Raw genomic sequence first — 144,179 nt, 5'->3', positions numbered from 1 at the left:
AGAAAATACCAAAGAAAGGAAGGCCACTAGCAGTCTCTCTGACTCACTCTCTCTCCTCACTCTCCCTTTAGCCCATAAGCAGACCTAGCTCTCGCATCCCTCTCTCCATCATACTCCTTCCAGCACATACTGAATTTTCTAACCTTTTCTCTCGATTTCTCACCTCCTCAGCCGTGCCTACAACTACTTTAGCCTCTTTATTACAGTTTCTTTCTTCATCCTATGAACCGATCCCCGTCTTCGGTGTAATTAGACGGGAGGAATGTTAAAACAACGATGCATATAGAGAAACTCTGGAAAAAGACTATCTAAAGTATGTACCTAAAGTACACGTTAAACCCATTTGCTATTATACAACCGGTTATTGCTCTCTCCATCCTGCAGCTGGATGGAGGTCAGCCATCTTGAGCAAGTTGCGGTCTGCATTAGCAGATGAGAAGATAATGGAGATGGGGAAGGATGGCTAATGAGCACAAACCTCTCAGGAGTAGACTGTCATCCTTTCCTTTTTCATTGCAAAGTGATTGCTGAGAAAAGCAGCATCCTCGCTCCGTCTTCCTTTCACGCACCCGCCTGTTTCCTCCGATCGTTGCTAAGTATTATAAATGTTATCTTAAACCAGGCAATCATCGTTCCCCCATAATAATAAACTTTTATTGCCATGTTCCTATTAGCGAGTTAATGTTGTCTGCTGATGGCGTGTAATTGTGCTCCTTCTCGGCTTCGCGAGTCCCGCGTTCCCTCATGCCCAATCAGCTACGCACGGGGAGAGGAAATAAATAGCCTAATGCTGTTTTAATTACCGAAAACATAAAGCACCGGGCCCACGCCTTCTCTCTCGCTCTCTACCTGCCTGTAAATTCACTACAGCAACAACTCCCCCTCGTTCCCACTCCCTCCACTGACAGAACCAACACTGGCCAATCGAACACCAAAGCGGCGTTCTTGATAAGACGTATATACTGTATTCTTATATACAGGACAGGAAATGGTGTTCATAGGCTTTTAATGCTCTTACAGTTATTTCCTGAACCCATTTTTTTCCCCCCTAAAACTCTCAGAACTGTCAGGTTACCAAATCAGATTGGTTTGTTCATTCCAGTCACACTTCTCGCAAATCTACACTGGTTGCTATGGTAATCATGCATAATGGTGTGTATGCTAAGTAGTTCAATATGGGCTAAATTTAGCTAATTATCTAACTACCAACGTGAAGCTTTTCAGTCCAGTTGTATTTGTATAGTGTATAGTGATTTTAACACTAGACATTGTCCCGAAGCAGCGTTACAGCTTTACACATTTACACATCTTACATCCCTGATGACCAAATCAGAGGCGAAAACTCTCAGAGACGATATCAGGAAGAAACCCATAGAGGAACCGGACTCAAAAGGGAATCAGTCCTCTTCTGGATGACACCGGATAGCGGAATTGTAGATTTCTCTGTGGAGAACGTGCCGAACGTGTGAATGTCGAGTTACGGTGGCCAAGAAAATCTGATTTAAGCTTCCTGTGTGAACGGAACCATGTGCAATAGTCATATATTCTGAGAACTTGTAATCCTCTAAATGATGTACTTTCATTTCTAGATAATTGCAGAGAACACATTGTTCAGCATCTGGCATATGCCACAGACACACACACACACACACTCACACGCATGCACACTCAAACACACACAGTACCAATTGGCTCTCAGCTTGCAGCTCTTTCTGCTAGACAGTATTGAATAATAAAGACATACCACTACTTTCTCTATCTCTCGCCCTCTCTCGCTCTCTCACGCACACACACACACATACACACACCACTTACTCGTCCACCTACGGCGGGCAGCACATGCGACACACACTCAGGAACTATACTTCTGCTGCTTACTCTCTTAATCAGACACTCCATACACCCACAGAGCTGCAGTGTTAAGAGGGAACAGAGTGTATTTGTGGCTCCCTCTCAGCCGCTGGAACAGACGCCACTGTTCTTATTTTAACCCGCACCTTCACACCTCCGCTAGGGCCAACATGCTCCCTCGCTCCCTTAATCCCTCAGTCCCTTCTTCCCTCTTTTGCTCGCTCCCTCACTCCCCCCGCTAGACCTGACATTCCAGCAGATGTTACGAGAACTCCTGCAGTAATTAATCTGATAACTGGGCTGTTTTATGTATGTGTGTGTGTGTGTGTGTGTGTGTATACTGTGAAGAGGAGGTGGAGATTTTCTTTTCACCTCTAATTTTTCCATTTCTTCACTTTTAATTCCAGTGTCCTTCCCTGTAGTGATCACAGTCTGTTTATTTCTTGCGTCTACAGCGTATGAGTTGAGGTGGCGAGGACGAGAACGTGAACAGGAAAGTGGCAAAGGCATAAAGTCTTTTTTATTAACTGTCTTCGATTTTATTTTCACACGTAATCGACTTTTTCACCTGTCGGATTGCTGTAGGGGTGGATTGAAGATGTCGGGTTTGTGGCCTGGGGCGTTTGCTGTCTGATTACAGAGTCCGAGTTCCACTTCCTGTCTCAGGTCCGTCATCATCGATCCGCTCCGTGTGTATAAACACACGTTTTTACCATTTGTTTATTCTGATGAAGAAAGCACACATATAATGCAGATAAATACCAGCTGCATGTATAAACTCAAACACTGAATCTTTTTAACTAAAAGAGAGAAACTAGTCTTCTCTCTAGTCAAAACAGAGTATTTATCATCGTCTATTCGAATAGGTTAGCAGTTTATAGTCAGTGGCTATGGTTTGGAGCTGCAGATTCAGATCAATTCATCACCCGCTGTATGGTTGTGGACTGAGTTGTTATCAGTACACATGCCTTTAAATACAGATGCAATCAACATTATTCAACACCAAGTGAACAAATCAAACAAAAGCAATTGAAATAGTTCATCACTTCGAATGCTGAAAGTTGTGTTGAAGTATTTCAATTGCTTCTGTTCGATTTGGTCATTGCAAACAGTTACAAGTCTGTCAATTTTGACAATAAACCTGATTTGCGATGGGGGTTGCATAATTTTGAGTGCAACTGGAGATAAGGGTTGAAGTTAGAGTAGTTGTTGCTAGTGATCAGTCGTTCAGTTTGGCGATCGCGGAAATGAACACAAAATCAAGCAAACGCCACAATATTCTGAGGAGCTTGAAATTTTTCTAAATTACCGCAGATTCGCGTCACGTGACATCACCACAACACATGTTGTGTCATGAGGTGTCGAACATGAGTACAGCTAAAAGGTCTCATTTACCAACAATCATCACTGTGGAAGTCAGTGCAGTTTCACCAATTCAAGTAGAAAAAAAGTAGAGAAAGGAAAAAACTCCACAAGTTGCATTGTAAATTTCGGGGAAAAAAAAAATTATATATATATATATATATATATATATATATATATATATATATATATATATATATATATATAAATTATACAGCTAAATCAAGCATTCTGGGCCGCAATAATCACAAAAAAAAATTTGCGGAACTGTACGGACTGATCATTATGGAAATGGGAACCACATACTGTAAATTCAACATAATAATTATAATTAAGTCTTTCAGAGGAGAGCTAAAGTGGGGAAAAGGTCTGAATAGTTAGAAATGAAAGTGCACCTTTAATACCCCAAAACCTGGATCTCGTATAAAAGCCACACACCACACACAGAAGAACACTGAATTCACAGCATGTTGGGAGATTTGATTCTCTCGGTCTGTGCGAAACCCCAAAAGTCTCATCAAGACTTTAGCACCTTTCTGAAAGTAGAATTTCAGCGACTCCTCACGACACACAAACTGGGGTGTGTATGTGTGTCTGTATGTGTGTCTGTATGTGTGTGTGTGGTTCCCTATCTGGGCCGTTTAAGTGGATGGGTGTTGTGCTAAAAAAAATTTTTTTTAAAAGCCATGGGTGCAGGGGTGTGAAAATCGGTCCATCTCACTGTCAAGGACACCTTTAATTACAACAGCAGGGGGTTGTGTGTGTGTGTGTGTGTGTGTGTGTGTGTGTGTGTGTGTGTGTGTGTGCAGGGAGAGAAAAGACACTAAAGGTAGATTTTTGTTAGGACTCGTGTTGCCTACATTTGATGTTTTATGTAATTCAAATACTTTGGATTTTTTTTTTGTTATCAGTTATCCAGTGAAAAACAATGAAGTAAATAGTGAAAGAAATAAAGTATGTGAAGAGGATTAATGATTGAATGACCAGTTGTCTGTCCAATTACATACACACAGTAAGTCAACCGTGTCAGGATGTGAACTTATCAGCGCTCCTCGTTGCAGCTCTGACAAGGTGCTGACACAGTCTTGGCCTCCGCTCACGACTCTAATGCCAACATTAAGATACCTAACTGCTAATTAGCCGGATAAGTGTGTGTGTGTGGGGGGGGGTAATAGATAATGTCTCAAAAATCCCCCACCAAAAATGTATTAAAGTGAAAGTCAGAAAGTTCCTACATTTAAATGTACTCAGGTAAAACTTCTGTTTTCAACTGATTAAATTAAGTTAACTTAATTACTACTTCTCTAAAACTGTTACGCCATTATGCCTGAAAGTTCACTGCTGATATACATGACTAACTCTACATAGATTAATAATGAATTAAACAGAATGATGCTATCATGTAAATAACCAATATTTACCATTAGCTAGAATATGATTTTCTCCCTAGCGATGTGTGTTAACTGCTGGAATCGATGCTCCCTGCTGAACTCCTCATAGTATTTGTAATGGGAATTGTATTGGTTTTAATGGAAACTATAACGGTCCCTGTGGGTCTTTACTGGTCATTTGTTTCCTTCTATTGGTGGCATGGTATGTCTAGTGGATACCACTAAGAACCAGTAATGGTAATAATTTTAATGGTTAGCTGATGATTTGTAATGGTATTTGTAGTGGAAACCATTAGAAATTTTGTGATGGATTCTATTGTTTGTTTGGGGGATTTTTCCAGCAGGGCTTGCAAACAAAACAGGCTAACTTGGTTAAATATAGCCAGTTAATGTTGGCTTTTTCACGCCTGCTAGAGAGACAAAGGAGACACTTTTCTTCATTCAAGTCTTTGGAAACAGTTTACTAGGGGTTCTCATGCTCAAGTCTAATCCATATTCAGAACTATATTGTGTAGCATGAGAAAGTCATTGTAGATGAAGAATTGACACGATTGTCGAATTTTGACATGATTGGATGCTAAACTGAAATGATTGGATGTGAAACGCGGCCCGATCGACTGATTATTTAAAGTACAGTCGTTAACTGGACACGAGAAGTAGAAACCTGCGAGATCTAAATAAAAACATAAGGACTACAACGTACCTCTGACGTTAAGCTACTGCACGTGCATGTGTTTTGCTCTTAAGAAGATGGTTGGAATTAACTACCTCAAGAGACGTGCGTTTCTCCACTCTCATGTCTTGCCGCGTCGGTTCTTTAAAAATGTGCAAATGTATGCAAAGTATCCGGCTGAAAATCTGCTCTTTAGTTCGTCATTAGCGGAGGGTGACGGAACAAACAGCCTCAACAATACGGTGAAGCTGGAGCAAGTGAGAATCAAAGGCGCGCGCGGGCTGTTTGACAGAAATAAACAGATCCACTGCTTGCCTGCTGCCTCGTTTTCTCAGCAGAGCAGCCGAATTAGCATGATAATCATTCCCATCGTTTACAAGGGCGAAATGTTTCAATTTAATGCTTTGCTTATGTTACAAGCCATGCACTTAATTAGGCAGTAATGACTCCAGCGAGGCAAGAAAAGCGAAGGACAGAGGCAAGGAAGAGAGGAGAGAAGAGGAGAGAGATGAGAACTGAGGGCACTTCACTTTTAAAAGCCCATCCACACTTGTACACTTCACCTGCCACACACACACACACACACACACACTGCATCCTGTAGCCATGACGAATGTGCGACAAGAGTGTGATCCTGTAATTTTGTGACCTCAGGGCACAAATATGTCTCCCCTGTCTTTCTTTTTTCCCCCCATGTCATTCTCTCCCTCCATTCCTCAGCCATTCACACATAGTCAGATTGTAAGCTGTGAAGAGGGCATGTTAATCCAGCTCCTTTCTACACGTCCTTATATTCTCTCTCCCTCTGTATCTCGCTCTCTCTCTATTTCATAAGTGTGCATTACTGGTGAATTCCCAAAGTGGACTGGGGTGGATGTTGCCAGAGAAACTGTAGCTCTTTATCCCAGACACAGCCCCCCAACCCAAACTCTCCTCCCTGCTGTAGTCCCTGAGGAACGCAGAGCCAGTGTGGAGGAGGAGCGGCCCTACAACAGAACCCACCACTGTTACTGACTCCAGGGAACACAGGCCAGAGTTGGGCTTGTATACACACTTGTTTAAAGGAACACTCCAGCAATTTTCAACCTAACGCAATCAAATATGAGCGATTAACATACACAATAATTGAGACATGTTGCACTGTACTGAAAAAAAACGAAAATCTTATTGATGTGTATGTTATTCACTGGAAGCACGGTAGCTTAGAGGTTAGCACGTTTGGGGTTTGGGGTTCGAATCCCGCCTCCACACTGTGTGCATACAGTGTGCATGTTATCCCCGTGCTTCGGAGGTTTCCCCCGGGTACTCCGGTTTCCTCACCCAGTCCAAAGACATATTTTGACATGATTGGCATTTCCCAATTATTTGTAGTGTGTGTGTGATTGTGCCGTGCAATGGGTTGGCACCCCGTTCAGGGTGTCGTCTGTCTTGTTCCCCGAGTTCCCTGGGATAGGCTCCAGGCTCCCCGGTGCGACCCTGTGTGAGGGATAAGTGATATGGAAAATGGATGGATGGATGATATTCATAATGGAAATCTAAGGGCAGTTGTCTGATTGAAAACTGTCTATTAATGTGTAAAATATTATTAAGATTGAAAACTACACACTCTAACGATGAAGGATGATACAGGTCATAATACAGAATGTCTCTTAAAACTGTTCTTGTATAGTTTTATGTAACTTTCCAACACTGAATTAATACAGTTTAAAGTAATTTGGGTTATTGGGTCTCGAAAGTCTTGTCGTGTCTTAGTGTGATCCAACAACCTTTGCACATTTATATATATATATATATATATATATATATATATATATATATATATATATATATATATATATATATATATATATATATTATTTATTTATTTTTTAAATTCAAGTTTTTATTCTTTGCTCAGGAAAGAGAAATATGTCCAATATATATATATATATATATATATATATATATATATATATATATATATATATATTATTTATTTATTTATTTTTTCCTTGTGGTAATCCACATGTACTACAGTGCACAGATGTGGTAGATAAAGATTAATTTGATATGTGCTGGAGTATTCCTTTATGCTTGGAGGTAGTATATGAGTCTGAAAAGCTGAAATAATTCAATTGTTAATGTGTTATGATAGATATTGATGACACAAATAAATGCATATTAGTAGGTGAAGCTTCATTCATTCATTCATTCGTTCGTTTTCTGTATCAGCTTTATCCTGGTCTGGGTCACAATGTATCTATATCTCGAGAACACTATGTGTGAGATGGGAATACACCCTGAGAGTTCATCTCAGGGCACCATACACACACACACACACACACACACACACACACACATCCACCCCTAACATATTGATTCTAGCTACTGACATATTTTTGGGAGGTTACTCCACTCGGACAGTGACCCGAGCTCAGGATTGAACCCTGAAGCTGCCTGTTTAGGTGGAGCTTCAAACATACTACAAGACCTGTAAGACCTACTTTTTAAAAGAACAAGCCATTGGTGTTGCGTCACGTTTGTTACTCGGAGCTGTTCACTTTCATGCCATGTTTCATTTCCGATAAGACGTGGTAGTAGCCAAATTGCATACTTTCGAGACTAAATCAGAGGGACATTGGACAGCCCATGCCATCAGATTGGTCTGAGGAATTTCCTGAAGTCTTCTGGATTTGTCCATGCTTTGATCTGGTTAACATGCTGATGTCATGACTTCTGCTGTGGTGTCTGTGTATCATTGTAAGTCTCGATGAGAGGCTGAGTTGTAGTGTTAGGTTGTGTGTGTGTGTGTGTGTGTGTGTGTGTGTGTGTGTGTGTGTGTGCGTCCAAGATAGTTTAAAAGCCTAGTTGGGAGCAGTGCTGTTTGTCTCGGCTGTTGATCCCTCTCACGCTGCTTTGTGCAATGGCAGATAAATGCAGATCTTCTGTCACACACTAATTACAGCAGCTTAAGTGCTTTAACCACTGTTATCACAAACTGTTCCATTCTCTCAAAAACCCTCCCTCCCAACCTTCCTCCCAGTGTGTGTGTCTGCATTACTGTGTGTATGTGTTTGTGCATTTCTACAGGCCCACACTGCTACACCTTGTGTGTGAGTGTGTGTGTGTGTGTGTGTGTGTGCGCGCGTGTGCGTGTGCAGAGGACAGACTTGTCTCTCCATGTGTGAGAGGAGAAGTGGAATGTGATAGCACTTGATGTTCTGTCGAACACATTTCACGGCGCATAATTTAAAAGTTTCCTCCTGTTATTGTCTCCTACAGATTCTGTCATCTCCCCCCCTTCTCTCGCTCGCTCTCTCGTTCTCTCTGTGACAGCCCCCTGCTCCTTTAGACTTCCTGTGGTCTGCCTATTAGCGGCAGCCTCCGACTCGTCCATAATGCTTCATTTGCAATATGGATTTAATGTGTGATACAGAGGAGGTGTTGGTGGCCTGATGTCTCATTTCTCCATCTCATGTCTTGCACACACACATTTATTTTCCTCTCCCTGGAGTGTAATTGGTTTGAGACCAGGGCAGAGTCAGTAGCTTGGAGAGGAAAACAATGTGAAGCATTAGGCCACAGTTGGTAAGGAGTTGTGTGTGAATGTGGGGTTTTTGTTTTTGTCTTTTGTTTTGGGGGGGAGGGTGTGCTGTGTATCCTGAGTGGAGGTGATTCTTAATGGGGTGGGGTGGGGGGGGTCTTAGGGAGGATGGGGATGCTATGTATCCTGAGTGGATGTGATTCATAACAGTGGAGGGGGGGTTGTGTTTAGGATGGGGGTGCTATGTATCCTGAGTGGAGGTGATTCTTAATGGGGTGGGGAGCATGTGTTTATCAGCTCCCAGATCGCTGTTTATTGCCCAGTCGTGTGGAACTAATTTACTAATTGAGGCTGAAGCTGGGAGAGACGTAGCAGGAGATTTGGCCAGGGAAGACACAGAATCACCAACTCCCTTTGCAGCCAAGTGCAAGACAGAAAAGTAGGAACAGTTGTCCAGTCATGCGAAACTGAACTCTACCTCTCATGGAGCTCCAATAGGTGTCATTTTGAGAAACACAAACATGCTACAATGTTTTCAGATTTCACTTCATCTATGAATGATAGTAGATGGATGGATGAATGGATAGATAGATGGAACACAAGTCACTGTTTCTCAGTGCCTAAATCTCAAATGCTGTTCTGTTGTGCACATAATGCCCTATGTACAGTATAGTAGGTTCTACAACACTTTGCACACACTATGTATGGGATAATCCACGGTTAGGTCTGCAAGAGTTTAAAATTCTAGAATTCGGCTCGCTCTAAATCATACACAGAGATAAAGAAGTGTGATAAGATTACATTTATTTTAATGAATTATAATACAGTAAATTGTTATTAGAGAGAGAGAGAGAGAGAGAGAGAGAGAGATGTGCATGTGTGAATTACCTGCATCTGTGCCGCATCTCTACTAATAATGAAATGTAACTACTGTGTACAACTGTAACTGAATGTTACTATGGATACAATTGTTTATAGGCAGCCAATCAGAATTCAGACCGACCATGGTATAAATTGTGTTATACCCTATGAAGTGAGAACATGTACTGAAAAATAAGCTATTTGGGATTCTGCACATATATATATACTAATATGTGTATATATATATATATATATATATACACACACACACCATATTCTCCATATGGTGGATGTTATGTTGAACCCATAAACTGTAAATGTGAGGTACTTTGACAAGAACCATGACTGTGAGTAGATAATCAAAAACAACAAAGTTGTAATCAGTAACATAATAATGATTTTGCAATAGTGATATTTTCTTTATCTAAGAAAGCATTTTTTTTTATAAATAAAACAGTATAAAAATAGGCTCATTAATATGCAAATGCATTCAAAAACCTCATTTTAAAGTCATTATAATAGAGCCTTGAATAGAGCTTTTCGAGTAATTTGACAGGCATGACACAAATGGACCCGAGCAGCATTATGTACAGTATTTCTGATCTTAACCAGGCGTAGGAGGTCTGGCTCACCTTATGAAAGGGAAGTGAAAGACAGAGAGAGACTTGGAGAGAAATGAGGAAAGAGACATGGATACACTGAGCTGAAAAGGGTTAAAGCACATAAAGGCTGAGTGTGGCTTTGGACGATTCTGGGCGCGCTTACAGCAGCTGCGGAGCCCCGCTGGTAGATTAAAAGAGGCTGACGGCCGCGGCCTGAAGTACAGCCGAGCCCCCAGCGGGTGGAGACAGGGAGGGGCGCACGCAGCTGTCGCCCTCCACGTACATTCTCACCCTGCATTCACCCCACACGTACACTCTGAGGCAACGCAAGGCTCTGATGGTCGCCAATGTACTAAAGCAAGGGTGTGTGTCAGGTTAGGAGCTCCTGAGCACGATGGAACGGCGTTCTTCCAGAGATGAGCCGCTGTGGCAACTGTCGGAGCATCAGGAGCTCTTTTACAGGCTGCCAGGGTCGCAAACAGATGGAACTTATTTTTAATGCTGGAGTGTTAACATTAGCTGGCAGTGAGAGTACCAGTGGTGCGGGATACAGAGCTACTGTTAGTACAGTCAGAAGAACTTTTTTTTCTTTCTTTCTTTCTTTCTTCCTTCCTTCTACAGTTTCTTTAGCTTGCACACTCATACGAGCAATGGTAATGCCAAGTGGAAAATGACAGATGCTATACGCGGCGCATTCAGACGTGCTTAGTCATTTCACTTGCTTTTGTGAGTGAAGCGTACACATGCTCAGAAAACAGTTTCACTCTCTCTCATATATATACAGGCGGTCACTGGAGGACAGAGGCTTTCTGAAAAGGCTCAAGGCTCTGTGGTGAAGCTCTTAGGGAGTCTCTGTCACGCAGATGCCCCCACCCGTGAGCATGGAACGATGACAGTTTACCACGCACCCACAAACACACATCCACTTACAAACTAACCATACAGATACACACACACACACACACACACACACACACATACACACATTCCTATAGCCAAAAACCACAAATTGCAGTTCCATTTCAGCACAGTCATGTTAGTCATATTAGTCATTGCGTTATTGTTGTCTGGGAAATCAAAATTTGTGTGTGAATGTGGGTTCAAGCCAATGCAGGCATGCGGGTGTATATATTGCTGTCTCTTCTACACATATGAGCTCCACTCTTCCTGTATAAGACTTTTTTTTTTTCAATTGGTCCAGCTTTACATCTTAGAGAAATAAGGGAGGAGCTTCATTTAAACATGATCCTTTTGATTTGCTGAGGGAAGTTAACACTTAATAGGGAAGGGAATACTCTGATCGTAGGGAGAAGAGAGCACAAAATGGAGAGATGAGAGGAGTAGAAGCCGCACAGGTGTGGGATGGGAGACGGATTGGATCGATAGCACAGATTGCAGGTGTGTTGTACGCCTGTGCGTTGTCCCCTGTTAGTGAGACTCAGATATGCCTCTGAAAGTATCGTTAGGGTTGGATAATGGAGAGAAGGGCTCGGTTATTATTGTTTCTGGGCTAGTGTAAACTGAATTTGTGGGTTTAGATTTAAAAAAAAAAAAAAAAACCTAACCAGATGAATTTAACTGGATTTAACTAAACATTACATTGAATCAGGATGTTTGTAAGCCAGAATGTTCAATCCACCCTTGTACCTTCTGTATTTTCACTACTGCTGATTCATGGCTTGGTAGAAGAGCACTTTACATCACCTTGTCTGAGACAGATTAGCATCGAGCATTTTGTCTTTCACAATGATCAGTATTATATAAACATTCATTCCAGATGAGAAGCAGTAGATGTAAGGCAACGTGAGCCTGTGGCGTTTTGCTGATGTTTTCATTCAGCAGATAGAATCTGCAAATAAACAAAAAATTTTGTCAAAGATTGCCAGTGTTCATTTATAAATTCCTAAAATACCTGCAGAGAGAAACTGCAGTTTCTCTAGTTTGATAAAGTAGTACTAGATGCAAGAAGATCGAGTTTTAGAGTACTACTGATTTACCTGATGCTTGATTGGTCGTTCTCTGTCTGTCTGTCTGTCTGTCTGTCTGTCTTTCCTGTGTGCTGTTCTCCCTGCTCATTCCATGCTCCCTCCTTACCTCAGTGGGAGTGCAAATCCTTCTCTTTGGAGCAGCATGTAGAAGAGTATGGGGGCTTAGATCTGACATCCCGCTTAGATTCCCTGGCTCTCTTTGTCTTTCGTTTCTAATCCATGCAGTAGGGTCTTTTCCCTTGTTCCGTATCTTTCAGTGGGAAATGAAGTGAAGGCAGAGCTGGTTATTAGGACTTAGTCCTTTTTTTTCTTTTTCTCCATCCCTCTGTTAATATGGGTTCTGCCTCTTTATCAGTTCCCAGGCTTATCTATGGCAAGAGAGAGTGAGATGGACAGTCTTTTGCTGAGAGTGTCTTTGACATACTTTTCTTTTGCAATGTTGAAGAAATTTCCTGTGAAAGTAGGCACAGAAATGATCAGACTCTCTGGAGAAAGCTAGAGGTCTGGTTTGGAAGACTAGGTGTAATATGGCCCAGCATCTCAAAAATGTGATTATGCTATGCTAATTTACTGCTATAACACACCAAACTGATAAGAACTAGCACTAACCAAGGGTGTGTCTCAATCAGCTTCCTAGCGCCCTAGGTCGTGAATCAGTATATCAGTGTATAACGAGTTTGGGCACTGATAAGGACCCTGGCTCACTACACATTAGGACACTGATGACTCAATTTCCATCGTTGTAAAATGTCATCACATCTGGCATTTTTCATTAACAGGGAAGACCGATATCTTTCTGATATTATATGTCATAAATTTATTAGCTCAATCGCTCATGGTACTTCAAGCAGGATCATAAGCTAGTTAGTGGATTTTTTTTTAATCATTAAACACTTAAAAGCCGTTAGACTCGAACAAACCATATATAGAACGTCAAATAATGTAAAAAAATCACTAACGTGAGTAATCATTAGAAAGCTCCAACAACGATAACAAGCTACTTACATTTGTAAACAAAGTTAGCTGAGAGTTCGTCCTGCATTTGTTTGAGCTGAGAGGCTTCAGAAAACATGACGTCATTTCCAGTAAGGGAACATAGTGAGCATGGATGCGCACTGGTTTTTGCAATGCATTGTTGGATTTTTTTTGTATGGAGCGAACATTCCAGTGCACTGGAAGTATTCTGCAATCGAGACAGCCCTTAAACTGGCCGACTCCCTGATCTGATCAGTGCCCTGACTACTGAACTGGGGTGCTGATTGAGACACACCCTGAGACTTGCTTTGCATGTTGGTTCAGATCTTGTGTGAAAACTTGCACTTAAAATTTAGCAGCTGGTATGGATGAACGTTCTAGGCGTGCATGACATAATAATTCTACTCTGTATTAGTAAGTCTATATTATTATACAATTCACTGTCCTGAATTACTATAGTCATTTGTTTATTAAAACAGAACAGCACCTATCAATATTATTACAATGGTGTGCTATTAAATAATCCAGTCCTGCTACTATTTCCACACCACTCTGAATCTGTTTATCTCTGAATCAGCCATTTTCTTTGCTAAAATACAGCTAACTACAGAGAGCCAGAAGGTGAGAAGTAATGAGTGTTGTTTGCTTGTTTTCCTCACTTCCGTTTCTATTTCTATGGTGGCCTGTGATGCAAAACACATTAACAAACCAAAAACACCACAACAGATATTTAAAATTACTGAAAAATTCACATCAATATTAATAATTGTAAATGAAAAGGGAAGCTCCGGATATACGGGATTTTGAACGAATACAGATATGTTTCTGAATTGGTTTATTGGTGCGGTTTTTTTTTTTCTTTCCCTGATTCATTCAGCTGAATATCCAATCAGAGAACCTTTTCTCCTGCCTGCGTCCAATATCAATTCAACAAGTCCAGTTGGTTTGCGCCAGTGGTGCAGGGCATACCTCAAAATGGTGGTCGGCCACACACGCTTTACAGCGTCCAATGGCCTACAGTCAGGTTGGTGTGTCAAGCCATTAATATAAAAGGAATAATATATTGCACCTGTTTTTCTGCTCACGGCTTCTACTATGAGAGTGTATTGTATGTTTGTGTATGGGTTATATGTGTGCCTGTGTTTATACATTTTCCTATTGTGTATGCGTGTGTCTGTGTGCTGTAGGCCTCATCAGCATGCAATAGGAGGTGTGTTGTTTGTGAAGGGCTGGAGGGATTAGAGAGACTTTACTGTCACTGTCCCCAGGAGAGCCAGCTGAGAGCACACTCTGACATGAGCATACAGGAGCCAGATTAGAGCCTAAACACACACACACACACACACACACACACATGCACAAACATACAAATTCTAGAAGTATGCCATGCACACGCCAGTGCATAACTAACCCACTCACACCTTCCACCTCACTCTTGGATGCTGTAGTTCCTGTTTCTTATCAGTGCAGGACTTTTATATTGACCTGTCTGCATACTTTTACGCAATATTACACTAACAACAATAACGCTCGTTGGATCAACGTATTCTCTACACGTATGCACACATACTAAACATGCTTCTCACACAAAACGACGCACACGGCGCCAGATTGGTTCCCAGATTGGTTCACCGTTCCCAAACACAAAAGGATAAACAAAAAAAAAAATCCAAAATCCCGCTCGCGTACATTAACACTCCCTCGTTCACACACCCAGTCCTGCGCTTCTGAGACGCACAGATTCCGTGCTGCTGCATTCCCCCACCCTGAGTGCAGTCCCAGATGCCCTAGCGATTGGCCCAGCATTGCACAGCAGACTGTGGTATTAGGAAGGAGGGGAGCGTGCCAGGGGAGTGAGAAAGAGAGAGACTAGGAAAGACAAAAAAGAAAGACAGTGAATGGAGGAGCATAAAGATGACCATAAAATATCCTTCACTTACTGTGTGGAGCTCTGTCTAGCCCCAGACCCTAACCCTCTCACATTACTGCTATCTCTTTCCTTCTCTTCTCTTCTTTTCACTCTCTCAATCTTTAATTTTTTTCTTCTTTCTCCATCTCTCTCCCTGGTATTTGTACAGCTGGGGTGGCAGAACGGTGTGTGTGTGTGGGTTTACGTGTAAGTGTGTGTTTGGATGCCATTACCATCCAAATAATTATATCAGCTACCATATTTACTGATATATACAGCCATAGATCAGTTGCTAATAGAGTAAACTCACGGAGGAAGATTCGAAATTGAAATTTCTATCCAGTCGACCGAGGTGGATGATCCCGTCGACCATGTAAACCTTTGAATTAGATCATTTGTAGCCGTTCCTGTGAGGTAACGTTAGAGATGTTTACAAAAGAAAAAAATTGCGAATGGACATGTCTGATTCAGAGTAGACTGAATCGCAAAAATAAATGCTTCATCTTGTCTGCTGTTAGGTAAGTAAGGAATAACACACAATGGCCCGTGCTTTTATTTGAATAGAACCCAGTGGAGTTACCACCCTGAGGTGGCTTATTTCAATATAACAGCATGGCCTCATTTGAAAATGAGAACGATTTTTCATTTATTAATGAATAACACATCATGTGTTTTAATTGTTTATAGCTCCATTTGATGTTCACGAGACACTTTGCATAAGATACAGTATAAACAGTTGTTCCCATCACCAGCCTCTCTTTTTTTTTTTTCCACTCCACTGAAATTAATAAGGAAACTGACTGTTACAAAGCACTGACACACAAGACTCCTTCTATAAACGTTCAATAAACGTCTCTGTATCAAGGATTACACATTTTTCTTTGTGGATCATCCTCCGTACAAGTCTGTGAGAATGAGTTGCGACTATAGAAACGATAACTTATCAGAACTAGCACATTCATGTTAAACCGCCATTACGTTACAGTCGACACTACTGTCTGAGCCGCGCCCTTAGATAATTAATCAACACTCTCTTGTGATTCGAGAATTCAACCATACTGTGATATAATAACATTAAAAACAGGTTTATCTCAGAATAACACAATTTAGTGCAGAGATCCAGGCTTCAGATCCACCGTGACCTTGAAGCAATAAGCTACCTGTTACACTCTGACAAGACTTCCAAGCATCTTGTCGCTATGGTAACAATGTGACTAATATGCCACTTTTCACATGCACCTTTAGTATACGTGTATATACAAAGTGCTGAGTTTAGTGCACATATACAGTTCATTCAGGCTCTGTGCTCAGGAGGAAAAGATGAAGCTCCTCCAAGTAAATATAGCTAGTGTATCTAAAACACACTCGTGTTGGGTAATGCTCAATTTGACCTTGCTCTGCCACACTGGACGTATACCAAAGAACAAAACGGTTCTTTAGGCGCTAGTAAAGTATGGCAGTAAAACTCGCACACTCCAAAGTAACACACACACACACACACTTTGTTTCTGTCATTCTTTCTTTCACTATTGCGTGTGTTCATTTTGTGTTTCCACTTTTTTCTTCTCGTTTTTGGATTTAGACAGTATTCAGTATGTTATGTTGCAGTTGTTGATGAGGAAACAAATGTGTACAGTATGTTGGAGTTTGTGGTCTGGCGGTTGCCACAGGGTGCTTGGGGGATATTTGGGGAATTCAAGGCAGGAAGTTCAAGGGAGATGCATTAAAGGCATCTTAAAAGTCAAAGTCTCCAAGTCTCTCTCTATCTCTCTCTCTCTCTCTCTCTCTCAATCTCTCTCTCACTCTCTCTGGTTTATTAAATCATTCCCTGCTGTAATGGGTTGCAGCTGGGGAGAGAGCGTGCATTGCTCTAACACACATGGAACATACTCCCACCATCTAATCACCCTGTTTGTACTCAACACTTCTAAAAGGAGGAAGAGAATGTGGGGAGGGGGGGGAGTGTTTTACCGTCATTAAGAGGTGAACTGGTTAGAATTTATCTCATTAAGGTGTGTGTGTGTGTGCACGCATAATATTGTATCCTCCATTTGCTAGATTACACTGGGTGCAGATGGAAAGCCGTTCCTCAGACAGAGGACTCTGTTGAGAGACTTTGTTTACTAAGTAGCACACAATGTTCATACACACACACACACACACACAGAAAACAGGCAGCAGCGGGCACACAAAAGTTTCAAGTTTGCACAAACCACTAATGCATTACAACTCGAAACATTTGCAGCATACTCAGTATGCATCTCACACATACACAGACTCACACACTCTCTCACAATGGGACTACGAATGCCTTTGCCACCACAGACACATCAGTGTGAGGCAGGCGGGTCGGCAGGCCCCCGGGAAGCCGCAGTGTTGCTGTTTGATGTTGGCAGCTGATTAATGAGATGTGAGGAGTGAGCATTTGACGGGTGCTCTCTGGGCGCCTGTTTGAGGACCCCTCCATGTTATGTGTGTGTATGTGTGTGTGTGTATGTGTGTATGTGAGTGAGTGCATGATGTGGGTGGGTGTGTGGTGAGGATGGAGTTAGCCCCCACTGGTTACCCTTGAACACTCTGTGGAGGCAGCCCAAGCTCCAGCAGCTCATCAGGGTGCTGTCACAATTAAAGCAGCGCAGCAGAGCTACTGCAGGAGAGAGAGCCTCCTCACCACACGCTAGCTCCCTCCAGAGACAGAAAGAGAGAGAGAGATGGGCAGGATAAGAAGAGATTAAGGTGGGATGGCAGAGCAATGACAGAGAGACGTCGATGGATGGTGGACCAAGAAGGAATAAGAAACAAGTGAAAGGGCCACAGAGAGGAAATGATAAAGGAAGAGCCCTGACACCTCAAACTAAGTGTTGACCATCAGACACCATCACGTGGCAGACCACTGAGCATTCTTATGGTTAATGTAGTCGTCACTTTTCAATTCGAGTCAATTCCATTCTATTTGTGTGGTTGACTCCAGAATTGGCTTTTCAAAGCACTGATTATTGTCTCTGATCAGTGCAGGAAAAGAGAAACAGATGAGAGCAAAGCAAGCAAACAACACAGAACAACAAAGTACGTATTTTTCAACTTTTGTTGCGTACCTGCTCACTATTTCTCGGTTTCTTGAAGGTAATCTCAGTTTCTGCATAGATACCACAAGATACCTTTGGGCAGCTGTGGCTCAGGTGGTAGAGCGGGTTGGTTCGATTCCCGGCCCACATGACTCCAAGTGTCCTTGGGCAAGACACTGAACCCCAAGTTGCTCCCGATGGCAAGCTAGCGCTTTGCATGGCAGCTCTGCTACCACTGGTGTGTGTGTGAATGGGTGAACGAGAAACAGTGTAAAGCGCTTTGTAGAACTGCTAAGGTTAAAAAAAGTGCTATATAAGTGCAGACCATTTCCCATGACCTTGGCATAGATACTACAAGTCACTGGATCTGTACTGGAGATAAGAACGGCCTTCTTTTAAAACGATGTTTCCTCAATCAGTCCCTCAGGATTTTGCGATCGTGGAAATGGACACGAAATCGATATTCAGAGGAGCTTGCAATTTTTCAAAATGACTGCAGATTTTCCACCGATTTTGGCCGAGACGTGTCATGCGATGACATCACATCACAACAGACATTCAGCCAAAGCCCTCTTCAATTCACTTGTGTTGAACATGAGTGCAGCTAAAAGGTCTCATTTACCAACAAACATCACTGCGAAAGACAATTTCGTGCAATTGCAATTTTGTAGTTTTCTGCAAAAAAAACACAAAAAAACTCAAGCTAAATTAAGCATTTTTGGCCACAGCAATCTAAAAAAAACCTCCTGTGAAATCCTGCACGCTCAATTGGTGCTTGGATGATGGTGCTGGAGAGCAGTGTCTACCATATTGCTCCAAAATCGCCAAAAGCTGTTCAACTGGGTTGAGATACGGTGATTGCAAACATCATAGGATATGATTTACATTATTTCATCAAACTTCATCAAAGTGTTCAGTGAGCTCTCATGCCCGGTGGATGGGGGCGGAGTTTCAGAATGTTTCATCACAAGATGAAGACGATCAGTCAGGATAACTCTGTATTGATTTCTCCTTAAGAAGACAAGTGGACATAAAGCATGGCAGCAAAACCCACTTCACAGCGTAACAGATCCACCATGTTTGGATCTGTTATAGCAAATTGTCCAGACGGAACGTTACATTTCCGAGCACACACTTTAAACAGATCAGCAGCGTGCTGAAAAAGCATGCGCCCTGGTCACAAATTCGCATGCTACTGTTCTAAGTAGTATGTAAGTATGTAGAACATGACTATAGGTACTGATCCAGTTAAGTGGCACACTATATTTTTCCCCACACACTCTTCAGTGTAGTAGTGTGTGCTTTGGAACACATCCTTTTCTCCATGATACTAGTCTCCTTGTCTCCATGATACTTTCCTTTTTGATTATTATAAATACAGACTACTGCCACCTCCTGATATGATGAGTAGCTGGTGTGTCAGGGCCCTTAGAGGAGAAGAGTGAAGGAGACGAGACAGCCAGAGATTAAAGCTGTGAGCTGAGAAGCGAGACGAAAGTGGGAAAGGCAGAACGGTAGAGAAGGAGATGGAAAAGATAGAGGGAGGAGTGAAAGACTGAGTCTGAGGTCAGGAGCAGGTGAGAAGGATGAGAGAAAGGCTTCCTGTGTGTGTGTGTGTGTGTGCGTGTGTTTATATATTGGTGGTTAAGATTAGGATTAGGCATAACATTAATTAGCTGCATTAATAATCATGTCAATGGAAGGTCCTCACATGATAGTAAGACAAGCGTGTGTGTGTGTGTGTGTGTGTGAGAGAGAGAGAGAGAGAGAGAGAGAGAGAGAGAGCATGGAGTATACTGTGCCTTTACTGCAGTTGTTAGCTGTCTGATGTAGCAGTGGCAGGTCTCTCACTGGGAGCAGCTCTTTAATTAGCTCCTGATGAGGACCTTCAGGAAAAAGAAGCAGGTGATTGGACTTCTTATCCAAATAATTACCCCAATTAAGTCATTAAGACCTTGGGCATAGCCGAGCTCGGCACTGGCTCCCCTGTGCCACAGCATCCCTGATCTGCGTTGCCCTGTGTGCATGAGTGCGTGTAAGTCTAGGCTTTTTGTCGTTCTGTATGGAGACATGTGTGTTTATGCCTGCAGTCTTTGTATTTCATCATATTGCATATATCGTATGATGATATATGATGAAGCAAAGCATTTAACTCTGTATTCTTACTCTTTGCACACACATTCTCTCAAACACAAACAACAAAGAGGCAGTGTTCATTTCCCTTAGCGTCTGGATGGCCGCGTGTGTTTGTGTGTGTGTGTGTGTGTGTATGCATCATGGGGGATTAAGTATGGGCAGCTATTGGGGTTTGATAGAGGCAGCTTCTCGCAGTCACAACCTCTCTGCTCCTCATACACTATATCATTGTAGTCCACAGTGTGTGTGTGTGTTTGAGTGTGTGTGTGTGTGTGTGTGTGTGTGTGCATACTCGCATACGCATGCTACCAAAAGCTGCACTACTACAATTCTATTGCCAGGTTTGTTTGTTTTTTTTTGTAACACTGTTTTGCAATGATGTGTACATGTACTGTATGAGAACGGGACTGAAAAAGAGTGAGAGAATAGAGAAGGATCTTTGTTGTGTGTGTGTGTTTTTTTATTCTTTGTCTGACTGCTGAGGGTGTCCAGGTGTGTTTTAGCTTGCTGAGCATGGAAGCCCACATCTGGATCAGGCCAACGGCTCTCCATCCAGATGTGCTCTCACTCTAAAGAAGACCTTTTTTTTTCTTTGTACAATGGCGCGAAGGGGTGCATCAGCTGCCTGTCAGGTGTTTGCATAGACACAAACAGATGTTATTTTGATGTGTGTGTGTGTGTGAGAGAGAGAGAGAGAGAAGACAAAAGGGGAAAAACAATAATAGCGTTAGATGAGTTGAGAACTCAGACGTGACGATCGGAGAGGAAACGAGGCATACGGACAAAGTGCACACGCGCTTGGCCCTGAATTGGCTCCTCCATCTGGCCTGTGTGTATGCGAGCATCTGGGCATGTGTGTGTTGGCATGTGTGCGTGTGTGTGTATCGTACGTGCTTTAGGCCGATTTATCGCACGGATCAAATTGTAAAATTAGGCACACCACTGATCCTCACAGATCCATCAGTCAAAAGAATCTCAGTCCGTATTCAGATACAGTGTGAAGGAGAAATAAGAATAAAGTGAGTGGTCATTTTATTAAAGTATTGGCACCTTGCCGCGTCGTTATCTGAGACCGAAAGAGGTAAAGCCCTGATCGTGCTTTTGTATCTTCGGCTCAGCTCTTTCTTTACTCCATGTTATAATGCATCTTGTATCTGGATTACATCCCTTTAAGGTTTTGATGACGTGTGTTTGTACCTACAGTAAAATGTGTCTCCAGTTAGCCAGATTGAAACCCGATTGCTGTATTGTACATAATATGCAAATCAGCACATAACACTTGACCGCCAGCTGTTTCCAGATGTTTTATGCACAAGATGTGTGCTGCATCGTGATTTTGCCTGGTGTTCAAGAAATTAATTCGTAATTTATGATGTAATGTTTTGTAGGGGGTTTTGCTTGCCATGTATGGTTAATTGAGACAGCTGCACTTCACAGACCCTGTGAAGAAATTCGAACAATGAGATTTCTATTTATGTTTACCTCATTTAGCCTTTATCCACATGTGGAGGTGCTCTGTAGTCTCCAAAACATGTATATCTTTATGCAAATACAGATTCGCATAAACATAGGACAGCTACTGTCTAATGCAGATCTAGTTCTCATTTCAGTGCCTAGTAAAGAGGTGAGTCATAGCCAGTGACTCAGACGTTTGGACAGCTTGGGGATGTTCATTCCAGCACCTTGTGTTTTGAGAGATGGTTTAAGAGCTGCTTTAACGTGCACCTGATATCAAAATGAGTGTTTCAGAGGTTTTTGTTGTACCTGTCCTTTTGTGTTATGGAAATCAATACAATACAAAATCTGAAATCTGGGAAATATTCTCATTGTAATTTTACAGTTCAACACTTCTGGGAAATCGAGCAAAAAACGTTTGATGGTTCATCTATCCATCCATCCATTTTCTGTAGCACCTATCCTACACAAGGTTGCGGGGAAGCCTGGAGCCTATCCTAGAAGACTCGGGGCACAAGGCAGGGGACACCCTGGATGGGGTACCAACCTATCGTAGGGCACAATCACACACACTCACACACTACGGACAATTTATAGATGCCATCCCTATCAGCCTACAATCCAGTCTTTGGACTGGGGGAGGAAACCCCTGAAGCATGGGGAGAACATGCAAACTCTGCGCACACAGGGTCGGAGGCAGGATTATAACCCCGGAGGTGCGAGGCAAACGTGCTAACCATATACTGTATATGTCTTGCTCTCAGGACTGTCTTGCTCTACAGCAGTAGCTTGTTAGCAGCAAACACAGTTCTTCAGTGTGTTTTGGCTATGCGTCTTCCTGCTCACTATTCACTTTTCCCTTTATTCCCTTTTGGGTTTATTCATTTTGAAGAGGGAGGGAAACATATGAGGTTGCAGTTATGTGACAGACACTTTTCGGAGGTGTTTTACAAACTTGGGGCTCTTCAGTGCTCGTCTGAATATATCATATAAGTGGAATATAAATAAGTGGAATATATCACTTGCGCAGACTGAGTGAAAATACAATTTTGTCTTTATACACCGTCAGGGCTTCTCCATCAGTAAAAACACATAAAACACTCTTGTCACTGTATTCGCTTTTCTGCATATTTAGCTAAATAGCAAGCTACTGTCAGGCTTGTTTAGATTTGGCGGGGGGTATGTCAGTCAAATACTTCAAGATGACGTCGCACATACGGAATCGAATCGCAGCTAAAAAGCCATTTCATGTGGACTTTAAATCTGTTTTAAATGCTTCTTAACATCTAATGTATAATCCTTATCCTGATATAATGCTAATTCTCAAGACACAATGACAGAGTGATGTAAACAGGAACAGGCTAATTCTTCTCCTGAGTAACTAGCAAGGAGGGATAGATGAATTAACACACACGCACACACACACACACACACATATACATATATATATATATATATATATATATATATATATATATATATATATATATATAGATAGATATATATATATATATAGATATGGATTATGTGCAAACAGGTGACATTAGGGTCTTCAGACTGCAGTAGGGCTTTTTTTTTTTTACTCTGGAGGCTATATATACCCCTACACCCCTGTCCTCATGGAGAGGGGACAAGCAATGATGTCAAGAGAAAAAAAGCCTGCAACAAAGTTAAAATGAAAAGCGTCCTCTAAACACGACCGCTGACACGCTTCCTTTGTTGTGAATGCATGCGCATTAATATTGATTTTTGCAACTCGGGTATGGCTCCCTCAGGGGGAGGTTTGGTGTCGCTCCCTCAGGGGGAAGCTTCTCTGAACATGCCAACTTTGTCATCTTTAATAATCCCAGCATCTCACACAATGATGTTAATATTAGTATGGAATTTATTTTTTTATTTTTTTCCTAACCTTCAATTAGCCCAGAGTAGGTGCATCAGAGAGAGAAGAGTGAGGTACATAGGAGGAGCTAAAGAGAGATGGAAATTGTCAGAATGAGAGGAATGGGTCACCTGTGTCTTCACTTCATCATTTCCTTATATTAAGAGTCCTTATAGGAGATCTGGCTGACAGACTCGAGTAGTGCTCGAGTGCTTTTACTGCTCTCTGCTTCTCTTAGGCATGAGAAAAGCATTCGAGATCTGTTTCAATTTCAGATCTGTCCACATTAGCAGCCAGTCTCAGCCCATATATGGTACTTAAATATACTGTATTGGTGTGTTTGTGTTTGAGCATGGTGTAAAGCTTGTAAGGCCTTTGGGATGGGCTTTAAATAACTACTGAAACGAACGTTGAAAAGACCTGGGCAGGGTGAGAAGCTGAAGTATGTTGGGTGATACTGGCTCAGAAACCCCAGACATCATACATGGATCAAGGAATGATGAGAGATTTGTGTTCAGAGGAAAGTGGATTTCAGGCAGACTTCTCCATCATCCTACAGGAAGATGAGGTCTCTTCTCTTTCTCTCATTCCCTATTCCCTAATCTGCAGAAAGAAACCCGTTCCATTAAGTGACATCAAAGGCAGCGCCCCACACAGGGAATAACAGAGACATCAGAGACAGAGGCCCAGCTCACTTTGTAAAGAGGCTTAGCAAATGACAGTTGTCTCCACAATGCCGAATGAGCCGTAGTACTTATCAGAAGATTTGGCCTTTTTTTTTGGTCCTTGTATGAATATTGCATAATTATGTTTCGGAAATCTTCTTAAAGTTCCAGAATGCACAAATTTTGTAGGCCTTTTTTAAAAGAAATAAATACTAGTGATGTAACCAAATACAGATATATTATTGAGATTGAACAGATAATGTGTTCTAAACGGATATAAATACAGATATTGAGGGGTTTTTTTAATTTTGTGGGAAAGGTTCCGAGGGTATCTGGTTGAGACTAGAGGGGTGCATCAGGACTGGGATCCCACAGGGCACAACAAAAATTTTGTACTAGCTGGAGGCTTTTACATTCATGCGAAATGTCACATACAGTATGAGACAAACGAGACCGACGTGCAGTGATCTGTAGTAACTGCCTGGGCCGGGTCTCAGGGGTTGAAATTAGGCTAATCGGGAAATTGAACCAACTAAATATGTTAGAAAATATCACGGGCAGGTACAACCAAAAACAAAAAACCCAGCAAGCAGGGTTAGAGTGCACCTATTATGGGTTTTTTTTAAATATTACTTTTCACGTAGTGTGTTATTGAGCTGTTTGTGAGTGTAAAAACTGTAAAGTTTCAAGAATCAACGCGCATGACAAACGGGGTTAATGACTCCCAAAAGAAGGAACTGGTTTTGAACAGCTGAAACGAGTCGTTAGTAATTCCAGACTTACTTCCTGTACAAACCTACATAGGTTAGTAACAAAAAGCCCCGCCTCTGGTCTTCATCGGCTGCTCGATGACAGACGGAGCTGAAACACTTATGATAGTGGGCGTTTCCTTTTTGAAACACGGTGACAGCGGTAGACCAATCACAACAAACTGGGACATCTGACCAATCAGAGCAGAGTATGCTGTCTGAAAGGAGGAGTTTAGAACAAATCCTTTAGAACGGATCATTTAACAAGTCGTTTTTAAACACATTAAAGTGTTTTTTGAACTTGGATGCATGTAAATCTATTGTAAGAGACCTCTAAAACAAAATTAGAAATTAGTTTCAAAACCATAATACAGTGAGGGAAAAAAGTATTTGATCCCCTGCTGATTTTGTACGTTTGCCCACTGACAAAGAAATGATCAGTCTATAATTTTAATGGTAGATTTATTTGAACAGTGAGAGACAGAATAACAACAAAAAAATCCAGAAAAACGCATGTCAAAAATGTTATAAATTGATTTGCATTTGAATGAGGGAAATAAGTATTTGACCCCCTCTCAATCAGAAAGATTTCTGGCTCCCAGGTGTCTTTTATACAGGCAACGAGCTGAGATTAGGAGCACACTCTTAAAGGGAGTGCTCCTAATCTCAGCTTGTTACCTGTATAAAAGACACCTGTCCACAGAAGCAATCAATCAATCAGATTCCAAACTCTCCACCATGGCCAAGACCAAAGAGCTCTCCAAGGATGTCAGGGACAAGACTGTAGACCTACACAAGTCTGGAATGGACTACAAGACCATTGCCAAGCAGCTTGGTGAGAAGGTGACAACAGTTGGTGCGATTATTCGCAAATGGAAGAAACACAAAAGAACTGTCAATCTCCCTCGGCCTGGGGCTCCATGCAAGATCTCACCTCGTGGAGTTGCAATGATCATGACAACAGTGAGGAATCAGCCCAGAACTACACGGGAGGATCTTGTCAATGATCTCAAGGCAGCTGGGACCATAGTCACCAAGAAAACAATTGGTAACACACTACGCCGTGAAGGACTGAAATCCTGCAGCGCCCGCAAGGTCCACCTGCTCAAGAAAGCACATATACATGCCCGTCTGAAGTTTGCCAATGAACATCTGAATGATTCAGAGGACAACTGGGTGAAAGTGTTGTGGTCAGATGAGACCAAAATGGAGCTCTTTGCCATCAACTCAACTCGCCGTGTTTGGAGGAGGAGGAGGAATGCTGCCTATGACCCCAAGAACACCATCCCCACCGTCAAACATGGAGGTGGAAACATTATGCTTTGGGGGTGTTTTTCTGCTAAGGGGACAGGACAACTTCACCGCATCAAAGGGACGATGGACGGGGCCATGTACCGTCAAATCTTGGGTGAGAACCTCCTTCCCTCAGCCAGGGCATTGAAAATGGGTCGTGGATGGGTATTCCAGCATGACAATGACTCAAAACACACGGCCAAGGCAACAAAGGAGTGGCTCAAGAAGAAGCACATTAAGGTCGTGGAGTGGCCTAGCCAGTCTCCAGACCTTAATCCCATAGAAAATCTGTGGAGGGAGCTGAAGGTTTGAGTTGCGAAACGTCAGCCTCGAAACCTTAATGACTTGGAGAAGATCTGCAAAGAGGAGTGGGACAAAATCCCTCCTGAGATGTGTGCAAACCTGGTGGCCAACTACAAGAAACGTCTGACCTCTGTGATTGCCAACAAGGGTTTTGCCACCAAGTACTAAGTCATGTTTTGCAGAGGGGTCAAATACTTATTTCCCTCATTAAAATGCAAATCAATTTATAACATTTTTGACATGCGTTTTTCTGGATTTTTTTTGTTGTAATTCTGTCTCTCACTGTTCAAATAAATCTACCATTAAAATTATAGACTGATCATTTCTTTGTCAGTGGGCAAACGTACAAAATCAGCAGGGGATCAAATACTTTTTTCCCTCACTGTAGGTGCGCTTTAAAAGCAGTCCTGTGCACTAAACATTCACTAGTTGTGTCCAGTTTGCGTACTCGAGTAATGAGGAATTGTTTTCACAGTCCAGTGCTGACAGTGCTGGCATGTCTACCTCTGTTTATTTTATTGTTTTTATATTCTCCAATGTTTCTATATTTAACTCCAAAAAAAAAAAAACCCACGAAGAACAAAAAAAATCCTCTTTGGGTTTAAATCTGAATATTTGGAGCACAGGATTTGGAGAACAGATACAGATACATATGACATTGCAATACACACCTAATACCTACCATATGGGTCATTAAGTGACTGTGTTTTATTGGTTGCTACTGTACCAGCCAGCCTTCCTCTACTCAATCAATGGACCTTAGGATAACTGCTGTGCAGATATTATTTGGGTGGTGGTTCATTCAGTGTGTGTGACCCGGGTACGAGTCTAACAGATGTGGCCGTGTTGTTGTGTTTTTGTGTCAGTGCTGTGGTGAGAGTGGTCTAGCCTTGTGGTTAGAATTTGCCACTGATGAAAGCTAGAAGACGAGCAATACGGATTGTTCATGGAAAGACGTGCTATGGTGTTCAACTGTATATTTACAAGGTTGACCATAAAGTGCAGGATTAGGGTTAGGTACAGTATAATGTTCTTTCTGATATATATTTGTGTGTGTGTGTGTGTGTAATGGTGTCCAGCATGGAGGTCCAGAGGCAGGGCACAGCTGCATGCAGGGCAGGGGAAGGGACGGTCTAAACCCAGCAAGGTCACTCCTACTGTTACACAGAGCTGCTTTCCTGCCAGAACAACCTCAGCACACACAACCTAATCACCCTCTCACTCTTTCTCTCTCCTTCTTGTTTTCTTTCTTCCTTTTTCATTCTCTATTAAATCTGCAACATTTTTGTGCTCCTCCACTGTTTACCTCCCATCTCTATCACTCTCTCTCTCTTTCCCTCTCTCTCTCTCTTTCCCTCTCTTTCCCTCTCTCTCTCTTTCCCTCTCTTTCCCTCTCTCTCTCTCTGGAGGTACAGATGGACACATTTGCAGGTTAACTTGAACAGCTGGAGGTGCATTATTAGCATCCTGCTGCTTCCTCATATTTCCTTGTTTTTTTTGTTTTTTTTTTCCAGGCTTCTTTCGCAGGCAGATAATTCACAACCATGACCAAAGACATAGTTGGTGTCCTGATAGAAAAGGAGACGCAGGGGTGTAAAGGAAAAATCAGGCAGCAGGCAGGCACAGTCGATCATACAGAACAAAGTGGAACCGAGCTGCAGTTTGCATTTCTGTGCAAACACACGAAATATACAACAGATGTAATTATGTGGATTTGTGCATTGCATATGTGTTCGCATCAAGGGGGAGGAGAGAAATAAAGTCCCAGGAGTGTGGTGTGTCCTCATGGGCCGAGGCAACAATGAACTATTGTTGTGGAATTGCTTTCGAGATGCATTTGTGCATTTAAAAAAAAAACAAAAGCCCCACAATGCACCCAGGGGCATAGGATTAGGCACATATGTGTGTACACATACTTATACAGTACAAATGATCTCACACACACGTACAGCACATACTGTTAATATTTGTCAGTTTTTAGGACTACGCTGTCTCTTTCAGAGTGCTTTTGAACATACTTGCGTGTTTTTGTCAGTTGTCGTTTTTCTGATGTTTAACACATCTGTGTCCTCTGGCAGCCATTGCATTTAAAAGCAGCCTATCACATTCTCTAAAGGTTGTGCATCAGATAGTAGTGTGTTCCGATAATTTTGTGTCTTTGTGTGTGTGTGTGTGTGTGTGTGGGTGAGAGCCAGTCCAGAAGACATGCTGCTCAGGCCACACTGAGCACCAGTCCTCAAATTCGATAAGACTCCGTACAGACCAGGCCTGGCCAGCAACACTGGCCCGAACACAACTGACTGCTGACTAGAGCCGTAATTACCCTCTCTCCTGCAATTAACAATCTGGGGATGTGTGTGTGCGAGAGAGACAGACAGATTGCCAGCATTCAAATTTTGCGGTTGGCAACGGAGTATCATGATGATGGCGGAAAGTTTTAGAAGGAAACTAGCAGAGCTCGTCCGTGTGCTTAACATCATCGTGCTGCTGTACAGTGGTAAATATGTGCTCCGGAATGTTTAATTGTTAAAAGCTTGACATGAGAACTGATACGGATGTGCCATCTAGCGGCTAGAACTGTTATTTCAGATGTAGAAAAGGTACGCAGGACAGTATACAAACAATGCCACCCATGCCGGTGCTCTTGGGGGCATTTCCGCAAAAGTCATACTCCAGAATAGAGATCAACAGTATTTTTCCCGATATTTAAGCATTTTTCCATAATCGGTTATCGTTTTTTAATATCGGATCCACCAATGAATGGCGCCATCTTGTGGGCGTTTTGAGAATTTAAGCAGCTTGGTGCTAAGAAATGGAGACAAACTTTAGTAACAGTGCCCTTAATTTATTTTTTGCACTCTTTCAGCTCTCTCTATTTATCGTTGTATAAATAAGAGTATTGTTTTATTTTGTATGCAAGGAGGACGCGGAATTTACAAAATTGTTATAAGTAAAACGGTTTGTTCAGTTCAGTGGTGGTGTTATCATTGTGTCAAAAACACAAGTAAAACAATAAATAAATATCAGTTCTCGGGGACATAAACATGCAAAATATCGGTATCGGGTATAAAAAATCAATATCGGTTGATCTCTACTCCAGAATTCGATTCATCCACCCATTTTCCATACCACTTATCCTACATGATATCATGATGGAGTGTATCCCAGGGAACTCGGGAGACTTGCCAATCCATCTCAGGGCACAGTTGCACACAGAGGAAACCGGAGTACCCGAAGGGAAGAACATGCAAGCCCCTCGCACTCAAGGTGGAGGCAGGATTCAAACCCCCAACCCCAGAGGTGCGAGGCAAAGGTGCTATCCTTTAAGCCACCCCCTCAAAACTGAGAAACCCAAGAAAACTAAGGAACACTTGAGAAGCCAGGACACAACAGTACTTCACAAATATGACGTGAAAAACAGAAGGTTTAAATACACATGCTGTTGGAGGGGGCCAAAACAGAAACTCAAACACAAACAAAGAACACATGGCGCTGTTGCCTTGGCAGCCAAGACGTGACACATTTACCGGCGTGCATTTTACTGCCGATTTACCACACAAAACATATGGCCAGGAATGTTCAATGTTTGGAAACTGCTTCCAGTGCATGACTTGACTTTATGGTAAGAGTGTGTGGGGCGTGTGTGTGTGTGTGTCTGTGTGTGTGTGTGAGATAGAGAGAGAGAGAGAGACATACAGATGCTGTGAATGTCAGACAGGTGGCTGAACAGAGGTTTACAGAGGAGTATATAGCGCCCAGGGAGGAAATGCTGTTTATAAAGACTTTACCACATGGATGCTTCATTGGCGCACTGATTGGACACATTTTATTTAGGCACTTTCGATAACATCAACATTACACATTGGCCAAAAAAAATATATATTGGAAGCTACGATCCGGTCTATAGGTGTATATACAGATCAAGTTCATTTGAGGGCATGCAAATAAGTGACCCAGTGACTGACACTTCACTGGCCATCAAAAAGAGCAGTAACACATTGCCCTGGATTTTTGACCATCACTGTTTGCACGGTCATGGCAAGGTCAGTGTGTTGCATCGGTGCCCAGCACTGAGCCTGCCTGCTCTGCTCCAGCCCTGCCTTTGGCTGATTTCTCCACTGCTTTGATTGCAGTGGGCTGCAGGACACTGCCCACCTCACAGTGTGCCATCTCTTTATCAGCCCACTTATCTGTGTGTGTGTGTGTGTGTGTGTGTGTGTGTTCGTGAGAGAGAGAGTGGAAATGAGACTGCTTCTGCTAGCGCTGGGTGGCCAGCAGGCAGCCGCATCCAGACCAGGCCGACTTGCTGGAGACCAGGACTTATAGATGTGTGCTGATTGGTCAAATATTGAAAAGTGGGGATGAGTTAATAGTACTGAGGGGACCTGATTTGTTTAAAAAATATATTTTTTTTAAAGCCACACTGAAAGTGGGTTTTTATGGACAGATGAATAAAAGTGTCAGGAGGATGAGTGTTATTTTGGTGGTGCATTTGTGCTGCAGGAGCTCCTGCAGTGCTTTATGGGTAATGAAGTTCCCTGGAGAAGAACCATGTAACAGGGCTTAAACAGAGAAGTGAAGAGTAATTGCTTTGTTAAAGCACTGAAGGTCTCTCATGATACAGGACATCTAATAGATAACGATACGCATCTTTGTACTGTACATAAACAGCTGCAGCTAGTGGGAATGTAGTTTCGACACTCAAAAATAGACATTCAAGAAATTTTCCGACGCATGAGGCTTGGAGAGGTCAGAATAGTTAAAGAGGAAGAGGAGGGGGGAAAAAAAGAGGCTTCGGCGTGTGCCTTGGAAGGAGACTTTGTTTGTTTGCTAGTTTGCATGAAGGTCGGTTTTCTGCATGTTGGAAGGATCCAGCATCCCACTGTTATGTAATCTGATAGGAGATTCCAAGCTGGTCAGCTCCATATGCCGTCCGCCGCTGCCAAAACTATCCGAAGCCGGAGACTCCATCCCGTTTGGCAGCCAGAGAGAGAGCGCTCGAGGGAGCAAACAAGAGAGAGAGCATTTCGGAAATATTTGCTGCAGATAATGGGAAACGTGCGAATTAGACCCGCAGCCAGGAGGGATCAAGAGAAGGGGAGATAGTGTGAGACAGGGAGGGTGAGTTAGCAAATTTACCTCTCACGCTTAAAGGCAGTGTGTGTTTTGAATGTTTTGTTGAGTCACTGAAGGCACCATATGGATGTCCATGTATAATACGGTATGTAGAGGGACTGTAGCTGGGTCTGAGTGGGCAAGAGGGAAACTTGTGTATTAAGAGATGGTGTAGATTGATTCACGTTGTGGCATTGTGTGTATGTGTGTGTAGCTCTTGGTATTGTCTCAGTTCTGCAGTACTCTGTGTATTTATGTGTAAGTGCTAAGAAAGACAGGAAGTGGGAGTGAGTAGGAATCAGTAGCTCCTGAGACCCTTCCAGCTCTGCAGCAGTGCGTGTGTGTGTGTGTGTGTGCGTACACTCCCGCTTTGGCCCACATTGCCACCCCCCACCAGCATGGGTCAAGCTCAGCACGCCGCCGCTTCTCCCTGTTCTCCCTCTCCGAGTTGCCATGGTAACACACCTTGAGCTCACCCCCTAGAGAAGCCCAGTTGCCTCCACCCCTTCTTTCGCCCTGGCCCCCATCTCTCCCCCCCTCCCTCTCGTTGCTCTCTCGCTCGCCATCCGGTCCATCAATCTGGGGCCGGAGCTGCAGGCCTTAGGGCCGGGGCGAGAGGGGCCGAGCCCAGCGGGAACCGCTGCTCCCATCCGCACAGCTCATTTATGTGCCAGAGCATGCTACAGGGGGTGGTGGGAGGAGAGAGAAAGAAACAGGGAGAGGGAGAGGGAGCAGGAAAGGAAGTGGAGGGAGATGGACAGGAAGAGGAACATAGTGTAAGAGGAAGAGGAGGACAAGGACAAGAGGCGGGAGATGAGGACGGGAGCTCAGTACAGTCGTGTCTGTCTCGGGGGAAGAGTGCAGGCCAGAGCTCCACCTGGCTCCCTCTGGTCAATTAGCTGGAAGCACATTGGCCAAGGTTTAGCGGCAGCCACTGCAGTGTTTGTGCACGATGGAGGTATGCTTAGTTGGTGGAATAATGCACAAATACTGCCATTTTTCACATTGCTCCTGCACTCCTCCTCATGTTACTCCTTATAATCCGTCAACTGAGAGTGTGTTTACATTTACACTGCTAATAATACAGTCATTATCCGCAGTATTTAATGCGATATAGCAGAGAAAAGTTACAGTTACATTTATATAGCGTTTTTCTAGACACTCAAAGCGCTTTACATAGTGGGGGGGGGGGATTGTCTCCTCAACCACCACTAGTGTGTAGCATCTACCTGGATGATGCGAAGGCAGCCATTGTCCGCTAGAACGCCCACCACACACCAGTTATTAGTGGAAAGGAGAGAGTGATGTAGCCAGTTCAGAGATGGGGATTATTAGGGCTTTAAGGCGTTATATAGATTTCATGAAAGACATAAAGACATTCACACAGTGGCTGGATTTTACATTCACACAGTGGCTTAAGCCTTTGGTATACTTTTTTACTTTTTTACGCTAGCGTATACGCACAGTTGTATGCATACACAGGAGGTTGACGCCTACGCATTACAACAACTTGCACTTCCCCTCCTGGCCTACAATAGTCAGTACAGAGCAGTAAAGCAGGTCTTTTAGTGTGAAGGACAACAAGGAGGAAGAATCACAAACACATGAAGAACAATGGAGGAGAAAGAAATGCTACTTCACTTGTTACTAGAGGAAGAAGAAATAAAAAAAAAAGAGAGAAAGAGAAGATTGAGAGCTCGCACTTGTTTCTGCCTCTTCCATTTATTCCTTTTCTCTTCGACTACCTTGAGAATCAATGGCCCAGGCTCATTGTTGCCACCTTGTGGAACAACTAAATAGTGCAAAAGAATGTAATGCGCATGTGCGACCTTAGAAAAAATCTGCCAGTGTGCATACAGTACGCGCGTACTCTGCTAATGATGAAATTTGCATGACCCGTAATGTACACTGTTCCTAGTGTACGCGTAAAAAGTGAAGCATATTTTGGGCTTTAGTGGTTAGCACGTTTGCCTTGCACCTCCAGGGGTGGGGGTTCGAATCCTGCCTCCGCCCTGCCCTGAGTGTGCATGTTCTCCCCGTGCTTCAGGGGATTCCAGCGTGTACTCCAGTTTCCTCCCCCAGTCCAGTGACATGCATTGTAGGCTGATTGGCATTTCCAAATTGTCTGGAGTGTGCGAAATTTTTTGTCCTGCGATGGGTTGGCACACCATCAAGGGTGTCGCCTACGTTGTGCTCCGAGTTCCCTGGGATAGGCTCCTGGCTGGATGTGTGTGTGGTTGGGGGGGGGGGGGGGGGGGGGGGGCACATAACCAGGTAGAGAAGAGTCTTAGCTCCAAAAAAAGGACCGCAGCATGCAAATTTCAACCATAAAAGACTCCCAACTAAATATTTGCCACTAAAGCAACTCTAAAGAAATTTTATGCCACATCCTTTTTTTTTTTTTTTTTATGGTTAGTTTATTGGCAGGTTGCAGTTGTAGTGCAGCTGTAGCACAAAGTGCACTTCAATAAATCATTTCAACAAATCAAGTACTCGACACAGAAAATGAGCGAGCACTCGAATTGCTTGAGAAGGGGGAATGTAATTAAAAAGAAATTCCATTAATGATAGAGTCATGTGAACCTAGAGATTGCCTGTTATCAGATTATTGAAGTATAGGTACTGTAAATGTATCGATCAAATTCTTATCATGTACGTATATGTAACATCAGTGATATCACTTATAGAGCTCCCCATGTTTTTTTTTTTGTTTTTTTTACATATACAGTATATATTCTATATGTTGTTCTTTCCTCTGCCTGGATCAGGTCTAACAGAGCAGCTCTTCTGTCTCCGTAATAATGCTGGGAGATTAAAAACGGCTTTAAAGGGTGTTTGAGGCGTTTAACATTTTCCCGCTGTTTCCTCGATCGAGCCGTCTGTGCCTCGCCGACGAGGCGACTCCAGTGGAGTCCTCTGACTCTGATTAGCTGATCGATCCATCAATCGGTTTATCTCTCCATTCCCTATGCCTTTACATGCACCGAACCTCCTGTTTGGCAGAGGCTGTAATTGAATGTGGTGTGCTTCCAGGCAGGCATTTTACTTGCACACACCTGGAACACTCTCTCTGTCTGCCTCCAAGAGAGAGAAAAAAGAGACTGTGAACTTTTTAGCCGTTTCTTTGGCGTGATTGCGCTTTTGCTAGCAACATTTTTGGCAGCCTCTCCATGTGTCCTCCATTAGGCTTCTCTTGTCTTCTTATGGCCTGATTCGTTTTCCTACATGCTTGTTTTTTTTTTTTTTTGTGTGTGTGTGTGTGTGTGTGTGTGTGTGTGTGTGTGTGTGTGTGTGTGTGTGTGTGTGTGTGTGTGTGGGTTTGGTCTTTAGCTATAGGATGGCTCCCCTCAGTACACTGCAGTCTTTGTCCCAAAGCAGTGCATGTCAGCTCCACTGATCAAATACTGTCCCTGACACCATGGGGTTGGTTGATGGTAACAAGCAATGCCTACATGCACACACACACTCACAAACACACACACACACACATACACACACACACACACACACACACACACACACACTGGAGTGGAGAGCTTAGTCTTAGAGCAGAGGCTAAAAAACAGATGATGGAGCATGTTGCACACTTGCTGATCAAACCACAGCAGGGCTCACAGAGAGGAGCATGTTTTTTATCACACACACACAACACACACGCACACACACACACAATACACACACACAGGCCCCCTAGCTACCATTACTTTTGGCTGGACAGCCCAATTATCCCTTTGTTTTCTGCTTTCTTTAGCAGAATTCCTTCCTCTCCCCATATCCCTCTCATTTCCCCAATGTTTCTCTTTGGTGTCGTTGCGCTCTCTTTCCTCTCTCGCTCTCTCTCTCTCTCTCTCTCTCTCTCTCTCATTTAAAGCCTCTCATCCTGCTATCCAACAATGGCTCATCCAAAATATCCTGTGAATGCCATATCGCCACTGATTCCAACCCCCTTCTACAAAGGGAATCATCGCAGAGTCCAGCGTCTTTGAGGAGACACACCAAAGCTCTGTCCTTGCCAATCTATCTTTAAAAAAAAAAAACTCTAAACCCTACACCTAGCTGAGCTAACCTGCTTTCCCACCCCTCCCTCTCCTTTCAGACAGGATTAGAGCTCCCCTGCTCAGGCCTTTGAGACAGCGCTTAGATTGGAATCATCGGAGGTCGTGTTTTTCGGACAGGAGTTTGGGAGGTCTGGCCGATGGCAGGGGTGGTTGATTGAAGAGTTTATTAACCCCACACACCCCTGGAGCTTGCTAGATTCCATTATGGCTTCTGTGCCACCCCATCTTCATGAAGGGAGGGGGGAATCTGTTTGTGTGTGTGTGGGGGGGGTTGGAGATGGGCAGGCTGATGCAACGTGGCCGGCAGGAGGGCAGCGCTCAGGTCTGTGTGGCGTGTGGGTGATAAGAAGGGAGCGGAGGCACCCAGCTAGGACCCAACGCCCACCTTTCATCTGTCCTACTCTGGTTGGAGGTAGGGGGCCACTGATGTCACTGCGGCTAGCTTAAAATAGAGCTGCAGGCAGGGGGGAGGGCATGGCGCCCACGGTGCTGGGGGGTGGCAGGCAATTACCGGTCGGGAAAAAGACAGCACTGGGAAAGGGAGGACAGGAGAGGGAGGAGGAGGGACAGTGGGGATGGAATGGTCAGCTTGGACAGAGCAGAGTAAAGAGAGCAAGGCTGAATACATTACTTTCAGCACTAACCATAAAGACATTGAGTTCTGCATCATTTCTGATGATGATTTAAATTCAAGTTGTGTTCGTGTGTGTGTGTGTGTGTGTCTACTTCTTCCTTCTCCTGTCTACCTCTTTTCTTTTTCTCTATGTCTCCGCCTGACCCCACTGCTGCGTGTCTAACCTGTTGTATCATGCGCTCTTCTGTTGCAGAGGAAGGCATCAATCACGAGTGCAAGCTGTGTAACCAGATGTTTGACTCTCCAGCCAAACTCTTATGCCACCTGATCGAGCACAGCTTCGAGGGCATGGGCGGCACCTTCAAGTGCCCCGTCTGCTTCACAGGTAAGGGGGACTTGCCCGTAGGGTCGAGGGCGTAGGGTCAGGGGCAGTGAAGGCGTGTGTGGGTGGATGGGACGTCTACTCTGCGCACACATACGTACATATGTTCAGAAATTACAGGCCCAGGCCGATCACTTACAGTATCCGCCCACTTACTGATACGTGCACTCATTCATGCAGGTTAATGACGCATGATTGCATGCAGTTGCTCAGGTTCTGTGCGTATGGAAATGCAGACGTACTCCATTACATGCTCTCTTGCACATGCCCTAATTGTGTGCAATTAAACAGATGAGTTTGTTTTGAACCTACTCTTAATAACTACACTCATTTTTTTTGTATCCTCTCTGCTGGCTGCTTCTTCTGTATTTTCCGTCTCCTTGTCTAGCTAATTAATTGAATTTAATTAACAAATTATATTAATATGAGGCTGCATGGATAAGCAGAAAAACAGCTGTGAACTCTTTGGATCCATAACATGAAGTGCCTTGTGTAGGAGAGAGTGAAGGCTCAGTTACACTTGCTTTGCGTCAGCAACATTTCAGGAATTAAATTTCATCCCGTTAAAAGGAATTTCCGGTGATCAACAGTTTCATATCACAGTCTTCCAGTGCAAATAAATTCATGTGAATCCAAGTTTGGTGAACTTCTGCATTGTTTGCTAATTGCAGAACTGATAGCTGAATCCAGGATTTAGTGATTTTGCAACCACCGACATGAATGCAAGCTTGCAGTTTTTTCTAAATTAGATTCGGGTCAAGACGCGTCATGTGACATCATCGCAATTCGCATACAGCTAAAGCCCTCTTCAATTTACATGCATCGAACATGAGTACCACTAAAACATCACTGCGAAAAGCCATTCAAAACAATTTTGTGCAATTGCAATTTCGGCAATTCGTGTAGCTTTCCGAAAAAAAAGAACCAAAAAAAATCAAGCAGTTTTGACCGCAACAATCACAAAAAAAAAAAAAAAACCTCTGTAAAATCCTGTACGGACTGCTGAATAGACAGTCCTTTGTAGTACAACACAGTATTACAAAACATCTGAAAAGCGCTAATTTTATCAGTAGGCAGGATGAGGCATGAGATTTTGTATAAATAGTTCTCGACCTGTATAAAAAGTAATCCATAATGGAAACAGGCAGCATGGTACGCTAGCTTGCTAGCAACTAAACTGTACAGATTAGCAAGTAAAGCAGACGGCCAACAAACTCCTAACTAACAAAACGTTGCATATACACTTGACCTACGGACTTGATTTAAGTTCTCGATTTAACTTGAATTGCTTTCAAACATTTTCCTCCGTCTCACCACGACACAGCTAGCCACAGGTAAAATGCTGAGTCACGGCTAAACACCAAAATAGATGGAATGGATGCAGTAGGATAATTTTCCAGTTTGGCCTATTTCTCAAGATATAAACTACAAATTTCTAGTCTGACTGTGACTTTAGAACTGAATATAATCTCAGTGAAATAAAAAAATAAAAAGAATAATAATAAAATGACCACACTTTCAGGATATATTTCTCTATGGACATAATTCAGAAAGAAAATATTATGACAGGATCTTATGTGGAAGCAGAGGAATAATAAAGGTGTAATAAAGGTCAGCATGGAGGAGTCCAGGTGTCCCGGGCAGTCCGGCTCTCCCGATGCACTCACGGTAAAGTTAATGAGTTCTGACCTCCCTATTGAGATGTCTGGTGGGACTGGAGGCCTCCTGGGCAGAGCATGCCAGCTACCCTGGTTTAGCCTGCTGGAGAAGTGAAAGGAACAGAGCAAGGAGAAGCTGAAATGATTCTGAGTATGTTCATCATATTTATAATGAGAGTGTGAAACAGCTGCTGTTGAAACAGATATCAGAATTTAAGAGCAGAGCTCATTGGAATTGTAAAGTGTAGAATGCAATTAGCTGAGAGTTGGTGACATGACAAACCTGGGTGTCCTTCAGGAAGACACAAACAGCCTTTAAACAGATAAATCAGTCAAGTATGACGGATTACGCTTTCTGGACAGCAACACACTCATCAGCACATCTCAAAATGCATAAACATAACAAAGTACCCATGAGGATGAGCCCTTATCTTCTTTACTAACAATTTCAAATCAACCCTATTTTCACAGTCAAAGCAGACACATTTCTGATTGTAAAGCTTGTTCATTTATAGGCTCTTCCAAATAACTTTTTTAAAATTATCTTTCACTTACTTACAAGAAGGCTTTAGTTGGAAGAGGCCTTTAGTTGGAAGAGGCCTGCCGTTTATTTTTGGCTAATTGAATGGCCACTAGCATTATACTATCAACCCCAACATCAGTAATGCTGTAGCACCACACACACACACACACACACACACACACACACACACAAACCTTTTTACACTACCCATAAAGATGCTACATTTGAAATATACTGGATTTTAATAATCAGTATGTAAGGGATAATCCATGACTAGGTGTGCATCACATGATTTTAATGCTTGATGTGGAGCCAAAGACCCACCCAATATGAAGCGGAGTGCATTAAAATTGTGTAACGCACACACATGGATTATCCCGCTTATACAGTGAGGGAAAGAAGTATTTGATCCCCTGCTGATTTTGTACGTTTGCCCACTGACAAAGAAATGATCAGTCTATAATTTTAATGGTAGGTTTATTTGAACAGTGAGAGACAGAATAACAACAAAAAAATCCAGAAAAACGCATGTCAAAAATGTTATAAATTGATTTGCATTTGAATGAGGGAAATAAGTATTTGACCCCTTCTCAATCAGAAAGATTTCTGGCTCCCAGGTGTCTTTTATACAGGCAACGAGCTGAGATTAGGAGCACACTCTTAAAGGGAGTGCTCCTAATCTCAGCTTGTTACCTGTATAAAAGACACCTGTCCACAGAAGCAATCAATCAATCTGATTCCAAACTCTCCACCATGGCCAAGACCAAAGAGCTCTCGAAGGATGTCAGGGACAAGATTGTAGACCTACACAAGTCTGGAATGGGCTACAAGACCATTGCCAAGCAGCTTGGTGAGAAGGTGACAACAGTTGGTGCGATTATTTGCAAATGGAAGAAACACAAAAGAACTGTCAATCTCCCTCGGCCTGGGGCTCCATGCAAGATCTCACCTCGTGGATTTGCAGTGATCATGAGAACAGTGAGGAATCAGCCCAGAACTACACAGGAGGATCTTGTCAATGATCTCAAGGCAGCTGGGACCATAGTCACCAAGAAAACAATTGGTAACACACTACGCCGTGAAGGACTGAAATCCTGCAGCGCCCGCAAGGTCCCCCTGCTCAAGAAAGCACATATACATGCCCGTCTGAAGTTTGCCAGTGAACATCTGAATGATTCAGAGGACAACTGGGTGAAAGTGTTGTGGTCAGATGAGACCAAAATGGAGCTCTTTGGCATCAACTCAACTTGCCGTGTTTGGAGGAGGAGGAATGCTGCCTATGACCCCAAGAACACCATCCCCACCGTCAAACATGGAGGTGGAAACATTATGCTTTGGGGGTGTTTTTCTGCTAAGGGGACTGGACAACTTCACCGCATCAAAGGGACAATGGACGGGGCCAGGTACCGTCAAATCTTGGGTGAGAACCTCCTTCCCTCAGCCAGGACATTGAAAATGGGTCGTGGATGGGTATTCCAGCATGACAATGACCCAAAACACACGGCCAAGGCAACAAAGGAGTGGCTCAAGAAGAAGCACATTAAGGTCGTGGAGTGGCCTAGCCAGTCTCCAGACCTTAATCCCATAGAAAATCTGTGGAGGGAGCTGAAGGTTCGAGTTGCCAAACGTCAGCCTCGAAACCTTAATGACTTGGAGAAGATCTGCAAAGAGGAGTGGGACAAAATCCCTCCTGAGATGTGTGCAAACCTGGTGACCAACTACAAGAAACGTCTGACCTCTGTGATTGCCAAAAAGGGTTTTGCCACCAAGTACTAAGTCATGTTTTGCAGAGGGGTCAAATACATATTTCCCTCATTAAAATGCAAATCAATTTATAATATTTTTGACATGCATTTTTCTGGATATTTTTGTTGTTATTCTGTCTCTCACTGTTCAAATAAATCTACCATTAAAATTATAGACTGATCATTTCTTTGTCAGTGGGCAAACGTACAAAATCAGCAGGGGATCAAATACTTTTTTCCCTCACTGTACCATGGGCGCTTGTCAGCATTGACGAGTCAAATCTGTCCTTGATGTTTACAGTCATGTTTACAAAATTTAACTGAAAGGATAAACATAACGGGTCATTTTCATTAGTTATTTTATATACAGGATCTAGATAGATCTAGAGTTCTGCTCACTCTAAATCATACACAGAGATAAAGTCGTGTGATAAGATTACGTTTATTTGAAAGAATTATAATAAATAGTTATTAGAGAGAGAGATTGCGCGTGTGTGAATTACCCACGTCTGCCGTGTCTCTACTAATAATGAAGAGCTGTGAGTTTAACCGCTGCATGCATATGTAACTATATGTTACTATGGTTACAGTTGTTTATAAGCAGCGCATTAATTTAGAATGATGATTAAACTGACTGTAGATACCTATGCATTATACGCTCACACCTTCCAGCCAATCAGAATTGAAGTTTCAGACAGACCACGGTATAAATTTTTATCGTGTCTGTCCTTTTTAAACATTTGTATGAAAATAAGCAGAGCAACATCTACAGTTTAGCCAATGATGATATTTACGACAATACAGGAGACACCTAATAACTATTTAAAACTACTTTAACGCCTTATCATATGTTCAGATCAGGCGTTAAATAAAACTCACCTGGCCGAAAAGTCAAATCGTTACATGAAATAACACGAGACATAATAGAGATGAAGAGACGTAATTGAAATGGAGACAATAAAGTTTTTATGTGCATTTCTTTCAGAATTGTGGAATTAATTATTATTCATTTAAAAGAAGGTATAAAAGGCAGAACTATCGGTACGGCCGATATCACTCTGAATAATCGGTTATCGGTATCAGCTGAGAAATTTAGTATCGTGCATCTCTAATTATGAGACAATGTAACAGTGTTAGGAGGGACAATAACTGATTCGGGAGGTGTGACATGAGAACGCTTGAGTTTTTTTGAGGCTCTCTGGTAACTTTGATTTGAAAGGCTTAGCGTTTGTGTCTTTAAGGTGAGCCAGTTACATGTATATGTGTGTGTGTGTGTGTGTGTATGTTTAGCAGAGAGCATTAGCAGAGGTCAGAGAATAAAGGGCAGCTTTATAGAGAAGTCATGTAATCCGATCAATCTCTCCAGGGCAGAGCCCTCGATGTACGTGTGCTTTTAGCTAACCTGCTATGTGTATGTGTGTGAGTGTGAGTGTGTGTGTGTGTGTGTGTGTGTGTTTGTGTGTGTTGGGTGTTATGTTCATGGACACTTTTGAAAGTCACTTTGAACTGCTTGTCATGTCAACTGATGCTTGGGAATCAGAAATCATTATTTGAGCTTGTCAGCATTACTGACTGATGTTCAACCCCCAGCCCTCTATTTTTCTGCCATATTAACCTGACTGTTTTGTTTTTTTCTCTCCATCTTTTCAGTGTTCACCACTGACCTGTTAAATACTCTTGAATTCCTTGTGCTTTTTTAATCTGGGGTTGTTAGGGTTTTTTTTTCTCGAACAGTGAGTCACTGTTTGTTTTTCCATTTCCATCTCCCTGGTGTGTCATGTTGTCCAACAATTTGTCCTGCTCATTTTTGTCCTCTTCATCTCTCCTTTCTCATTCTTTGTCCAGCTCTCTACATCGACACCCCCCCATGCACACACACACACACACACACACACACACACACATACATAGAGAAGGTATGCAGGCCTTTGTTTTTTTAGGTGAACTCCTGTGTGGCTTATGAATAGGGTATTTTAATAATTCATGTTTTCTAGACACACATTTCAAGTTAAGTTTACTGAAATGGGGAAAAAAAAAATAGAAACACAGGAACAGAACTGAAAATCCTGGGGAAAGGGCTGGGGGATGATTTATTGATAAATATCACAAGTCTGTACCACTTGAGGGTATAGTACGGTCTACCTAGAGCTTCCATCCCTCCACTCATTTCTTTATATCATCCCTCTTTCTCACATAGAGAGACATAAAACTTTTTCTTCTCACCCCATATGTCTGCTTGCATCATTTCCGTGCACTTTTGCGTTCTGTTGCACTAATGGTAGGAGTCTGTGGTGTTGTCTTCTATGATTTGTTCTTGTCCACCAACTCAATCATCGTCTGACATCACTTCTGTTCCCTGAGAGAGTGACTGAAAGTTTTTAGACAATCATCTGATTCTTTTCTTCCCTTTTCTCATCCTCCAGTGTTCGTCCAGGCCAATAAGTTGCAGCAGCATATCTTCGCCGTGCACGGGCAGGAAGACAAGATCTATGATTGCTCACAGTGTCCGCAGAAGTTCTTCTTCCAGACTGAGCTGCAGGTTAGTCACTAACTCTTCAATGACCTCGACACTCCAGTTTTGTACATAGCCGATAAAGCTGTCTACACTGAACCTCAGACTGAAAGTCATGTCCATCACCTGAGATGCAGATGTAAGATAAAGGGGAAACAAGGTGTATCATAAAGACAGCAACAATTAGATCCAATGTTTTGCAAATCAGTCAGATCACTTGCTGTGGATATGTTTTGTATGTTGTTTTAAATGTAATTACATTTCGATTTATGGAAATGTGAATGTAAACTGAGAGACTCCAAAAGCTGCTCAGAGTATATGAACTCATATAGAATAGACCAGTGGTTCTCAACCGGGGGGGGGGGGCGCAAATTGTTTCCAAGAAAAAAAAAAAACACAGACAGGGCATTATTTGGGTACTCGTGTATTTTATTGCTTTTCAAATAGAATGTGCATAAATGAAAAACCCTGCGTTCCCTCTCCCTCTGTATTTTCTTTTTGCTGGGGGGAGGCCTAGTTTAGCCTGCCTTTTATCTAGCTGTCACTGCAGAGCAGTGTTGCCAACTTAATGCTTTTCTGACCCCTTTAGCGACTTTTTTGCCTAATGACAACTCTGGCGACTTTTTGGACAAACTTTCCAAATGTCACCAGTACTGTCCTGCAAGCGCGAGGTCTTTCTTTCCCGCTGCACTCACACCTCTCTCTGCGTCTGCTCTGTTCAGTGAGGGGCTGAGAGCCGGAGATTTAACAATGTCATGGATAACGAGACACGCCCTTCATCACATCATTCTTATGTGAATGTTTTTAGAATGCAAGACGAATGTAATGCAGCATGTTTTACATGTAAAATAGTCCACGTTATTACAGCCTAGTTCTCTTGTTCAAAGTAGTTATAGTGTTCAGAAACACTTTTGATCATTCATGTTCCATACCTGTCCGTTATATAATTTTATAAAAGTCATTCAAGTTATTTTTAAAAAAATCATTAATGTTATGAAAAGTAATAGAAAAAATGACAAAAACACAAAAAAATCTATCTATCCATCAAAAACAGATTATAGATTAGGTTATATATAGATAGATTTTATATCTGTAAGTGTGTGTGTGTGTGTGTGTGTGTGTGTAGTGGGAGGAGGCTAGACACATCCTAGACAGACAGCTCTATGCCCAACAGGTTTACGCTCAAGTACACAGAGCAAGTGTTCAGTGTGGATTGTTGACAGGTCATCAGAAATGGGCTTGAGTTACTGTAACGTTATTCATGAGTTTTACAACACTCCTTTCCAGATGAGTCTCTCTCTCTCTCTCTCTCTCTCTCTCTCTATACACACACATATCCAGGAAAGCCCTAAAGACTTAATGGCTACCAAACATGCCAGGTGTCTCTAATTACATAAGGTTTTAAGTGCTTACGCAGGTCATAAATACCTTATACAGTACATGCACCTACTTTATCTTATCTCATTCATGCCAGAGAAATAATTTCTAAAGCAGCAAAAAATATGATAAAAATGTTCCGAAAAGCAGTTTTCAGAAAAGCATTGATGCCAGTGGAAAAAGGATGCTTGCAATAGTGCTCTTCTCCTGGCCCACCACCAAAGCTCTCTTCACTAACGGTACACCACTAAAATCTGATACACTTTAATATTATTAATAATACTACTACTACTAATAATAATAATAATAATAAATCTAATCTAGTGGTACAATCAATTACATGTCAAAACTTTATCTTTCCCAGTGCTTCTCAAAGTGGGGTCCAGGGACCCCCAAAGAGTCTGTGAAGCATAGGTTCATGACTGTTTTAATTGAATTACGTTGGTGGCCTCACAACCCGATTTCATTAAAGTTATCATATTTATTAACGAATTCTTATAGTTATTTGACAGGTCCCTGGAATTGACTGGGGTTTAATCCAAACCTAAGTAAATCTAAAAACATGTAGACTTTAAATAATTATGGAACTATGAAACAATGTCAACTATGTTAAGCTCACTGCAAACTGTGTTTAAAATAATTGAATTATCGTTTGCATGGTCTATTAAATTAGTTAATTGTAAAAAAAAAACAAAAAAACAATGTTATGTTACAGATGTTTCTGGCACTGAAGACCCTTTTTAGGTTCAGGATCTCAGGTTTCTGTAGGTTTTATAGAATAGTAATGGCCTTCTGTAGTGTGTTTTATCCACTGAAAAGTATTTATTAGTCCCCATCATTCAATAGTTGTTGGTTGCGTGCTCTACACTAGGTTGAGTCCCATCCCGTCCCTGCATAATAGATTTCTTTGACTCTTCTCTGTGCTGCTTATAGGTCAGACAGATTGAGGAGGGCAGGCTGGTGTATAACTCAGCTCTGTGAAGCTCCAGTGGGCAGCTGGGGTCAGCTCCATCCTGCCCTCGCCTATGCTGCATTCATCTTCCTGAGCTATGGACCACCAGCCTGCACACTGCACACACTGGTGTGTGTGAATATGTGTGAGAGGGGAGGTAGAGTCAATGTTGGTAGTTAGATGTGAGGTTAATAGCCTGCTCAAGTCAATACGTCTACCTTAATCTTTTCAGGGAGGCAATAGGAGGGGGTGTGACCTAAATCTCCCATAAGCCCCCCATCCTCTCGGTCACTGCATGTAGCCCCACCCCCAGCCATGGCATGACAGTGATGTAGAGCCGGCGGTGCTGGGCATATGGCCGGTCAGTCCATTTAGCAGCAGGAGTAGCGCTGGACCCTGTCGGTCACTGTCCACCTCGCCCCGAGGCTGGACGACCAAGATATTCGCTCCAGCTGAAGACCCAGTGGGTGCAGTCTCCCTCCTCTATCTTTCCTTCCATCCCTCTGTCCCCTTATGGCCCCCTACATCCATGCCAGACCTGGAGCTCCAGGCCGGAGTGGGGTTCAAGTGAAGGCTTACAGTCTAGTTTAGTCGATGTACAATACTGATGTAACATCATTTCAGGATTAATAAGTACTAACCAATTACAGTGCAGAGAATTAATTTATCCATCACATACATTCACTGGCCAAGTTAACAGGAACATTTTCAGAAGACTACATCTGGTTCTACTCCTGTCAGCCAAGAACAGGAATCTAAAGCTGCATTGAGCACAGGCTCACTGAAACTAGATAGCTGTCAATTTGGAAAAAAAAAAAGTCCAGGCAAGTTTATTCTTTAACTGTCCAGTTTCAGCCTCCGATTCCTGTTCTGTTCTTGCCTGACAGGAGTGGAACCTGATGTAATCCTCTGTTGTTGTTGCCCATCTGTTCGACATGCTGTTTTTTCTGAGATGCTTTTCTGCTCACAAAGGTGGTAAAGAGTGATTATTTGAGTTACTGTAACATTCCTGTCAGCTCAAAGCTCCTGTCAGGTCATTCTCCTCTGACCTCACTCATCAACAAGGCTCAACTAGATGTGAACTACTGTAGACTGTTACGAATTATCATGCATCGAACATTGTACGATTAATTAATAGATTATTATCATATATTATTAAGTCACAGCACAAACCTAGGCTGATTTGATTGGACATCACAACAGCACACCTGACTACACCTTCTGATACACCAATTCAATTCTATTCGATTTGATTTGTATAATGACATTGTCACAAAGCAGCGTTACAGAAATCTGGGTGTAGATATATATTATCCCTGATAATATGTTCATTCTAACTTCACCCCTGTTTAAGGTTACACCAGGTTTCCACATGTACTGAATTATTTTTTTTAATGTAATGGTTAACATTAAACTGCGTAAATAGGGTCCGCCATCTGTCTTTAGTTTGACTCAGTGGTTTTAATTTGACTTTGCGTGTGTGTGTGTGTGTGTGTGTGTGTGTGTGTGTGTTAATGAGGCTGGATGGATGGAGGAACCTAGTCTACATGCCCTAACCCTCTCATGGCCGGCCTCCGTTAATCCTCCACCTTCCCATGAGCCTTTGCAGGACACTCACTGCACTGCATCATGTTGTCTCCCTCCTGCATTGCCCATTTCCCCCCTCTGCCTCTCACTCAGACACAACCACTAACAGTTTCTAACTCCATTATTCTCCTTTTTCTGTTTTTCGCGTTCTTTTTGCCAGTCTCTCACCCATATATGAGCAGCCACATGTATATTTTAACTTCTCTGTACTGCTTGCTCGTGCTCTCTCTCTCCCTCTCTCTCTCTCTCGCGTGCTCTCTCTCTCTCTCGCGTGCTCTCTCTCTCTCTCTCGTGCTCTCTCTCTCTCTCTCTTTCCTTGACTCTCCCTTGTGCCCCATAAATAGTGCAGTCGTAAGCTAGTGAATAAGTGATGCTTTGCCCTGATCAGCACAGCTAGGCCCACTCCGCCAGATCCTAGCTCTTTGCTGGAAACTTCAGAGACTTTCTTCACACTGTGCATGTGTACATATGTGTGTGTGAGGGAGGGAGAGTATTTTCGTTCAGCTGTTGTTTTGTTTCTCTAGCTATCCTTCCCGACACATTCCATCCTGCCCCACTGTTGGCCCCTCCGTGGCCGCTCCTGTCATCCGCTGACAACCTGCCTCGTATTTACATACTGCTGCCTATACTGCAGCCCTCCAGGGGGCGCTTCAATTCCCCCACGACCAGACAAGCACCCTCGTGTGTGTTTGTGTGTGTGTGTGTGTGTGTGTGTGTGTGTGTGTGTGTGTGTGTGCGCACGTGCATATACACTGTCTCTTTTAGCACTGCTAAATATTTAACTACAGTCAGCGGTTTGGGTGAGTGTGTGGTGTGTGTGGTGTGTGTGTTGGTTGGGAATGGTCTTTGCGCTGGTTTGTTGATGCCTGCTCCCTCCCCTTGACAACCTGAGAGTGTTGAATATTTGAGGCCCGTGAGTTCTCTCCCATTGAAAAGCAGAGTGATGTAACAATGTTTTGTGTGTGTGTGTGTGTGTGTGTGTGTGTGTGTGTGTGTGTGTGTTCGCAAATGCCAGTATACACATTGTGTGTATATGGTGCGTTTATTAAAAACACTGTTGGAACTACTAGTATTATTTGCAGTTTAAATACATTGCAGTTACTAGGTTTAAGTATCTGCAAATATCTTTACAACTTCTTTGAATCCATTTTATATCACTTGATGTCCAGTAGAAATCAACAACATGAATTCTTGCAGAAATGGTGCCATAATCATCACGCAGGTTTTGGGATTGGTTACAGTTGAAATGTAGGTGGGAACTAACTGTTTTTAAAGACCGCACAGATAACATGACAATCATTTCTGGTGCTGTGGAAGTCCTGATCTGTACTGTAGCCTTAACTGTGGCCTCTGAAACATGCACTAACATTCAGAAACACTGAAACCAAGTAAGTACAGTGCAGAGCGTAACTACTATTAATACAGTGTGCCATTGCCTCAGATTTGAAGTCAGAATATCAAGTGGAAGCAAAGACAGTAGCTAGACATGACTTATATTATTTACCACAGTGAGGTGTGTGTGTGTGTGTAGTCATGGGTTGCATTAAGAGGTAGATGACTTCATTATTCAGTCCATACAGGATTTCGCTGAGTTTGTGATTTGTCGCAGCCAAAAATGCTTGATTTCGCCGCGGCTTTAAAAAAAATTTTTTTTAAGTGATAAACTCTTCTTGTGCTTTTTTTTGTGTGGAAAACTACTTGAATTGGCAAAATTGCAATTGCACGGAATAGTTTTGCACGGTCTTTCGCAGTGATGTTTGTTGGTAAATTAGACCTTTTAGCTGTATTTATATTTGATGCCCATGAATGGAAGAGGGCCTTTGGCTGAATGTCCGTCGCGATGATGTTACATGATGCATCTTGGCCCAAATCAAGCTAAAATCCTTGATCATTTAAAAAAATTGCAAGCTCCTGTCAATACCGCAGAGTTTGCTTGATTTTGCGTTAATTTCTGTGATCGCACAACTGCAAAATCTTGGAGGGGCTGAATATTATATGTTCGCATATGTTATTATACAGAGTTCTCAATAGTGATAGAACATGATTAAAGCGTATATCCATTTCCCCCCTTGGAGCGATATTTGGTGAAACCTTTTCAGAGTTTTCAGTATTCCTTATTTTTCAGTTTTATTCGAATTCCTTTCCAATGAAGGTACACGATACGGTAAATCCTTCAAACTATCCAAATGAGCATGCGCTTGAATTTTCAAATATAGATCCCTAGCAATTCATTGCAAGGCGTTCGATTTGTACAATTTACTAGTTTTAAATGAAAGCTTTTCTTTATGAAGAAACACAGTATGTATTAAATAGATATTATTATCCCCATTATGCCATGCTATGACTTACCTTAACCTGGAGTTATAGTTATAGTGTGGCTCGGCACTGCTTGCTAATTATATATAGCAAAGAAAGAGATCCAGTCCTTTTAGCCCAACCCCCTCCCTAGTTTAAGAGAAAACAACACAGATAAAAGATGACATGTTACTCAGAATCTTGCTTTTAAGGGGCTCATGCACAATACGAGTTGGTGAGATGAAACCTGTTTCTGTTCTCTGGATAAAAGTACTCGGTATTAATTTCCTCTGTCAAGTATTCAAGCTGTCAAAATGACCATGATGCCTGTCTCTAGTTCATGTTGCATGAGCAGATTTAGCTTACATTTTATATTATTTAGGTTTATGATCACTGTAAATATTGTTGGGTTTATGTTGCTGACATACACTTGTATTTTGTGTGTGTGTGTGTGTGTGTGTGTGTGTGTGTGTGTGTGTGTGTGTGCGCATGTGGCCGTTTGCCCATGTCCCAGCTGCCCTAGCTTGTGGAATGGCACTGTGTTTTATTAGAATGGGGATCTGGGGGGCTCTCTTCAGACCCCTAACCCCAACACACACACACACACACACACACACACACACACACACACAGTCTCCCCAATCCCCCCTTCACTGTTGATTGGCTGGCTACTTGAGGTGTAACCTGGGGACTGCAATATAGGCAGCAGCTCCAGTTTAAAGCTATGAGCATTGGGCTGAGAAGAGCACACACACCTCTAAACCTCTACACCCCCCACCAGCACCACCATCTTCCCCACCACACATACACTCATACACCCATCCCTCAGCCTGTATCTGAGTAGAAACTCCACCACACGCTTCACTGCAATGGAATAAAACACAAATAGGTCATGTAGAGGACTCCATAATTGGAGCGTTGTTATAAACTGATAATGAAAGTAAATGAATGACATCACACTCTTATTAATGCACTGATGTGATTATACTGTTATGTCATTTGTGTATGTTGTTTTCATATTTCCAGACAGTGAGATCATGGCTTACAGGAGGTTTGTCAGGGAGTTCAGGGAACACACACACACACACACACACACACACACACACACACACACACACACACACAGTGGACTGCTGCCTGGCACTAGAGTAAGCCAGAGCAGGAGGGGACATGTTTAAGTTGTTTACTTGTTTTGTTGTTGTTTTGTTCCTGCTCTCTTGCTGAGCCGGAGACTCGGATGAGTTTGTGGCATGGTGAATTCAAATCAAAACCGCTCACCATGGTGCAGCACAAATCTTCGGAGAAAATCAAGACATTCGAATTCATTTTATTACAACATGGGACACCGGTTTGGGCTCTGTGTGTGTCTGCGCATGTGGGTCTGCGTGGGGTTGTGTGCGTATAATGAATAGTGATGGAAGTATGCATCAGTTTGCAAATTCTCCACACTTTCCAAGATGTAGCTGTCGACACAAGTACACACACACACACACACACACACACAGATCCTTCGCTTTATTCACAGAGCACCCCTCCTCGAGACGATGATCTATAAGAGGGTTTTGAGAAATGAAGGGATAGATGAAGCAGAGGGACGGAAAGACAGAAACGGAGGGAGCGCGAGAGCGAGATAGAGTGAACTTCAGCAGCTCGGCACACAGGGAGATGTGGCGTCTGCTCTAAATTGAATAATTTGAGGAGTGGTGTGAGAGAAAGAAAGGGAGGAGGAGAAAGAGAGAGGGGAGGGAAGGAGAAGAGGGGAAAGGATCCGTCGGGAACACCGTAAACCTTGTCCTCATATCTGCCACACAGTTCTTTAGCCCTTTACTTGCTGCTGCTGACACTGTTTTTCTCGTTCCTGTCTGTGACACACAGGAAACTGAGAGGAGACGGGGACAGACACGACATGAGAGCGGGAGGAGGGACAAAACAGACTCTGCTCTGGCAGTGTGCGTGTAGTTTGTGTTCCCCTGTTAGACATGACAGTTGAGCAGGGCTTTTCGGTGGTGCTACAGCTCTTCTCTGCATGCTGTGGTGTTGTCACGCTTGCAGATTGCCAGATTGGGGCAGTACCTGTCACAGCATTGACAGTGACGTACGAGTCTGTCCCCAAGAAGATGGCTGTAAACAATGAGCAAACACACACACACACACACACACACACACACACACACACACACACATTTGTCTTGAGATCCTTGTGAGAAACTGTGATTGACATAATTATTAATTCTATGGCTACATGGAAATCTAATCCTAAACTCAACCTCAATAACCAAAAGGAAAGCTATGGGGGGAAAAATGTCCCAAATCCGTCAGATAGTCCTGTCCTTGTGGGGACATTTGGTTTCCACCAACATCTATGCATCCATACATCCATTTTCTGTACCACATCCTACACAGGGTCACGGGGAGGCTGGAGCCTATCCCAGGGAGCTCCGGGCACGAGGCGGGGGACGTCCTGGACTGGGTGCCAACCCATCGCAGGGCATGATCGCACACAAATTCACACACTACGGACAATTTGGAAATGTCAATCAGCCTACCACACATGTCACTGGACTGGGGGAGGAAACCGGAGTACCCAGAGGAAAACCCTCTGAAGCACGGGGAGAACATGCAAGCTCCACACACACAGGGCGGAGGTGGGAGTCGCACCCTCAATCCCCGAGGTGCGAGGCAAATGTGCTTCCCACCAACATATATATTCAATTTAATTTCTAGAGTGCTTTTAACATTAGACATTGTCACAAAGCAGCTTTACAGAAATATATAAGTTCCAGATATTCATGTATAAATTTATCCCTAATGAGCAAGTCAGATTTGACGGTGGCAAGGAAACACTCCCTGAGACGGCATGAGGAAGAAACCTTGAGAGGAACCTGACTCAAAAGGGAACCCATCATCATCTGGGTGACACCAAATACTGCAATTACAAATAATTCTCTCTGACTATATAGCACTGTGTGCTATACAGCCAAAAAGTGCAACTGTGTAACCAAGAAATTCATTATCGTTTTCACATGAAGTCTCAACTGTTCAGTGATGGAGAAGTGAGTGAAAAACTGTTCAATGCAATTTCATTCCTAAAGCTATCATAGCAATTATAGTCATAAGCCATCGTAGCAAAACAGTTTGTATCAACTGCAGTCCAAAGCCATCTTCATGGTTGCAGTGTATCTTTAGGCTGTCCATGTGGGGCCGTCCTCAGCAACAGCGAGTGATTTCCAAGTGATGAGAACTCCAACCAGAAGTAAGGCATTAGGATGGATCAGGCAGGTCTGGGGAGCAGAAGGGGTCAGGATCACTGGTATCTCAGGAGGAGCATGTGTAGCTTGACACACACTCACAGAGAATCAGAGATTATTAGGTATGCTTATTGTCATGTAATGGTTAAGGACAATTGTGTACATGCTCAAACATACACTCACAGCACAATATGTTGATCTAAAGATAGCAGTACATATTGAAATGGTAGAAGGATAATGTATAATATGTCAAAATTCACTCCTTGCTGTGTTTTGATGGTTTTTAGACTACATGGAGCTGTAGCAGCCCGGAGAAAATATGAAAATGTGTACCAGACAGTGAATTCTCCTTATTCCTGCACGCCATTCTAAATCGCAGACTTTCTCTACTATACATCGCTTTTTCTGCAGAGACACATTTAGCACATGCAACTCTGACAGTAAACTAACACTAGCTAGCAACCTCAAAACTAACGTCTTATACTTCTTTCATGACAAGAATGGATTAGAATAATGTAATGAATTATGATTTAGAATATTTCCTTCTCATGTTTGAAACAGCCTCAGGTTAGAAACATGCTTCTCTCTTTGTTGAGCATACGGTTAGCTAGCTAATTTAACGGTATAAGCTAATGTTAGCGTATAAACTGGAACTTCTTGCTGTGTCATGCTAATAACTCATCAATACTGAGGGGTCTGTTTATAATTATTAATGGTTGGTGGTGGTCTCAAAACCATGCAGTTGGAGGCAAAGAAAAACAGTAAAATGATGTATTATTAAGGAAACGTGTTTCATAGCCACTCAGGAATAATACATTTTCATCAAATGCTTGAAAATAGTACTGTACTGCACCTTTAACAGTAGTGTTAGTAGTGTGTGTGCTGGTGAAGGTTCTGTATTGTGGTAGCATAATGGCTTGTGTTGCATCGTGTTTGTGTGCTCAGGCTGCCTGTAGAGTTGAAGAACTCTGTAATCACTCTGTACATTATGTGATAGTATGATCTCTAATGATCTCTCACACAGAGAGCACACACACGCAGGGATCTTTCACACACTCACATTCATGCAGACAGGTTGAGTTTTTGCATGTCTGATACAGTTCGTTTTTCGTACTTACTCACATGCACACAACACAGAATGGGGCTTTACACTTGTGTTCTCATACATTGTGTCTCACTCTAATACACATGTACAGGAACATAGGCACAGATACGAATAGGGATCTCACACCTTTCCACCCAATGACCAGCATCTGACAGAATGTTTTATGAAAACAGTCTCTCTCTCATTCACTCTCTGTCTTTCATAGTTTAGGAATGTGTTACAGTCAAACTCTCCCATTCCATGGAGACAGACTCTGGTATGTCGTATCTGTGACACGGAAAGTGAGTGCGTGTACTCCGGTGCGTCTCTGAGCAGCAGAACGCAGTTAGCGTAGCGTAGCTTACCCTTAGCCTACTGCGGCGCTGTCACCCATGACATGGCCCGCCTGGGACCCGCAAGACTCACCGCCCCACTGAGCTCAGTACCAGTACTACAGCAGTGTGTGTGTGTGTGTGTGTGTGTGTGTGTGTGTGTGTGTTGAAAGCGAGAACCAGAGGGAGAGAATAAAGGATTGTATATAAATATGTGAACGAGAGCTGTAATGTATTGCTCCACAGGTGGCTCTACTATTTTAGAAAGAAAAAAAAAAAAGGTTGCTCAAGGATTCTTGAGCATGTACTGTAAATAGTTTTACAGGTTATATTGATTAAGAGCTTTGAGCTTTCTAAAGATTTTTACTTGAAACCTTTTCTAAAAGAAAAAAAAAACCTTTAAGGCTTCCTTTCTCAAGAGGAACAAAGTGAAGGATTTTTTAGGGTGCTACTCGGAAGCTTTTGCTAGAATGTATTTCCAACTATAAACGATATATTGCAAACTCAAATGCACTGCTAATATTAGCTAGTCATAATGTATGATCTGATTTGGTACAATTATCTGGCCACAAGCTTCAGAATCTTACTATGCACACTTCTGTATATTGGTTTCCTGATGGGGAATTTTTTAAACACTTTTAATCTTTTAGAACTTTTAGTCTTTTCTTAACATATAGTGTAGTATAGTATAATATAGTATAGTGCATTCATAAGGGGATTCAGCTGGAATACACACAACCAGGCCTGATTACTGCAAACCCTGTTCAATCAAATCAACACTTTAATAGAACTTTTTCAACAGCATGAAGTTGGTTAAAAAGTCTTACCCAGTAACACACTATGCCTAAATTGAAAGAAATTCCAGAAATGATGAGGAAGAAGGTGATTGAAACACATCAGTCTGGGAAGGGTTACAAAGCTATTTCAAAGGCTCTGGGACTCCAAAAGAACCACAATGACGGCCATTATCTACTATTAGCAACTACTCATCCAGAAGTCCCAAAAGAGCCAAAGACAACATCAAAGGACCTACAGGCCTCTCTTGCATCAATAAAGGTCACTGATCATGACTCCACTATCATAAAGACACTGGGCAAAAATGCCATTTTGGAAATGGAAAAGTGACAAGGTGAAAACCACTGCTAATCCAGAAGAAAATTAAGGCTCATCTGATCTTGCCAAAACACACCTTGATGATCCTCAAACCTTGGAGATTGTTCTGTGGACTGATGAGTCAAAAGTGGAACTGATTGGAAGACAGGGGTCCCGTTACATCTGGCATAAACCAAACACAGAATTCCACAAAAAGAACATGATTCCTACAGTCAAGCCTGGTAGTGGAAGTGTGATGGTGTGGGGATGCTTTGCTGCTTCAGGGACTGGGCAACTTGCAATAATTGAGGGAAACATGAATTCTGCTCTCTACTAGAAAATCCTAAAGGATAATGTCCGGTCTTCAGACCGCAAATTGAAACTCAAGTACAACTGGATTATGCAGCAAAACAATGATCTAAAGCATAGGTGTAAGTCCTAGTGCTAGAAGTAAGTGAAAGACTGATCTCCGGTTTTCAGAAGCGTTTGGTTGCACTTATTGCTGATAAAGGTGGCACGACCATATTTTAAATTTAATGGTGCAGTTAGTTTTTCACATGGGTGATAGGTGTTGGATATTTTTTTTGCTTCAATAAAAATAAAAATTAAAAAGTGTGTTGTGTGTTTACTCTGGCTGCCTTTGTTTTATGTTGTATTTTATTTGAAGATCTAAAAGATCTATTTAGTATGAGATAGACACAAAAACAGAAGAAATCAGAATGGGGCAAATACTTTTTCACAGCACTGTAATCTGAAACTTGTACATGAAAAAGGGGTGATTTGTGCAAGTTTTAGATTGTAACATGCAAATTGTATGTTACATGAAGGCAGCTTTGTTCCATGTCTTTCCTCGAGTATGTGTTGACATTTAGGAGCTACCTTATTAGTCACTAGGAAATACATTTCTTAAGGTAGATCCCTAAGCTACCTAATTTGTTCAGAATAATTGGATGATTAATGGCCTGAAAATGGGTTCTCAATAGACAAGTGTGGGACAGAGGCGCTGGCGTCTATATGTGCAGGTGTTTGATATTGTGTTAAGGAGTGTGTGCCTGTGTGACATGAGCCTGCTCTGCGGGAACCGTGTGCAGCAGTAGGTCAGTTCCTTTGTGTCAAACAAGTCAGGGGAGAGAAAAAAATGATGTCTGATTTCACCTGTGCAATCTGATCCACCGATCCACACAAAAGGAATCGCTTATAGAGTGTTTGTGTGGCCAGCTACATGGTGTTGAAATGTAGAGCAGAGCATATCAGTCGTATATGAGTGACTCATGTGCGAACCCATTTCTGGCATTATTAAGTGGCGGCAATAGGGGCAGGAGCAAGTTCCCTTGGGTTAGTTGTGTAATGCACAGGTTGACGTGCACTGTAGTGAAACAGGACACTGCCGCAGAGAAAGGGAGAACAGGGACAGGGACATGGACAGGCCCTGGCTGGGTGCAGGCTTCTTGTGTAAGTGTTGGGTTATATATATATATATATATATGTGTGTGTGTGTGTGTGTGTGTGTATATATATATATATATATATATATATATATATAATGTGTATGTGTGTGACAGAGAGAGTGTATGAAGTGAGGGAATCCAGGGGCAGGGCAGGGGGCCGTTTATTTGTAGCCCACTCCCAAGTGAGTTTCCTGTCTCTGGGAGGTGAGAGCTGAGAGCATATGAAGCTTTAAGACAGCCCATCTGTTAGTCTCCGGCCCTTGGAAGACTGTCAAGTGGGTCTAAAAATAAGCCACACTAAAGTGCACCAAGCGGCAAAGGTGATTTTTCATTTTGTGTTAAAAACGGAGCAGAGAGGGACAGGCCTGTGTCCTGAGAGCAAAGCTACACACACTGCTCTCTCTTCCCCTCTCTCCCCCACCTACCCTCTTCCCCTCTCTACTGCCAGCCTTAGCATTTCCTCTTCCTGTTTCTACCGAGTCCCCTGTCCATACTGTAGGTATTAAGTGCGTCTTGAATCACCGAGAATGTATATGTGTGTTTAAATATGTGTTTAAGGAAGACTCCAGAGATTATCCACTGCGTTTGGACTGAATGTGTGAGCATCACGGACTCGCGCGTTCAGTACTGAGAACGAAAAACCTGTGTACATAAAACTCGTTTATAATGGAAGTCTAAGGGCAGTCGTTGGGGCGGTCAATTAATGTGGCAAAACATATTTCTGTAGAATTTTTTTAAATAAAAATCCTTAGTCAAAGTTTAAATCTGTATAATTCATCCTTTCAGCAATGAGACTCCTTTTTGGGATTATGTGTTACGTTGTGTGGGTTTGATGGCCCACTTGACACCACAAAACCTTCCGGAACGTGTAAGTAACTGGAATTACTGTATCGTTTTCCCTGTATTTCCCCAGTATTTGGAGCTTTGCTAGACCTTTCATCAATGTCAGGCTCATTCTAAGACAGGGATATCTCATTTTAGGTTACATTCTAGGCCAAGTCTAATTAGTTTAGTAGACCAATAAATTGTAGGAATTTTGTCGCAGACTTAATCGGGATTATATGTCGTGACCCATAATGCCATAATGTAGATTTTAATTTGGGGTTTTAATATTTCAATTGAATTGCAGTAAAATCAAGAATGGGTTTCATTTCGAACACAGACTCTAAATGTATTTGCTGAGCCAGTTTAGAACGACCGACAGGACATTTGTTTGGCACCCCTCTTCTAAGACATTTATTGTTAAAGTTTTACGGTTGTAGTTATAAATTTGTGCTATGTAGTGTTATGCATGCTAAACATTTATTGATGGAAATGAACAACTTCCATTAGACTCGCATTACAAGTGAGGTTTGAGTAAACAGGCTTTATGGGGTTTTTTTTTTCCTCAGTAAAGGGAAGTGTAGTATTTCTTCTTTGTGGTATCTCATATATACTACAGATACTGCAGTAAGGATTAGGTTATAACCTAAGGATGTTAGTTTGATTAGTTAATAATGAATGTTAGGTAGTTTTAGATTTTTTTTTAATTATATGTGAACACTGTTGGTCATACAGTGTCTATAGCATACTGTATGCCAGTGGTACATAAAATGTGTGTGTGTGTGGGTGTGTTTATGCTCTGAGACACTCATAACACTCAAGTCCAGTGACAGGCCTAGTTTACTGATTAGACACTAACCACATCTCCACTTTCTCCTCAAACTATCATGAAAGTGCATCCAGCATACTGGTAGCATTCTCTGTCTCTTTCTCACTCTTTCTCTGTTTGAACAGAGCTAGCCAACATATTACAGTCTCACCGATACCGCACCGTCCCCAGGCGGCACCACAGAGCCGGGAGCCGGGAGCCGGGGGCCCTGCAGTATATACACACGCGTGCACAGAGGCCTGATTGAAAGTGACATGACAGCAGCTCCAGTCCGGCTGGGTGCACATGCTCATATGTGAAAAGAGGCAGTGTTGGGAAACGCAGATTTGATTTTCCTTTATCTCTCTTACCCCCTCCCCTCACTCCGTCTCCCTCTCTTCTTGTCTCTCTCTCTCCTCCTCCTCCCCCTTAGCGGGCGCAGCAGTCTGGCGGTCTCTGCATTAGTAATGGGACTGGGCCATATTTCCCAGGAGTGTGCAGCTCCGCAGGATTTAGCCTCTCTTTTATAACCAGTTTAGGAAAACAATGACAGCGTAGATATTGACTGAGCTCCGAAGGGCTGTTCTGCCAAGCGCGCAGCCACCCTCCCAGTTCTTGCGATGAGCAGGGTGGGGGGTGTTTGGAGGAAGGCAGGCTGTTCTACCTGGTGAGCCTCCCTCCTGCTGGAGCACAGCAGTGGCCACGCTGAGGACTCGGTGCAGGTGTAGTGTGGATGTGTGCAGCCATGCAGGACTGGGGAGATTCTTGTGAAGACACAGGCAGGGCGTATCTCAGGATTATAGAGATATTCTGTTGTTGTTTTTTTAAGCTTAATATCTATGTACCATATCTGAGCATATGGGTGATTACCTCAGGCAAGAGAAAAGCAGAGAAAGTTAATGGGGCAGTTGTTGAGTAAGCAGGTTTTCTGTTGTTTTCGCAGCACCAGTATCAAAACCAGTGGTAATGGCTAAAGACAAAATAGAAGTTGATGGAATATTTCTGTAATACCATGCCAAGTGAAAAGTTGTATAGACTGTTGTATTGAAAGAACGATGCATTGAATGGTCTTGTTTAGACAGAAATGTGTTTATATGCAGTATTTGTGTAGGATCTGAATTGTTTTACGATAGTAGTGTAGTCCACTTTCTGTAATGTTTAAATCTCGCGCTTCCTCTCTCTCTCTCTCTCTCTCTCTCTCTCTCTCTCTCTCTCTCTCTCTGGCTCTCTGAGAATATATCAATTACAGCTGCATAGCACTGATGTCATACTGCGAGTCATTATCAAATTCAGAGACACACACTATTCTAGTGATCGATCGCCTGCGGTTTAATCAATACCCCTGCACCCCGACAAGGCACTCGGATGAAGAGCGCAAACTGCGACCCGCCTGAAAACGTGTGTGTTCCAACACACTGATTAACTAATTTAAACAAGTGTTGCTGGCACGATCACCTCTGCATTAGCCACAAATCATGGACACGGGCAGGCATGATGTTTGACATGGATATGTGTGCTGTCTGCTTGTCTAAAAAAACAGGTCTGTGTAGTATCTGTTTCAGATGACCATAAGTGTATGATTGTGTGTGTGTGTGTGTGTGTGTGTGCGTGTTGGTGCATAGTGTTAAGTATGTGTAGTGTATATATCCGAGGCATATATATATTCATTCATGTCAGTGTGTGTGTGTGTGTTGTTTGTTTGCTCAGCTCCCTCCACTCGTACTGTGCAGTTTCCATCAGGCCACTGCAGTTGCGGTGTAACCCTGGGCTCCAGGGAGCCTTACTGCCTCTCAATCCCTCCTCCTGCAAATCAATAGAGCTCCACACAACCCACTGCACCTGAGGGAGAAACACACACACACACACAGTCACCCTATGTGCATAAGATTCCCACAACCACATATTCTACTGCAACAAATAACTAGTGTTTCCCACACACACTTTGTATTGCATTGTATGTAGATGTATATAAGTATGTACTTAACCACTATGTGGTATTCTTCTCCTCCATCATCATCTCATCACTCCACAATCAAAACCTCTCTCTCACACACACACATATCATTTAGAGTAGCAGAACCCTGTGATAAACCTACAGCAGTTCAGTTACACTTACTGTTCTAAAGTCCGGTTAGAAAGACAGGACTTGACGACAGGATGGATTATTTTCGTGCAGGATGCTGCAGTCCTTCGTTTTTGTCTCCCTCTGCCCCTCATCATTGTGAGGGAAAGCAGGCAGAGTTAGAAGCAACGCTGACCTCTGCTGCAAGGGGACGGTAATGCAGGCGAAGAGACGCGACGCTAAAAAGTGGTTTGCTCTCATAATGGGGTCAGTGGCTCCCAGAGAGATGCGGCTCCTCGCTGGAGAGGGCCCCCCTCCCTCCATCTTGTCCTCTCTTCTCTGCTCTACGCTAAGCGGGAGGGGCAGGAGATCAGAAAGAAGGAAAGAAAGAAAGACAAAGTGAACTGAAACGCTCATCAGTCTGAGGTTTAAGACCCAGTGGCTTGGCCCTCTCTCCTGAAACCGCATGGCCCTTGTGCCAGCAGTCATTTACAAAAGTATGTATCCTCAGATAAGAGCCATAAACTAGAATATCATGTTTAATCCTTCATGGTTTCATTTTTTTTTTCCTACTTGCTTTTTGCTGGTTTATATTTCCTCATATCGAGGCGCAAAAACGCAAATCTCTGTCGCAGAGAGATTAATCTTGTAAAGCAGCTTTGAGAGGGAATTGTGGATGAATGTCCATTCTTTGCTGGGAATTGGGATTGTGGTGCAAGCAGAAACACACAGCAAAAGCAGCCGGAGAGAAGCACACTGTCCACCATGCCCCTGCATATCTACACTTCCTGCTCCTATTAGAGCTAAACCCTTTATGATCCAATGATGAACTTCTGCACCATTTTGAACAGTGTTTTTCGCTTTGTGTGTTTTTCCTTGTTCGCTTTGCCATTTTTTAATTAGCCTTGGCATGTACCATTTTTACCTTTGTGCATATTTTAATCGTAGCACATATACGGTCCACCAGAGGTGTCTCGTTGTAATTATAAATTTATATCCTGCACTCAAGGGCCCATAAAATGTGGGTCTCATAAGGTATTGAGACGACGCTGTAAAATATTCATAAATATGAATTTTAAAAAAGAGAGATCCGAATAAACAACGCTGTTTGTGGTTGCCATGGACGAGAGGAACTTTAAAGCAAATAGTAAATGAATATAATATGAGATATATATATAATATATAACGTGTTGTTCTTTTGCCATTCTGAGAAATAGGAATAAAGAATGTGTGTGTATTTAAAGATACTCGACGCATGACTAGCTTTGTATAATACGAAAGGCAAAAAAAAAAAAAAAAAAAACAGAAAAGAGAGAGAATAAAAGAAGGAAAGGCACACATGTGGCTAGAGAGCAGGTACTCCCTTATCAAAGAGGGGGTGCTGGCCCTAAGATGGACAGAGAAGCCTGGCGGGTGGCTAGAAAGAGAGATGGATGGAGGGAGGGGGCGGCGATGTGGGCACGTAGCTTATTATTTCTCTCCTCATGGGTTCTCTTCTCTTCCTGTGCAGAACCACACACTGAGCCAGCACGCGCAGTGAGCCCGAGCCCCGCAGGACTCCCGGTTCAGCCCGGAACCCCAACCCAGGCCCGGTGGGGGACGCCCATTTCAACATCACAGCCAATCAAAGTGTCATTTGCTACTCACATGTAAAACTCTAACGATTCCGCCACCAGGCGCAGCTATTACGAACGGTGGGGAACGAATATTAATGGGATATGCTATTAAAAAAAAGAAAAGGAGAAGGGGGAGGAAATGAAGGAGAAGAGAAAAAGGTATTCTACGTGCAGTATTTTCTATCGTCCCTGCTTCCCATTTGTGCATTTTAAAATTTTTTTTTTTTTGGAACAAAAGAGAAAATGGAAAAAAAGAAATTCCATCTGTCTATGATTTTAGTCTCTAGAAATGCTTCACTTACCATGTCCTCTGTTGCTTATTGTATACAACTTCATTGGTGCCATTTTTTTTTCCTTTAATGCATTTCTTTATTTTCCACCTCTTGGTTTTTGTACCTTTTATTTCTTGCAGTAAATAGGTACTTGTGCTGTGTTGTGAATGCTTGCCAGTCGTAATCTTTTTTTTTCTCCTTTCTATTATTATTGTTATATATATTTTCTTTTTTTTCTAATTACAGTAAAAAAAAGACAAAAAACATCAGTTGACAAAAACATAATGGTTTTGATGGAATTTTGCAGTTCATGGGCCTTATGGTTGTTGTAAAAATGAATATCATTGATTTTCAGTTCAACTGGATGATGTCTGCTTTTTAAATGTGAATTAACCAGATTGCAATAAAACTAGTACAGTTGAAAATAAACAAATAAATGAATCATGAATAAAGGGAATATGTGCGTCTTGTGTGTCTTTTCACAAACCACAGAACAGATTCGACACTGCAGCTCTGCAGTGTAATGCCTCGGCTGCTCTCTCCTCGAGGGTTGCTTCTGTTCTCATCTCCAAGCTCCCAATCTCTTCTGCTTTCTCTTTTCTCACTTAGACACTTTAGAGTCTTATATAGTTCACGCTAAATAAAGAACATCTTATGTAGCACGAACAGACGAGCCATCAAATATGTGGCTTGTGCACACTGAGAATAACGGTCTAATTAATTAACAGTAAAGTATGAGAATTGCTGTAATGCTGCACACACCATTCACAGTGTATATTTAAAGAAGTATACATCTGGGTATCAAATGTCTGAATCAGTGTAAGATAATAGAAAGTTTTTTATATTTTGGAGAGAGTCAAGTAGCTTTTAAAGTGCACCTATTATGGTTTTTTAAAACATGACCTTTCATGTAGTGTGTTATAGAGCTGTTTGTGAATGTAGAAACATCTGCAGTTATTGACTCCCAAAAGAAGGATCGGTTTTGAACAGCTGAAACGAGTCGTTAGTAATTCCAGACTTACTTCCTGTACTAACCTATGTAGGTTTGTAACAAAAAGCCCCACCTCTGGTCTTCATCAGCTGCTCGCTGACAGACAGAGCTGAAACTCGATATAGTAGTGGCCGTTTCCTTTTTTAAACACGCTGACAGCGGTCGACCAGTAACAATAGACTAGGACATCTGACCAATCAGAGCAAAGTATGCTCTCTGAAAGGAGGGGTTTAGAATGAATCCTTCAGAACGGATCATTTAACGAGTCATTTGTGACACTGGGGGAAAAAGGTAATGCTGCAATTTAAATTATGAGCACCTTGGATGCATGTAAATCTACTGTATGAAACCTTTCAAACAAAATTAGGCATGCTTCAAAACCATAATATATGTGCTTTAAAAACCTTAAATGCATTTATAGGAGAATGAGGTTTTAATTCTTTAAAACTCTTGCTTTTCTTCTTATTAAAACTGAAATAACATTTTACGCTCTATTAGGAAGTAAAACATAATCTAAATTCATTTAGCCTGCTGTTGTCATTTCAAAACTTGATGTAATCATGTTTATGACTGTACATGCCTATGGTTGAGAATGCTGGTTACACTTAACTGACATTTTTAATGTATTACAAACCATGGACGTTTGTAAAATGCTTGTATTAATCAGTCCATCCATCCATCTTCTATACCGCTTATCCTTCCTTCAGGGTCACGGGGAAACCTGGAGCCTATCCCAGGGAGCATCGGGCACAAGGCAGGGTACACCCTGGACAGGGTGTTGTATTAATCAGTATTTTTTATAATAAATTGAAGGAATAAAGTAATCACCATGTGCATAAACCAATCTCCATAATATCAATGAATAAAATGAAGTCCACAATAAACAATATGAACATCTTAATGAACATGTTGGTGGATGTTCACTGGCAAAATTCAGAACTGAGGCTAAAAAACATGTTCCAGTATTTACACCTGGAGGCCAGAGTTGTGAAAGTTTCAGCATTAAGTTACATGCCGTAATTACATTTTTGCTCATTTACATATGTGGGCTTTCTTTTCAGCTATGGATTGAATAAACATTAGTCCAGGTGAATTTCAGTTAACATATAAACACGTCAATTAATATGGTTCAATTAATTAAGTTCGTACTTTGTTCAAGTTAAATAATGCAGTATATAATATTAGTTAAGGGAACCTTACTGTAAAGCACTACCCTATTATTAAACCTCGTCTGTAACAACAGAAGAATTCATGAATATTAAAGAAGCATTATGAAAGAAAAAAAAAACACTGAAGTAATAGCTCAAAACCTGCATAAATATTGACCAAACATTAAATACAACCCCTGGCAAAAATGATGGAATCACCACACTTAGAGGATGTTCACCCAGATTTTTTACTTTGTGGTAAATAAACAAATCACAGAAATGACACCAAAGAATTTTTGTTTAATGGCTGAGCATTCTGGCTTCGTAAAACATACCTCAAACAAACTCAGTTACATTATTTTAATTAATGGCACATTTTTTTCCAGATCAACTGAGGGAAAAAATTATGGAATCACCTTGTAATTGTGTAATTACAGTAATACCAGCACAAGTCTAAAAATGCTCATTAGTCTGCAGTTAAAAGACAGTGCTTACAGACCTTAACAAGCTGTTGGATTTGGCTAATTGAAAGGAAACATGGCCCCAACAAGAGAGATGTCAACTGAAACAACAGAAAGGATTATAAAACTCCTTCACGGAGTGTGGCGAAAGATGTTGGATTTTCCCAGTCAGCTGTGTCTAAAATTTGTTGTGGGTATAAACAGAATGAGAAGGTTATAAAAGGAAAACATACGGGTAGACAGGCAAAGCATCAAGATAGAAAACTCAAAGCCCTATGCCTTGAAAATGGAAAATGCACAACTAAACAAAAGAAAAACAAATGTCTGGAAACAGGAGTGAATGTTTGTGACTGTAAGAAATCAGATGAATGAAATGGGATTTACGTGTAGAAAAGCCAAAAGAAAACCAGAACTAACACCTAAACAAAAGAAAATAAGGTTACAGTGGACTAAAGAGAAGCAATCATGGAGTGTGGATGATTGGATGAAAGTGATATTCAGTGATGAATCACAAATCTGCATTGACCAAGGAACTGGAACTTTTGTCTGGTGCCGTTCTAATGAAACGTATAAAGATGACTGCCTGAAGAAAACAATCAGCTTTGCAGGCTCCATCCTGTAAAGCTGATCTGTCAACCGCTATTCGAGAAAGTTAGAACCAGCGTGATGGAGAATATTGTTTTTCTTCAGTGAAGTCCACGCCTCAAAGAATTCAGGCCATCATAAAAACCTGAGGAGGAGCAACAAAGTGTGATTTTTTTTGTTGTTTTTGTTTTTAATTACATTTTTCCTCAACATTGGGTGATTCCATCATTTTTTTCTCTCCTTGGTCTGAAAATAAATTTGGCATTAATTAAAATAATTTAATTAGGTTCAGCTATGTGTCACAAAGCCTGAATGTTCAGTTATTACACAAAAAAATTGTTTTTGTCTCATATCTGGGATTTGTTTATTTGCTACAAAGTAAAAAAAAACTCAGTGAACATCCTCTAAGTGTGGGGAGTCCATAATTTTTGCCAGTGGTTGTGTGAATGAAACACATTTTTTAACTATACATAATAAGTTGTCTGTTTTTTGGTTTGTTTATTTATTTGTTTTAAATATATTTTTCAAAAAGGTCAGTGTCTCACTTTATTTGAAGGGCCTGTGTAAATTAGAGTCAGGGATAAATTATTATTTTACTGAGTAAAATAATAAATATAATTATTTAGGCTGAATTCAAACTGTAAAACCAGAAATTTTAGCTTTATGCTCATTGGTCAGGCTTCCTGTCTGAAGGATTCAGTTAAATGTCAGTTATACAGTGAATTGAAACCCCTTTTCTAAGTGCACTGCTAGATGGCTTCCTCTCTGGTACAAAAATGCTAGTGTGTTCAGTCTACTTGTGGAAGAACATTTTGTAATATGGGTTGAATGCAGATCTCAACTGGGTTCCAATACAAATTCTACATCAAGGATAAATCAGCTTATTAACTATCTATTAATCTATTATTCACTAGCTTAAATACAAATTATAAATTAGAGAACAAATTAATGTCTTAACTGTTTAGGAACTCAGTTACATTTACATTTATTCACTTAGCAGACGCTTTTATCCAAAGCGACTTACAAATGAGAAAAATACAAGCAAAGCGATATATCAGGCAAGAGAACAATACAAGTAGTGCTACCATACAAGATCCATTAATTGAGTTTCAGAAGAAGCAAAGTGCACAGAGTAGAGGTGTAAGTGCAATTTTTTTTATATTTTTATTATTATTATTATTATTATGAGTTGGTGAGGTGTTCACGGAAGAGGTGGGTCTTTAGCTGTTTTTTGAAGATGGTGAGAGATTCTGAGGTCCGGATTGAGATTGGAAGTGCATTCCACCACTGAGGAACAGTTAGCGTGAAGGTTCTGGAAAGGGACCTTGCGCCACGCTGAGTTGGAACTGCTAAACGTCGGTCGCTAATCGATCGCAGATTGCGAGAGGGAACGTAGGCCTTCAGGAGAGAGTTGAGGTAGGAGGGTGCTGTTCCTGACAAGGTCTTGTAGGTGAGCATCAAGGCCTTGAACTTGATGCGGGCAGCTACAGGAAGCCAGTGTAGGGAGATGAAGACGGGTGTGACATGGGTTCTCTTGGGCTGGTTGAAGACGAGGCACGCTGCAGCATTCTGAATCATCTGAAGGGGTTTGATGGAGCTGGCTGGGAGGCCTGAAAGCAGTGAGTTGCAGTAGTCCAGTTTAGAGATAACAAGAGCCTGGACTTGTATCTGTGTAGCCTGTTCGGTGATGTAGGGTCGGATTTTCTTGATGTTGTAAAGGATGAACCTACAGGACCTTGCAGTTGCTGAGATATGGTCTGTAAAGGTCAAGCCGTCATCAAGAATCACCCTAAGGTTCCTGGCCGTCCTGGTTGGCATGAGTGTGAGTGAGCCGAGCTGTACAGTGAGGTTGTGGTTGATTGAGGGACAGGCTGGGATGACAAGAAGCTCAGATTTTGCCAGGTTAAGCTTAAGATGGTTTTCCTTCATCCAGACCGATATGTCCGACAGGCAAGCAGAGATGCATGCAGAGACGGATGGATCGTCAGGCTGGAAGGACAAATGGAGCTGGGTGTCATCAGCATAGCAATGATATGAGAAGCCATGAGACTCAATCACCTGCCCTAGAGACGTAGTGTAGATAGAAAAGAGCAGTGGACCCAGAACTGACCCCTGTGGAACGCCAGTTGTGAGTTGCTGAGTTTCAGAAATACCTCCCCTCCATGATACCTTGAAGGATCTGTCAGAGAGATAGGATTCCACCCTGCGCAGAACCGTTCCAGTGATGCCCAGGCTGGAGAGAGTTGACAGGAGGATCTGATGGTTCACAGTGTCGAAAGCAGCAGAGAGGTCAAGTAGGATGAGGACAGATGATCTAGAGGTTGCTCTTGCTAGTTGTAAGGCTTCAGTGACGGAAAGCAGAGCAGTCTCCGTGGAGTGGTTGCTCTTGAAGCCAGACTGCTTGGTGTCCAGGAGGTTGTTCTGTGTGAGAAAATTGGAGAGTTGATTAAAAACGGCTCTTTCAAGAGTTTTGGAAAGAAAAGGGAGGAGGGAAACAGGTCTGTAGTTGTCAACTATAGCAGGGATGAGTGATGGTTTTTTTAAGCAGTGGGGTACCCCGGGCTTGCTTAAATGAGGTAGGGTATGTGCCAGTAGAGAGCGATGTGTTAAAGATGTGTGTGAGTGCAGGTAATAGTGTGGGAGAGATGGACTGAAGAAGGTGAGAAGGGATAGGGTCAAGAGGACAGGTTGTGGGACGGCTAGAGAGGCGGAGTTTAGAGACATCAGTCTCTGAGAAGGGAGAGAAGGAAGTCAGTTGGGAGTTACACGGAGGAGGAGTCGGTCTATGCATGTCTGGGGTTGAGAACTGGTTCCTGATTGATGTAACTTTGTTGGAAAAGAAAGTGGCAAAGTCATCTGCAGTGAGAGAGGTAGGGGAAGGGGGAGAAGGGGGACAGAGTAGAGAGGAGAAGGTTTTGAAAAGAATGCAGGTGTTGGGAGAACTACCAATCTTCTCTTGGTAGAATGTGGCTTAGCAATGGAGATGCTATTGGAAAAAGAGGAGAGAAGTGTCTGGTAATTGGTTAGGTCAATTGGGTTGTTTGATTTGCGCCATTTCCTTTCAGATGCTCTTAGTTTGGCCCGGTTGAGCTTCTGAGAGCCAAGGACTAGAGGGTGATGTGCGAGCAGGTCTGGAGGTTAGGGGGCATATGCTGTCAAGAGAAGATGTTAGGTTGGAACAGCCTATCTTCTTCTTCTAATAGTGTAATATCAGAAACTATCTGTGTCACTATCTTTCCTGATGCTGACAGGCTGTGGCTCCTGCCAGTCACAGTGTAGTCAGACTTCTTTCAGTTCAGCTCAGTTCAGTTGATTTATCCCTTAGGAAATTTGGTTTGCGCAGGTGCCACACGTTACAGTAACACACATATAAACATTCAAACCAAAAGACATTATAAGAACATGAATATAAATAGGAAGAAAACAAAAAGAAAAAAGGAGGGAGGGAGGGATGGGGGTTCCCATAACCATTAATTCAAGTATCACCATATTATCCGTGGTTACAGATGATTTAACATAGAACTTCTTTGTGCCTGAAGTTGGGGTTTGATGAGGTTTGACGTATTTCAGCTGGTATATACACATATATATATACACACATATATATATGTGTGTGTGTAATATATATATATATATATATATATATATATATATATATATATATATATATATATATATATGTGTGTGTGTGTGTGTGTGTAATATATATATATATATATATATATATATATATATATATATTACACACACACACACACACACACACACACATATATATATATATATATATATATATATATATATATATGTGTGTGTGTGTGTGTGTGTGTATGTATATATATATATATATATATATATATATATATATATATATATATTACACACACACATATATATATATGTATGTATGTATATATATGTGTGTGTGTGTATATATATATATATATATACTATATATGTATGTAGCGCACGGTGGCTTAGTGATTAGCACATTCGCGATTCCCACTGCTGCCCTGTGTGTGTGGAGTTTGCATGTTCTCACCGTGCTGTGGGGGTTTCCTCCCCCAGTCCAAAGACATGCTGATTGGCGTGTCCAAAGTGTCCGTAGCGTGTAAATGGGTGTGTGGGTGTGTGTGTGATTGTGAGGTTGTACCCCACCTTGTGCCCCATGCGCCAAGGGATAGGCACCAGGTTCCCCGTGACCCTGAAGGATAAGCAGTATAGAAGATGGATGGAGATTTTATATATATGGATAGATAGATAGATAGATAGATAGATAGATAGATAGATAGAGATAGATATACAATACACACACACACACATTCACACACAACATTCTCAACAAATGTGATCCAACACCCATATAGAGTACTGACTTTTATTTATTATTATTATTATTATTACTCATAGCAGCTCAGGAATTATATATTATAATGTATTTTCTGCACACTGTAATCCTACACACTGCAGTTTGTGATTAAAGCAGAAATTTTATATAATAGCAAAACAGGGTCCACAGCCTTAAGTAAAAGATTCCCTCTGCACTGAAATCAGCTGCATGATATGATGCTACATAGTAGACATTGTATAAATTTATGTTTAACAGCTGAAAGCCCATTCAAAAAGTCCAGCTATCCTCACATTTTCAGTGTTTTCAGAAATATAATATGAATATGATTTTTATCTGAGGAACAGCTCACACGACCTGCCAGTATGGACATACTCTGACCCAGTCGTCTAGCCATCACAGTCTGGCGCTTGTCAACGTCAACTTCATCAACCTCAAGAACTGGCTGTTCACTTGCTTCACTTATATATCCCACCTCTTGACAGGTGCCACTGTAAAGAGATAATCAGTGTTATTCACTTCACCTGTCAGTGGTTTTAATGTTATGGCTGATCTGTGTATCTGTCATGTTATATGATCTAACTAGAACATTGCACTGCACTTCATATAAAGGGAAGCTTCAGTTGTTTTTGAAAATATTGGTATACATGTTTTGATAGAACTCATCATTTTTCAAGATCAGATTCAATAAATCCTGTTAAAAAATGTCCAATAAAATAAAATAAAATAAGTACACAAAATCAACACAAGAAATGTGCTACTGTGTCTAATCACTTATCATTTAATCACGCCATTTTCACGAGTAGATTAGATTCAGGCTGGATACGTTTTTATCATTTTATTGAATTTCAACGACATTTTGAAATGCCCTTTCACACAGTAAAGGATTAATACTGAAATCATTCGAGTTAAAATGATGCGATGTTTAACAGCCATGCCTCTTCTATCCCTCAGCTCACCAGATCAATTCACCTGCCTCACCACTCTGAGCAGCGAACACAGTAAGGGACCCTCAATATCTTACAAACCAAAGTAAAAAACGTCAAGACCGTAATGCAAGGCAAATCAGGCAACGCCATTCATATCATCGGCAGTTGTAAGTTACGAAAACGTAAAAAGTTTATTGTTTAAAAAGAAAGTATGTATTCGAGTTTATCGTTGCTTTTAATAATGTTTTTTTTAATCGCCGTCCCCCAACCCTTTAAAAACCTAAACTTTCGCGAGTATCCCTAAGCGCAACATTCACCAAACTGGAGGAAAAGTTTTCTAGAATATTCACGTCATTGTTTACACACAGAGCAATTTTACGAGCGGACGCTTCAGTCTTTAGACGTCACCCGACTGCAAAAAGACTGTAAAAAGAAGAAACGTGATGAAATACACGTACGCGAGTACATTTATGTGACGGACCACTTGGTGCGTAGCTGTTTTATTTCCGGGTGTGTATGTGAGTGTGTGCGTGTAGCTCCGTTTAGCTAGCTACCGTTAGTTAGTCTACAGCCGTAGGTGTGTCACTCCAACGTTACTTACCACCGAGCGCTTAAGTACAAAGTAGCCATTTATGCATCGTACCTGAGAGGAAGCTCCTTGACGAGGGAGAGAATGGCGGCAGCGTTACTGTCTGAGACGGAGATCCAGCACCGCTCTATGGCGGAAGAGGACCCGAACGGGAACGAGCACGGCGCGGCCGCCCGCAGTAGCGCACCCCGCTGGGGACCGCAGCACGCCGGGGCCCGCCAGCTCGCCCAGCTCTACTCCCCCGGTAAGCCATGAAGACACACACTGCCACAACATACAGGAGATGTTTTCCCATTGAGCGTGTCGCTTAAACTCAACGCCAAATGTTAGCAATGATAAGGCCAAGCATGAGCAGTGAGCAAACCAAGCTGTTATTGTACACTTTGGAGAGCGCACAGGTTAAGTTTTAGTTCAAGTTAATCTTATTTATACCGCGCGTTTAACAATAGAAATGTTCACAAAGCAGCTTTGTAGATTTATATTCACATTTCTAGCGAGCAAGCCAGAGGTGAGGAACAACTCCCTGAGGTAGAAACTCTGAGAGAAACCAAACTCAAAAGGGATTATAAATCAAAAAGGGATTATAAAGCACTACTCCTCTCCAGCTTGTACTGTAAACACAAAAAAGGTGTTGAAATGATGTCCAGTATGAGTGTATTGTGAATAATACGGCTGGGTATTGCGACCAATTTGTCGATTCGATTCTTATTTATTCTATTCGATTTCTTATTTCGATTTATCAATGTTTCATTTAAAATGTTAGTTTTTCAGACATGGAATCCATGTTTTAATATAAATGCTGGTAACTGAAACCCTCCTACTTGGCTATATTACTGAAATACACATTTACATTAACAATAGGGTGCACACAGTTATGTTTAAATAGTTTTACTTTGAGTAACAAACATTGTAACAAGAAATAATAAATATGCGTATAAAGCGCACACAAGGTAAGCACAAACTGCACACTGCATATTACTGTAAAAATAATAAAAATGTTGTAAATGTGCAACAGTGAAATTCATTAACAACTTGAAACATGTTTAAGAAATAAAACCTTTTTCAAAATTCAAAACACGGAAGATGGCGACCTGTTGAGGACGAGAGGCGAAGGACGGATAATATTCACGTCCTCTCAAGTAAAGCACGCGTTAAGAATTGACTCGGGGATTTCCTGACGCGGTATCATTTTGTTAAATTGAAGATGGATTAAAATCGGAGAATCGATTTTTTTTTTTTTTTTTTTTTGTTTTTTTTTGTTTTTTTTTGTTTTTTTTAACCCAGCCCTAGTGAATAAGTAAAGTCACAAAGTTCTTGGGTACAAAACTACACTAAAGAAAAGGTGAGTGTTGAGTGTAAACTATTTTCAGGAAGTCTCCATGTGGGACCATCCACAACCATCTTCTACTCTGAAGAACAAGATGCAAACAAGTACCAAGTGCCACAGAGGAATATTTGATGTCGCAGGTTGAGCTTTCACCCTGGTACTGACCTTGCAGATACAGTACACTAAATCAGCTGGTTTATGATAGTTCAAGCCAAGGAGTTTATAACCTACACCACCTGTCACATTAGTGCATATGAAAACTTGCATATCTAAAACTCATGTTCTAACGCAGCGTAGGATTTGTCAAGTTCTTAATGTTCTCAGAAATAATGTCACTAAACAGCTTGTTGCCTCTTCCTTTTCAGAATATAGCAAGACTCTCCGATTTTGTTAAATCGCACTTATTATGGGTTTGAAACGTGCCTAATTTTGTTTTAAAGGTCTCATGCATCCGAGGTCAAAAAACACTTTAATGTGCTCATAATTTAAACTGCAGCATTACCGTTTTCCCCCAGTTTCACAAACAACTCGATAAATGATCCGTTCTAAAGGATTCGTTCTAAATTCCTCCTTTCAGAGAGCATACTCTGCTCTGATTGGTCAGATGGCCCAGTCTGTTGTAATTGGTCTACCACTGTCAGCGAGCAACCAATGAAGACCAGAGGCAGGGCTTTTTGTTACAAACCTACATAGGTTAGTACAGGAAGTAAGTCTGGAATTACTAACGACTCGTTTCTGCTGTTTTGAATCGCTTCCTTCTTTTGGCAGTCAATAAGTCCGGTTGTCGTGCGCTTTGATTTTTGAAACTTTGTAGATGTTTTTACATTCAGAAAAAGCTCTATAACGCACTACATGAAAAGTAATGTTTTAAAAAAAACACAATAGATGCACTTTAACTCTATTTTACTGTCAGGGAAAATGAGCAAAAATGTTTTAATCCATGTTTCAAAGCTGAATCCACTTTGGGCTTGATGGAAAGCTCAGTTTTTGTGTCGCAGTGTCAGAGGATTAGTGATGGAAGGAAAACGTCCAGTTGACTTGATTAGAGAAGGCAGCTTTCACTGGATGTATGTAGACCCTGTATGCCTTCCTGTTGTGGCTGTCGGTGGTGGCTGATTTAAGTGCAGTTTAAAAAATAAAAAATAAAAGATCTGTTTAATTTGGAATGCTATTAGGGGCGATAATGATCACTCCATTTTGAGTGTGTTCATCTCCAGGCAGTGCAGCCAGTACATCAGGCATGTGCTGCCACTGGCAGGCCCTGTTAATTATTTGGGGAAGTGTGGGGTGGGCTAGTGGAGGGTTGTTTTGCAGGGTTAATATGTTAATGTGGTAATGCGTGTCGCTGTTGATGAGAGCACTGGGGGTGGAAATTTTGCATGAACGGAGTAACACCACCCCCTCACCACTCTGGAGGTGGATGTTTTAGATGGTTATTTATAGAAGTGATGCACTGTTATTAACATGCCACATTCAAACATGCTGTCCTTTTTCCGTTGTTCATTCGTTTCTCCAAGCTGTAGTGTTGGCAGGGTTAATTAAGGATACTTGTCTGTTTGAACTTTGGCTTTGTTTCGGGATTTTTTTAGACTCCACCCTGAAACGCATTTCTGCAAAACACCTCTTTTAAACGGCTCTTTTTACTTTTAAACGGCTTTTGCAAACTGTATTAAAGGAGTCTTGTAAGCGTTTTCTTGATTTTTTTTTAAACTTTTTTTTTTTATTCTAAATTATTGTTTTCTATGGGTATTGTTTTCTGTGATTATCTCTGTGTGAAATTCTATGTGCTGCTGTCTTGACCAGGTCTCCCTGGAAGAAGATATTTTTCTGGTTAAATAAAGGATAAATAAATGTTTATAATAATAAAACCTATGAGATGTGTTTATCATTTCTGGTGATAATTAGTTGGATTGCTGCTGTCTTTTAAATGCGGTTCATTTCATTAGGCGGACATCGCTAGCGCAGTTGTGATGGAGTTTATTAGGCGAACACGTTTCAGCGTTCTTAAACAAATCGAGTCGTAACATTCAAGTTTCGTTGTTTAAAATCAAAAGAGCAAGAGCTTCTTTGCTCACTCGTCATTTCCAGTGACGTTCAGCATCACATTAATGAGAAATCCAACACAGAAATGGTGGAGACACCAAATGTTGGCCTCTAAGCTCCAGAATACAGCTGCGTTCAGATTGCAACTTGTAATTCCCTGCTTCCATCGAGTAAAAACCACTGAAAACGCCTCATCATCATGGAGTAGTCTCCTCAACTACCAGTTCCTTCTCAGTTTGCGGAGTGACATAAAATGAACACGGCCGTGTACACTGAACGGTGTAAAGTACCCCTTCTCTACTTTTGAATTAGTTTTATAGCAGTATTTGTTCTGGATCAGTTAATGTACAGACACAGTACATTGTTAAATCTATAACCATGCTAATCTATAGCCATACTAATCTCCAGTTTTGAACCACTAATCACCAACAATAGTTATAAATCATAGTTAAGCTGGTTAGTTTGTTGCAAACGCTGCTCATTATTGCCGGCTGTTGTTGCTGTGCCGTAACTTCAGTCCAAAATGTTGCATGATTTTTTGAAAGTCACCAAAGTAGAACAGTACCAATACTCACTCATGTGTGTAACTGTAAAGTAGCTTTTAATGAGCTTTACATGCTCTGACAGAGCAAACATAAGGCACCAGTTTGTGCTGGCATCCAGCTTGCAAATGACCACTTACAAGGCATCACAAACGCAGCATCAGCTAGTTAGCGATCTACAAGATGACAAGCACGATGGCACTGGCGGCAGTATTTGCATGAAATTTGAAGCTTTGGAACCTGATCTCTTTGAACAGTGTGTACAAAAAAGAGGAGATGAGAGAGCTGGACAGACTAAAGCGCTGCTGCATCTCTCTCTCTTTAGGTAGAGATGAAGCAGGGGCTAAAACCCACAGGCACAATTATCAGCAGGCAGCCAAACAGCATTGTGGGTAATGGAGACAAAAACGTCAACTCAGAATTTCATTACAAAATGGACATCATTAAAGATCATGTTGATTATCAAGATTAATATGGAAGTAGTGCAGGGTGGGTTTTACCTTTTTAAGGCACCCCCGCTTTAGAGCCGAACCTTCCCATGTAAAGCATCAGGATATTGTGCTACATTGGTGTTAAAGTATTAAACATGGACGGTTCATTTCTGATTCCTCACAGTGCTTTGAGAGTTATGGTCTTTGTCGAGACCAGAGGAAGGGAGCAGTCTGGACCACTGGACGTTATATCAGCAGGTAGTTCAGACGTGGTGAGTGTGTGTTACCCGCATGAGAAGGCTCAGGGGTGAGATGGGATTGATTGAGGCTTTGTTCTGTTCTATGGCGTCTCCTCCTCATTACCGCTACCCCAGGAAAGTGGAACAGCTGGACGCCGCTTCCTGCCATATGTCTGCGTTTCATGCACAGCTGACTGCGCCTTACGCTTCTTTAGTCCACTTTACAGATTTAATATGAAGTAAACAAGAGTCCACAGACTACTTGCTGCTTCCTCAGGTTCCTCAGCGCGAAAGCTGGACATTACAAAACTGGGCTCTTGCAGTCAGTGTATATCGTTGAATCCATAGATCACTTTCTGTTAGTGCAAAAGGCCAGAATTCTTTACATTTGTTCCACATCCATGTTCACGTTCCATGACACTGTCCAGCAACAAGTTTGTTCCTTGTGAGAAGGGTGTTATTTATTTCTTTATATTTTAGACAACTGAGCTAACAATGTTATAATTATAAACGGAGCTAACTAATAGAGTGGGAGGGATTGGCCAAGAGAGTCTGCTGGAGAGAAAGGGTTGGTCGGAATTCCGCGGGGGGGGGGTTAGTGGTTAATTGAGGTCTTTATACACATTTCTGCCTCCCTATAATCAAGTAGTTATATCGGACACTGATTTACTAATGCCCGTGGAGCTGCAGCTTATCAGTTGTTTAAACACTGCAGTGTTTGTTTATGGCGAAGTCGAGATATGACAACTGAATGTCAATATCACACACGAGCGTGTTAATCTGCATCTCTTATCACTTGACTTGGAGAAACACTTTCTTTTATTCCCACATTTGATTATGAGCAGGAAATCATTTTTAAGCTACCGGTTGTCTATAAATGTGTTTCCCAGTACAGTAATCAGTCATTCAATAAATGAGTCATATGTTAAATAGTCATACATCAGGCTGAGTGACCTTAGGCCAACTGGCCAACATTATTAGCTCTGGTCATAAGACGGATGTGGCATAGTCTAAATGTAGTCTGTACTTCAGCCTGGTTTCAAACAGGCTTTCAGAAGAATCGGAAACATTTTGCAAAAGTGACTCTGAAACAAAAGGTACAAAGTAGCAACGGTTTTATTTCTTGTTGATTTATTGGAGGACCATTTCACCTTCCAGTGAATATATTAGATATGTATCTTATGAAATCAGTGTTTAGGATTTGCTTCTTGTTGTTGGGGTTTTTTTTTTTTTTTTTTTTTTGGAAGACCCTAACTAAATATTTTAAAGTAGCTTGCACAGCTAAGGCAGTTCGATTCTGTGGATCTTCAACTTCACTTCTTTTAATAAGGGACTATAATAGCAGTTTATTGAAAATAGGTTAGGTCAGAACACAAGCCAGACAGTTCAGCTTACCAGAACAAGCCCTGATACATTTGCCAGGGAAGATGTGGAGAGGAAGGAAAGATCCCCAGGAAAGATGTGCTGGTGCCTTTTTAAAAAAAAAAAAAAAAAGCAGCTGATTTAAACCAGGAACCAGTGAAACAGAAAAGCCTTGAGTCAAAAAATAGAGGGTTTTTTTTTTTTTCAGAAAGAAAAAAACTGTTTGCCATTTGTTTACAAATTTCTTTCTCAGATGAACAGGAAAGTCCTGGGTGTATTCTTTTTGAGCAAATCACCTTTGCTCAAAAAAAAAAGATTACGGCATGTGCAGATTGAAGAGACTGGCGAGTAAAATCCACCACATCCTTCAGTTTAAGTTGCATTCTCTTTAACAGAACTTTCTTGGCAAATATGAAGTCTCAAAATCTGAATACTGCAGATTCCACTAGCATTACATGACATTCCTTGCTTCCAAAAGTCCATGCAAGTGACTAACATGACTGGACGGCATAAAGGTTCCTTTTAATGTTTAACCATAAGTGATTAGTTTATGGCTATAAATAAAAAATTTCTGGTAGTTTTGTTTAATAGTGAATGAGTTTAATAGAAAATCGAATCTATGAAAATCTGTGAGAACCTTTCTGACTTCTATCCATCCGTTTTCTGTACCGCTTATCCTACATAGGGTCGCGGGGAGCCTGGAGCCTATCCCAGGGGGCACACTGGATGGGATGCCAACCCATTGCAGGGCATAATTGCGCACACACGCGCTCTCAGCCATTCACACACTACAGACAATTTAGGGATGCCAATCAGCCTAAAATGCATGTCTTTGGACGGGGGGAGGAAAGCGGAATACCCGCAAGAAACCCCCGAAGCACCCCCACGTACACTGGGCGGTGGCAGGAATCAAAACCCCAACCCTGTAGGTGTGAGGCAAATGTGATAACCACTAAGCCACTGTGCTTCCAATCCCTGGCTTGATGAGCTACCTTCTTGTCAAATAATTTACACAAATGCATGTGATTGGCCACAACAGAAGATTTGCTGCAGAAGCCAAACAGGTTCCAGTTTAAACATCTCGAGTCCCTGAACTACAGGCTTCTTTTTTTCATATGTTTATCGATCTGCCACATTACTTTTTTTGAGTACTCAGTTGGTCCGCTGAAATACTTTTCTAAATCTTGACCATGACCACTGCAATAACGTCTTGGGTACTGTGTGTGAAAACTATGTATTGTCTTCCTCAGATGAGAAACTCCATTTAGTGCTGTTTCGTACCTGCTCCCCTGCAAGTAACCATGCAAACCCTGCTACTGTTCTGTAAAACCATGAATGTCCCAGGTTGCAGAAGCACAGGGTTTAGTTTTGTTGGCCACAGGTTATGGAAAGTTTCCTCTTCACGGTCATTGCTATTATTTGGGCTGCAAGCAATAAGCTACTAGAAAAGATGGAAAAGGCTGAGCTTTTGTGGTTCTGAACTGAAGTTCTGTTTCTTGAACTGTGGGAATGGGCTCCAGGATGTGTTACAGCTCTGGTCAGACTGAGCATAAGGCTATAGAACGTGACACCACGCCTGTCATCTAAACCCAGTCTGATATTGAGTGTGGAACTTTTGCAAAACCACATGTGTGGATTATTTTTTCTCTGGGAATTAGATAGATTTTTAGGCATGAGGGTGACATGTTGCTTTGTTGAAAGCAGATTAATAAGCTGCACAGGCAACAGTGTTCATATTTCAACCGTACAAAGTTATGGTTGTCCAAATACTTTTTAGTTCCTCACAAAAGCAAAGTCGGACTGTGAGCTGAGTTAGGTAGCGAGTGCCTTCAAGAGCTATATGATACAGATTTTAGTTACAGTCAGGTGTATAACTCACGTTTGCCTTACTTAGTCAAGCACATCAACCAGCTGAAGCACATTCTAATTCAGCTCTGCCCCTCCGCGTCAGCACTAGAGCGAGGTCTCTTGCATCCCCTCCCCTTTCTGTTCTGCAAGTGTGATGTAGACTCAGCCAAGGCTGTCTGAGCTGATGATAAATAATTTAACCCCCCTCCTTTCATCCAGACCTGCACAGCACACGTAGGCCACCTCTGGATTCCTGGCCTCAAGGTCAGTAGGTTAGGGGTTCCGGACTCAGCCGGGTGCTTACCTCACCTCTTGTAGACCTGACCTGACTTGGTAACTCGGGCAACCTTGGCCAGTAGATGTGGGCGATATGACACAAATCATATCCTGATACTTGAAGATATTACAATGTTCTGTATCATGATATACAGTCCCCTCCAAATGTATTGGAACAGCAAGGCCAGTTCGATTGTTTTTGCTGTACACTGAAGACATTTGGGTTTGAGATCAAAAGATGAATATGTATAGACGATCAATCAGAATTTAAGTTTTAATTTCCTGATATTTACACACACGTGTGTGACAACATAGAACATGGCACCTTCAGTGGCAGACCACCCAATTTTTAGACGAGCAAAAAATATTGGAACAGTTAGTGTTAAAGTAAATAACATTTAATAAGCCAGTGATCCACTGACATCACCAAACTGTTGCATTCTTTGTTGATCCTTTTCAAGAAGCTGTATAACAGCTTCTCTCACTTATTGTTTGTTCTGGGGGATTTCTCCATTCACTCTCTTCTTCAGGTGGTGAAGTGCTGCTCATTTGGGTTAAGGGCTGGTGATTGACTTGGCCAATCTAAAACCTTTCACATTTTCCCCTGTGATGAAGTCCTTTGTGGTGTTGGCAGTGTTTTTTGGGTCATTTTCTTGCTGCATGATGAAGTTCCTTCCAATTAGATTGGATGCCTTTCTCTGTAAATTGAAGATGAGTTGCTTCCGTAAATTTCTGAATTCCTCCTGCTGCTACCATCATGAGTTACATCATCAATAAAGATTAAGGAGTCTGTTCCAAAAGCAACTGTGCAAGCCCAAGCCATGACACTACCTCCATCGTGCTTGACTGATGAGCTTGAATGTTTTGGATCATGAGCAGATCCTTTTTTCCACTACATTTTTGGTCTTTCCGTCACTTTGGTAGAGGTTAATCTTGGTTCCAAAACTTTTGTGGCTCCTCTCTGCTCATTTTCATCTGTAATCCCTAGGCAGGTTGATGTTATAACCAAGTAGAAAACAAACAAGCAAAATTGTCATTACACAAATACAAAACTGTCATACCACAATCTCTACAAATGCTCACAATTTTGATTCGACAGCAACCACATTTTCAACTTTCTAGAGAAGCCACAACGACTTCTATTCCATTCTTCCGATTCTTACTGATGAGTGGTTTGCATCGTGTGCTATGGCCTCTAAATTTAATTTGAACAGTTGATTGTGATACTTTGAACCATTAACCCAGTTAATGATGTCCTTCACAGCTCTTACAATGTTTGTCATATTGTTAGTACACCAGTGGTTTTTCTATTGATCAGGACATGCCATATTGTTGTATTGGCTATTCCCCTATCCTTATGCAATACCTCTTTTCTCAGCTTCAAAATGGCTTCCTTTTCTCCTATAGACAGCTCTCTGGTCTTCATGTTGGTTTATCCTTATTTTAACAACAAATGCAGTCTTTACAGGTGAAACCCAGGCTTTAACCAAGAGTACACATTCAGAGCCAAACATTGTTTAAACAGTCAATCTGTCAGGGCACTGATATCCATCAACCTATCAGGGCATTTTCCCATATTTTGGAATACTTGAACAATGGGTGTGTTCAAACAAAAGGTGCCATGTTCTAAATCGTTTAACACGTCTAGATGTGAATCAGGAAATGCAGGCTGAAATTCTGATGTCATCTCATGTTTATATTTTGATCTCGCATCGTAATGTCTTCAGTTTATAGCAAAAACAAAGGAATTGGCCTTGCTGTTCCAATAATTTTGGAGGGGACTGTATAGGTTTGCTAACAACTTGCCAGCAAACAGTAATGTTACAGGGGGAGAAAATTTTTTTTATAGGTATATTTAATATCTATATAAAAAAATCTTTAAAACTGAGAAGGAGGTGAATTAAGAATGTACATGTAAAACATTTTAAATCAGACTTTGAAAACAAAGGCAATTATGTAAGCACCAGAGAAGCCGAATGCATTGAGATATCAAACCTATACACATCATCATGCATTTAAACATTCATTTAAAGTCACAAACACATTAGTCAGGATACCGGTCTGTATATAGGTGCAAGAGATTTCTGAGTAAAAGGATCCAATACGCACAAGTGTGTGTGTGCGTGCGTGTGCGCGCACACACACACACACACACAGAGAGAGAGAAGCCAAGACAGCTAAACACATTAGGCCTGAAACCACACAGCCTGTTATTAATATTTGATGGAGCGCTGTATTGGTGCTTCCAGGAACTTCAGGTGACTTTGTGACAGTTGGGGATGGCGGCTGTAGGAAACCTGTATAATTACGATTCTCTGAATTCCATTTCTGAGCTTTTTACTCCCTGTGCGTTCTTCAATCAACTCTGTATTTAGTACCACGTTCTTAGTGAAGTGGTCCCACTGTTATTTTTTTTATTTATTAATATGTAAAAATCCACTCCACTGTTCATTTTTAATCACACACTACCATCACATCGAATTATCTCCGATACAAATTCGATTCTGATGGTCAGAAGGTCTGCTTTATAAGAGAGGAAAACAAGCTGGAGGCAAAGCAGTAAAGAGATGCACTTTTGATTAAAAGACATGATTTCACTGCTGAGTGTTTTGGCTGCGTCTTAGGAGCACCAGTTACCTTCTAGCCAGTACTTTTTATCTTCTTTTTTTTTTTTCTTTCTATAGTCAGTTACTTCATTAGTGGACAGTTTTGCACAGCAAATGGCAAATTCAAAATCAGGAACAATCTTTATTTCTAGGTTGTTTTTTTTTTTTTTTTAAAGCACTCACCTCTGTGGGGTTGAATCACACATGACTGCGAGTGTTCATTAGATCCCAATTTACCCTGTAGCTGCTTAAGTTGACCATGTCAGGGAATCAAGGTTTATTCAAGCTGCGTTCATGCCATCGTATTTTATTCATTATTATTTGTCCGTGGTTTTAAACTATATGTAACTACAGGCACTATACACTTTATTAGCAACAACTTTACACCTGCTCATTCATGCAATTTCCTATCAGCAATAATCTGAGGGTACAGTGGGCCCAGGCTCACTAAAACCGGACAGTTGAAGAAGGAAAAGACCAAGTGATGGTTTTTCTTCACCTTCAGTTAGCTTGAGACCACTGGAGCTTCTGGCTACGTCTAGCCAGAAGCCAATTTAATCCAGATAAATTTGAATACCCACCTTTTTCTATGTTTTGGCCTTCCTACCACACTGATATGGCGTTTTTGTCTAGTGAAAATGGAGATTTTCAAAAACAGCGTTCTCAAATTGTAGTGTGAACTGAGAAAAACGGAGATATTCAAAAATGGTGACGTGTTTTTAAGTCATGTGATGCAGTGAACAATTTAACTCGAAACAAACAAGATGGTGGACATTGTTGTGCCGGCTATCCAGTTTGATAGCGTTGTTCAAGATTAATGTCACTTTGTACGACCTTCATATTGAATTTTTCAATAAACGCCTGACTGAATTGACGCAGGCCAAAGCTTCTTATGTTTTTACACGTGCGCATTAGAGTGATGCAAGTTTTCAGACAATTCAATGTGTGCAATTTTTGGGAAAAGTTTGAAACCACTAGTGTAGATGGGGAACGTTTTAAAACGAAAATGCTGTTTTCAGATGTAACCGGATATAATGTGGATATAGCCTCAGATTCCTGTTCTTAGCTGACAGGAGTCAGACCCGACGTGGTCTTCTGCTGTTGTAGCCCCTCCACCATAGGGTTTGACATGTTGTGCATCCTGAGATGTTTTACTGCTCACTATAACTGTAAAGACTGGTAATCTTTTCAATTATGCAGCCTTCGTGTCAACTCGAACCTCTCTGGCTATTCTCCTCTGAGCGCTCTCATCAACAAGGGGTTTCCATCTACAGAACTGCTGCTACACGATGGGATGATTTTGAATAATTGGATGAATGAGCAGGTATACAGGTGCTAATGAAATCAATGAATGAATACTTCATATCTTTTCATTTGGATTGATTGATGGGACTTTTTTTTTTCTAAAAAGACAAACTCAGTTTACTTATGGGCCCTGCGATGGACTGACGCCCTGTCCAGGGTGTACCCCGCCTTGTGCCCGATGCTCCCTGGGATTGGCTCCAGGTTCCCCCGCGACCCTGAAGAAAGAGTAAGCGGTAGAAGATGGATGGATGGAGTTTATTTATGGTCAGTGTCAATAAATGGATATTCTCCAGTTTATGTTCTTTTTTTACAGTGTTATGCATATAAATGTGCAGAAGAGCTTATAAGTAACACTAACATTCATTGGCATTGACCTTTTTAAAGTGTTTGCTTGTTTAGTTGAATGTTTCTGCATTCTTCCACATGGCCCCCAGTGTTACTGGTATAGGGTCCAGATCCACCATGACCCTGATCATAATAAAGTGGTCACCGAAAATGAATGAATATATTTTTCTGGGTGTTTTTATTTGTGTTTATGGTGTGTGATGCAGTATGCTTAACTGCAACAGTGAACACTTGTAATAGGTCCATGAGTACCATGAGTGCACTAAAAAAAAAGAAAAAGCACATTTACAGTTTTCTGATTGTGATGTTTTGTACCATGGAAAAGCGGTTTGTCACTTGAACTCTCTTCATGTCTCTGTTTCTCCCAGAGTATGTTCTCTGTGGTAAGATGACAGTTGTGCGGTGTTTAATCCTGTGCACGCTGTACACTACGACAAATCCTGCCATTTCTCTGGAATCTTGTCATTGAGACTGGCTTTCCACACAGACCAGGCTCCCTTTTGTTTAGCAGAACAGGTAACATTCAAAATTTATACAGCAGACACAAACTGTGTCTGTGCGTATGTCCCAGGTTGAGTTGTCCACTGAGATCAGATGAAAGCATCAGGGCATGTGACTGATCCATTTGTGCTAATCAAGGGAATTCTTACCTCCCTCCCTTTCTTTGTGAATCTCTCTCTCTCTCACTTCAGAATCTCTTCCTGACCCACTTTCTCTATGTCCTCACCCAAGTCCCATTTGAAGACAGACCTAATGAGATCTGGCCAGGGGAAATGCATGTGTCTGTCTCTTCTACAAATGCTTCACATTTTCCACACCGCAATCCACAGCATATTTTTTTTTTACTCACATGTGGATGTCCTGCCATTTCCAAGGAGGTGAGGTGGTGAGAGAACGGCTCATTTATGGCATGTTGGCAGGCTTGAAGGCTGCTATTCTGGGCCTTTGAGGCGCCTATTGTTCCACCTCTCTGGAGGAGGTAAGAGCTGCTCTTTCAGAGGCACGGCTGTGCCGAGAACGCGGACCACCAGCGCTCCATCAGGAGAAAGGCGTCCTTTGTTGGCTCGGGACAGAGACAGTGCCAGACACACATCTCGACACTGTTCAAAGAACACCTCCCTTTTCACACTGGCTGACTTCTGCTGGCGTGACAGCTGAGAAACTAACAGCACACGCCCAAAGCAGGACAGCACTACACAAGCTCAAAGATGGGGTTTATTCTTTTGGCCAGCAGGTGCAATTGTTCAACATTTTAAAATAATCTACAGGTGCAGAAAGGAGTGTAGTTGTAAGTCAGAATTTCACCAGTAAGCATTTAACCCAAGTGTATGTAGACTATAGAACAAAGTTGTTGTTTTTTTAATGGAGTATTTTCCAGAGTTTTAGCATGCCAGTTTGTATGGATGGTGGAGGTGGGGTCAGTGTTCGGTGAGAAAGATACGATTCCGATCATTGTTGGGACCGGATACCACAACACTTATCTGGTGTCTTTGCCCGAGTAGATCTGTGTTTGTCAATCAAAACAGTTGCTTTCAAGACCAAAAGCTACAAGCCTTTAATATGTTCACTGCAAACTAAAGTCTCACCTGATGAAAACAAGATAAAACGGCGCATTTAATAAGAATTGTTTCATTTATGACATAGGCCTGTCGAACCAAGCGCCATAAGCACATGGAGATGACTCCAATCGGCCCACTGGGCTGTTAAGGTTAACACTGACATGAAATGTATATTGCTTGTAAGGATCAATGAGGTAATGTTATTTTTCAGGAAGTGGTTTATGTGGGTGTATCTCTTTTTGGTATTTACAGACACGCTTTCCAGAAGCTTTCAGACCGCTACTGTCAAATGTAGTCAGTGGCTTATTGTGGTTGTTCTAGCCATCTTCGCAGGTTCTGCAATCTTTTGATACTTACTATGCTCAGTTGCATGATGTATTCTTAAGTGCTGTATTGTATTAGAGGTGTTAATATTCGTCACTACAAACGTTTCAGTGTTTTTTCTGCAATCTTTTCAGGTAGCATTGGCTTGGTTTCCGAGAGATGTTTTCCATTTTCCCTTCAGTGCACACAATTTGGCTCACACTTTGCGTTATTGTTGGACCCCGCTGTATCGGCCAGGTTGCTGATCACATATTAGGCTATGGCCGATCAACCGTTCCATCCCTTTTTCCTGCAGATTTCCTGCCAATTACCACCCACTAACTGGTTCTTCCCTATGACATGATAGCTGGAATAGTCTCACTATATGTGAATGGTTGGTTCCTTTAACAAAAGAGAGATAAGGGGGCAGTATGCACCGGCTGAGGGGAGAGCCGGCTGAAGGAGGAGGCCATGTTTCACTCTGCTGTAGGAGGCTGCAGATGTTAAGTGGGTGAGAGAGTGAGCAGGAACACCATTAGCATTTACAGGGTGGTGTTTGGCACTCGAGCCACCCCTCTGTGTCGAATCAGGCATTGTTGATTAATTTCAGCCTATTAGCACACCCCTCCTCCCCATCCTCCTGCCTCTCTTCACCCCTCCCAGGTTAATTCCCCACGCCAGCGAGCAGCGAAGGGGGCCATGGGTGTGAGCGATCATCGCAGGGGTTTGCTGGCGAGCACATCGTTGTCAAGAGTGTATTAATGAGTGTGAGGCTCGGCTCCCGCGGCCAGGGCCACGGCAGCGATGCCGGCTCTGCTGAGGCCTGGCCTAGTTTCTGCCCTCGCCGGGGAGCACAAGTATCCAACGACTGATGCTGATCACCTGACAGCGGCCCCACTGCTGCACATGTTCATGTGTTTGTGTGCGCGTGTGTGCAGGAGACGAATGGCAAGTACGAGTGCGGCTAAATGGCTCTCTGGTTTCATTTTCCTGTCTGTGAATAAGTGTCGAAGGAAGGTGTCATGGATAGTGTTGAATCTCATCAGCTCTTTTCCTTGTAGTAGTTTCCCTGTAAGCATCAATTGGCCAAACTGGACAGATGTGATGTTATGCTTGGACAGTCTGCAGGATGTTTTATAACAGTAATAATGACGCTCAAGGAACCTTGAACTTTTCTTTTTAAGTGGCAAGTGCCTTTTGCATTTAATATAAATTACAAAATGATATTCAAAAAGTCTTGCAAGTCCATTGGATATCAAATCTATCAGTTAAACCTATAGCCAGAGAAACTGCTCAAACACCAGAACGTACACCGCTAACTTTATTTAGCTAACTAGTTGACTAGCATCTCCTATCTATACCATACGGCCAAAAGTTTGTGGACACCTGACCGTCATAGCCATATGTACTTATTGAACATCCTATACAAGATTTAGTCCCCCTTTGCTGTTATATTCACCTCCACTCTTCTAGGAAGGCTTCCTACTAGATTTTGGAGCGTGGCTGTGGGGATTTGCCCATTCAGCCACAAGAGCATTCGTGAGGTTGGGCACTGATGTTGGGTGAGGAGGCCTGGAACACATTCGGCATACCAGTTCATCCCAGAGGTGTTCATTGGGGTCGAGGTCAGGGCTCTGTGCAAGCCACTTGAGTTCTTCTACTCCAGCCTTGCCAAACCATGGATGCCACTTTGTGCACAGGGGCATTGTCATGCTGGAACATGTTTGGGCCTCTTGGTTCCAGTGAAGGGAAATTCTAATGCTACACCATACAGAGACATTATATGCAATTGTGTGCTTCCAACTTCGTGGCAACAGTTTTTAGCAACAGAACCACATATGGGTGTGATGGTCAGGGTTCCACATACTGTTGTCCATATAGTGAATTGTTTTTTTTTTTTTTTTTTTAATTTAATCTTCTTGGTCTTTAAAGCATTCAAAGAAAGTGTCATCAAACTCTGTAACACTTTTTTTTTGGTTTATTTTACTACTATTTTGTGGACAGTTTGTTAACTAAATTATATATCGTGATACACATCATGTATCATAGAAATGTCCTCAAGTATCATATGATATTTTTGTCATATCAGCCAAGTCCTAGTAAGTACCTGACATGACTCACTGATGGGCTGCGTGAATCTGGCCTCGAAAGAAATGAGACTAAACGACACTTCATAACATTTTGTGTATTTTTCATTTCAACCATCGGTGGTGCTGCTGTGCTTCATTCCACAAAATTCCAAAATAATAGACATCAGTAAACAGGAAATCAACTGATGTACATGCCCAAAAAAAAAAAAAAATCACAAAACCTTTTAATCTTTGAAAGAGAGGAGTGGCTCGGCTCTGCTAGCCCATTTACCCCATCCGCCCCTAGTCAGAAGTAATTTGGCCACTTCTCCAGAAAACACTTGTCTGGCCATGCATGTGTCTGACATGACTTAACTGTGATTGTGATTATGGTGGCATGGACCAGTAGAATTGTCAAGTTGAAACCTTTTAATTCCACGATAATCTGTGAAACCAGCATAGCTCTAATAAAAATGGAAGTGCATAGCTGTGTAAAAATTAAGATTTTACAAAGCAGATTTTCATGCTTTGTATGATTATACTTACAAATGGTATGTCTTTTATTTTCATCTCCTGTAAAATAGGCATTGGGGATATGAAGTGTCCTTTGTGACAGATATTATGCAAACCTTGTTGGACTTTTTTGTGTACCACCCTTCAGCGATAACAGGAAAGGTGTGGTTGTGTACAGAGTGTGATCTGTGATGATGATTAGGTCAGCTTTGTGCTCCCTTGCAAACTCTCGCTTGGTTTTTTCTCAGCTCAGTAGTGAGCAAGGTTTGTTTCACTTTTTAGCATCAGGAGGACACACAGGAGCACCATCAGCTCAGTCAGGGTCAGCTGAGGCGAGTATTTACTCAGGTGTCAGGTGTTCGTCTGAACCAGGCGTTACATGGAAGACCTTTTAACATGTAATAACTGCACACAGTGAGGGACACCTGCTTCAGTATTAGGTTCTAGGGACTTTGCTGTAAGGTGATCATAGATGTTGTGTGGTCGCGTGTGAGTGTACTGATGTTAAGTGCACGTAATATCTGTAGCCTGGTCTATGGAGTGGGTGCTCAGTGTAAGCCAGCTTGGTGAAATTCTATAAATAACAGTCATCAATATCCTCTTCTCAACCTGCTCGAGCTCTGCGCTCTCTCAAGGCGGAGTCTCTAATGGTATTAAATTTTCAGAAGAGCTGACTCCACTGTGCCACTTTAGAAGAGAGAGAGGACGAAAGAGTGGTGGGAGAAGAAAAAATAGTTTTCTGTCGTTAATGACTGAATATGCAAACTAATGAAAATGGAGATGGTGTGCAGAATGAAGAGATGGGCTTGATGTCTGGTGGCCAGGGCTGGATAGAGTGAATAATGTAGTAGCACTTTAGTCATTCTCTCTCTCTCTCTCTCTCTCAAACCAATGACCAATATCAGGTGCACAATTCTCCCAAGGTTATTGAACCTTTTAAGGTACTAAAGAGTTCTGGAACAATCCAGAACAAGATCTATATGGTACCATAACACTCCTAATAACTCATTTCCGTTGTCGATGTTTTAAATCCGCATCTGAAGTATCCTACTCTTTGCAGAGTATAGTTTCATGTGTCAAACACAAACACCACGAGGCATCATTGCTATCTTTTATTTCACCTCTAGAGGCCGTTCTCGTACTGTGTAATGACCACAGACCTTTCTCAGCCACTCAGGCAACAGATGTAACCGGTAAAAACTATGTGTGGATTTTTGCAGATAACCCGTAGTTCCAGCAATCGGTTATCGGTGCCGATTAATCAAACCATTACACAAAACCAATCAATCGGTCAACCTTTAGTACTGAAAGGAAATTCTCTTATACCATGTACTCTCTTATATTATGAACTGCTATCAAATACCTATGATGAATGTATTCATTTAATTACCTCTTTAAATAAGCTGATCAACTGCTGTCCTTGATTATATTATGTATTTCCGTGCCAACATGACACAAGACTTATTTTGTATTATGACTGTGTGCTGTGTGTGTTGTTTAAATCTGTCCGACACCTGGACCAGTAGAAACCGTCCATGCACTGCTTCTTATCAATGTGTATAAATACTCTTGTTTCACATGAAATAAACGAGAAGTCTCTGTGAACATTCATATGTGTCAGTGTGTGTGTTCATTCGGACTCTCCAGGCGCGCCTGACTCTCTCTGGTAAACCACACTTTCGAAAAGTTAATAGAAGTTAATGGTAAAACAGGCTGGAAGGCATGACGGACGATCTGACGGGCATAATCTGAGATTCCTGGGATACATGGAAATCCAACAAGTACCTACACAGGTTCTTGGTTTGTTTTTCCACCGCACCAAAGAGAATGTGACTATGATGTCAAATAAGAGGTGATACAGCAGTTAGTATAAGCAGCATGGTGAATAGGTGTGTTATGATATATTCATGGTATGATAACTTACAAATAATCTACAAGTCTCAGTTCCGTGTATTAAGACAGTGGTGAAAATAAAAGGAAAAATGTATTCTTTGTGAATTTTTTTGTATAAAAGTGTTTTTGCACATCCTTGTGTATGTATGTGTGATATATCTATCTATCCAAACTTTAATCAAACCTTTTTTTCCAAAGTATATGCACTCATGGAAACGGTATGTGTGCTGTTTCTAGGAAAACGGCTACAGGAGTGGGTCTGTGTAATTTTGTGCCTGTCACTGTTCGTGGTCAACTTCTTCTTCCTCGTCATCAACTTCTCCACAGTGCCCATCTACAGAATCATTTTTGGCATTGGTAAGCTGCTAGCTTTGTATTTATCTTGGTATTGTTTGTGTGATAATTGAGTGATACAGATTACTGTCCGAACATGTTGAATGCTCTAATCATCTAGCTGAAGAATGTACACTTTGGATTCATCCAAATGTGTTGCGTCTTTCAAGACGCTTCTATTTACACGTATTTAGTTTTACATAACGTCTTTAGTTAACCTTGTTAGCAGATGCTCTTTTTTTTTTTTAGAAGAGACAATGCAGTTTTGAGCATAATTATCCAGTGTTTTAATCGACTGAACATAATCCACATACAAAATGCATATTAAATACAATTTCATGTCAAAGTTTACTATAACTAATTATACCAACAATTAAACAACTGCTTGTTAACTGTTAGTGCTATTATGTGCATACAGACATGTTACTTATACATGCTTAAATAATTTGCACTTAATGTTCAGAGATTATAGAGGATATATTATATTATAATCGAATAATATATTCCAGATAATGCAGAAATTAGTCATTTGTTCTTTTTGTGATCTTTTATGTTTGTTTCCAGTTAAATTTGGAATATTAGTCTGCCATTTTTCCCTTGTATGGCACACCCATTATTTGTTTTTCTCTCCCTGTAAACACTTTTATGAGGGAGGAGGGGGGAGAGAAATGTTCAATTAGAAAATATTTTTAGATGATAATTTTATGGAAAAATATTTTTATCACGGAGTTCACTGTTTTCAAAACCCTTCACACAATTGGCACACCTGTACGCTATGTGGACCAAACTGAATCATTTTCTCACTGATTTGACACATAAATACACACAGATATTAACAGATATAAATGATTTCAATAAATGTAAACAATTATTGCACTCAAGCTCTACAACTGTTTTTTTATGTTTTTGTTTTTTTTAATCCCCCAAAACAGCCTAAGCAGCTTAAACCGTTAAGATTGTGGTGGGTAAAGGAACCAAAAGCAAACGTTATCGTGGATGTTCTGGGCGGGAGAGATTTTTACTTCAGTGTATACAGAAATATCAATAAATAATATTTAATAATAACTGCTACAATATAAATCCTAAATCAGGCCATTGTGTTGTATTAGGGCCTAATTTCATTATTACCATTTCCTCATGAGGTAATGTAATTGCCCAATCCTGGGTCTTTGTACATGTGTCCTCAGGTTAACTTTGGATTTTTACCCCGTTTTCTCCCAATTTGGTGCCAATTTGCCAATTCCCACTCCACCCTAGCTGTGCGACATAAGACACTGACCACTTCATTTGAACATCTGTAAACCTTCTCATTTATGCAATTATCCATCAGATGATCATGTGACAGTAGTACAGTGCATAAAATCTTGCAGATACAGGCCAGCTGAGCTAGTGTGAGTATTTCAGAAACACAGAATGGTGCAAAAACAAAGAGATGGGCGGAGATAACTTTTTCATCTGAACATTACTGGGACCTGAATGCTCACTTCCAACCCTGGGAAGCCGCTAGCACAGCCACAGTCACCCCTCAGATCAGTCGTCACCGGACTGAGAAATATGACTGAAGAAATGGATGAAATGCATGGGCTTCTAACTAAGCTCAAGATTTATTCCTTCTCCCACTACATTTTCAGCAGTCCCTACCAGTGAGTGTGTCTGACCTGTAGGTAATCATGCTACTTTTCAGAATATTCTGGTCATCTGCAAGTACTTGGTTACATGGCCATTGGCAACAGAAGAGGGCCTCAAATACATGTACTTTAATTAAGGTGAACTGTACACAATTATTTTACTGAACAGTCACATCTCCCTGTTCTTAAAGCTGCAGTACTAAATGTACGGTCATTAACAAATAAGTATTTTTGTAATTAGCCAACTTGTTGAAAAACATAATAGATAGCCGACAGTGTCATTTCTGACCACTTTTGTGTCTTTCCGCATGTACTAACACTGTAAGACTAATAAGACGACCGTCACTAAGCGCTGACTCACTGCTGATACAGCTGTGACCTTCGTGGAGCTCATATCATCTCTCTCCCCCGTCTTTCACTCCCTTCCTTAGACATTCTAGTGGAGAGCTTTAGTGTCAGGCTGACCAAATGTATCAACTCTGTTTCCTCTTTAAAAACAAAAACTGTCTCTGGGATAATTACAGCTGCCCCTTGGAGAAATAGAAATAGTACCTCCATTGTAAGACTAAGAAGTGAAGGACGGCAATGGAAGCAATCAAAGCCTTATGGTTCACCCAGCTATCTATAAATACAACTTGAAAATACTTAATGAAATGAGGTCTGCTAGAAAATCTTACTTTTCAAGTTTAATTGACAGCCACAAACCACAGCCCCACATTCCTATTCTCCACCATAGATAGGCGGCTAAAACCCTCACCTCAAATATCAGACCTTTTCACAACTGAAAAGTGCAGTGAGTTTGCAGTTTATTCAGCAATAAAATTGCTGTCATAAGGCAAAACATATTCTGCACTTGTCCTGCTGGTATGTTCTCTAACTCTCCAACTATTGCTGTTAAATGTAATCTATCCTTTTTCTCAGTGGTCAGCCCTAACACGCTTGCCCTGGTTAGATCACCTATGAGTCCTTCTAGCTGCTCTCTTGCCCCATTACCTACCAGCTTTCTTAAGTTGGTTTTAAATTCATAATTAGCAGACATCATGAGCATTTTTAATCTGTCCCCCTAGGAAGGAATTTTTCCACACACCACTATTGTTAAGACCGCTATTGTTGGGCCTATGCTGAAGAGAAATGATCTTGATTCTTCTGTGCTCGGTAACTACAGACCTATCTGTAATCTTCCATTTCTTGGCAAAAAAATTGAAAAAGTTGTGTCCATACAGCTCAATAACTATCTCAACATCAATAATCTTAATGAGACATTTCCGTCTGGCTTTCAGTCCAACCATAGCACAGAAACTGCTCCTCTAAAAGTTTTAAATGATCTGCAACAAAATAAGTTCTCGGGTAATCTGTCCATTCTAGTTCTTGTAGATCTCAGTGCTGCCTTTGACCCAGTCGACCATGGGATTCTGCTTGACCGACTGCAAAACTGGTTTGGCTCATCAGGCCTAGTCCTAGAATGGTTTAGATCATACATAAGCGGCAGGGATTACTATGTTGCACTGGCTACACACACCTCCGAACGTCATGCGGTATCTTGGTGTTCCCCAAGGCTCAATTTTGGGTCCTTTTGTTATTTTAACTTGTATATGCTGCCATTTAGCTGGTGTAATTAATCAATATAACATCTCCTTCCATCAGTATGCAAATGACACGCAACTCCATCTCTCACTTACACCAGACGCCCACAAGTCGATTAGCACCCTTGTAAACTGCATAGAGAGCATAAACTTGTGGATGTCACAGAACTTTCTGCAGCTAAATTAAGAAAAGGCAGAGGTACTTATTATCGGAAATGATGCAAAGAGAAAGTTAATTATGCCATATCTAGACTCCTTGTCTCTCAAGGCTAATAACTGCGTTAAGAATTTAGGGATCATGTTTGATGGCGATCTCAGTTTAAAAAAAAAAATTATTAGCACTGTTTGTAAAACAGCATATTATCACCTTCGTAACATCTCTAAAGTAGGTGATATTCTCTCCCCATAGATAATGAGAAACTCATGCATGCATTTGTTACACCTAGACTCGTCTACTGCAACAGTGTTTTGGTTGGCTTACCAAAGAGCTCCATTAAACACTTACAAAGAGTTCAGAATGCAGCTGCAAAAGTAGATACTAGACTGAATCATATCACTCCGGTACTTAAATCCCTTCACTGGCTGTCTGTGTCTTACAGAATTGATTTTAAAATCCTGCTATTAATAGATCACTTGGGTCATCCAACTGCAACCTGCTGGTTGTACCCAAAACGCGGCTGAAAAGCGGGGAGTATGCCTTTTTTCATTAATGGCCAAAACTGTGGAACACTCTCCCTGACAATCTACGTGAAGTTGGTTCAATTAGCACTTTTAAAAAGTATCTTAGCGCATTTGTTTACTGGGGCCTTTCCTCAAACCAGTTAATTTTCCATACTTGATTTTGTGTTCTTTTGTTTATTTATTTTATTTGCTTAGCCTTTTATTTTGTTTATTTATTTAACTTGATTTCTTGCTACTGATTTTATTTTCCGGTATGTCTTCTGTAAAGCACTTTGTAAACATTGTTTTAAAAAGTGGTATATAAATAAAGCTTTGCTTACTTTTTAATGAGCGAGGTCAGAAGTGAATGGCCAGACTGGTTCAAGCTGACAAGAAGTCTGTGGTAACTCAAATAACCATGCTTTACATCCATGATGAGCAGAAAGGCATTGAAGGAAGCACAGTAGATCGAACTTTTGAGGTGGTGTGGCTACAACAGTAGAAGACTACATTGGCTTCCACTTCTGTCAGCCAAGAACCGGAATCCGAGGCTACCATGGGGCTCACTGAAACTGGGACGTTGAAGAATGGACAAACGTCGCCTTGTGTTCAAGTCGGTCATCAGAACAAAACATTCCCGACTGCCACTCACTGGATGTGTTTTGTTTTTTGCACCACTCTGTGTAAACTGTAGAGGTGTGTGTGTGTGTGTGTGTGTGTGTGTGTGTGTGTGCGTGTGTGTGTGTGTGTGAGAGAAAATCCCAGAAGATCAGCAGTTTCTGAAATACTCAGATTATCCCTTCTGGTACACAATTTTCCCAATTCCGATGTTAAACGTGAAAATTAGCTGAAACTCTTAACCTGTATCTGCATGATTTTATGCTGTTGCCACATGATTAGCTGACTGGATAATTGCATGAACGTGCAGGTTTTCAGGCGTTCCTAATGATCAGTGAGTCTATATAGTTAAGATGAGTCATCTGTAATCTTGTTCCTTGGAAGAAAACTCATTCTGGCGTTTTGAATGCGAAGTCTAAGATGAGTTTGTGGCAGTTGTAATAATGCGTTTCGGGCAATAACGATTATGATGAACTAGGCTTGCTGCGATAGTCGGGGTTGCACGGTGTTCAGCCGCACACCAATTACATCACTTCCCCTCAGCTGCACTGACCCCCCCACTGTCATTTTGCTTATTTATAATAATAAATATCGTTTAGTTCAGTTAGAGAACGGACGCTACAATTAAAAACTGAACGCGTCTGCTCAATTCTGCATGAGTCAGAGTCGCAGTACAGATGAGCAGGACTCAGATTTCATTTGTCACGTGACCAGAGTGAGGCGAGCTGACTGACAAGACAATGGCAGAAGATTTGGTATCAAAGCGAAATGTAAAAGCACCTATTTGGCAATATTTTGGATTTGTTGTTGTGTTCTTCATTAAGAATAATAATTAAACCCACCGCCCCCAAATTGCCGCTAATGCAAAAGTGAAATGCGCACAACCACACGGGCATTTATAAGTGATGGGGAAAATAGTGACTGGTGTTGTCACACGTCGATTAACCGATGGGAAAATTTCCTCACCGTCACATCCCTCTGACAAACTAATTACAAACAAATAATGCCTGTTGTTAATTGTAAAAACCGTCAACTCTTTTACTGATGTAAAACAAGTGAGTAAAACTGAATGCAGGAAATAGACTACTGAAACTGTGGTATAAGTTGTGCACATTCTATAATGTGTACAATGACCACATATTTCAGGAGAAAGACAAAAGTCTAACTGAAACCTCTGTGCATAGCTGTATAATTGCTATATAAATCCAGGTTTTGGTAAACCACTATGATCCCTGTTGATTATTTTAAACTTTTTATGATCAACAACACAATCATTTTTTAAATTTATTTTTTGTTTCTACAGTTTAATTATAGTAGTTGATTGATTTTAAGGTTCCTGCTAAGACAGTAATTGTTTCAGGCATGTTTTTTTTTACCTTGTAGTTTTTCAATTAAATTTAATTGCACAGAAAATGTAATAGTACTAATTATTTTATTTATTAAAAGTGACAGATGGGTTTTTTTTGTTTAAGGTCCAGTTCTGGTTTAGTCTTTTTGCTGCAATGTTAGATTTCAGCATAATACAACCCTCTTTCAGGTTGAGTTTGACCTTGACACAAGAACAGACTGTTTAGTTCAGTAGAATTGAGTTTATATAATAACTACTGTCTGTTTTCCTTTCTCGTGGCTCAGTGGCCGGTATCTTGACTGCAGACTTTGCCTCTGGAGTGGTACATTGGGGAGCTGACACCTGGGGCTCCGTGGACATCCCTGTCATTGGGAAGGTGAGCATGTGATACAGAAATGACTCTCTGGGAGGCCAAAACTGTTCCATTAGTCAGCCTTATAAGATTTGTAAAGGACATAAGTACTGAAGCTTCACTACTTTATATTACTTTGATTTCCGGTTAAATTGGTTATGGCTTTTTGAATTATTATTGACAGTAAGTGAGAGTATAGCATGTGGCTTGCAAGTTTCAATATGGCATATACCAGTGGGTGCTCAAGTGGAAAAAGTCGAGTGTTGTCGGCTTCAAGGGAGAGCTGACTTTACTAATAATGTCCACAGAGTCCTTCTATTTGTATTTCAGCTATGACCGATGCTTACCTTCTCATTTACCTTTCTCATTTCTGTATTGTGGCTTATCGAGTTTTTGGAATTTTTCATTCCTGTATTGTGGCTAAAAGTATGTGGACACCTGGCCATCACACCCATATGTGCCTATTCCAAAACCATGTGCATTCACTTTGATTTGATCCGTCCTTTGCTGTTATAATAACTTTCACTCATCTGAGATGTCTTTCCACTAGATTTTGGCTGTGGGATTTCTGACCACTCGGACACAAGAGCATTAGTGAGTTCGAGCACTGCTGTAGGGTGAGGAGGCGTAGTGTGCAGTTAATATTCATCCCAAAGGTATTCAGTGGGGTTGAGGTCAGGCCTCTGTGCAGGTCACTCAAGTTCTTTCACTCCAGCCTTGGTAAACCATGTCTTTATGGCCCTCGCTTTGTGTACAGGGGCATTGTCATGCTCAGCTCAAGTAAATTTAATTTCTATAGTGCGTTTAACAATGAACATTGTCACAAAGCATTTTTACAGAAATCAGGCTATAAAATTTTGTTCCAGTGAAAGGAAGTCATCGTTCTACAGCATTCAATGACATTCAGAACATTTGTGTGCTTGAAACTTTGTGGCAACACTTTAGATAAGGCCCTCATATGGGTGTGATGCTTAGATGTCCACATACTTTTGGCCACATAGTAGGGGTGTAATGATGCAATCTGGTCATGATTATTTCAAGCTAAATTTTAATGAAGAAAAACTATGACTGAAAAGACTCCTTTTGTAAATTTCTGAATCATAAACAATGTGTATTTTTGTCTGTATAAAACTAAATAAATCAAAAATTGCTATAAAAATAGCTACAGGTTCACCACATCTTAAAAATAAATAAATAAATTAGAGATGCACCTATGTAACGGCCGATAAAGGCTATTTATCACACTATCGACCGATAGTTTAAAAACATCTGATAATCAGTGTCGATTATATCCTGTCAATCAAAAGAGGGCGGGAAAGCGCATCAATTTCGTGCTGTGTGTAAAGATGATGTCTCTTGTGTGGAATGACGATAAAACTGCAGTTTGTAATGTCTGTAATCTCTGCACTACTAAAATTTTACACCGGTCGCTGCAGCAGTGAAGCAGGAGTTTTGCCATTGAGTCTAAATTATTACAGAGAAATATATTTGTAGACTAATGTATTTCATATCTAGTTAATGTTAATATATGAAGAAGTTTATATTATATATTACCAGTTTGATGTCAATTATGGCGTTGAAATGCTTTTGTTTGTGGTGAGTGAATGTGTTCTCTCAAAATTAGTTTGAATAAACAAAGTCTCTGACATTGGGGACAATGGCTGATTGAAACATAATGAGCTCAGTAGCTCCTGAGGCATCATTTCAACTGGAAAAGGAGTTCCAAAGTCGGTTAAAATGCACAACTTCCGCATTTGACTTCCTGACTTCTGTGTCATTTATAAGCTACTGAACAGCGTGTCCGTCAATTCGGAGCTATCGGTCACTTCACAAGTGCAGATGATTTGTAAAGAATATGATTGTTTGAACACCAGAGAGCACGTTGGTCACAGTGAGATCACATTAGATGCGTAAATAATAGAATGCCGATTTCTCTATGCGAATCCAACATTTTTGCATCATGATACATTGTTACACCCCTACCATATAGTGTACATTCTGGTGCACATTAAGTGTGGACAAATCCAAAATTCGTTAGGTAGCCCACTGGGCAAATAAAAAGCTCCAGAGTACTGCCAAGTCCCTTGTTACGGTTGCTTTGAATCTGCCTGCACTAAAAACTGGTAGCTAATGTAATGTAATAACATGGTGAGATAGCGAGTAAAGTGCTTTAATACAGACTAAGTAAAACACAGAAGTTTACAGTTCTCTTCTAATGTAGCACATCATTAGAAGATGTTTGGGAACCTCGAAAAAAAGTCAGCAAGCTGTTGGTCAGTGTTTCAGGTATCAGATTTGGTGTTTTGGCCTCATACTATGTGTAAAAGATAATATTCAAGTCTGGCTAGCGTCTTCATTTCCTCAACACGTTTAACCTCAAGGTGGCAGTGTGTAGTAAGCAAGAGAATTATATGAAGGTTTAACTATAATAACATGCCAAATGTGAAAACCTTTTGTTTTGTCTACAAGTCAATAAGAAGTACGGTCTGTTTTATGGTCCTTAAACCTACGAGGCAGCTATGAATGAAAAAGAAACCCTGAAATATGCTTGTCCCAGACTATTGATTTGTCCACTTCTGTTAATGTTAAATGTGATTTGTGATTTACAGTAGAGCTCCTAAGTAGCAGACAGTAATATTTATCAAACAGTTCAGCGAATCTTGTAATTTGAGAGCCATATTACAATTATAAGCAGGTTTCTCGGATTACCCTGCAGTCTGGCACAGACATGCTCACTCATTACACATACAGTGTGGGCTCTTAGCATATTATTGTGTTTGATTTTAACAAATGACACTGTTTAATTTTCATATCACCCTTTGTTTTATTGCTCTGTTGTGGTTTACTAGGCTCATGGCTGGATAAAGGAAAATGCCACATCCTCCCAGGGGGGTGTCCTCCATTCCTGTTTCTTGGAGCTCCAAGTTATAACCTCCAGCACTCTCGCACACCCTTATGCTGTACGCAACAGGGGGACAGGAATACCCAAGAGAATCAAATTAATGCAGGCCGTAGTCGGCCTTTCCTCGCCCAATCAGAGAAAAGGTCACTCTCTGCCTGTCCAATTAAAAAGTGTCTGGCCCCTGCTTTTTGTACTGGACAGGTAGGAGTGATCAGTTTGGGCGAGCTTTTGTATTTCTGTTGGCAGAGGTCAGTGTGTGGCTGATGGAGGTGGGGAGTGTTGGTAGGGCTTGCTTATTTCCTGTAGTGCATGTAGTGCAGCTCCCAGATTCCATCCCCCCAGCGCAGCATTATTACGCATTAATGAGCGTACATAGTTAGCCAGTCTGGGATTTTGTAGCCATGTATTCAAACATTTAAAAACCAAGTAATCAGCTACCCGGTATTTAAAGTAGACAGTATAACATGGTAACATTATTTAACTTTACTTAAATACATCAGTTTAATAACAGAAACCTTTCCCATTTTCTAAGTGGCAAAACTAGTCAGCTTACTTAATAAATTAAATACCAAGTGCATGCAACTTAGTCATAATAATTTTGAAAAACATAAATAATAACCCCCACAGACAGAACGTACATTAGCAGTAGTGTTACACTGTGTGTTTATATTTTATATTAACTACCACAGACCAATGAAATTGTCTCTTTAAAAAAAAAAAAAAAAAAAAAAAAACACACAGGTAATACCAGAAATTTATCATTAACTTTTTATTTATTTACCCACAATATTTTTCTCCTAGGCTTTGCATTTCTTACATTACCTCGAGTTCATGCAAATTCTGCCATTTGTTATTTAGGCCAAATCTGTATCTTCCTATTCACTACGTACAGTATGCTCACCACATAGGGTATAACAGAATGGCACTGTGTAACCTACATAGTGCACTACATACCCCGTAGAACACCATTAGGGGTTTATAGTAAAGTAGTGACTTTTGTTAAGATTAACGTTAAGATTAACGTATGGGTAGATCTAACTCGTGTTCTCGCTCTCACGAGATCTAAGTCTAATAGATCTAACTTGGGATCTATTGGAATGTACACAAATTACTAAAAGTTTCAACTGTAGCTTTATGGATGAATTTCTAAAAATATAAAAAGCATGGTCACATGGACTCAGTGTCTGGGAATCTGAGGACAAGCCAGCTTTGTGTCCTGGAGAGTAGGCCATCTGAACGGCGTGTCCGGCAGCACCCCTGTGGCCCGGGCCAGCGAGGCCGCGCTCTCCGCACTTCCATCAGCGTCCGTCTGTGCTGTTAAACGGCTCGGTCCGCCTAGCCACGGCTAAAGGGAGGAAAGGAGAATGGCTTTCTTATGGCACCGCAGCCACCACGGATCCTTCCACTGTCAAGGATAATTAGGACCCGCCACCTGGGAGTGAACAGACTTCAAAAAGAGCAGGGGAATTTGCGGCCCCTTCAGCGCACAGCAAACCAAGACCCTTTTTCGGGCACATTAAAGGCGACACTCAGCGGACGACTATATACAGCTTTCTGTCCGTGCGTTCAAACTAAAAAAGCATTAACTTGAGGGAGAGTTGCTAATGAGCATGATTAAACAGGCTCTTAAGAGTGACGAGGAAGAGAGGGAGAGGCGGACAAAATGAAACGGATTGCTCCAGTGGGTGTCGGGTTAAAAGTAGGGGGGCCAGGCTCCCATCAGCCACTGCGTTGCCAGGGCAATCCGGTGATGGAAGTCATGATTAGGCAGAAGGCGGCCAAGGCGAGGCGGGGTGTTAAACGGTGCGGGATTAGCGGCGGCGAAGCGCCAGGTGGCCATGGTGTGCTGGATAGTCCACACACACACATGCGTCTGGAGCTTATCACACGTTTAATCTCGCACACGGGTTGAGGATGAGCAGAAGGAGAGGGAATATAATTGTCGAAATATCAGCAGATATTCCCCCCCATCCCTGCACTCCAGCAGAGTTCAGCCGTGCGGCCTCGGATACAGCCATGATTGAGTTCAGGCCACATGATAATGACGTTCCCTCCCCCGCTTCTCGCCTCTGAAGCGCCATAGCACTGCAGCTCCAAACAATTCGTTCTTTTTGTGTGGCTAAATAAATGACTTTCATTGCTGTGCGTGTTTTTACTTTTTCTCTCTCTTGCACATGCACTTCTTTCCCGTGCTGTCTTTCATTTGTCGTGCCCCGTGCGGCCCCGGCCGTGAGTGACGTGAGCTGCTGAGCGTCAGCTTTTTCATGCTGCAGGACGATGGGGAAGTGGTGCATTATGCCCGGTTATCTCGCAGCTCCAGAACTTGTGAACTCCTGCTTCCCACCCCCGCTTTCATTAGGCTCTATCGGTCAGCATCAACCCTCCTACACACCCTCCTTTCTCCTCTGACACGCAGGAGCCCTCATACTTCAGAGCTGTTTGTTAAGGCTGACATTCTTTGTATTTTTGCTTTCATTTTCAAAACTCCCAACTTGTTCTTGAACTATACCCCTTTTGATTTTGCTGTAACACGGCAAGGCACGGTTTTAAACCAGACTCCCAGGGAAGTGCATCAGTCGAAACTTTGCGTGGCCACCAGTTTGTTTAGCCAGTCATTATAGTGTGTATGATGTGTTTCTGTGGCCGTGTATTACAGAAAGGTAATTTCTCTTCTTCTTTTCTTTTTGTCTTCTTCCTTTTATCTCCCTGTCTGTGTCACACCATGCGTGCAGGCGTTTATCCGTCCGTTCCGGGAGCACCACATCGACCCTACAGCCATCACGCGGCATGACTTCATTGAGACTAATGGAGATAACTGCATGATCACCATCCTGCCTCTCGCCCACATGGCCTACAAGTTCCTGTCCTACACACCAGGTGCAAAGACGCAAACAGACACGCACTTTCAATGTAGTCAGCTGCATGTTAGTCAAACAGAAACGTGCTTTTCGGATTTCCAGGTATACAGCCCACAAGTCACTACATTTTGTTTTTGGTTTTTTTTTCTAAATGCAAGCTGTCCCAAAGTGAAAATTGGAACAATTCTTTTTGTTGTTAACTTACTTGTGTTCACATGACTGATGCAGTTTTTGTCTGTTTAATTTCTTGTACTGCCGTAACACCATCTGATGATTTTTAATTATCTTGACGATATATTTTATAACGTTATGATTGGTAAAAGCATCATAACAATTTAGGCTTGTGCAGTATTGATTTCTCCCTGCTTGTGATTTTTACCTTTATTTATTTATTTATTTATTTATTTATTTAAGTCGCGAATAACATTGTAAATCATCCAGAACAGATAAAAAAAAAAGAGAGTATTTCCATCATTTTTTGGTTTAAGGAGAGCAGGGGTGGGTGTATTCAGGAACTGCTAGCCAGTATTGTGCCGAATCCTGGGGAGTTTAAAAATGGCGTATTTAATCTGTTTTCAGTTATTAGCACAGTAAATGGTATTTGTAAAGAGTTAGATTTGACACTACTTTGTAGGACTATTTCATCTATTTAGGTCAACTCTTTTTCTCTTTTGGACAGAAACCAAAAGACTGTTTGACTATTTTCCACCTAAATGTTTCCATGACCTCCCTAATAAATATAGTTAAATAATTATACTTGTCCGATGTTATCCAAGTCAGACGTACATTGATGGATTTTATTTTAGATAGATTAATTGAAAGCTTTCTTCGTTCACCGTGACCGAAAGAGAGCGCGCTCCGTGAACCGAGAGAGTCATGAGACGGGGCAGTGGGCCAGGCGCAAATCAATCCGGATTGCTGACATGCTCATCTCCTGTTGTATTGGGGAGGAAATGACTGCTATTTTGGCATGTTTTTGAGTGATAACTCATACTGGTGTACTCACTGCACAAAGTTGTGGAGGTCCTGTGCAAAATGCATAAAGGTTGCCAAGTCTGATAATATAATCATTAGATGTTGTGCCAGTGTGATATCATGTAGAGACAATAAAATCGTTGTATCATAAAATCACGAGCGCTAGATAGAGGCACAAACTGAGCAAGAGGCCGATCTGTAGTGCTACATAAATGCAGTGTGTTCTGAAATGAAAATACACAATGTTCTAAGCTAGTTATGTATATACATATCTAATCATTTATTATACAATGGCTCATTGTTTTCCCTGTTGTTTGATCGGACGTAGTAAAGGTTTGTGTATCTTTTTTCCATTGTCATATTTCTGATCAACGAATGAAAGAGTTTCAGTCCTGCACAGTACGAAATCAAAAAGTTAACAAGTTCACTTTAATTCACGCTCAGCAAGTGAACTACTAGCCCTGTAACTTGTAGGGAGTGAGTTTTCAGTGTGATGCTCAGTGCAGCATTTCAGCGTAGCTTTTCTGCAGTGATGTTTACGGAACGCTCGGCCCTGGCCTGCATGTTTTAAGCAGCCTGTAACTGGAGAGTTGTTAGGGTGTTCGCGCAGTAGCCTCAGTTTTCAGCTTCACCAGGCGAAGGCCAGTTGAAAATCGGACTGACATACAAAGGGAAATACGCTTTATTAAAAAGCAGACTGCATTTTATTTTCTTTGGCATAAAATCGAATGTCCGCCCTGTGTGGATCTCCCCGTCACAGATGCCCTTGCCGAGTCCTACCCCTGCGACTGTTTTGTGTTTGCGCTGGCCGTCTTTGTGACGATGACCAATCAGATCCACAAGTGGTCGCACTCCTACTTCGACCTGCCACGATGGGTCACTCTGCTGCAAGACTGCCACCTAGTGCTGCCTCGCAAACACCATCGTATCCACCATGTGTCCCCTCATGAGACCTACTACTGCATTACTACAGGTACACACACACACACACACACACACACACACACACACACACACACACACTCTGTCTTTAGAGTTTTCCATCCTCTGTTCTTCTACATGTTAATTGCCATGTAAATTTCAGAATGTTCTCTCCAAGCAGGTTATTATAGTAGAAAAAGTGTAGCATTTAGACTGATAATGTTATAGAGGTGATGAGGTCAAATCCCAGAACTGTAAGCTTCTGGGCCCTTGAGCAAGGCCCTTGTTGTGTACAATGAAACATAGTTCAATAGAATTGTGCCCGCATTGTAATATGCTTCATATAGCGAACAAAATATCTAAAAGCTTTTGCAAAGTAAAAAATACTGTCAGTCTGTTTGATTGCTTATCTGTTTTTTTTTTTTTTTTTTTTAAGCAGTATTTTGTCTTTTTGTTGGTTTCTTTCGTTCAAAATTATGACATGACCTTGGCTTTGCTGAAGGTGTGAGACCAATTAATAATAATGATGATTATCACATCATCATCACGTATCAACATAATCATTTCAAGCAGAAGGGTTTGTGGATAGGGGTGTGAATCTTCATTTTTCAGATTATAAAATACACGTCTTGATACGCTGTACGGCTGTCTTCATGGACCTCACTTTGTGCACAAGAGCATTGTCCTGCTGGAACAGCTTTGGGCATCTTAGTTCCAGTGAAGGGAAATCTCAATACTACAGCATACATGGACATTATAGACAATTGTGTGCTTCCAGTTTTGTGGCAACAGTTTGGGGAAGGCATTTAATCTACATATTATAAGATACAGTTAAGCACAGATACAATTCAGTTCAGTTCCGATCGTACTGATACTGACGTATCCTAGTTATTGCTCGTTAAGGAGCAACAATTTCAAAACATTTCTTCACGGTCTTTTCGTTTTGGAATTACTACATTAGGTATCTGTAGTATGTTGATTCTCTGCCTAAATCTTTCACTGCCAACTCTGCATTGTATCCATCGTGCAGAGTTTCCATCGTAGCTATCGTGTCTGAATCCAACATGTTCTGCAGTGTTACAGGGCAGAGTTTCCGCTAAGATATTTTGGTGCCGTTACCAGAGTTTACTGAACAAACTGGGAAAAAATCCGATCATCTCATTTCTGTGTTTATTTTGCACTGTACCGTTTTGGACTATGCATAGTACATGTGATGGTGGCAGTGGGGGCGTCGTCAAGTGTCAGCTGTGGATGGAGCGGAGGTGGGTTGAACCTGTGTTGTGTTTAGCCCGAGCTTACGTGTGTGTGTGTGTGTGTGTGTGGATTTGCTCAGACAGAGACCTTATTTAGGTGTGCAGTTGCGAACGTACTGTGCTAATATATATTTACCGGACATCGTGTCTAACAATTTTTTATTTTATTCGACATTTGAATTTTTATTGGTATTTATCGGCTAACGGAAGCTCTGTTATGGGGTGTGTCCTTACAAATTAAACGATACCTTTGGTGGTTGTTGCCTTTAATAGGTTAGAAGTGTGGGGTAGTGAGTGCTGAAAGAAAGTGTTACCAATAGTGTTGAAACCAATAGTGCTACCTGTTGCATGTTTAGCTGTAGACTTCCCCTTGGTTAATATCAGTACCTCATGCTGTCTTCATAGCAAGGTTGGTGGTGCTGTAAGTGTATTGTGTGTGCGGTGTTGCACGTTTGTCTTTTGTCATCACATAGCAAAGTCTTTCGTCAAGACTTCCTGCTGAGCTTTTTCAATCCGAAGCAGTTCCAAAGTTTTGATTTAACACAGCACTTTCCCTCTCTCCCTCCTTGCCTCTCTCACTCGTACACACAAACTCTGGAGTGTGCAACACGACAATTTTCAAAGGCAGTATAGCTTAAGCTTTTCCCTTTCCAAATCGAACCTATTTAGATTTTCAAACCAATGTGGCAAGATCAGGGAATGCTGGACTGCTTCTGCCGAAGACCCCCCCCCCCCCCCATTAGTGGTGAACACTGTTCAGCAACACCTTTTGTTATTAATAAATGTCTTTCTTAAAAGAATAACTTGTTACTAGGTTAATGGATAAAAAAATATGGAGGGGAGGAAATCATAGAACTTTTCATACTTTTTCATACTGTTTGGCTGGCACCTCAGTAGGAAAGCCTCAGCAAAACTACATATCATGGTAAGTACTTTTGCCATATTGGCCGGCCATTGTAATTCCATTTTCCACTTTTGATGGAAATAAGAAATGTTAAATTCTTTGAATGTATAAGCATTACCGTGTGTGTGAGTAAGTAAGTATAAGCATTAAACTTCTGTAATAGCTGGAACTCTCTCTCTCTTTCTGTGTGTGTGCACGCATGTGTGTCTTTGAGAGAGCTAAGGTGGGATGCTTGTGCATCACCCTGTGCCCCTGTGGACAACAGATGTGAATGCGGGGGTGGGGGGTGTGTGTGTGTGTTTTGTTTTGTTTTGAGAGCGAACCATAAAGCAAGCAGGTCCTCTTGTCTCTGTCTCCCTGTTCCAAGATTGGTGGAGAAGCATGATGAAGAAGAAAGGGGAGGTGTTTCTCAGACAATGTCTCTCATGTACCAGTCTCTGTTGTTTTTTTTTTCTCTCTCCTTTTTTTTTTTTTTTTTTTTTAAAACTGTCACCCATATTTCTTTCACTCTCTCCCTCTTATTCTATCTCTCTCTGTCTCTTTCTATGGGAAGTCTCTCAGCGTGGCTGGGGCTCCTCCACCCTCTCCACCAGGTCCCCAGGGCCCCTAGCGTGCCTTTGTGTGTGCGACTGGCTGACAATCCCCATGTATATTTAATGCTAGCCTGCTGTCAGTGCTAACAAACAGGCTTGCATGGAGAGGGACAGATTGAAAGAAGGGAGACAAAGAGGAGTAATCAAACAAGACGTGCTACACTGCTCTCCTCTTAAACAGAGAGGACCACTGCAGGGACCACACACACACACACAGGGACATGACCGAGGACATGTGTACATGGAGTGGGATGTTTAGGTTAGTGCATACCAGGGCTAAGCGAGGACCCGTGCATCATGCATGCTTTATTTGCGGAGGGAAGTGTGTGTGTGTGTGTGTGTGTGTGTGTGTGTGTGTGTGTGTGTGTGTGTGTGTGTGTGTTTTAGAGTATGATAACTTCAAAGGTGTATGTGTGAGTGAAATAGGATTCATTGCCTACAAGAATGTGAATAATAAGAAATGGGAGGGTGTGATTATCACGGGGAAGGGTGCTCTTAGGAACGACTGAAACTAGAGACGATATCAATATGATACGATCCTGTGTTTAATACATAATAAATCATTTATTAGTAGTAATATTCACAATAAACAATTCTTCCAACACACATTGTAGTCTGCAAGGGTGAATATTTTTGTATCTGTGACTTGAGTGGAATTTTTTTTTTTTTTAACCTGGTGCATTTAATACAGAATTCAATTATTGTACTGTGTTCACATGTACGTGTATATTGAGGATTCGAAATTGAAAATACGGCTTCAAAAGCGGTTCAGATCATTCGATTTCAGAACGGAAACTACTTCAGGTTTATTATTGTTAGATTTGAGGAATTCTGCGTTAATGCTGTTTTCTGTTGCAAATGCACAGTATAAGGGCTGGTGGCGATGAGAGATGTGGTACATTGTGTATTGTTCTAAATCCAAGCATCAATCCATGTACAGCATAAACACTTATGTCAAATGCCAATGTGACAGCATGTACGTTAGTGTTCAGTGTTAGATTCAGCTGTGTGAGCAGGGGAGGGGGAATGTGAACATCGGTAAGCGAGTGTATTAATGTGACTCTGTAGCTCGGTCTCCTCTGTCTCACCCGGCATTTTCTGGACCATCCAGCGCTGCTGTCCAGCAAGCACAGGTGATGGGGTGCTTCCACATGAAAAGTTGAAGTGCCAAACTGAGTATATTGTTCTTATTGGATACGCTGGTGTGGTTTTAATATAGTAACTTGACACACACCTCCAGAAATGGCTTTAAGTTGGGGAAATTTGAAGAAAATGGCCATGACACGTAGCGGAGTGTGTTTACAGCAGCAAGAGCACAAACATTCAACCATTTTATACACCTAGGGGGAAACCACTCTGTTGTACAGTTCTACATTCACCATTTTCCACAGAGAGACAAGCCAAAGAGCCCCCAAGACTAGGGTGACACTTGAAGTGTGGCTTCACCTACATACTGTGTCTGTTTTTTGTACATTTTGAAGGATTAAAAGCTGTCCCTTAGGAGGCAGGTCAGAGCTGAAATGTACCTCACCAGGACCAGAATACTTTCTTTGACCAGTTCCACAGATGTTGCACAGCATGGTAAACAGGAGTTTAGGAGGCTATGATATCTTAAGACAATGGCAGAAGCAGTAGCAGCAGTGGTGCCAACATGGTCATATCAGTGTTCATCATGTTGCTTCATATACTGCTGCTGCTGTATACATTGTTCCTGCACACACCTTGTATAAGTAGAACACCAAATATGTGTGGTGGCCATCTTGCCTGTATAAATATTGGCACCCTTGGTAAATGTGGGCAAAGAAGGCTGTGAAAATGTCTTTGTTTAACCTTTTGATTTCTTGTTAAATAGATTTAAAGATTAAAACATATTTTTGTTAAATTCGCAAAAAATACTCTGCTCTAACGGATATCAAGCACTTGCAAACAAAACAGGTTTATCTAAAAAGAAATCATATTGTTAAATATGTGTGCCACAATTATTGGCACCCTTTTAGTCAGTACTTTGTGCTACCTCCCTTTGCTAAGATAACAGCTCTGAGTCTTCTCCTATAATGTCTGATGAGGTTGGAGAATACATGGCAAGAGGGATCTGAGACCATTCCTCCATACAGAATCTCTCCAGATCCTTCACATTTCGAGATCCATGCTGTTGGACTCTCCTCTTCAGTTCACCCCACAGGTTTTCTATGGGTTTCAAGTCAGGGGACTGGGATGGACATGGCAGGACCTTGATTTTGTGGTCAGTAAACCATTTTAGTGTTGATTTTGATGTATGTTTTGGATCATTGTGCTGCTGGAACATCTAACCACAGCTCATTTTAAGCTTTCTGGCACAGGCAGAGTCCATGATGCCATGTATCCTAACAAAATGTCCAGGTCCTCTGGCAGAAAAACAGAACCAAAACATTAGTCAGCATCATATTTAACCATGGGCATGAGATACTTTTCCATATGGCTACCTCTCTGTGTCCACTGCTGGTGTTTATTGCCAAAAAGCTCTATTTTGGTTTCATCTGACCCTAGAACCCGATCTCATTTGAGGTTCCAGTAGTGTCTGGCAAACTGAAGATGCTTGAATTTGTTTTGGATGGGAGTAGAGGCTTTTTTCTTGAAACCCTTCCAAGCAACCTGTGGTGATGTCGGTGATTTCGGATTGTAGTTTTGGAGATTTTCTGACCCCAAGACGCAACTAACTACTGCAGTTCTCCAGCTGTGATCCTTGGAGATTTTTTGGTCACTCAAACCATCCATTTCACAGTGCGTTGAGACAATATACGATATAGACACACATCCAATTCCGGGTTGATTCATAACATTTCCAGTTGACTGGAACTTCTTAATTATTGCCCTATTGGTGGAAATGGGCATTTTGAATGCTTTTACTATTTTTTATTTTTTATTTTTTATAACCACTTCCATTTTGTGAAGCTCAGCAACTTTTTGCCCCACATCACAGCTGTATTCCTTGGTCTTAAACATTGTGATAAATGATTAAGGGAATTTGGCCTATGTGTTATCTCATATTTATACCCCTGTGAAACAGGAAGTCATGGTCGAACAATTTCCTGTTCCTAGTCACCCAGGTGTGCTAAAAATGTAAAATATCAATGGGAATATACTTCAAATATATTTTCTCATATGAATTCAAGGGTGCCAATAATTGTTGCACACACATTTTAACAGATTATATATATATATATATATATATATATATATATATATATATATATATATATATACACATACACACACACATATACATATCACAAAAATACTCTGCTCTCATGGATATCAAACAATTAAAAACAACAGGTTTATTTATTTTTTTAACAAAAGGTTAAACTATAAAGACAATCTTTCACAGCCTTTTTTCTATTTACCATATTTACCAAGGGTGCCAATATTAGTGGGAGGCACTGTATGTGTATGTATGCATGTATTTGGTAAATTATTTGGAAAATCTGCTTTAACCAGTATAATTTCCTAACAGTGCATATTAGGTGTGTGGTACTGTTTCTCTCTCGCTCTCTCTCTCTCTTTATTTTTTAATTCTGACTAATCATGCACACTCCTGCAGTTGTTATTTTTGTTTGTGAAAATTATATAAACTTTTTTTTTTTTTAATGAAATGATTTGGTTCTTTTTCCAAAAACATAAACAGATTAGTCATATAAACCCCAGTGACCCTGGCCAGGATAAAGCAGTTAGAGAAGATGAGTGAATGAACACGATAAAAGTGTCATGCAGAGCTACATGAGCACTACGCTGCATCCAGTACGCTCCCATGTTAATCAAAGTGGCAACTTTTTTTCATCCTGCAGGATTTGATTCTCACCGCCTGCTCCTTCCCACATAAAAACCACTCATTCCCAGGATTTTTTTTGGGAGATCCTATGGGAACAGTTCTTGCTCTCAGGAACATTTGTTTGTTTATCAGACTTGCATTAAGAAATAAAGTAACCTTACAGGTATGGTTCTTTCAGGATGCACAAAAAAAGGTCATCTCATTTTTGCATGAATCTCTCTCTCTCTCTCCCCCCTCTCTCTCTCTGCCTCGCTCTCTGCCTCAGGCTGGCTGAACTACCCTCTGGACCGGATAGGCTTTTGGAGGAGGATGGAGTGGTTGGTTGAAAAGCTAACAGGACAGAAGCCACGCTGTGATGACATGGCTTGGGCCAAAAAGACCGAGTGAGACAATAACTGGACTGCAGCACAGTCATCCCTTGCTCCTCTCCTCCTCTGAGCTGAGGGGGAGCCTCTTGGAGGGAGAAAAGCAGAATATAGGCCTTACCTCTGACCCCTAATCCACCCTTAATCCCCTCTTCCTTTCTATTCATCGCTGCTGAGGCCTTCACCTGTCTCTAAGGTCTGCAACACACAAGCTGTCTCTGCCTCCTCCATGTGTCATCTGATGGTTTTCATTCACACTCCCTCATACATCTAGCAGAAAGAGAAAGCTGAATTTAAGGCGTGTGTCTAGCACAGGGGTGGGCAATCTTATCTGGAAAGGGCCTGTGTGGGTGCAGGTTTTCACTCCAACCAAGCAGGAGCCACACCTGATTCCACCTGTTTAATCAGTTGATCTTGGCTTTCAATAGACTCCGGTGTGGCTTCTGCTTGGTTGGAATGAAAACCTGCACCCACACCGCCCTTTATCGATAAGATTGGACCCCCCTGAGGCACAGCACTAACATTAGTGATTAATAGTTGATTAACAGAATTTTGTACTAATTCTCCCGCTCTCTGCTTGTCGTAGTGGCTTTCATGTATCAGAAATGTTCATCCTCTGGAGGTTGGGCTCTCCAGGGGCCAGGAATCTATTTTTTATCGCATTTGCTTGCCATCTGATTTGGGGTCAGTCAAGTATGGGTTTTTAGTATCCGCACTCCAGTTTATCCAGAGACACAGCTTAAACAACGTTCTGCTTTCCTTTAGATGTCACATGTCCTCCGTATTTGTCTGAAGACGATGTCTGCGAGTTTAAATAGAAGGAAGCGAGTTTTGTTGGTCAGTCGTGTGATCTGTGAATGTATTCCATGTCTATATATACCACAGACCTGATTGCAGGACATGAGCACGGAAGACCTCTGAATGAGGATGCCTGATTAGTTTTTGGACTAGTTTTAACAGTCCAGCTCATATTTATTTAAAAAAAAAAAAACAAACGAACAAAAAAAAAAAACTGAATCTTGCAAGCTTGCATTGGTTTCGAGCAGTGAATTCACAGCAGCACTGCTGAGACAGAACCAGACCGGCAGCAGAGCTCTTTAGATTATCCTTAGTTCTGCACGCACAGTCATAACTGGTTCTTGAATCCACAAAGCAGAACAAGGCACAAGCTTCATGTTGGTTGGTACCAAGCTAATTCTGACTAATCCTACTGTATTTAAAAACACTCCGTGTTTCCGCCTAATCTCTATCCACTGCATACGGTAGCGTATGCAGGTGCAACAGACTTCAGCATGTTTCCCTGTACTGAGAAGATCTAAAACTTTATTAACACACTTTAATTGTGTGAAGAAACATATAAAATATGTGACAGCTTAAAGGAAAGCTGTTCGATTTTAACAATACATTTCTTTAAGCTGTTCTCATCCAAGAAGCGATATAATAAAGTCCTTCCACTTTCTTACACTTCCAAATGTTGTGTGGTAAACGTGAGGAATCCGATTTTACTCTTGTGGCTTAGAAAAAGGTCCGTTTAAATATATTAACATGCTTTATTTGGGTCTTCACACTGTATTTAAACTGTACACACTTCACACTGTATTTATCTAATGATATTTAATCAAATTAATTGGAGATTAAAAACAACCAAATATTTTCCTACCTTCACCCTTGTCCAAAGACTGTCTTGATGTTGGTGAGTAAGAAAACAAGTCATAAGCACATCTGTTACAGCTATACACCTCGTCTGTCATTATTATGGCTGCACTAGTTGTGTTTGTTCCTTCTCTCTATGGCTTTGTGTTTTGAAATTTTTTTTTACTAAGTGGTCAGCTTTGTATTTATTCATACTGTCCATCTTGCAGCTAATGCTTGCTGCTAGTCTGCCTTAAATCAACGTTTTTATTAACTGTTTGGTTTAATAAAGATCTAGTAAGATACATTTTACCTTTTTTGTGGAGTTTTTTTTTTTCATTGCTGGTTTTAAATGCTTTGTACTTTTTCCTTTCAGAACTTTTCTTGAATTTAAGTATGAGTCATAAATAATTGCGACTTCATTTAGAACAAAGAATAATGAAAGCAATAACAGGAAAGCTGCAATATTCTGAGAGGTGCTTGGCAGTGAGTCATGGCCCCCCTGTTATTTATTTCACAACTGATTGATTAGACCTTTTGCAATTTTGGTTTAGAAGTGTGTTACTCAACTCAACGGCTGCTTAATCCTGAGCCACTTAAGCAGAAGAATAAAGTAGATGTAAGACTAATGACCTCATGGCTCCCTCCAGTGGTTGAATGGTGTATACATAAAGCATAAATCCATATTTGAGTCTGGCTTTAGTCAGATCTCAGACACTATACAAATATTTTACACTTTTTGAAAGTGATATTTAAAAAAAAATGAACTAAAATTAAATGGACATGAAGTAAAATTTACATTTTGCACTGTGTTTGAGACATCAGGACAGTCATAGAACAGCATCCATTTTAAAGATGGCTGTCAGATAGTGAGAGAGCGGGGGGAAAAAAGCGGTCACTGTCTGTGTCCTTCATATGCAGGTGGAGATCCGGGTGGATGATTCTGCACCTTATCATTTCATTCATTCGTTCTCTCCCTCCTCCTTTGGCCAGACTGCCGAGTACACACAAGTACTCTTATTCTAATTGCTTTCCCAGAATGCATTAGTGCAGAGAAAGAGAACAGAGGTGTCCAGGAAGAAAATGAGTTCAACTATAGAGACACCAGCAAAGGACAGGACAGGGCCACACACATTCCTAGCTCTCTCCCACTTGTGTTAAAACGTACACACCCACACTTTGTGATCTTATACCCACATACCATCACTGGCCACTTAAAAATGTGAAGGCCTGGATCATTTAGGCACTTATCCAAGCAGACTGGTGGCGATCAGTAGGGAGTCAAAAGTTTTGTTGGATCACCTATATATTAAACAAAAAATCCCTGAATAAAGCTTATGCCATTCCTTGCTACTCTAGTGCTGATTTTTGCTTTATACAGTGGTACTTGAAAGTTTGCGAACCTTTTAGAATTTTCTACATTTCTGCATAAATATGATCTAAAACATCACAAGTCCTAAAAGTAGACAAAGAGAACCTAGTTAAATGAGAGAAAAATATTATACTTGGTCATTTCGTTATTGAGGAAAATGATCCAATATTACATATATGTAAGTGGCAAAAGCAGCAAGTGTTTAGTTCTGCACATCGGCTTGGAGGAATTTTAACCCATTCAGCTCTGGGATGTTGGTGGGTTTCCTCACATGAACTGCTTGTTTCACGCCCTTCCACAAGATTTCAAAATCACATACACATTCACACACTATGGACAATTTGGACATGGACAATCAACCTACCATGCATGGCTTTGGACTGGGGGAGGAACTTGCAAGCTCCGCGCACACACAGGGCAGCGTGGGAATCGAACCCCCAACCCTGGAGGTGTGAGGTGAACGTGCTAACCACTAAGCCTAATATGACTCCCTTGGATGCAAGGTTTACCTGACTCTAGAGGGTGTTTTTGGAAAGAGACGGCTCCAGCTTAGTTGTGTGCTCCATGTGTTAGATGACATCATCTCTGGAGTCAGAGGAGGCTGGTTTAGTGATGATGTGAAGAGAGGGCAACAAAACTCACTTAACTTCCAGTAAGCTAGCCTGAAGTGACAGAAGCAAGGAAAAACCTCACGGATGAAGCTAGGAATAAGGAACAAAATAGTTATTGTTGCAGACCAAAAGTCCAGGGGGTGGAGCTGGACCTGATCCAACTCCTCCTGTAACCATAACCTACAAGACACTGTAGAACATGGAACAGCAGACATGCTTATTCAGCCTGAAACACACCAAGCTGTCACCACATCCTGGATTTTTGATTCTGCAGTGACAGAGACTTGGAAAGAACCAAGGCTCAACAGACAGTGCCCATCCTCCTCTGCCTGACACTTGTCATTTAGACAGGAGAGGTTTCAAGCTGCATAGTTGATTGCCGAAGATGAACCGGGAACTTAATGGTGGGCTTCTAGATCATGAGCCTGTAGCTTTTAGAGGGTTGCTGTAGAAGAATCAGGGTGTAGACTTCAGGAGCAGTGTGTGATGGACTACTTTCTAGTGTGGAATTTGAGATGTTGCAGTAGCTCATAATGCAGGAGGCAACAGAGCTGGTGGAGCAGTCAATTGTGAGAGATTGGAGTGAATGAGGCAGGGAGTTCAGTTGAGTGAAGGGGGTTGGGATGTGTGAAGGAGGATGCTTAGATGAGTAAGGAGGAAGGGATTGGATGGCTGAAGGAGAATGATGGGATGAGTAAAGAGGGATGGGATGTGTGAGGAAGGGTTTGGGATGAGTAAGAAGGAAGGGATTTGGGAGAGATGTGGTGAGTGAAGAGGGATGGGATGGGTGAAGAAGGGGTTGGGATGAGTAAGAAGGAAGGGATTTGGGAGAGATGTGGTGAGTGAAGAGGGATGGGTGAAGAAGGGGTTGGGATGAGTAAGAAGGAAGGGATTTGGGAGAGATGTGGTGAGTGAAGAGGGATGGGTGAAGAAGGGGTTGGGATGAGTAAGAAGGAAGGGATTTGGGAGAGATGTGGTGAGTGAAGAGGGATGGGTGAAGAAGGGGTTGGGATGAGTAAGAAGGAAGGGATTTGGGAGAGATGTGGTGAGTGAAGAGGGATGGGTGAAGAAGGGGTTGGGATGAGTAAGAAGGAAAGGATTTGGGAGAGATGTGAGTGAAGAGGGATAGGATGTAAGAGGAATATGGTAATGAACAGGGATGGAACAGGAGGGTGGGGTTGGGATGAATGTGAGAGGCAGGGATGAAGTGGACAGAGAAAGACAATGAGCAAGAGCTTGCTCTTTGTCTGCAATCCTTTAGAGAGACAGAGGAAATGGGGATTTATAGGAAGTACACAAGTAATGTATAGTATAGGCACCAGCTTGTGAGGAAGATGCAGTATCAGCATCAGTAACATGCAAAAGCAGACAGAAAGAAGGCAAGGATCTAAAACATTTTAATGAAACGTGGCATAATTGAGCCAAGAACAAAAATGCCAATATATAATGCATAAAATTTACAAGACTGAAAACAAAAATATACATAAGACAATATGAACAGTCTTAAGGTAACAGCAAGAATATGTTCCTAGGTGGCTGCACTAGCTTAATTTTATCAGACATCCTGAGTATCATAGAGGGAGAATGTCACAAAGCCTGTGGTGCAGGTCCTGGGAAGGGAAAAAAAGGCAACTTTACGATCTTAACTCGTGATGTATTTTCTCATTACTCACAATTATTCCAGCGCAAGGGACGTTTTTACAAATCACAAACACAATGCTTTTTCTTTATGGATTTAAGAAAAGACCAATCTTAAGGCAGACCTGCTGGATTTCTCATGCGTAGGTTCCTGAGTAAGGGTGGGGGTGCTCGGAGTCCACTTGGGCCATTCTGCGCTGGTGGACCATGAGGTGGTGGTCCATGTATATGGAAGCCATGGGGTCCATTATGAGGACCGTGAGGCCTTGGTGGATGTGCGCCATGTGACGCTGGTGGTCCTCTTGGTGCTATAGGAGCCCTTAATGGTTGTGGATTTTGAGAGGCAGAAGAACTATGAGGAGCAGGAGGACCATGGGGTGGTGAAGGGCCACAAAGAGCACGAGATAGTGGAGGGCCTTTAGGAGCAGGAGGACCATGGAGAGGTGGAGGACCATAGAGTATTGGACGAGTCTCAGAGGCAGAGGGAATACGTGGTGGTGGACGGCCACGAGAGGTAGAGGGAGCCTGAGATGCAGTTGGACCATTGGGTGGTGGTGGATCATGAGGTGGAGGACCCTGAGGAGATCCTTGAGGAATGTTCAGTGAGAGAAGAGGAGGAGGCTTCGTTTTGGGATACGAGTCTAGTGTGGAAAAGAAAAGAGATCAGGCTTTATAAATAAATAAATTTCCAAAAAACTAAATACGTAGAAAGTGTCAAAACATGGATGCGATCTCCTGAAATGTTCTTTCTGCACCGACTGCTTCCTCTGCATTTCTTAAGATATCCAGATGGGCTACTTTGTTTCTATAACAGTTAGCTAACCAGACTTTTTGTGAAAGATATTGGTGAGCTTTGTGATATCTAATGATTTCATTATCAGAAATGTGCCTGTATTTTTTCAGGCATTTTCACATTAAATATAAAACCAAACAAAAGCACAAAGTGATATTAAAAAAAGGAGTTTCCAATTAGGATTAGAGTTGCTGTTTCTCTGGTTACAAATGGCTTTATATTATGTTGTAATCTATACTATGTGGCCAAAAGTTTGTGGACCCCTGACCATGTGCTTGCTGAACATCCCATTCCAGATTTGGTCCTGCCTGTTATAATAACCTCCAATCTTCTGGGAAGGCTTTCCAATAGATTCTAAATTGTGGCTGTGGGGATTTGGCCATTCTGCCACAAAAACATTAGTGAGGTCAAGCACTGATGTCGGGCGAGGCGGCCTGGGGTGCAGTCTGCGTTCCAGTTCATCCAAAAGGTGTTCAGTGGCGTTAAGGTCAAGGTCTAACCACTCCAACATTGACAAACCATTGACCTCACTTTGTGCACAGGGGAACAGTCATACTGGAACATGTTTGAGCCCCTTAGTAGTTCCAGTGTAGGGAAATTCTAATGCTACACCATACAAAAGACATTGTATACAAGTATGTGCTTCCAACTTTGTGGCAACCGTTTGAGGAAAGCCCACAGAGGTGTCCATAAACCTTTGGACATTGTGTACATAGTGCACATATACACAGAATAGAGAGCCATTCTGGATTTGTGAATTATGCCTAAATGGAGACTAGTTTTGCTATCTTATTTATGATAAGAAAATATTACTGTGGATAAATAAATAATGTATAGAAAACAATAAGGTTAATGAAGAAAAAAAAAAAGAGTATGTTTTAGTATAATGTTTTAGTATAATGTTACTAATGGTCTCAAGTCAATGTGGCCGACGTCGCCTTTAAGATATGACTACTGCATCTAGACTGCAACATTCACAAGAAACAGTATCAAAATAATATGTAATTAGCTCAATTTAGCTTTTAGAATCACTGAAGTCATCAAAAACTATAGACTAGTTGAACTTGGCATTATGCTTGCCTTCTAAATCATCTTCGTTCCCTGGACATTTTCAGCACATTGTTAAATGTGTGTATATACTGTATATGTTATGAATAATGAATCATTTGTTTATAAGTAAGTCAATGAATAAATAACCTGGTACACTCATTTGATGCCCATGAGCTGGCTTGGCTATGCCAGTGGAAGATGCCTGGTGCTCACTGAGTTGGGGGACAGAACCGACAGGTATAGAGAGCAGGGGTGGAGGATTCCCTAGACCTGCAGGGAGACTGTTCGTTGTTTCAGGGGCCACTTTACCATCTACTTCAGGAGAGGTTGCTGAAAGAAAATTCGGTCAATCAGTCAGTCACATTTTCTGGAAGCGGGGTGTTTTATCAAACTGACAGCACTAAAATAATGATGAGATCATAAATCTGGCAACTGATAAACCCTTCACAAGGATTTTTAAACTACAGACTTTCCGTAACTGAAATATGATTCTCTTTTGCTAGTATCGCAACCACAATGTAGACGTTATCCCCAATAGACTGCCACATAAACAGGACCCACCAACATCAGTTAAGGTAACTTTCAGATACACACACGCACAAAAGAGACAACAGAACATACAGTATAAACACACACACACACAACTCAGGATCCATTATTTCTCAAATCAACTCTAGCATACACTGAGTCGCTGTGTTCAGCAGGAGATCTCCATGCGTACTCACCTTGCAGATGGTCCTGGCGGTTGTGTACATACGCAGCAATGGAGTCCAGCTCCTCTGGGTACAGGTGTAGGCCCTCAGCCATGAGGAGGAGCAGGTGGCGCGTGGCAGAGGGCACAGCGTGGCGCTCCAGCTTGGCCCGATCCAGGTAGTCATCAGAGAGCTCAGAAGCCCTTGCTGCTGCCTCCGCAGGGTCACACTGTCGCCGGGCACCGCTTGCACGCCCATACTCCACCATCACCAAGTCCAGAGCCTGCTCTCTGGGCATGTTGCGGTGAACTGTGGGAGTGAAATGAAAACTCAGTCACAGGAGGGGGAAGGCTGCATATATGGTACACAGTGAGAGTTACTGCAGTTTATCCAGAATGAGAGCAGCAGCTCAGTGCCAGTATAACAGACACACAGCCTTTACCAATAGGAATTATTTCAAGATGGGTTAGAAGTCGTTAGTATGTAAGGGTTGGTAATATTTTTCCATTAGTGATTCATTTTGATTAAGCAAATTTACAATCAAGATTAAATTTTCATATTAAATCAGGTTTTATATCTTTATTTACCCATGTAACCAGGAATATTTGAATACTGGGTGTTCATTTGAATTAATTACTGTAATGCATTTTCGTTTCCTTAACGCATGAACGTCTTCAGTAAACAACTGCTGGCTTTAGATGGAACAGTTAAAATATTAATAGTTCAAATAAAATTCAGTTAATTACATAATTGAATACTAAGTATTGCTGATTGTTCCACAGAGATGGCACGCAGCACAACAAAATTCAATTCACACATGAGCACTTTAACAAGAGGAGCCAAGCGGGTTGTAATAAAAACATTTTTAAACAATATTTTGCTTTTAAATTCAGCATAACTGCCTTACTGTACGGGTGGGCATCAATTTCGATACAAATTACATTTAAAACAAATTCCGCTTTGGCTTGTGTCAGGTCGTAGTGGTGATCAATCACAAACGAGGTAAAAGTGTGAAATGTGAGAGGTAACCTGGTAAACTTTTAAGAACCAAAAAAGTGGTATAAGCCACTGTTTCCATAATATATATCCAATAAGAAGCATGCAAACACTGCATCTAAAAAAAATTAAATTAAATTAAAAAATATATTTTTATTAAAAATACTGTAGCTCAGGGTAGCATTTAGATATTATTGTATCTTGGAAAAGTTTTAGATAGAAAGTGCAGAAACTCTTTTTCCATCCTATTCTGCATCTTCTGGTTTAGTTTAGTTTAATACAAGCACCATGCTTGTACATTTTCATTTGGAAATGGTTTACTTGTTTTGCGCTGTTCATATGTATGAAACATACACAGAGTAAACCGAACACGACTCTGACTGGCAATGTTAACAGGAACACCTGTACACCTGCTCGTTAATATAATTATCCATGCAGCCAATCATGTAAAAAAATTACATTTACATAGAATGGTTCAAGAAAAGAGAAAAGTGAGTGTGAGTTCTGTGGACAGAAATGTGTTGTTCGTGAGATCACGAGGTCAGAGGAGAATGGCAAGTTGAAAAGAAGTCTACGGTAACTCGGATAAGCGCTCTTTACAGCCGTGGTGAGCAGAAAAGCATATCAGAATGCAGAGACGCACCAAACCCTCGAAAAGGACGGGCTACGACACATCAGGTTCTACTACGGTCAGCCAAGAACAGGAGTGTGAGGCTACAGCAGGCAAAGGTTCAGCTAAACTCGACAGCTGAAGACTGGAAACACACTTCACCTGGTCCTTTTACAACGAATATTATCTGAACGTGAATCTACGTGGTTTTATGCATTGCACTGCTCTCACACTGATTAAATAATTGCATGAATGAGCAGGTGTACAGATGTCCTATTAGTGGCTGGTGAGTGTATATGTCAAATGTGTTTAAGCCCACAAGGTCGTTTTTTTTTAAGCTGGATCTGACTGAGGACATACCGGTTGATCATAGGGATGTCGAACACTAAACCAATGTATTTTCTTAGGTAAGTTTCGACTAGTTATTTTGCTGTTGCTGCGAGGGGAACTTACTTTTGAGGGACTCTGAAAATATGATTACTGTGCATGAGGAGAGAGCTACATTAGTCTGTTCGACGAGAATACATAAAGGGGAACCATCAGAGCGGACATCTTTCAGGGCCCGGGTCAAGCCTGACTCCGCCTGCAGGTAAAGCATTTCCACCACGAGGCCACGCTCCTGCAAGCAGCGGCCTAATGATTTTGCGTAATCCCTTTGAAAGGAGAAGAAGAAGAAGAGAGCTTGTTATTGACCTGCAGGCAGAGGAGAATGGAGAATCGTGTGTGGGAGGATGCAGCATGGTGTTGCCTGGAATGGATTATAATGAAAGGTTACAAATCAAGTCAGCCGTGCAGATTAACAACACTACTGTGCAGCTAGCGTTTTAACACGGCTTTGTTTCTGTTCAATTGTAAAGCTGAACTGATCAAGGATCAAACTATTTGTCACAGTATAATTGAGTGCTACAGATCTACCTGTCCCCATGAGAACTACTGGCAGGTTGAATATAATAAGAACATGAATAGCAGTCCAGTGGTTTCAGATACTAAAGACAGAGCCATCAAACAAAGATTTGATCATTTAATGTGGTGAAAAGTACCGTTTTGACAATTAGGCATTTCGTTTATATAAGATTCAGAACGTAATACATCCTCAATATATTAATTTCTTTGTTTAATTTAAAGGGATGACAATGTGTTTTGTTGCTGCTAATTTCTTATCTTGCTTGTTTGTTGGATAAATTCATAAATGTAGAGACACAATTCATTGTAAAAAGAACCACCTTTTTTTTTTTTTTTACAAAAGAGAAATAACATCCTTCTGATTATGTTGACTGTTTTTTTAACCAATTGCTGACTATCAGTTCTAAAAAGAAAGTAAAAAAAAAACCCACAAAAACGTGCACAAACTGATCATTAAATGTTTTATATATTAAACTCCTCATTGATCTTGCATCCTTTATGCAATAACTTCAATATATTATTTTTGCTATCTGGGCCCATTCTTAGTAAATATGTTCTGAATTTTTTTATATATTTAAAATTGAATTCCTATAATACGCAATGTATCCTCATTTCCTTTAGATTGGTAACCAAGGGGTTGATTAACCTTTTTCTATCTTCATAGTATGTGCATAGTCTATATTTCCCCTGCACTGTGCCTCTTTTTAGGCTGAATTATGTCCTTCACCAGTATTACTTTTAAAATGGCAAAACGCTTTATTCTTTAATATTTAGAAATATATTTTAATGTCTTTGTATTTCATGTTTGAAGTATTTCAAATATTCACATTATTCAATTGTCATAGAAACTTCTCACGTTGAAAACAACTATACATTCATCAGTCAGTTTAGTATATAAATTCTATTATAAACTTAAAATAAGCTTTTACAATTTTTGCTTATTTATTCATTTATTTAACAGACTTTAGCATTAAACAGGACCCGCAATTCCCCCCAGTGATGGAACACAAACACCAGGAGGTTTACACAAAATATACATGTTGTAATCAATGCCAAGACACATAAAATATTATACACGTTAAGATATTAATAGAATATCAATAATACCATTTAATAGTGTGTCAAATACTCACAACTTCTGGTTGTTTAACGAAAGCACGACACAGTCAGCAGGCTGTTTGGCTCCATCTCCATGGAAATGTTGATAAAATCTCTGGTACAGGGCACTGCACTTGTCTCCATCCTTCAGGGAAGAAACTGAAAAGAAAGTTCTTTACAATAAACAGGTATATACCTCCACATTGTGCATATGAAAGACATATCTTAGAAAGGTTGTTCCAGGTTCTACATGTAAGAGGACTACTGCCACTGCAAACACCTTGAGAACCTTTAATAAGACAATAATTACAATAGACATGGTTTATTGTATTCTAACGTATACCTTAGAATAATTACCATTTGGCTCCTGAGGTGAAGGTTCATATGTTTTATAGTCTGTAGGATTGGCGTAATCATCATTCTGTTCCACATTTTCGAAGCTGAAAATAAAGATTAACATAAATTAAGGTAAAATTCAGGGATTTAATGGAAGCATTACTTTGAGGTAAATGTCATTTCCAAGGACTGCAACAATACTAGAATATAAGACACAAGATTAATATGGTTGCACCTGTCTGCTTCATGGTGTGGGTCTTTTCTTTCCTCCCGACCAGGATATGGCTGATTTCGGAAAGGTCGAAAAGGTTTCGCTCCACTAAGACAAGTTAAAGAAAAGGTAACTTTCAATGGCAGAAACAGTAATAGTGCTAAACAAATGTATAACGTGCTGATTTATGTTTTAGGTCACACCTAGAAAGTAATCAGCCCTCAGAAACCTCATTATATATTAGTTGATACATTTCCTTCCTTAATCCTTTTAAAATGTTTCAGGCTACCTTTTATCATAAGATTCATATATTATATATATATATATATATATATATATATATATATATATATATATATATATATATATATATATATTTTCCATATAATCTTTCCTCCAGTTTCTGTGGTCTGAATACCAAATTACTGCCGGTCTCATTTAGTGCTCTTCACTTATATAGGAGCAAGGATCTCTTTTTGACTCTTACACAATGAGCAGATGTTAAATGGTATCTCTTTCTAAAGCAGTGGTTCCCAAATTGGAGTCTGTGAAATGTAACCAGGTCTTTAAAAAAAATAAATAAATAAAAATAATAAAAAAAATTAATATCTGATACAGTGGTGCATCAGTGATGTACTACCATTATCAACCATGGTATATTTATTGCTGTGCTCTTATAGTGATTAGCGGTTTTGTTTTGGTTGCACACTTGAATTAAATTGGTGTAATCCAAATCTCAATACCTCAAAACCAAACAGCCTCATGTTCTGGGCATGTCCCAGACTCTCAAACTTTTGGTCAGTTATATTCAAAACTGATGTTGAGATACAGCCCATTTTGGTGTTCCAGGAAATGGAACCTCAATGACTAATTTAAAAATAATAACAACAAAAATATACAAATAAATTTAAAAAATGACATTACCTTTCGTCTCTACAAGAATTTTATTGAGTGGAAATAAACATATCCGCCTAAAGCTTTCCAGTGGTTCAGTGATCTCTTGCTGTTCCTCAATTTAAAGAACATTAAATATTCAATTAGATGATCTACCAAAAGAATTTCATACAACTTGGGACCCCATGTTATTATATTTTATAACCTGGTATCCCTTCCTTCAGATTAAGATAACAAAATCGAACAAAAATAAATAAAAATCAAACAAAGGAACAGAAGGGGGAGTCGGTATTCTTGTGATTTATCTTGACCAAAATGTGTTTCAATGTCTACAGTACAACACCCCCTCCTTTCTTTCTTTATTCATTCATTTATTTACATTTATTATTACTATTTTTTTCCTCACCTGAATATTGTTGAGGGTTAGTGATGGGCAGGTAGGGTTGAAGGGTGTTTGAAGGGCGGAGGACAGGGCTCAGCATGGGCACTCTGACCGGTCTGCGGCTACGCAGCCCCATACGCAGCAAGCTGCAACGCACTGTGTTCTGACTCCTTTCTATCATAGCCAGAATTAACTTTTTCTACAACTTGTACTACAGTAGCTCTCCTGTGGAATCAGACCAGACGAGCTAGCCTTCGCTCCCCACACGCATCAGCGAGCCTTGGATGCTCAGGACCCCGTCACCGGATCACCGGTTGCCCTTCCTTGGACCACTTTTGGAAGGTACGAACCACTGCATACTGAGAACACACCACAAGACCCAGTCGTCTAGCCATCATAATTGGGCCCTTGGCAAAGTCACTCAGATACTTAACACTTGCCCATTTTTCCTGCTTCCAACACATCAACTTCGAGAACTGACTGTTCACTTACTGTCTAATATCCCACCCCTTCACAGGTGCCATTGTAACGAGATAATCAGTGCTATTCACTTAACTGTCATTGGTTTTAATGTTATATACAGATCAGCCATATTATATTATATTTTATATATATATATATATATATATATATATATATATATATATATATATATATATATGCATATAGCCAGGAACAGCAACCCAAGTAGCCTTTAAATACTGTGTTCAGTGGTAGAAAGTTCAGGAATGAACAGCTCTATGGCGCAATACAGCCACAATATTAAGATAGTGTGAAATAATAAGCCTAATATTTAAATTGTGCTCATAAAATAAATCTGTCCTGAGGGTATCCGTGCTGTTTATTTGCCAGTTAAAGGGCTGGTTTGCTGTTAGAGAGCCCTTGTTCTGCAGGTTGTGAGGTGTTGAATACCCGCGGGAGAGATGAGACAGCCTCCGCCTGCTTCTCGCACTTCGCGCCCACGACGACATCGACAACCGGCTACCGGTTTAACACTGCAGGAGGAAAACAAAAGCTTACATGAGAGAAATTATATACGGTTATATATTAGAAACTACAACCAGACAACTGTACCAGTTAGTTATGGCCACTATACACCCTACTAGCCATATAGTTAGAAAACGCTCTATAGCTAGATATTAAAATGGGCAACACGATTATGCAGTTAATTTACCTGACTGAAATGTTTATGTGACTAACCTAGGTACAGTTCACTAACTAGCTAGATAGCTAGCTTACAGAACTAGTCAAATATATGGCTGTTTAGGTTAAGCTCCATCTCGGTGGCTTGTAATATTTAGCACCGAAAATTCTCATTTGGTAAGGAATTATATTAGCTAATGCTAGCTGAAGGTTCCAGGAGTAAAGCTAGCTTGCTAGCTAATGTCGAGATGCTATTTAAAGTAACATACCTGGTGTGAATGGCTTGCAATCCTGCTAGTAGTGGCAAAATAAACACCTTCTGAACTTTAGCAGGAATCAGGAAATTGAGGTAAAAACGGAATGCAAAGTTGAAATAAATGAATCGCTAGGTTGTTGGGTTTTTTTCTCCGGCTATGAGGCAATTCTTCCTCGGTAGAATTTTCTATGGGAGTTTGTGGAAGCGGATAGTGCCGCCTGCTGTACCGCGAAGGCAAACACTGAACAAGACCATCTCCTAATGTAGCATCTTACACTTTCCCTCTTTACAGTTCAGAGTTCATCAATCCGTCCATCCATCCATTCTCATGTAGCCACTTTATCCTGGTCAGGGTCGGTGGATCAGGAGCCTATCCTGGGATCACTGGGTGTAAGGTGGGAATACATCCTGGATGGGCACCAGTCCATCACAGCCCTTAAACTTCTCCAAAATTAAACATATGATTATAAATTTTCCAAAGGCATGTTTCTATTCAAACTCTCACCCACTTTCGGTAACATTTTACCCCGTTCAGGGTTGCGGTGGATCCGGAACCTATTCCAAGATTAGAATCCACCCAAAACTACTGGAAATAAATATTCCACTTCGATTTAAACTCTGTCGCAAATGTAGTTTCAGCATATAAAATATACAGATACCATTAGAAACCCATACATAATTTACAGCAAACAATTATACAACACGTAAATCTGACGTTTATTACAAACATCACAGTTCAGAAAAAGAATTATTGTGAATCCAGTCTTTTACAATCTTTGAGAGCTTGTGTGCTTTCAGCCTCATTAACTGCTTCTGAATGTTACCATTTTACTCTCTCCGTATACACGACAGAGACATGTGCATCTTCCTTACACAACAAACGGAAACAAGGCAAATGACTGTGTCGACTGCAGAATAGCACTGCACCTTGAATTTGTGTGCTTGCAAGTCAAAGGTTTATCTCTGCAATTTTTTGAACTGTTTAGTTTTTGATATTAAATAATATTTTCATTGTATTACAAGAAAAATCTGCATAATCAGAATTAAAATCACAGCTTGTGAATTCGTTAAGGTTTCCATCATATTTATAATGCAAGAGAATCATCCCACAAGTGTGTCAAGTACAGCAAAGAGAGAGTGAACGATCCAGGAAAATATTAAAGTTCGCTCTGTGTCTCAAGGAGTTGCATCAACTGGGCGAAAAAAAAAGTTTAAGGAAGAACTGCTGTCTGTGTGGCTGAGCTTTAAACATAAGAGTCACAGATACATAACACATCTGAACACAGAGATACACAGGCACATTTGATTAGTGCCTTTGAGAAGCGAGTCCTAGGCAGATTCTTGTGTACACAATGCATGTACAGCTAGACATGCAATAACGGTCATGTTCCTGGAAATGATGCTTGACCTTCTGAGAAACTGCTCAACCTCCCCTTTTTCCTCTCTGACTGGGGGTGACGATCTTAAGAGTACACATGTTCCTTCCTATTTCTTGTTCTCGTCCTCCATTTCCCCCCTCTTTCTCTAACTAGGAGAACATCCAGCTCTCCTTCCTCGACATTTTGAGCTGCAGCATCCCATCCTGAAACAGCCTTATGATTCTATCGGTCAGCCTGGATCTCTTGGACAGGACTTGGATGGGATGGAAGCTAGGGGGAGTGTCCGAGTCTTGGCTTTGTGAGTTGGTGTCAGGACACGTGCGAAATGAGTCTGACTCGCGTCTGAATGTCCTGACGACACAGCGGGCACGTATCCAGCTGTAAGGCACACTCCATGCAAATACCACTACAGAGACACACAGCCATCCAGAAATTTTAAATATGCAAGTTATTCATGTCCGCATCTTAAGCAAGTGCAGTTATCAATTGATAAAAGAATAGTCTGGGCAAACTGAAATACCCCCACCCTTTAGCCAAACATAGTCAAGTCATATTTGGTGTCTGAAGTTTACTTCCAGAAATGTATACCTTAGCTACAAGTTTTGCATTGTGCAAATTGCACAATGATCGATAGACCACATTAAACCAGAAGTATTAAACACAAAATCTGTAAAGGCAAAGTTACATAAGACTGACTGTTTACAAATGTACGGATAAGCAACTTAACATGACTGAATGGTGACCAATGTTACATTTGAATTCTTTATCCATTAATAATTAGTGTAAAAAGTTAAACAATTTGAAGTGCTTATGTTTTGTGTCATAGCGAAAAACAGATGAGACATCTGAATTTGACCCAGGGAGAATAGAACACACTACTTTTGCTAATATGTCTCTAAACACTTGTTTTTGTCATTGACTTCATTATTAAATTAAATATGTCATCGGTTTACTAATCATACCAAAGAGAGTAAATTAAATGAAAAATCTATAAAAGAAGTCTAAACTAATGTTTCTGATCCTGTATCTAAACTCTGGCCTGATGGGAACCCTTCAGTTAAATAATTTAAACATAAATGCATGTTATTTAACAAGCAGCAACAGAGGAACTGCTACAAATGCCATGCTGGTTCATGTTTGAAACACCAGAGTCACTGAACTATGGCCATTTATTCTGTTGTATGTTTATCTGGGTTTGCATCTGGACTGCAGTCTGTCTGTTGATGAACCATGCATTACACTGATAGATGGGGTAAACAAAATTGCAAACAATAGATAATTTGTACACAATTACAAATCAGTAAGTGTACACATACAAAGTGCACATATTTGGTTGCTGAACCTAAAAAGGGCCAATACATATGGGTCGGCATACCTAATAATGTGGCCAGTGAAAGTGTGCGTGAAATATATATATATATTATATAAAGTCTGTACCCCCTTAACCCAAAAGCTATATCTCTACAGTGGTCTGCTCTGTACCTGTGTGCACATGGTCTCAGCTCTGTATCTGCCATTTGGTCACAGCAGAGGGTGCAGCAGTTGTCTCTGATGCTCACCTGCCTCAAAAGGGCTAGGCGTCTGTGTCTGAGACAAAAGGTAAAGAGAGAGAGGAAAAAAAAAAAAAAAAAGACACTCATTCACAGAGTAACATGAGATGTCTATGGCTTTGACCTACTTTCAGACAACAGCTTCAGCTTTTCAAACAACGCAAATGTGGTCAAACAGCTCAAATGTACCTGGGTAGAATTATCTTCTCATCAGATGCAAGCGAGGCAAATTCATTAAAGGTGCTGAACTTTATAGTTGGGGGGTGGCGGAATGGCTTGGCCCCAAAGTTGAACTCACACTGTTGGTAGGACATGAAACTGGCTGCTGCAAAGAAGCCAGACCTGAAAAAGAGGAAAATAAACAAAACACACCAAAAAAACATGCATAATGTGTTAACAGAACTCATTTATTAATACATAAAAAATGCACACTGCTTTATTCAGACAGCAGGGTGCATGCTGACCTTTGCTTTCTTTATTAGAGAAGATCGGAACATAAGACAGGTTTACTTACGTGGCAGAGGAGAACACCTGCTTTTCAGGAGGAAGTTGGTGTCCATTCAGGTAGAAAATCATCTGTTTCTTGCTAAGGTCCAGTAAGAATCCTATGGCATCACCTGCAGAACAAAAATACTCATTATCTACTCCACTGACACTCTTTTGATGGACCTAGTCAGTCATTTTCTCACCAGCAATATATGGCAGTAATTGTTGGAGAGGACAATTGTGTAAAGCTCACAATTAAGAACTACATTCTGATCTGCTCAGCTGTTTGCTAAAGCTGACAATTCTACAAGTGAATGCGCAATAGAAAATGTTCATATATGCTCCCCCCAAAAAAAAACCTTTACTGGTGAGGTAGTAACATTGTACTGACCTTCTTTCCAGCAGGGGTGGGAGTGAGGCTTACTGCGTGCATTGTACCAAATCAGCTGCCTGCAGCCGTCATATGCACATGAGTACTCGTCATCTCCAATCCCATAGCCCTCCTGCAACACACACACAGTAGAATGTTTCATGTGGATATAAAATTGACAGCAGTTAAATCTCCTGACTAACACACAGCAAAAAAAAACTTAATCTGAATCAGATTAACTCACTGTTTCTGATGTAAATTATCTAATCGGTTTCTGCATATACACTACAGGTTAAAAGTTTGGAGACACTTGACTGAAATGTTTCTCATGATATGAATCTTTTGATCTGAAGATGTATGATTAAATGTAGACAAAAATATAATTGTGCCAACATATTCGTTTCTTTCATTAGAAAACTAACATTTTATTTACAAAAAAATGTTTTTTTACACAGATGACTTGAGCGAATTAATCCGAAAAGCAGCCAATAAGTGTCCAGTATAGGTGGGAACTCCTTTAATACTGTTTAAAAAGAATCTCAGGGAGATTCCTCAAGAAATCAGTGGAGAAAATGCCAAGAATACATTTTTGGAAATTCTACGCAAAAAGGGTGTCTACTTTGAAGATGCTAAAATACTAAATTATTTTGATTTATTATCACAACATAATTCCCATAGTTTCACTTGTTATTGCAGAGTTTTGACGACTATTATTATTCTAAAATGTGGAAAATAAAAATAAAGAATGGGTGTGTCTAAACTTTTGATTGGTAATGTATATTTTATTGAGATACAGTTATGTGAATTAGGCAAGAACAAACATGGTTGAGGAACTTGCTATCCTTGGTGGCCCAGCCGATCTGCATGACACCCGAAGTGATCACCGTGACCTCATAGTACCAAACACCAGAGTCCACGCAGAACGTACAGCGCACGCTCTCGAATGACGAAGCGTCACATCGCGCCTGAGGGAAACGTAAACAGTCGTGAACATTTGTGAATTTCAGGAAGTTTAATTAAAGAAATGACATCTATTGTTATTGCTCACCTCCAGTCCACTGGGAGAGATCTTGAGATATTCACTGACATCGTTGCTGTTAAGCATGGCGTTGATGTTGTTCAGGTTGACCTTCTCGTAAGTGAAATGCCGACCATCTTTTAAAACTATGGCAGCGGAAGATAATGTTTGGTTATGTTAGTTATCAGACTGCTGCTCTTTCACAGGTCTACATTTTACACTGCACACCCTGAATAAACAATTTCACAATCAGTTTCACTCTATTACCTCTAATACATTTTAGGCTACCTACTTCCCTAAAAAAAAGTCATAGCGTAAATAAATTACAGTGAAGTGAAAATTACCATCTTTAAATAAGGAGAAATGTAACTGTACAAGGCTATAATGCAACTTTCACAGCAATTTGTGTGGGAAAAAATGGAGAGTTAATATTTTTGTTTTTCAGTAGTATGACAATTAAATAAAAAAAAATTTTTTTAAACAGACTGTCAGATAATTGTAGTGTATTGTATGTGTATACTTTATAAATCCAATTTTTCTTTAAAGAAGGCATTTTTTCTCAGGAGTCTTTTGCTGTTGTTTTTTGAAACACTGACCAAAGACAGTGCAACCTGGAGGACCACAATAAAGCAAATAGCAGCAGCATGATGAAATCTGATTCAGTATATGGTAAGTAGCCAAATGCCTCAAAATCTGCTCAAGACTGAATGCAAAACAAAATGAAACATGCAGGTACAGAAAAAGGGTTACAAAAAAAAGTGACTCACCAAGAAGATGCACAGAATCTGGTGATTTCTACAATTACTCAATTCCTTTGGTTCATTCAATACAAATTTAAATACCCTAAATTTAAAGCTTTAGAGTTGTTTCCTGTCCCTTACACCTGCTTTGTATGTTCACTGACAAATCAGTGAACTTAATAACAAAGTGGTGCACATACAGTCCCCTCTGAAATTACTGAAACAGCGAGGCAAATTCTATTGTTTTTGCTATACACTGAAGACATTCAATGCAGCAAGAAAAACCGGTCACATCAGTCACATGTACCAATTTGTTTAACACATCTACATGTAAATATGAGGAAATGAAAGCTGGAGTTCTGATCGATCATCCCATATTCATCTTTTGATCTCAAACCCAAATGTCCTCAACGTATCGTGAAAAACAATAGAATTCGCCAATACGTTCAGAGGGGACGTTAGGTTTAACACCCAAACCCCTTGGATGAAAGCTGGAGCACTTACAGAGGTTGTCCAGGCTCCACTGTGCGCAGAAGCCAACTTGGCGTTTAAGGTAGTCTGAGTGATCTGCCCAGGACTCCAGGACTGAAAGCCGTTCGCCAATACATGACTCTGACACGGTCAGTTTGTTCTCGCCTGAAAACACAAGGAAAATTCCCCATGACAATTCTTCCAAGATAAAAGTCTCAAATGTAATACTACACAAAACAGAAAAGGCAGGGGGTGGGAGACTTACTGGTCTGGGAGAATTTCTCCAGAGCAATGAGAGCAAACAGCATTACAGTAGGGTGGGCTTCAGAGCTCTGAGGATATAAAATGAACACAGTAAACGAAAACAGCATAACACATAGGTGAACTGAAGAACTGCACTAGAGTGAGTGCCCTGTGAACCATAAGGGCACTATTTGTAAATGGTGTGTCGTATCAAAAGCGCCTCTCACCAGGCTCTCCAGTAAATATTCCAGGGTTCCTGGGCTGAGGAGTGCAATGCTAGCAGGACCTACAAGACAAGAATAACAACTCAACCACCTGGGATTATCCAAGCACCATTCAGCTACCAAAGTGAAATAAAATCAGACTTTTCTTGACTTTGAACCACTGGACAACAAGACAAGAGCACACATCCCAGGGCACATGTACTGTGAGTGTATGTCTGTATATTTAGAGGACTCAGCAGATCTGTCAGCACACAGCCCTAAGTCTCTGAAGGAGACAGCAGCATGCATGTTCACAGAACTTTTACACAGCTCTTTCTCCTGCAGTTTTGAAATGTGAGTGCACTCTTGGCATCAGTGAACAGCATAGTAAATGAACATGCATCACCTATCATGTATGGACGTGTGGGTGGGTGGTGTACTGGTACAGTATAAATGAAACACCAGTCAACCGGTAATAAAATTCACAGTCAGGTTCTATTGCCAATGGCAGCCTGGGAGAAACCCTTCATGAGGTGAAATGGATTCTGTCGACTATATATAGTTCTGAAAAACAACATTATTTCCCAAACTGAAATCTATTGTAACCTGAACTGTTTCTCTTTCGCATGCAGCTGAATCACAAGTAAAGTTATAGGAGGTTAAACCTGGTTAATCCCAAAAGTGAAAAGGGAGAAAACTGAATTTCAAGATCCAATTCTGACTACAGCACAGGAGTATTTCAGACATTTTGAAAATAGCATCAAATTACAAACTGAATTGATTAGATGCATGCCCATTTATGGCACATAACTATCCAAACTTTGATCGAAGCCTGATATTCACGGTGTGAGGAAATCACACTTAGCTAGCAAGGTTTTGGACATCTTTAGACCGACTCCTTCCCCAGCATGATCTAGGCAGGAAGCCTTGTCAAGCCTGCTCATTTTCAAAATATCAATAACAACATTTTCACACTGTTTTTGGGGAAATACAATTATAGTTCCACAAACATTTCATGGAAATCTGACCAATCACACGCATGTGTGCGTGTTGAACATCCCATTTCAGATTTAGTTCTCCCTTGCTGCTATAACAGCCTCCAGTCCCCTGGGAAAATTCAGAGTGAGGCTGTGAGGATTTGAACATTGTCGTGCTGGAACAGGTTTTGGCCCCTTAGTTCCCATGAAGGGAAATCTTAAGGCTGCAGCATACAAAGACATTCTAGACAGTTTTGTGCTTCAAACTTTGTGGAAGGCCCACATATTGGAGTTATGATCACGTAACCTCGATTCAAGAATTCAAGCACTGTGTTGGGTTTTCCCAGACTGACACACACATACAGAAGTTACAAATAGGGCTGTAGGTTTGTGGTGTACGTATTGGTTTATATAAATAAATAAATAAACTGAGCATCACATTCAGCTTCAAGCTATTAAAACAAAGATAAGCCTCTTGATAAAATAAAGAGCTATAAAGCAAATAACTAGTTGGGGGTGATTTATATGGACCTTTGAGAAGAATATTCAGAACATGGATCAGATCACAACATCTCTTGCTTTTTCTCATGTTGGACCCATGTTTACCATGAAAAAAATTGTGATATTTGTGTGACGTTTGTACATTACTCTAGCAAGTTCACAAAGTTTAAATGATATTTTCATAAAAATGTCAATGTGATGTATACCATTCCCATCCAAAAAAACACGGTTATGCAGAGTTCACTGCACCATCACATACATACATGCAGAGGGTGTGCTTGGACATGTTTGTGTTTATGCATTAGAAAAGTTTACCGGCGAGTTTCTCAGCTAGGCAGCCCAGCACTGCAGTGGTGTTGCGGTGCTTGGCCGGGACGAGGGCATCCTGGTGAGCCACAGCACCGCTCAGACTCAACATGTCCGACAGCTTCTGCAGAGCGTCCTACACAAAGGTTCGAAGGACCACGTTACAGGAGTGTAAAAACACAGCGCTCACATAAAAGGTCATACTTAAGGCTTTTTCCACTGAAAAGGTATTGACACTTTTTGCACCATAAAATGGATATGTTTTTTTTTTCCTGATCAGCCAGAAGTCCAGTACCAAATAATTCACTTAAACAAATGTGGTTTTTGATACAGGCTCATTGATACTCACTGGAATTAATGGTACTCAGTGAATTCACTACTGACTGGTTGTGCATACCAAGCAACACACAATTTAAAAAGACGCAAGTGAATAAACTAATGTTCTGATTGTGCAATAAAAAAAAGCAACACTGTGAGAAGAAAAAAAAAAGTATAAACCCAAAACAGTGTGTTTACAGAAAAAACAAACAAATACGTCCTTTTATGGTCATGTGGGGTAAAACATTTCAGTTCTTTGATAATGATCTTATAACAAAATTTTCCTTTTGAAGATAATGGTGATTTACTGTGACTTCCCTACAAGTTGATGGAAAATTAACTATATCTAGAACCATATCTATGTCCCACTGGTTTCGGGTTTGTAAATGTGCAGTGGAAAACACACCACTAAAATAATAATAAAAATAATAATAATAATAATAATAATAGCCCACAGTAGGAAAGATCATGAGAGATAGACTATACAGCACAGAAAGTCGCTTTTGTATTTAAATCAGCTTAAAGTTATCCATTGTGGCATAGTTAATGTCATTTGGTGTTAAATTCTTGTTTATATTTATGGACACATGTTGTACAATGAACGTCATGACTCACTCGTGCATTTTTGCCTACCGCCTACTGACTATTGTTGTGTTGACGGATGTGTAAGAAGTGTTAATGCTCACTTTGGTAGGCAGAGGGCATTCGTCCAGGAGCAGGGTGATCACAGCCGGACCCAACGGGTCATCCAGAGGAATCACTCGGATCAAAGATTGCACTACCTCAAGCCACCCGTCATCTGCGAAGGAGCAAAGAGAGGTTATGATTCACCCAAATACTAAAAGGTTTGTCTTTTGTCTAAGACATGCCTAGGAAATTAACGTTCCTTCATAATGACCGACAGTGATGTGTCAGAATCTCCAAAAATAAAACATGAATCATTAAACTGATTCAACTGTGCTAAACGCTGATTCACTTCCACTTCAGCTGCTTTTCACACCAACTATGCTAATTAACATAGCAACATGTTCTGTTCTAAAAGTGAAATTTTTAGGACAGTCACCACGCTCTAACTGCCCACAAAAGAAGCAGTCAAGTGATGACAATTTTATATTTAAAGTTCCAGCTGAAGCATTTGGAGCATGGGAGATTTAGCATAGTTATAGCCTTGCCTTGTCAAATGATTCTAGGTGGGAGTGGATGGAGGTTACAGGTCCCTCATCTCTCAATCTTGTCCAACTCTGTCTGTCTGCCTCTGCCTACTGTACCTGTGCCTCTCTCATTTTTTTGTTATTACCCTTTCTCATATCATTTGCCTAAGGTAGAAACCGGAACGCATGTATATATAATGGGTTTTATGGTAACTACCACGCCCTTAGGAGGAAAATAGCTGCCACTTATCTGTTTTAGTTACGATGAACAAATGTGTAAAGGTTGGTAGGTCTGCCTCTGCCTCTTTACAACTGTGTACCGTAAAGCTGTGACAGCACATTTTGCCCCTAAAAGCATCATTGCTCTGCCAAATTCATGTTCAGTGCTGACGGAAAAATATATTTAGGATTCCCTAAAGCATCATCAATCGCCTCAAACCTACTTTCAGGGAATAATAATGCTCAAGACACCCTACGTCACCAGAGCCGAATAACGTCAGCCCCCAGGGCAACAGATACACGTAGGAATAAAGTCAACAGAAACATGGTCCCCAACAACTGAACGCAGGGGGTAGTGTAGAAGCTGGCAGAAAGGACACAGTTGTCGAGAGTATCTCAGACCCTGCCAAATTCTGCTCCACTATTAGATCGATTGAGTTCCTGAAACCCGGCTAAATAGTGAGCCGAACAGAGGTTAAGAGAGCTTTGAGTACACTACATAATCATAAGGGGAAGGAGTACAAGCCATTAACATAGATAAATTATAAAAATAATAATTTAAAAATCTCTTCTATAACCTAATACTAGAGCTAGACACAGATTAAGAGAGAGGGGAAAAAAGAGGAAGAAGAAAAAAACAAACAAACAAACAGTAGTACAAACTAAATACTGTATAGGGCTGCAACGACTAATGGATGAAATCAATAATTAAAATAATCAACAACGAGTTTGATTATCAACTAGGTGGGTCTGTGACGTGACTGTGGATATCCCCCGTCAGTGACGTCACTTCACATTGGTGAAAAACGCATTTCTATGAATAAAACCCATCTGAGAAACAGCGGAGGTCACAGAGTGAGCTGCTGTGGGAAATGTGCACGATCCAGGTCATCCAAAACATGAGAATGTTTTATATTAAGAGCTTCAAACAAACCCGTAAGTGTATTAACGTGGCTTGTCATGTCAGATGCTGCGACAGATGCATGTGCTGTTTAATGTGTTCCAGACGTATTTTCTTCAGCGCAGTACCTCTGACTAAAATATTAATGTTGATTAAATATGTTGTTTGATGCTATATTTAGAAACAAAAGTAATTGTGTTTTTATGAGAGCGGTAACTGTAATGGGGTTTTAACATGTAATTGTAGAGAAATGTAAAAAGTGTCATACATTTACAGAATAAAATAACATGTTACTGTTTTCACATGAGTGAATGTGTGTGTGTTACTGCAGAACATTCAACCTCTTACCAGTTAACACTTTTCTTTTTTTTCCTCCAAAATATAATGTTAATATTGATTTTTAAATCCTTTGCACAATCTATACTGTAGCCCACATAGATACATTTAATACTTTTTTCATAGCCTTCAATTTGCACAATGTCTGAAGGACAACATTGGCCAGAATGAGAAATAACATGTTTTTTCGAAAAAATACATAAAATAAAAATTGGCCTTTTAATCCAACTAATCGATTAATCGACGAAATAATCAACAGATTAATCGATTATCAAAATATTCGTTATTTGCAGCCCTAAATCTAAAATCAACAGCCTAAGGGATTACGAGTGTAGCTGAGTCACAAATCAAATCATGTTCAGCAACTAAATCCAAATGATTACAGAAGCAAAGGCTAAGACTAGAATACCAGTTATTTCTAAACAGTTTTCACACTTACAAAATCATTATTTAATCAGTGATTGAACACAACACATGCTGGATGCAGTTCACAAATGAATATATCACACCAAACAAAGCCCTGAAAATGTGTGAAGGAGAGCAAGTGATGGAGAAAAAAAGTCCTTCTACACTGGGTTTCTTACTCACCGGTTTCAGCCATCTCATGCAATGTTATCATCGAGTAAGGGGGTTCCTGGTCACTGAAACAGAAAAAACAAAAAACAAAAATCAAATATTTAATAATCAGAAATAAACAGTCATCAAATGAAAGTAATCCTCAGTGAATAAAACAGTGCATTGTGCTCTAGTGATTCTCTGAACTGTAATCCACCTTCTATAAAATAAGCATATTATTAGTTCCTAGCTGTAAACAAAATGTGAAATCCTAATGATGTAAAAAGGTGTGTTTGTGTGTGTGTGAAGCAGGATGACGGATGGCTAGTGAAGAAGAGATAAGTGTGCCTCAGCTCTGGTTGTTATGGTAGCTGTGATAACAACTTTGTGATATCCCTATTCATCCCTGTGATTGCTCCTGGAAAGGTACATCTGTGTAGTGACAACAGAGCTCCCTCAGGGGAAGCCCTCTGGGACACCAGCACCACCACACAAGACTCTGAGAAGAGAATGGAGCTCTACTGTTCAGCATAGTGTAATATTGCTTGGGTTGCTATCCATGCCATAAATCAGAGGACTGTGCAAGTAAAGAGCATATCTTCATGCCAGCATCTTAGCTAGAAAATGAGCTAAAAGAGCAGCTGATGGGAGGAGGCAAATTCCCTATGGCTTTTAGGCATAGCGACTCTGCTCAGTGCTAGAGTAATGATGATACTGTGATGTGAGAGCTGAGGTTGCTGATTCACAGCCAGTAAATATCACGGCCTGCTGTCCATTTCTCAGCTCTTTACTTCCTGAGCAGAACAGACCTTTCGCACAACAAAGATCGCAGAAGACAGAAAAGCATCAGTGCATGTACATTTCGAGTAAAATCATGCAAGTACTTCTCTTGTAGAGAAATGTTTTAAGATAGTAGAGACGAATTTGTAATAGTACAAACTTAGCATGTAATTTGATATCCGCCTAAATCGAAATCTCTAATCGTAACCTTTTAGCAAGCCAAAACGAATCTGTTTCTTAAGTGAACATTCACCACACCAGCGTTGGCATGTGGATATCTGTGTAGGCTGTTCAAGTGGAAAGGTGAGAAAATATACATGGGGGGGGGGGGGGGGGGTGCTGACATGCTGCCAGCACATTACAGCAAACATAAAGGGCAGCTCATGTTGACTCACTGTCTCTGGCAATAAATTAAAATGAAAAGCAAGTCAGTGCAAATAAATGAATAAGTAAATAAATAAATAAATAAATAATGTCTTCCTCATTAAAGAGAACATTGAGAGTGTACTGGCAGTGTGAGCTGAGGAACTAAAAGCTGCTTTTGGCATTATCTTGGAAAGCTCTAATATACAAGCACTATATCTTGAAAAATGAACATATTTTGTTTTGTCAGACTGGAAAAGAAGACATGCATGAGAGGGTGGATGATGCAGATAAAAATACCATACTGCCCCATCAAAATATCATTATAATATTTTACACTCCAATAGCAATATGCCTTAAATCAGATTATGTAATATACTGAACCTGTGACCACAAGTTATAATAATACCTTAGACTTATACAGCACTTTACTAGGCACTCAAAGCACTTTACATTGTGGGGGGGAATGTAGCATTCACCTGGATGATGTGACTGCAGCCAGAACACCAACCACACATCAGCTATTGGTGGAGAGGAGAGAAGAGTGATGTAGCCAAATCAGGGATCGAGATTATTAGGGGGTCATAATAGATAACGGCCAATGGGGGAATCTCACCATTATACGAGGTAACTTATGTTACAGGTCTAAGGTAGCATTGCTTTAATTTCACAAATAGTCGTTATTTCCGTTCATTATTCATATATTTTTTTTTGCATCATCCCATCCACAGAAACCTTATCTGTAACATCTGAGACAGCACAGCTCACAAATACCCAATATGAGCCAATACTTCATATTTCAGAATGTTGCACTTCTTAGTACATTTTCACTTCCTGTAGTAAAACTGAAACTTCCTCACTTGTCTACAAGTGTCCTGATAACAGCCAGTGTATCCAGCACCAGCCCGTCGACATTCTGCTTTTTCCGCCGCGGCTCGTGAGGACCGCGGCCTCGCCGGGGCGGTCGGACAGGATCCCTGGGCCGGCTGCCCCTGGCCTCGGGGGGCTCAGAGTTTTCCACCCGCCTAAGCTGCCTCCGAGGCGCCACTCCCTCCTCCACGTCACTGTCCTCTCGGCACACGCAACTGTTTCCCATGTCTCCGCGACCCACGAGGCTCTGCCACAACTGGACAGATCGCAGCTGTTCGACAGTCAGTCGCAGAACCCCTGCAAGGCTCCTGCTGGCACAGAATGCAATCCAGGTGGCTACTATCATATCACTTGGGGAGGCGCCTCGGGACGGGATGCGTGGGGACGTCTAGCATCATGCTACTGCGGACCGTCAGCAGCTGACTAGAAAGAAACCACGGAGTTCAACAAGCATCCTACAGCAGGGAGCGCTTCACTCCTGTGGAGAGAAAGAAACAGCAATGATGAGAGTGTACCTCCAAATGAGAAAGCGGGAAACGAGAGCAACCTGATCCATGACATAGCATTCCAGATTAATCAACAATAAGCACCATAAATTACTCTCAATTTACTGGAACTGTCTTTGTTGGGTTTTTGTGAAGGGCTTATTAGAATAATAAATGAGTGATTAGTAAGTATATAGTAATAGCAGACATCAGTGATACACCCAAATACAGGAGGAGTCCTGTGCACTAAAAGTTAACTATGTAGGTTTGTTACCGCATCACAGTTAGTCACAGTGTATGACCGGAATGTTTCTGTTGACCTGTTCAAAATTACAGATTTAAATTTCCAGTGGTTCTTATCCCCTTCTTATCTGTCTGCAACTCCCCAAACAGGCTGCAGCCCCCTCATCACATTACAGCAACGCCAGTTTCTTCAGTTAGAGGACATGGCTGTGCTGGAAACCCTTTGCGTGTGTAATCCAGGAGTGTTACAAACACGGTACGTTGCTACCTCTGCCGCCACTCATAGCATGTTCATAACAAACACAAACAAACACACTGAACAACATGAAACTGCTGACCAGAACTAAAGGAAACAGGTGTCTATTTTGGCTAATCAGTGTTGCATACTGTAATCCTAGTCAGGGTGGTGGTTTATTTTTGTTTTTTTAAAAACAAATGCATGCTGCTCTTTCAGTTTATAATGACAACCTGATAAATACTAACATAACATAATACTTAATATGTAATATATATTTTCCTAAGAAAGACAAACGATGAAAGGATTTGGTTTTTTTTTCCTTCATTATGCTGTATATACATATATATATATACACACACACACACACACACACACATATATATATATCTATATATATATATATATATATATATATATATATATATATATATATATATACACACACACACACACACATACATACACACACATACATATTATATACATATATACACACACACACACACACACACACACATACATATATATATATATATATACACACACACACACACACACACACACATATACATATATACATACACACACACACACACACAAGAATGTGCAGAACCTTTGGTGTGCGTGTTGTTTTTAATGGACAATTAATCCGTGAAACCGTGATAGTTTTTAGATTAGATGAGGTTATCGAACCGTGACTGCCCTTTAGTAACATTTTGGCACAATGATACATTAAGAAATGTATTCAAAACTATCCACTGTAAGACTACAGAACATGAAAAACAAACCTTACCAGTCAGAAACTTAGCACAGAAGAAACAGCTGGCTCTGAACAAACAATCACAGAAAATGCTTCATGTCTAAAACACTTACATTATTTATACGTACATTATTTACACTGACATTCCAGACGGGTTTAACGGTGACAACAGTTAGAAAAGGTTTAAGGGAACCTCTCACTCGCTTGCCTGAACTGCACAACAAATTAGCAAATAAAAAATAAAGCTGAGCGACTGATAATACATCTAAAGTTGTTAACTCAGGTCTAAACTAGCCGCTCCACCTAGCTCTGAATAACAGCTGACTAATAGGTTGAGAGCTGACTGTATCGCACTGTGTATATTGAGCTAGCAAACTAGCCTCCTTTTTCAGCATATAAGTTTATATTCACGTTAGCTAGATGGCTAGTAAACTCTGCCAAATCCTTGTACAGCAAAATAACCACAGTAGCTAACAACAGAAAAAGGTTACGGGAATTAAGACAAACCAGAAGTTGTAACGGAACAAAACACGTCACTTACCGGATAAGCAAGCAAATGTGCTCGCGCTCGGGGACTGGGCCTAAACCCGACTCATACAGGAAGTGGATCACTGCAGCTAAAGCTAGCTGGCTCACCGTTAGCACTGTACTCTGGAGCAGAGAAGCCGGAAAGCCAGAACGCTAACGTATCTTATATTACACAGGAAATCGACCAGTACTCAAACATGGTCGATTAACAGACATAAATATGTTTCGTCTCTCCCCGGAAACACGCTCTTACAGAAAACGCCATCTAGCTAGGCGAGCTCTTCTCGGGAGCCATCATTCGTGTTTCTGTCATAAATGTGAGGAGGTTCATTCAGTCACCCGCACACAGGAGCTGGACACAGACAGGGTTGCCAGGTGTACAAAAATAATCCCACACCAAAAATGTGTTGTAATATTTTTACATAATGTCAAATAATAATGTTTTATATTTTTTTAACAAAACAGCATTAAAACATTTTGTAAAAAATCTAAAGTTTTTTTTAGCCTGGTAATACATATATTTGTGGAGGACAAAGCCTGCATAAACGAGCGCATGGTGGCTTAGTGGTGAGCATGTTCGCCTCACACCTCCAGGTTTGGGGTTCAATTCCTGTGTGTGTGTGGAGCTTGCATGTTCTCCCCGTGCTGCAGGAGTTTCCTCCAGGTACTCCAGTTTCCTCCCCCTGTCCAAAGACATGCATGGTAGGCTGATTGGCATGTCCAAAGGTGTGAGAATGTGTATGTGATTGTGCCCTGTGATGGATTGGAACCCTGTCCAGGGGGTATCCAGCCTTGTGCCCCATGCTACCTGGGATAGGCTCCAGGTTGACCCTGTAGGATAAGCGGTATATAAGATGGATGGATGTAAAACCTGTGTAAACAATAAATAAATACACAAATAAATAAATGGATATATAAATCCTCATATTCCTGCATAAATAAATCTATAAATACTTATATGTGCGAGGAGATGAACAAAAAATTCAAATAAATAAAATAAATGGTTGGGGACCTGCAAAAATATTCAAGGAAATGGTTAACTGAAAGTTGACTTTTTTTTCCCTTAATGGTTCACTGATTTCTGAATGAAGTTCTGTATTTATTTTTCCTTAGCGCAAAGTGCTAATGAGAGGATGTCAATCAAACATCAGTAGGTGGAATTTATGCCACCATTGGCTGATTGTTGTAAAGCCTGCATATGCATATTAACATTAGGATATATGGATGAATATATATTAAGGTATTTAAAAAAAAGAATAGACCAAATCACTGACAAGTTTATGTATATATAGGAAGTGTGTTTATTTTGATTTTTGAGGTAGTTTGGTAAAACGCAACCTTCAGGTTCTCCTCAGAAGTTCATGTGAATGAGTTTGGAGGAGGTAATTACAATGAGGTGTGGGTCTTTCTTTTGAGAGAGAAAGAAAGAAAGAAAGAAAGACTGCATGAAAAACGGTCTGGGTTGTAACCCTGTTCCCTGAGAAGGGAACGAGATGTTGTGTGAGCTTCACATCGTGAGGGAGGCGCCTGACATTACGTCTAGCTTTAAGTGACGCCCCTAGAATGTGACCCGAGGCTAGAAACCAGGGACACCTCCAAGTTCTCAGAGCAGGTAGGCATCACCACATGACACTGATTACTGTCAGGGGTTTCGTCCTAGGAAGAAACCCCCGACTTTCAGCCACCACTGAACGGTCTCATGTGCAATAGACCCAACAGTATAAAATTGGCTGCTGCTGCCATAAGCCCCAACATAAGCCCTGGGCATACCCAGACCTAACTTTAACTTGCTCAATGTTGATAGGCTTTCCCTATGCGTGTTGGGGATAGACACGCCCTCACTGTATTCAAATCCCATATAACCCCTAGACAAGTCGCTCTCGACTGAAGAAACAACTTTCCCTGAGGTTCAACCTTTGCCCCAAGCTCCTCATGTGGGTGAGAACTATATCACGATGTTGAATTGCCAACTTCCTGGACCATGCAAGAATTAACCAGTCTCTTGTCCCCTGATACCTCCCTCCGCGACCCCTCAGGATTGCTTCTTTTTGTGTTTTCAGGCACTGATTATCATTTTTATATCAGGCCTACCAGCAGGCTGTGACTGTGGCTGCTCGGTCCCCCTGGCTTTCTGCATTGGGAGGTGGGCCACCACACTCACCTTCTGTGCCTCCCTCACAATTCAGCAGGTCTGCCTGGTAAGCCTGCAACACTGCCATTGTATCCCGAGACCCACAAGCAAGATGCACTTGCTTCGCCAACCAACACCGAGGTGGTCTTACACGTCCTGGATAGCAAAGCCGGCCCCCTTGATTTTATGGAGAGAGGTGGCTCGCAAGTGCCTCCTCCACCTTTGGCATAGCAAAATAGCCGTACCGATGTCTCGGGGTTATAAAAACAGCGTTTCACTTTGAAAGGGAACTTATTTTGTTTTTATTAATTTCTTTTATCATTAATGGCAAGAGGTTTCATTAGCCTTACTGACATGAAATGAAAAACTGAACAGTCAACATGCA

The 144,179-nt window shown here is 41.2% G+C and overlaps 4 protein-coding genes across 11 annotated transcripts in view; 2 read left to right on the top strand and 2 right to left on the bottom strand.

Moving 5' to 3' along the window:
• znf423 (zinc finger protein 423) overlaps positions 1–62,879 on the top strand; it is a 175,058-nt gene extending 112,179 nt beyond the window's left edge. For both annotated transcript variants that reach the window (XM_053623015.1, XM_053623014.1), the window contains exons 6-8: positions 36,681–36,812; positions 43,159–43,274; positions 61,865–62,879. In XM_053623015.1, coding sequence (XP_053478990.1) covers positions 36,681–36,812; positions 43,159–43,274; positions 61,865–61,894 — 278 coding nt within the window. In that variant the 3' untranslated portion in view covers positions 61,895–62,879. The remainder of the gene's footprint in view (positions 1–36,680; positions 36,813–43,158; positions 43,275–61,864) is intronic.
• Positions 62,880–70,841: 7,962 nt separating this feature from the next.
• On the top strand, positions 70,842–114,704 carry si:ch211-212o1.2 (uncharacterized protein LOC492735 homolog). Of its 4 annotated transcripts, none has more exons than XM_053623011.1 (6): positions 70,842–71,537; positions 90,153–90,311; positions 96,409–96,500; positions 102,111–102,255; positions 103,972–104,184; positions 106,843–109,271. In XM_053623011.1, the coding sequence occupies exons 1-6, from the start codon at positions 71,378–71,380 to the stop codon at positions 106,944–106,946; spliced, it is 873 nt and encodes a 290-aa protein (XP_053478986.1). In that variant the 5' UTR covers positions 70,842–71,377; the 3' UTR covers positions 106,947–109,271. The 4 variants fall into 4 exon arrangements, with proteins under 4 accessions (XP_053478986.1, XP_053478985.1, XP_053478988.1 ...); XM_053623010.1 differs by lacking the exon at positions 106,843–109,271 and adding an exon at positions 110,956–114,703 and having other exon boundaries at positions 71,001–71,537; XM_053623012.1 differs by lacking the exon at positions 106,843–109,271 and adding an exon at positions 110,956–114,700 and having other exon boundaries at positions 71,010–71,537; positions 90,192–90,311.
• Positions 114,705–116,037: 1,333 nt separating this feature from the next.
• si:ch211-216l23.2 (uncharacterized protein LOC565061 homolog) lies at positions 116,038–126,250 on the bottom strand. Of its 2 annotated transcripts, XM_053623007.1 has the most exons (10): positions 125,686–126,250; positions 125,186–125,268; positions 123,022–123,105; positions 122,808–122,890; positions 122,486–122,609; positions 120,903–121,102; positions 118,877–119,152; positions 118,299–118,481; positions 116,434–116,949; positions 116,038–116,280 (listed from the first exon to the last, which is right to left on the bottom strand). In XM_053623007.1, exons 2-10 carry the CDS (start codon positions 125,242–125,244, stop codon positions 116,258–116,260), a joined length of 1,548 nt encoding a protein of 515 aa, XP_053478982.1. In that variant the 5' UTR covers positions 125,245–125,268; positions 125,686–126,250; the 3' UTR covers positions 116,038–116,257. The 2 variants fall into 2 exon arrangements, with proteins under 2 accessions (XP_053478982.1, XP_053478983.1); XM_053623008.1 differs by lacking the exon at positions 125,686–126,250 and having other exon boundaries at positions 125,186–125,670.
• Positions 126,251–126,367: 117 nt separating this feature from the next.
• Positions 126,368–142,070, bottom strand: rspry1 (ring finger and SPRY domain containing 1). 3 transcript variants are annotated; one of them, XM_053623003.1, is made up of 15 exons: positions 141,677–142,070; positions 139,400–139,887; positions 137,430–137,482; positions 134,921–135,033; positions 133,926–134,052; positions 132,157–132,215; positions 131,952–132,018; positions 131,720–131,851; positions 130,506–130,621; positions 130,279–130,422; positions 129,479–129,590; positions 129,116–129,218; positions 128,791–128,943; positions 128,534–128,638; positions 126,368–127,457 (listed from the first exon to the last, which is right to left on the bottom strand). In XM_053623003.1, exons 2-15 carry the CDS (start codon positions 139,753–139,755, stop codon positions 127,361–127,363), a joined length of 1,737 nt encoding a protein of 578 aa, XP_053478978.1. In that variant the 5' UTR covers positions 139,756–139,887; positions 141,677–142,070; the 3' UTR covers positions 126,368–127,360. The 3 variants fall into 3 exon arrangements, with proteins under 3 accessions (XP_053478978.1, XP_053478981.1, XP_053478979.1); XM_053623006.1 differs by lacking the exon at positions 141,677–142,070 and adding an exon at positions 141,264–141,648; XM_053623004.1 differs by lacking the exon at positions 141,677–142,070 and having other exon boundaries at positions 139,400–140,725.
• Positions 142,071–144,179: the final 2,109 nt, after the last annotated feature.

This window comes from Ictalurus furcatus, chromosome 4, assembly GCF_023375685.1.
Source record: "Ictalurus furcatus strain D&B chromosome 4, Billie_1.0, whole genome shotgun sequence".
NCBI lineage: Eukaryota > Metazoa > Chordata > Actinopteri > Siluriformes > Ictaluridae > Ictalurus > Ictalurus furcatus.
This window is presented reverse-complemented; position numbering and strand designations above follow the sequence as displayed.

What these genes read in the sequence shown, in the direction of transcription:
- si:ch211-212o1.2 (XM_053623010.1), top strand. Translation starts at nt 71,378, where the DNA reads ATGGCGGCAGCGTTACTGTCTGAGACGGAGATCCAGCACCGCTCTATG. An exon ending in CGCCCAGCTCTACTCCCCCG is followed by an intron (nt 71,538 to 90,152) that starts GTAAGCCATGAA and finishes TTTTTTCCAAAG; the next exon opens with TATATGCACTCATGGAAACG. An exon ending in GTTCCTGTCCTACACACCAG is followed by an intron (nt 102,256 to 103,971) that starts GTGCAAAGACGC and finishes TCCCCGTCACAG; the next exon opens with ATGCCCTTGCCGAGTCCTAC.
- si:ch211-216l23.2 (XM_053623007.1), bottom strand. Translation starts at nt 125,244, where the DNA reads ATGTCGTCGTGGGCGCGAAGTGCGAGAAGCAGGCGGAGGCTGTCTCAT. An exon ending in CCACACCATGAAGCAGACAG is followed by an intron (nt 122,891 to 123,021) that starts GTGCAACCATAT and finishes CTTTATTTTCAG; the next exon opens with CTTCGAAAATGTGGAACAGA. An exon ending in TCGTTAAACAACCAGAAGTT is followed by an intron (nt 121,103 to 122,485) that starts GTGAGTATTTGA and finishes CTCCTTTCAAAG; the next exon opens with GGATTACGCAAAATCATTAG.
- rspry1 (XM_053623003.1), bottom strand. Translation starts at nt 139,755, where the DNA reads ATGATAGTAGCCACCTGGATTGCATTCTGTGCCAGCAGGAGCCTTGCA. An exon ending in ATAGCAAGTTCCTCAACCAT is followed by an intron (nt 129,591 to 130,278) that starts GTTTGTTCTTGC and finishes TGTGTGTTGCAG; the next exon opens with GAGGGCTATGGGATTGGAGA. An exon ending in CCACCCCTGCTGGAAAGAAG is followed by an intron (nt 129,219 to 129,478) that starts GTCAGTACAATG and finishes TTTGTTCTGCAG; the next exon opens with GTGATGCCATAGGATTCTTA.